The 144,179-nt window shown below is 36.4% G+C and overlaps 3 protein-coding genes across 4 annotated transcripts in view; all 3 read right to left on the bottom strand.

The window, feature by feature from the left end:
• The window catches only part of LOC140170501 (uncharacterized), a 38,711-nt gene extending 12,580 nt beyond the window's left edge, over positions 1–26,131 (bottom strand). Inside the window, exons 1-5 of the mRNA XM_072193858.1 lie at positions 25,460–26,131; positions 17,164–18,000; positions 11,117–11,295; positions 10,582–10,744; positions 9,470–9,584 (exon numbers count right to left, since the gene is read on the bottom strand). Coding sequence (XP_072049959.1) covers positions 9,470–9,584; positions 10,582–10,744; positions 11,117–11,295; positions 17,164–18,000; positions 25,460–26,072 — 1,907 coding nt within the window. The 5' untranslated portion in view covers positions 26,073–26,131. The remainder of the gene's footprint in view (positions 1–9,469; positions 9,585–10,581; positions 10,745–11,116; positions 11,296–17,163; positions 18,001–25,459) is intronic.
• A 55,891-nt stretch (positions 26,132–82,022) lies between these two features.
• On the bottom strand, positions 82,023–122,537 carry LOC140170289 (uncharacterized). Of its 2 annotated transcripts, XM_072193657.1 has the most exons (4): positions 122,275–122,537; positions 105,232–105,429; positions 88,024–88,110; positions 82,023–82,237 (listed from the first exon to the last, which is right to left on the bottom strand). In XM_072193657.1, exons 2-4 carry the CDS (start codon positions 105,425–105,427, stop codon positions 82,197–82,199), a joined length of 324 nt encoding a protein of 107 aa, XP_072049758.1. In that variant the 5' UTR covers positions 105,428–105,429; positions 122,275–122,537; the 3' UTR covers positions 82,023–82,196. The 2 variants fall into 2 exon arrangements, with proteins under 2 accessions (XP_072049758.1, XP_072049759.1); XM_072193658.1 differs by lacking the exon at positions 122,275–122,537 and having other exon boundaries at positions 105,232–105,540.
• Positions 122,538–134,527: 11,990 nt separating this feature from the next.
• On the bottom strand, positions 134,528–140,422 carry LOC140170500 (uncharacterized). Its single transcript, XM_072193857.1, has 3 exons — positions 140,331–140,422; positions 136,991–137,798; positions 134,528–135,438 (listed from the first exon to the last, which is right to left on the bottom strand). The coding sequence occupies exons 1-3, from the start codon at positions 140,358–140,360 to the stop codon at positions 134,528–134,530; spliced, it is 1,749 nt and encodes a 582-aa protein (XP_072049958.1). The 5' UTR covers positions 140,361–140,422.
• Positions 140,423–144,179: the final 3,757 nt, after the last annotated feature.

Genomic DNA, 144,179 nt, shown 5'->3' with positions numbered 1-144,179 from the left:
ACAAAATCTAAGTCTTTAATTGAAAGCAAGTTTTGTTTGGTACAATATATGACAACAAATGCACATATACAATAATCAAATATAATCACTTTAACTATTTAGTACTTAGCCAGCATTCTTCTTCTTGGTGATCATAAAGTTCTTGTAATGTTCTGGACGACTGATGTAATATATCCCTATTCACTTGTCCTGCGACAATCAGCGAAGTCCTTTGTTCACTTGCATTGATAACTCCTTGCGTATAAAATCCTTACACGAAAATGGTGTTCTCCAAACACGTTTACAACTCCTTGCGCAATTCTCCTATACTAAACTCCTTGCGCCGTCCTCCTATGCTAAACTCCTTGCGCCGTTCTCCTATGCTAAACTCCTTGCGCAGTTCTCCAAATTTAACTCCTTGCGCTGCTTTCTCCAAACTTGGTGCTATTTCCACCTTTCACACAATATCTTCAGGAAGCAGGACTGCGATGCAGTTGTCCCCACTTATTTTGACAGTTGCGTTGAATCAAAATACCAGACTTCAGCAAGTCGACAGAAGAATATATTTCCTTTCTTGGAAGAATAACGTTCTTTGACGTATTCTAGATCTTCTCCGACAACACTGGTATAAATAGTAGTACTTTGACTACATAAATTAATTCTGGTTAGCAATTTCCTTTCTTTGAAGGAATTGGACTGTAAGCATTTTAGCTAGCTAGCCCAGATCAACACTATTAACTGTGTCAATAATTGTGTTTACATTTCTTATATATCAAGCATGGGAAAAACCCCATTCTAGTATGGGCCATTTACTACCTTCACATTATGCTCAATCTGGGAAATTCCAAAGTCTTAATTATAACATAAACCTTTCACATGACATCACTTCCTGCGGGGAAATCCCATTACATCACTTCCTGAGGGGAATCCCATTTATGATGTCATCTCTTTACAATCTGAAGGGGGTTTCCAAATATTCCAAATTAGATATGATTCAACTTGTTTTGCTCAATTTGAGAGGGAATTCCCTAAAATGTCATCACTCATGTAACTTTGTAAACAAAGATAAAACATCAAATTAAATTACTCAGGGCACATCACACCCTCCCCCTTAAAAGAAGAAAGTTTGAATGTAATGAAAACTTTCTTAAATGTTTTCTTCTTTTACATCAACTTCAACATAATATTAACTTTGAGTGCTTAACTCAACATACACAGTGACTACTTGTCACACAAGTTCCTTCTTAAAGGAATTTTTGTTTGTCACTTTTTATGCAATTCTGGACAAGGCATCAGCCATTACATTGTCTTTTCCCTTAATATGTTTGATGTCCAGATTGTACTCTTGCAAGGTCAAACTCCACCTCACCAGTCTTTGGTTTTTGTTCTTCATCCTGTTGATGAAGTTGGGGGGATTGTGATCTGTGAAAACAAGCACAGGGTATACTGTGGTACCCAAATACACATCAAAATGTAGCAGTGCTAATAGCAATGCTAGACACTCCTTCTCAATTGTGGAGTAATTTCTCTGGTGCTTGTTGAATTTCCTTGAAAAGTAACAAATGGGGTGGTCAATTTGATCTTCACCCTCTTACATCACAACACCTCCACAGCCTATGTCACTGGCATCAACAGTCAACTTGAACTGCTTCTGAAAATCAGGTGCAGTAAGTACTGGTGAACTCATGAGTATAGATTTGACTTTGTGAAAAGCGTTTTCACACTGTTCTGATCAAATGAATTTTGCATCTTTCTTCAACAAATCAGTCAAAGGACTTGCTATCTCTGAAAAGTTTGGACAGAACTTTCTATAATAGCCAACCATTCCTAGAAATCTCATGAGTGCCTTCTTGTTTACAGGTGTGGGGTATTGCTCAATTGCTTCAACTTTGGCTTTGATAGGTTTCACCTGACCTTGACCTACAACATATCCCAAGTATGTGACTGTGGCATGGCAAAACTCACTTTTTACCAGATTGACTGTTAACTGTACTTCAGACAGCTTCTTAAACAATTGATGGAGTTGTTCCATGTGTTGTTCCCAAGTTTGACTGTAAACAATCAAATCATCTACATACGCTTCACATCCCTCTATGTCTGCCACAATTTGATTTACCATTCTCTGAAATGTTGCAGGTGCGTTTTTCAACCCAAATGGCATAACTTTGTATTGGTAAAGACCAAATGGTGTACAAAAGGCAGAAATCACTTTGGCACGGTCTGTGAGTGGAACCTGCCAGTACCCTTTCAAAAGATCAAATTTGCTAACAAATTTTGCATTCCCAATTTTGTCAATGCAATCATCAATTCTTGGAATTGGGTATGAGTCTGTCTTTGAATGAACATTTGCAGCTCTCATGTCTGCCACCAATCGGTATGAACCATCAGGCTTGGGAACAAGAATGCATGGTGAATTCCACTCACTACTACTTGGTTCTATGATATCATTGTCTAGCATATAATTGATCTCATTTCTGAGATGTTCCATTTTCAATGGATTGACTCTGTAAGGATGCTGCTTGATTGGTTTTGTATCACCAACATCTACATCATGAAATGCAGCATTTGTTCTACTTGGCGTATCAGGAAATATATTGTCAAATTTGTGAATCAAATTTGCAATTTGACTTTGTTGATCTTGAGAAAGATGACCCCACTTTGAGTCCAAATTAGTGAGCACATCAGAATTGTTCAATTTTACATTATACTCTTTGTGCTCCAGCTCTTTATCCTGGTCAAATGCGACATCAGAATTGTCATCTTTACTCTTGTCTACATTGGCGATTTTGTCTACATCGGCATGTTTGTCTACATTAGCATGTTTTACTCTACACACAGGTTTTGGAATGCCACTGTCACTTCTTTCAACATACTCTTTGAGCATATTTATGTGGCATAACTGCCTGCTCTTGCGTCTACCAGGAGTCTTGATAATATAATCTACTTCACCCACTTTTGACTCTACCTCACATGGGCCATGATATCTGGCTTGTAATGGGTGTCCTGGAATTGGAAACAATACTAGAACTTTGTCACCTGGTTTGAACACTCTTTCTCTGGCATGTTGATCATACCACTGTTTCATTTTGGCTTGACCCTGTTTCAAGTTTACTTTGGCGATATCAGTTGCTCTGTTAAGCCTATGCTTAAAATTGGAGACATAATCCAACAAATTGATATCCGATTTCTCATTGAGCCACTTTTCTTTCAACAACTTTAAGGGCCCGCGCACTGTGTGTCCAAACACTAACTCAAAAGGACTAAATCCTAAAGTTTCCTGAACAGCTTCCCTAGCAGCAAACAACAACAAGTGTACTCCCTCATCCCAGTCCCTCTGAAATTCCAAACAATATGTCCTGATCATGTTTTTCAATGTTTGGTGGAACCTTTCTAGTGCACCTTGTGATTCTGGATGGTAAACACTTGAGGTATACTGTTCTATACCTAATTGATACATGACCTGCTGAAATACTCCAGAAGTAAAGTTTGATCCCTGGTCTGACTGTATGGACTTGGGGAGCCCCACAAATGTGAAGAACTTGGTTAAAGCTTTCACTATGGTCACTGCTTTAATATTTCTCAATGGTATGGCTTCAGGAAAGCGTGTTGACGCTCACATAATTGTCAGAAGGTACTGATTACCTGACTTAGTCTTTGGTAGGGGGCCTACACAATTAATAATAACCCTACTAAATGGTTCATCAAAGGCTGGAATTGGCTTTAATGGAGCAGGAGGTATTTTCTGATTTGGCTTCCCTACTACTTGGCATATGTGACATGTTTTGCAATATTCAGAAACATCTTTTCTGAGAGTGGGCCACCAGAAATGTCTCAGAATTCTTTCATGAGTTTTCTTAACACCCAAATGCCCTGCCATGGGACTATCATGTGCTATGATAATAACTTCAGTGTGGTAGACTTTTGGTACCACAATTTGGTGCACTACCTTCCACTCTTCATCGGCAGGTGCATCAGGGGGCCGCCATTTTCTCATTAGCACATCATCTTGTTTGTAAAAACAGACAGAATTTTGTTCTGCTTCTTCTAGGGTCAAAGCCCTTTGATTGATCTCTTTGAGTTCTGGGTCATTTTGTTGCTCCAGAATTAGCTTGTCATGACTTAATGGGTCTCTCAGTGTTTCCCCAATTTGTTCATGCTCAGAGGCTGTGTCATTTTGAGGGGTCTTTTTATCCCCTGGAGAAGGAAGTTTATCTTCTTTCTCATTCAACTTTGACACAAAAGTGTCTTCCAAACTGTAGCCTATGTCATCAATTTGGTTGTCCTCAATTGTTTCTAATGAGGCTCTCTTACTCATTGCCCGTGTCACTGCACATGCAGGAAATATCTCCTTTTCCTCACTATTATCTTCCTGCAAACAGGGCTTATCTGTAACTATTGGGTCAGGAAAAACCTTTCCCCCTGCCAGATCATTTCCTAGCAACATGGACACTCCCTTGACTGGCAATTCGTGTCTAACTCCTATGGTTACCGGACCAGAAACCAAGTCAGATGTCAAGTTAATTTTGTGGAGAGGTACATTAAGTATTTCCATCCCAATACCCTGGATCAAAGCATTACCAGCTGAACTATCCTCATTAAAGGGCAAAGTTCCTTCCAGAATCATAGACCGTGCACAACATGTGTCTCGCACTATCTTAATGGGCTTTGGACTACCATTATCACCAAGTGATACTACTCCCTCTAACACAAATGGTTCAAATTCTTCACACACCTTGTCTGTCCACCTCCACTTTTGTGGGAATTCTTGTTTTTTGATTTGACTGACTTGTTTCTTTGACTCAAGTGACACTGCACATCCTACAGTATTACTAGCAGTTTGCTGCTGTTTTTGTGCATCTTGTTTGGCTTTAAGCTCCGACACATGGTCACTGTATGTCCTGGTTTCTTACAGAAATTGCAAACTAATTGGGATTTAAATTCAGTACCACCTGTTGGTCTGGTACCTGAACTCCATGGGGTCCCTCTACTACCAGCACTATGCTGTGAATTAGACCAGGATCTGTGATTAGACTGAGATCTCCCTTCTTGTGTACCACCCTGATTTGCTCTAAGTTGGTTATGGCTGAACCTGTTTGAATAACTTCTGTTATGACTAAATCTACTCGCATTCAATTTGTGAGTTAAGCCATAGTCGTCCGCCATTGTCGCCGCCTCGTTTAGGGTCGTAATTTTGCTAGCGCTTTCATCCAAATGGGTTTTAATGTCAACGTGGACACATTTCTTGAACTCTTCTATAAGAACTAATTGCTTAAGTTGGCAGAAATCATCTTTGACTTCTTTTGAACCAAGCCACCTGTCAAACATTTGTTCTTTTACTCTAGCAAATTCTACATGGGTTTGATCTGCTTGCTTTCGTGAATCTCTGAATTTTTGTCTATATGCTTCAGGCACCAGCTCATAGGCCTTCAGGACTGCTTGTTTGACTTTTTCATAATTATTACACTTCTCTATTGGTAGAGCTGAGTAAGTCTCCCTGGCCTTCCCCACAAAACTACTTTGCAAAAGTAGGGTCCAATGCTCTTTAGGCCATTTCAAATTTGTAGCTACCTTTTCAAAATGTTGAAAGTACTCGTCAACTTCTTTCTCTTTGAATTTAGGCACAAGCTTTACATACTTTGTAACATCAAACCCTGACTTTGACTTTGAGGAGAAACTTGATGAGTATTTGTCACCTAGTTTGGCTAACTTTGCTTGTTCAAGCTCAATTTCTTTTTCTTTCAAATGTGCTTCCATTTGTTTTTCCTTTTCTTCCATTTCCAATTTTTGGTGTTCAAGCGCCATCTTTTCATGGCGTGCTTTGTCTTCCATTTCTAGTTTCTGTTGTTTTTCTTTATTTTCATTCTCTAACTTGATCATTTCCAGTTTTTCTTTTTGGTCCATTTCTATTTTCTTTTGGTCCATTTCCATTTTCTTCATTTCTAATTGAATTTCCAGCTCTTTCAATTTAAATGCCGAATCCCCTCCAATTTCAGTTTCTACTGCAAGTTTCTCTTCCAAATAGGATTCATCAAAAATATCTTCCCCGACCAAAACATCTATCAAGGCATTTTTGATGTATTTGCTTTCTTGTAGCTTGCTTTACTTTCAAGTCATAATGTTTAGCAAATGCTAATAAATCAGGCTTCTTCAACTTATCAAATTTCTCCCAATCTATAGTTTCGAGAAACTCTTCTGCTTTGAACTCTGCCATACTGTACTTTCACTTTCAAGACTCAGTATATTAATGTCAACTTTTTTACAGTGTATTTCCCGGACGACAAGCCCCCAATTTTGTTACGAGTCGTACTTGACTCAAGGCCAAAATCACCTTTTACCCGAACTCACACGAATGCACAACACAAATACACTGTTTGTTTAAGCTAACAAAATCTAAGTATTTAATTGAAAGCAAGTTTTGTTTGGTACAATATATGACAACAAATGCACATATACAATAATCAAATATAATCACTTTAACTATTTAGTACTTAGCCAGCATTCTTCTTCTTGGTGATCATAAAGTTCTTGTAATGTTCTAGACGACTGATGTAATATATCCCTATTCACTTGTCCTGCGACAATCAGCGAAGTCCTTTGTTCACTTGCATTGATAACTCCTTGCGTATAAAATCCTTACACGAAAATGGTGTTCTCCAAACACGTTTACAACTCCTTGCGCAATTCTCCTATACTAAACTCCTTGCGCCGTCCTCCTATGCTAAACTCCTTGCGCCGTTCTCCTATGCTAAACTCCTTGCGCAGTTCTCCAAATTTAACTCCTTGCGCTGCTTTCTCCAAACTTGGTGCTATTTCCACCTTTCACACAATATCTTCAGGAAGCAGGACTGCGATGCAGTTGTCCCCACTTATTTTGACAGTTGCGTTGAATCAAAATACCAGACTTCAGCAAGTCGACAGAAGAATATATTTCCTTTCTTGGAAGAATAACGTTCTTTGACGTATTCTAGATCTTCTCCGACAACACTGGTAAATAGTAGTACTTTGACTACATAAATTAATTCTGGTTAGCAATTTCCTTTCTTTGAAGGAATTGGACTGTAAGCATTTTAGCTAGCTAGCCCAGATCAACACTATTAACTGTGTCAATAATTGTGTTTACATTTCTTATATATCAAGCATGGGAAAAACCCCATTCTATTATGGGCCATTTACTACCTTCACATTATGCTCAATCTGGGAAATTCCAAAGTCTTAATTATAACATAAACCTTTCACATGACATCACTTCCTGAGGGGAAATCCCATTACATCACTTCCTGAGGGGAATCCCATATATGATGTCATCTCTTTACAATCTGAAGGGGGTTTCCAAATATTCCAAATTAGATATGATTCAACTTGTTTTGCTCAATTTGAGAGGGGAATTCCCCTAAAATGTCATCACTCATGTAACTTTGTAAACAAAGATAAAACATCAAATTAAATTACTCAGGGCACATCACAACATGGTGTAAGGTTTCCAGTTGGATCTACATGGGGGCACTCAACTTCAGAAGTGACGGTATGTGTCTGTCAATAGGCCCCTCTTTTGAAGTCTAATATATCCGATGACCCCCTTAAAAAGTCATACCCGATGGTCCTTTTTTAAAGTGCGACTTTACCCTTTTTTTGAATTGTGTCATCAAAATTCCACTAAATAATGCGGAAACTTTTAAATTCTCTTATTGCAGGCAACAAATTTGTATTGTAAATTTGGGAAATATGGAAATTGAATTTTGCTCCATTTTTTTTTTCAAAATTCTCTACGCAATGACCCCTTTTTGAAAATTTATACCCAATTACTAGTACCCATTTTTTCCAAACAAATATGAACCCCTTTTTCATTGGTTGTACAATGACCCACAAGCACGTTTTGTACCGAGATGCCCCTGCTTTGTGACGCGCCGGTAGGCATATATGTTACTTTCAAAGTTGAGTGCACCCCATCCCCGGACATGACATTTAAGACACGGTCGCTATTTCAAATCCCATTTATATTTGGTATGAATGTGCAGATCAATGCAGACTAATTGCAATTCTTGTCCATATTAACACTTTTAGTCGTGATAGGGTTGTTAACTCGAGGTTAACACAAAGGTATTAAAGAAACCGATTGGACATTAATTTTGCATAAATTCTGATTTGTGATTTATTTATCCCTCTTTACATTACAATTCATATATCTACATATGAATAACATATCAGATTAAAACTGATAGACATTTTATTTATTTATTTTATTCATATTTATCCAGGGTAGCCCAATTCAGCCGATAGCTGGTCTTACATGGGGCCCTGCAATAAATTTACATAACATTAAAAGGCAACAATTTTCAACATGCAAATTATATAAAATATACAACTATTAGATACAAAATTAAAATACAGAAATATATACAATTTTAAAGTAAAATAGAAATACATCATTAACAAGTACATGCTCATTTTTTTAAAGACTTGAATCTTTGCTTGAAAGTCTGCACATTTATTGAACTTATTACATCATTACTCAGTTTATTCCAAACCTCAACCCCACTGTATGAAAAAGATGATTTAAAGTACCCAGTGTCATAACCATTTGTGCAAGGTGGTAGAGCCAATAAATTGGACGCAGCTTGTCTGGTGTTCACATTATGCTTTTCATGTACATAAGAAAACCTGTTGATAAGGTACTGTGGTGATATATCGTTAAGACATTTAAACATGAACAGTGATTTGAAATACATTGCACGATTTGGTAGTGATTCCCATCCTAATATAGGAAGCATTATATCAGAAGACGTAAGGTAGTTGGCACGCAATATTATTCTAGCACATCGCTTTTGTAAAACACATAATTTGCGTACATCTTCATTGAAGCGACCAAACCAAACTACACTGCAATAGTCGAACTGCGGTTGGATAAGAGCCTTATATAAAACATTAAGAGTGCGAACGTCAAGAAATGTTTTTAGACGTCGCAAGAGTCCTATTTTACAAAATAATTTCTGTATGACTGAATTAACATGATCGTGCCAAAGTAATTTAGAATCTATTTTTACACCAAGACATTTGGCACTATGAACTCTTACAAGTTGACAATCATCAATGGAAACTGAAAAAGCAGAGCATTTATCATTACGTAACTTAGGCTCACTACCAATGAGCATAACATTTGTCTTATCAGTATTAAGAAACAATTTGTTTACATTTAACCATGCCTTAATTGCAGAAAGATCTTCAGTGAGCTTTTTAGAAATACTATCAGTATCAGTACCCATGTGATATTACATTTGGCATATCATTGATAAAAATCAAAAATAATAATGGGCCCAATATACTGCCCTGGGGAACACCAACTTTTATTTCAAGAGAATCAGAGACAATACCTTTAAAAGTAACTCTTTGCTTTCTACAAGATAAATACGATGCAAACCATTTAACTGTATCTTCAGATGCCCCAATATAATGGAGCTTTCTAAGCAAAATATCATGATTTACGGTGTCGTACGCTTTTCTAAGGTCGATAAAGGCAACACCAGTCATTTCACCGCTGTTGATGCTCGTCAGCCAATCGTCAACCATGTCAACAAGAGCAGTCTCGGTAGAATGACCAGGACGAAAACCTGATGGATGAACATTTAAGATACCATTTCGATTTAAAAAAGAGTAAACATGATTATGCATAGCCCTTTCAATGATCTTACTTATTACAGGTAGGATGGAAATTGGCCTGTAATTATTGGTGTTATCAAGATCACCTCCTTTATGCAAAGGGATCACTTTGGCTTCTTTCACAAAGTAGGAAATATCCCCTTTGACAAAGAAAGATTCATTATATAAGTTAAACTTTTAACAATGACTGGACGAGCCAGTTTCAGGATCTTGCAACTGACATCATCCAGACCTACCGCCTTTTTAATGCTCATGGAGCGAATTTCTTTGTCAACAAAATCATATTGAATACATGGTATATTAAGAACAGGTTTATCATTAAGATCTTCACATGTATGTAACACATTAACGTCATCAATATTATTAACATTGTTTACATTTCTTTCATCACTTTCATTAAGTAGATTTGTTGCAACACTTGCAAAATGGCTGTTGAACACATTTGATATATCAATGTCAGATGTAACTACATTATCTCCAAACCCAACAGCTGATGGAGTTGGGGAAACTTTGGATGGAATAACTTTTTTAAGTGTTTGCCAGAGCTTACCAGAATCATTACAACTCTCATCTATTAGACCCTTATAATAATTACATTTAGCTGATCTTATCATACTTGTAACTTGATTACGTACAAGTTTATAGGCTTTCCAATCATTTACACTATTAGAACGAGTTGCAATACGATGGAGGCTATCCCTATGATGCATACACTGCTTTATTTCCCTATCTAACCAAGGCGATGGAGTTGATTTAACACTCTTGGTCTTTTTAGGTAAATGACAGTTTACAACATCAAATAACATCGAATTCCACATATTTACAGCATCATCAACATTGTCAATTTTTTCAATATCACTCCATGGCAGTTCGGAGAGATCATTAATGAAACTTTGATCATCAAATTTTTAAAACAACGATAATCAATGCTTTTATGTTGACCCTTACTTGGCTTGGATTTTCTTATGGCATAGATTAAATAGTGATCACTAATCGATGTTTGAATCACACCACTTTCAGTAAAAAGCTCATCTTTTGATGTAAAAAACAAATCAATAATCGTCTTGCTGTGAGATGTCACACGAGTTGGAAGATTTATCAATTGCTGCAACTGATACAAATCACACACAAATTTTAAATCTCTAACTTGCTTACAGTCGACATGAGGAGAAAAATCACAATTAAAGTCGCCAAGTAAAATTAACTCCTTATCTTCATTTGCAGCTTTTGACAACATTGTACATAACTTATTTGAAAAATCATTATCATTTCCATCAGGATTATACGCAGCACATACAAGGAGTGTGTTTGTATAAGGTGGTGAAATTTCGACCCACATACATTCAAGAGAATCATCACATAGATCATCCCTTCTCCGGAAATCGAACATATTATTAATTAAAACTGCCACACCGCCGCCACCCCTATTTCGATCTTTCCTGAGAATATTAAAACCATCAAAATTAACCTCGTTATCACTTACTGTGTGATCACAAAGTGTTTCATTCACACAAATGATGTCAAACGAATCACCACACATATACTTAAACTCATCAATTTTACCAACAAGGCTTCTTATGTTAAGAGGAGCAAATTTAATACCTTTGGTCTTAAAATTAGGTATTTTGCCACTTTGAAGTTGCACGTAGTCAGAGCTCTCATCTGTAAAGGATGAGAAAAAAGGATGAGATTCAAAAAGTACTTTCGTCAATCTGTGTACCTTTATACACATGAGGTTACAATTTCTGTCCATGAAATGACTCATTCTAACGATGCAGCTTATTGGTGAATGATCAAATGATCATCACTATAGCTACTACACAATATGATCAGCAAAATATATACCAGAACACACGTGGTCTAAAATAATACAGTTCTTGATTTGGGATTTATCTGATAGACATGCAAAAAGTACTTTTATCAATCTGAGTACCTTTATAAAAAAAAATGAAATAAATCTATCTGATGCCATATACAATATTCACTACTAGTACTAGAATAATCAGCAAAAATATATACAAGAACACATGGTCTTTTGACCCTGTCGTAATCCATCTCTAGTATTTTTGATCAAAATTATTTTGTACCACAGGGTAATTGGTCATGTAAATCATTGAAGGAGACCTGAGCGCAAGAAGACCGTAAGTCCACTTGGCCCCTCAACATGTATACACTAAAGTTATGTATAGTTTCTTAGGGTTTTATAATGTTTAATACCAGTTCCAGGGTGAAAACATCAGGAGAGGTTGCGAAAGATTTGTTTTGGTCCCTGAACATGTATAAAACATTACCAAACTATACGAAACTATACGCAACTTTATTGTATACATGTTGAGGGGCCAAGTGGACTTACGGTCTTCTTGCGCTCAGGTCTTCAATTATTCCCAAATTATGTATGCATGGTTATTGAAACCATAACCTGATACCTTTTTAAATTATAAAAACTCCAATCGGGTGATCTGCGTGTATTTACATTAGCATTAAACAAATACAACATCGATTATTTCTTCAAATAAAATGTACACTCATATGCTCATATCAATCTACAAAATGATAAAGTAGAGTAAAGTACAAAACTTTTTAGATAAAAGGCACTATCAGTGATTCATGAAGCATCCCGGAGGGAGTTCTCCTTAGTTGAAGGTATACGGGGATGTCCCACGGTTTTGGGGTACCTTTTCAGCAATTTTGGTATATCGATGGGTGGGTTTTCAGTGGAGACCAATGCACCCACTCGGGCAAAAGTGCCCCTAAAAGCGCCAAATTGGGGTAAATTTTGGTGCTTTTTGTGTGTTTTATGTGAAAAATTGGTATACTGATGGGTGGCAAAAACAGCATAAAGTAGGTATAGAGAAAGTCAGCATCCGAAAGTCTGCGTGGCGCATCCCCGTAAATTTTTTCGAAGGACCCCGTCGAGTTAAGCATACTCTGCAAGTGATAAGACCGTAAGCGATCCATGTAATAGTAGCTACACCAGTCTTGACATTAAGTATGGAATATTTTTAAGGGTCTGCACAAACCGCGCGGGGTAAATATCTATTAGTTGGGTGTGTCGGGAGATGGTGTCAAATATTTTTGATGGAAAATGAACCTTCCATGAGTTTATATTACAAGAATGTTCCCTTGTGTTGACTTAACTTGTTATGTAAACTTATTGTACACAAACAACCAGAAATCCACATAGTTGTTTTTGTACTGTAGTGTATAACATTTGACCCCAGGGGGTCAAATTGCCCTATTATTGCTGACAAAGTTTGGGAAATATCACCTCAAATCTCAATCAATTTGATAATAACCAGAGTGATAACAGATCAATGTTGCACGAATACAAATACCAATACCTCTAAGCTCAGGCTCCTTACATCCGCCATTTTAGGACAATATTCACTACATTATGAACGCATTAATGTAAACTCATGGAACGTACATTTTCTATCAAAAACTTATTTGACACCATTTCCCGACACATAACAATTAGCTTCAATTAATATTTATTCCGTACGGTTTATGAAAAAAACAATTCCATACGTGTTAAATCTGTACTACACAATATAATCACCATAAAATATACAAATCACCGCCCCCTGCACACACAACCCACCGCCACCCCCACCCCACAAACCCCCACCCACACATTTTTATGATTCTGTCAATGAAATGAAATGAAAGGTGCTTATCATTATAGTTATTACACACTGTAATCACATGAAATATACAAACACCCACGTGTTTAGGCTAATTATTCTGCCAATGAAATGAATCGTTCTATCTGATGCCATACAGTATGATACGATGCACCTCATTGGTGAGTGATCATATGTTCATCTCTGTAGCTAATACACAATGTAATCAGCATAAAATGTACAAAAAACACACGTTCTTAAGATATGTAAACACAATAATTGTCGTAACCCATCTCTGTTAGTTTTAAAATAATTTCCCAACTTCCAATACATTATAATTCTTCAAATATCATGTACACTTTAATCTAATCTACAAAATGACACTATGAAGTACATCGCAAAAAAAAAAGATAAACGTATTATATAAAATACAAGGCACTCTCGATGATTTAATAAAATGAAACATCGAAACAATTTTTATCAAAAATCATACGAGTTTGCTAGTTTGCAAGTGATAAGACCGAAATCACCCTGAATAGGTGACGAAACATTTTGGTCAATATTGGAGGTCTCTTTCCGACGTTATGATGTCCATACGGACGGATTTCAGTCCGTAACGACACGGGTATAATGAAAGACAGAGATAAGAAGACTAATTTGCGTCTGACGTTAGGGCAAAGGCGCGCCGTGATTGGTTGCCGACCTGCGCAGTACGTCATTTTCTGTCTTGTTGTCAGAATTTTTATTAATCATTTCTTATCTCTGTCTTTCATTATAGTATGGGCACGGTAAATACCGTATGGACACAATGTGTTACGTGTACATAATGTGTGTATCGGGTGAATTGGCGTCATATGTAAAATTGACAAAAGAAAAAAAAGAAAAGAAAACACACTTGCTGATGTAAAGTTACCAATGACGTTATGATGTCGTACGGACGACCCGTATGGACACAATGTGTTACGTGTACATAATATGCGTGTACTAACGAAGTCGCAATACTATGCAATTTAAAGCTAAAATTATTTAGAAATTGGGACATACCAGGTCACATTGCAACTTTTGGTCAGTCAGTTGCTCTCCCGGTCCGTATACCTTTTGATTCCTTCACTTAGAAGCTCTTTCAACAACTGTAACTTCGTTCTTTTCTACAGGCATCGGTTACGTCTTTACTGTGTCTCTTTAAAGACAAAGAAAACGGACCTTTTTAAAGTAATCATATTGCATAACAATACTTTCAGATATGTGGGCCTCACATGTCCAATTGACTAGCTCAAGAAGATGTAAAAATAAACCTGTCTTTTGTGAAGAGCTGCCTAGATCGATTCGTTTCCGATTGCGAGGACAATTGAATAACTCAAGAAGATGTAAAAACCCTCTTTTGTGAAGATCAGCAGCGGTCGATTCGTTCCTGCTTGTGAAGATGTAAAAAACACTCTTTTGTAAAGATCAGCCTTGGCTGTTTCATTTCTCATTGCGTAACCGAATACAGAAACAGAAATCAATACATTAATGTAGTTAGATACGGAATAGATAAGAAAAGCCCAACGTCTCCCGTATTTATAGACCGTGAGTGACATACCCAACATTACTTTATTTATAACTGCAACGTTCAATGAAATGCTATGTGGCCATTTCTACAAAACCCGATCCTATTTTTGAGACAGACCCTTTAAATATTTAGAACATAAATTACATAAAGTTGTGTTTCTTCGTTCATTAAATAAATTAAATAACATAAATATCATAACATAAATATCATAACATAAATTAAATACATTAAATGTTTGAAACATTTTCAAAACATTTTTGTGTTTGTTGGGCATGTGAATATATGTCATCCAGCACATTAATCTACCAAAGTACGAGTATGAACTGATTTGGTCAACCTTCTTGTTCCCAAATTCTGTCATAGTAGGTATGTCACAGTGGCTGCACAATAATTCTGCTACACTGTGCATGCAAGCATAACAGTGAATTGAAAAGGGCGCGCTTCAAATTTGGTCAATTTTAGAAAACATCCATGTCGATAAATGAATTTCCTCATTTATGCTTCATTTATCCAAATTGTTTAAATGTTTAATATATGGTGTGTGAAGCCTTTCCGAAGCTAACATCGGGTCCTCAAAAATTAAAAAAATGTTTTGTTTAAGTGCTACTGCCTGTTTTTATGGATTTTTGAAGATCGCTCATAAATCAGTAAATATAGGCCTATTGAAGTAAAGGGACCTACCACCATTTAGCTGAAATACTAATCTTTCTTAGCATGTAAATTATTTCCGTCGACAACAAATGAAGCACTTGCCTAAAACTAGTTGAAGCAAAACATTAATCAATGATATTTTTAGGGAGTAATTTTCGAAACCACAATAGCTCTAAGCCTTTGTGTGTGTCCAAGGCCATACTATTTTGATATACGCGGTACAGTAGATTAGCTGTTCATTTTACCGATTGTCCTCCCATGTTAATCCAGATGACAAAATGTTAACTTAAAGTCTCATTGCAACTGAATTTTTATTTTTACTTTTCGGACTTGGCTTTGAGTAATGGTGACACATACCGTGTTTACAGTAAAAATGAAAATTATATTCCAGACACCGTCAAAATGTCAAACTTTTTATTTTTTTGTATTTTTTTTTAAATAATTAACTGCAGTTCATTTATTCAACCTCATAACAGGATCATACTTTAAAAAAATTATGATGAATGAACAGACGTTCATTAAATATTGAAAAAAAACCAAAATTACTCATGCCTAATTTGCATAATAATATCATAAATACATAATTAGCTGTAATTACCTAATTTGCATAATTAAATACTTTTTGTGTATTTTTGTTATCAATTGAAAGAACTTTGTATACATATGTGTGCAAAAAAACCGCACCTTTATATCATGTACGGTTTTCTATTGGCATCAATTTTGCATATTAATTAGCTGAACTTAGTCATTTTTTGAGATTTAATTTGTCTGCAGATTGGCCGAAATTGCTAAAATAGTATATTTGGTTAATTTATTATAATTATTCAATTAGATTTTTTTAATTTTGTTTTCTGTTACGAAGTCATGAAAGATAGGCATTTAACATGTGATATTTAAATTAACGCTGCTTTTTCAAGCAAGCGCCCATATAAACCTTCAAAATCTCGAAATGTGCCAATTTTATCATTACAGCCATTTGTGGCAGGATTTCATTCCATCTACGAGTAAATTGACACTACGTCACAATGCATTGACCGCTTTCAATTCTGTTTTTTGATTTTTGATGCTTTAATAAAGCTCAATAATGTAGGAACATTAAATAACGTGTTTTTGCTGTGATTTTTTGAGGTGATATGCCTAGTCATGGTGCCTGTTTTTCTTCGGCATAGACACTTAATGGCACCCAGCAACAGGGGAAGGGAGGTAATCGCCCGGACTTGACGTGGATGTGCCGACACCAGTTTGAAACTAGATGTCTTCCGGTGAGATTTAACACCACAAAAGGCGTAATTGGGAGTAATAAGGAGATTGGAGAAATCTTCGTGAAACAGGGAAAAGTTGACACAGTTTTGATAAAAAATTCTCAAATATATAGTCATCAAAATTTGAAATTTTGACAGATTGTCAGAAAGAGGTTCAATAATCTCTTGGTGACAAAAAAAAAAAGAACAAAATAAAAAAGGGGGTCATTTGGGTAAGAGGGAGTTGAAAATGTGAGTCTAAACGACCCAACACTCAACTTAGAAAATATTGAATATATTCCTGTTAATTCACAATAATTCATTGTGTGCAATATTAAATGTCGTTTTTACCCTTGGCTATACATTGATACACGTTTGACATTGGCTACATAGATCATATCATTGTGCCAGGTGATACCATGAGGAGCGTACATATTTGTAATGATACACCTCATGAACCTACCCCATGATGAATACTGATGAATGTGACCAGTATTAGCAATGCTATGATTGTTTGCTGGATCAAATTGCCTCACAGCGATGTATAGGTGATTTTCTTCATCACATGTAAGTCCTTCTGGTATACCTGGTTTCCCATCAACAGTGAAACTTTCCAATGAAAAGATGACATCACCTGCATAGTTTACTGCGTGAACTTTCTTGACCTGCCAATCACACACAAAGATCTGCTGCTTGTTATTGGTTGCCATGTAAAGTGGCTGGATGCTGAGATTGACAGTGTTGATCAACCTTTCATCATCTGCATCATGAATGGTGATCACCTTCCTTCTCGCACAACCCACCAATATATCACCATTGGAAGCAACTGATATGGAGGATGGTTGTACCTCAGTGGTTTGATTCTCGTCTGATAGCACAGAAAACATACGCATATATACTTTCTCATTGAAAATTTTCACATATTGAGACTCTGAATCAGCTATGGCGATTTCACCTCGTGATGTAACAGCTACGTCAACAGGAGATATCATCCGTGCCTCAGGTTTGTCATCTGGTGGATGTAGCATGCACTTGAACTTACCGTCTTTGCTGAATACGTATGCGCGTCGTGGAGCACGTTCATCTTCTGAAATGCCTCTCCAATCAGGATAATCGGTAACTACCACATCCGAATTGTTGCATACCGCGATTCCGTTATTTTGCAGAAACTCTCCCTCTGCTTCACCTTCCTTACCAAATTCCTTGATGAGACGCCAATTATTGCTGCTGTGTGAACTTGTTGAAGCAGATGCGGTCTCGCTAGCTTGCTTTTGGAATGTCACTGGTTCATCAGCTAAACCTATAATAGTATTCAAATAATGGGAAACTATGTATTAAATTCAACGAATAAAATTCATATTTTTTAAAACACTGCAAAAATGTTGTTAAAAAACCCGTGACATTCGTAAAATCAAATACTTGTAACTTTATCAATGAGGTGTCATAATGTGCAGGATTGCATCTCTAAACAAAATTAATTTACCCATTATATGATTTAGTTTAAAAATTCAGTTTTTTTTTTCAAGTATAAGGATACTTTTTTGGCGCAGTATAGTAGGTATTATAATACACGTTCAAATGCAGCCCTATTAGAAAGCGAGAGCATTCACACAACAGGTAAGGTACAAGAAATAAGGGCTCAAAATAGGCCCCTATAGCTTACATACGGAAGTAACCGAACCGTTCCAAAAACAGTTATGCAAAAATGAACAAAATAGGATTTGTAAACTCTAAGGAAACTTTTGGGTTATTTGACCAATCATTTTCAACTTTACGTCTACAGAGTCTATAAGAATCATTTTAAAATTTAAGACTCTCATAATGAAGGTTAGTGAAAACTATAGAACTTGGAACATAAGAAGTTCTTTTCTCTGCAACTCTTCACTAAGTCGAAGCTCCGCTTTTAGAGTAGCCTATCATTATGTAAGATCCGCTAAAAGTCCGTTTTCGCCTTTAAAAAAACCCAGAAAAAAACACACAAAAAAGAAATCATGCATTTTACTCCTTTTCTTTTTACCAAGAGTGTTCACGAGGCCCCGGGTGTAAGGAGTATAATCCATGCGTGCAATATAATATTTTAATCCAATATTTTCCTAAAAGCTTACATTTTTCATAATGACTTGCTTTGTAACTGTTTTTAACGTGAATTCGGATCTATTTTGCAATATATCTTGACAGACACATACACTCCATCAGGGCTGGATCTTAACTTTTTGCCACTAGCCAGCCAGGCGTGTAACTTTCTAGAGTTATACACGCCTGACAAACATTTTACACGCCCGACAGCAAAAGTGTGTTAAAGTCCAGCCCTGACCAAAATGCATTACATATAAATAAATCAATGCAAAACATAATGAAAGAAATAATAAGACGGGAAAAGGTGAGGGAAGCATGCTGAATAGAGAAAAAGAGACACCGGGGGAAGAAATACACATCTAAAGAAAACATGTAGACCTATACACTGAAGAAAGACAACTTGAATGGCGGGTACATTTCAATTTTAGGGCGAGGAAATGAAACATTGTCAAGAGAAATGTATGAATGGGTAATCTATAACACTTCATAGCATTACGGTTTCTGAAAACGTTGCACATAGGCCTAATGTTATTTGAAAGTTGATCAAACATATTTGATATGCCAAAAAACGTTTTACAGCAATATTTTACATACAATATTGTTTTGTTGATAATAGTTATTCCCGGATTTATTCTAAAACGTTTTCGTAATCATATAACGTAGCTCTAAGATAACTTTACAGAGTAGTCAAAAACAATTTTACGGAAAATTTCAAAGTTTCATATCTCAAAATTGAAAAGTCTGTTTCGAACTGTTGTTACAAATAATCTTAACGACCATCTTTCTAAAAGTATTCTGTCAAAAAATGAATGAAAACGAATTTATATTACAAATGTGGTGACAGTTTTACGTGAAGGTGACGAAAAAGAAAACCCTGTTCTACGGGCCCGACCTACTCAGATTTTGAACAAATTGGGAAAATAATTCCTGTACAAATGAATGGCGACCCATATTTCGGAAATTTCAGGAACAATTTTTTTGTGTGTATATCCTCAAATTGCAAATTATTTAATGATTTTGGTGATTTTTTGGGTCATTCAAAAAAAAAAAAAAGGCCGACCGACCCGCCCGTAGAATAGGGTTTCTTTCTTTCGTCGCCTTAGAGATAAATCTATATCTTGGGGAATGCGAGGGCGATATTTGCATTGGCGGTTTACACCGTAATGTACATTACGCTGAAGATAGCAAAAGCTATTGTGACATTTGTTTGTCACTATCCGTGCCGTGCATTTAGAGTGGTAGAATTATCTATTGTGAAGTGTGCCCTGACCGCTGAGTAATTTAATTTAATTTAATTATTTATCTTTATTTACAATATAAAGCTACTTTCATGAGAGATGAGAAACCCCCTTGCAAGAGTTGGTGTGTAATGATATTTGGGAAACCCCTTTGTAAGCACTGTAAACAAGGTCAGGAGTAGTTATGGATTGGGTATTCGCCTAAAAAGTGAAGTGAATATTACATCATGTCGGGAAAAATCTCAGAAAGTGATGTAATGGGAAAGGTTAATGTTTATAATTATTCTTGGGAATTTCCAAATGACATCATATATTGTGAAAGTAGAAATGGGCTATTGATATAATGGGATTTTTCTGTGCTTGGTAAATAAGAAAATATCAAAACAATTCTTCAAGTAGTAGTGTTGTTGTGCTTACACTCTTCATGCCTTCAAAGTGCGTACCCCTCCAGGAAAGGAATTTATATTATGTTCTTCTGTCCACTTGCTGAAGTCTGGTTAATGAAACAACACATCTGTCAATATTAGTAGAAACTACAGGGGGATCCAAGGCATATCTGTTTTCTTGAAGAAATTGTGTGAACGGTGAAAATAACACCATTTTGAAGATAGTCAACTGTGCAAGAATTTTATGCAAAGGATATAAAAGTCTTCAGTGGACTTAGCTGAACAGTGATCTTCACAGGACAAGTGAAGCAGGATATACGTCAAGAACATTGAGAAATATAACTTTATAATTAACAACAAGAAGAAGGCTACCGGATACGTAACATACTAAAGAGTGTATTTAATTAATTTTGACTGATTGATTGTGTTTATGTTGATTCACAAAATTATTGTTAAATCATACTTTACATTTAATTAAAAAGTTCAGATATTGTTAACTTAATCAAACAGTGTATTATTGTTATGCATTCGTGTGAATTTGGGTAAAGGTGATTTTGGCCTTGAGCATTTAAGGCTTGTAACACTGTCTCAAAGTTAAGATTAGTTTTACCGCGGCAGTTTTACTTATTAGCCAAGACTTTCTAAAGGGCGCCAGATCAGTGAGATTACATGATTCATATACGGCAAAACTAATCATCTCAGAGATAGATCATTTTACCACCGCTGTGAGTCTTGTTATATTCATTTTTGTCATGAAGAAACTCGAGCTAACTTCTTTTAAAAAAAGGGTTGCTTTTTCACAATTACTGACCCAAGTCGACTACATTTTTTACAAATAATAAGATGTTTATATTTTCTAAGATATTAAACGTGTTCAAATCAGACATTCGAATTAAAGCAGAAGAACATCGAGTGTCAAGTTTTCAAACTTTAAACATGTTAAAGCTCTTTTTCTCGAATAGACCCGAGATCAAATCGTGCTTTTTATGTGATAATATCATGGTGATCATAAAAATGACCTGCATGTACTTCTCAGAAATGGATCTCCTGACAATACATTTCTACAATCATATTTTCACAAAATGTCTATTATTTTGCAAATATGGTTAAGTTTGGTTAATTTCCCAATTTTTTCTAGGATTTAGAATTATAGTTAATTACTTTAGCATTCAGTACGACAGCAACTTATCTCACTTCCGGTAATTTTTACCGGCGTGACCTCTGCTGTTACGTAACGTAATATTGAAAATCAGGTGGCAAATACAGTTTTTCAGAAAACATAAAAAAAATGGAATACACAAGTCGTTTCTCCTTCATTTCCATATTGAGCCCATAGATAAGATATGAAACATGAGTATAAGGCAAACAATAACGTGTAAAAGTCCAATTATTGTGGAGAAAATAAATGTTTATTGTGCGCGAAGTAGCCTAAAAAATGAGAAAAAATGCCTGTCACGATCACCAAAATGGTTATATCTGCAACTATGAGCCAACGCCGGTCGTATGCTTTTCTTTAATGATAGATATTAACTAACTTGAGCTTGTATTAAATTTTCAGCGAAAATGATTGGTGGAATAATCGAGTCGTAGGTTGGAAAGTTGCTTTCATAACGGCTTCTCCTCGCAATCGTGCGTGACCATTAGTGACCAGTGTCAGCAGGAAAATTAACAGCCGGCCTTGTCCATATATCGATTAATAATTGTCAGGATCGTCCAGTTGACTACAGTGGTATTTATTTATTCATACAAAATACTGCCCTGTCTTACAAAATATCGAAGTCAATATAAAACGTAATTTCAAGCCATTTGACTGAACTTACAAACAGTTTATAAAAGATTATTGTTGAACGAGACACTGAATTAGAAATAACATTGCAAAAGGAACGAGAATAAGTTAGCAGGTTGTGATGGTCTAGTGGCTAAGGCCGTGCCTGAAGTGCGAGAGGTTGGAAGTTCGAAACCTACCATAGCGGGTTTTTTTTAAAAATAATTATGATATTAGTAAACAACTTTCAGGAAGGGTTTCTGATCATTTGAAGCAGAAATAATTAGGTAAAATGAAAGAAAGCATTTTTTATCTTGACCGCCGTATGGTGTTCTATTGAAGATAATTAAAGTTACTCTAGACAACGAAACGCTGATTCCAATTATGTGTATGTCTGGATAGGGTGTAAGAACGGTGTAAAAATTACAAATAATATTATAAAAACATTGCAAACGTGTTGCAAAGAAATATTTTCAAATGATCATAATACTGACGGGCCTACACACATACACCATAGGCCTAACAGAACAAGAGAGAAAAAAAATCGACATGCTGTAGGATTCGAACCTTCAACCTCTCGCATTTCAAACCACGGCGCACGGTTGTTTGATGGTGTCATTTATTAGTTTTTCAAACAAAACATCATGTATAACCAAATTTTAGGCTTAAACAGCTAAAAGTGATATCATGCTAATGTATACAGATGCTTTTGAGTCGTTCTCAACTTTAATTTCCCCTCTTTTACAAAATTATTCACTTTTATAGCATTTTTTAAAGCTTTTTCGGATATAAAATATATCTATTAATGACAAAATTGGCGGCGCTATTTAGTTACAGGAAATTACCCTTTCAAGCTTTTAATACAAATAATTCCTTTTATTGTTTGATAAAATATGTTTATAAAATTTCCTTGTTGCTTGTTTCACCTATTCCGGCTGTTTTAATGGCGGTATTAATCACCTAACCCTTGCAAATAAAGAAATATGATTTAGGATAAATAGCGCCATCTATAGTTTGCATTTAGTTAATAATGGAGCCAATTCTATATACATCAAACAGCCGTGGGCGTCAACCACTAGACCATCACAACCTGCTGTACCATACTCGTATCTTTTGCAATCTTATTTCTCATTCAGGGACTCGATCAACAATAATATTTTTAAAACTGCTTTTAAGTTCAGTCAAATGAGGTGATATTACTTTTTATATTGACTTCAATATTGTGTAAGTCAATGCAGTATTTTGCTTGAATAACTAAATATCACTGGAGTCAACTGGACTGGACGATTCTGACGATTATTATTCGATATAATGACAAGGCCGGCTGCTATTTTGCTAGTGACACTTGTCACTAACGGGTCACGCAAGATTGCGACACGGGGCTGTTTTGAGAGTAACTTTCCAACCTACGACTCGATTATTCCACCAATCATGTTCGCTGAAAATTTAATACAAGCTAACGTTAGTTAATATCTATCATTAGAGAAAAGCATACGACCGGCGTTTACTCACTGTTGCAGATATAACCATTTTGGTGATCGTGACATGTAATTTTTCTCATTTTCCCGGCCACTTTGGACATGTTCAAGCTTCTTTATTTTCAATATTATTCAACTTTTACTCGTTTTTTGTTCTTTGCACAAATGTGTGGTATCTTATCAGTGATCATGGTACGCAATTTAAGCAAAAAACGACCCGTGTCTCCCATTTCTGGAGCTATTTCGCTAAAACATGTTTGCCGGCCAAATTTTCAACATTTAGTTACGTAACCCGTGTTCACCAACCCGTCAAAATTGTCTATCGAACAAAAGAGGTCACGAAGTTGCCGTCGTACTGCATTTGACCATGCATTTTCAATAATTCAATTTAATTAGACGTGTGGTTCCCAGTGTAGCTGGACTTTACTTGATCAAGTTTTGAACTCGATTTCCTTTAAGGTTTCACTCATTCTTGGAGAAAACATTTGTATTGATTTATTTTTTTCGGAGAGAGATAGTTATATCAGTAAAGGTTTCACCTAAATAAAGACCAATTTCTCGACTTATGTTTAAATTCAATCACCCGTTAATTTCGTTCTGTGACACACTGTATATTGAAAGGTCAAATCATAATCAGTTTGATTAATTTAGAATATGGTGAAAATCAAATTTTAATGGGAATGTTTTACCAAATGTGCCCAATTATCTAAAAGCAATTACAATGACAACCGCATCTTCATCATTAACAACAACAAAAGATAGCAAACACAAAATTAATAGTAGCTACATCAACAATTATTATTTACCATCAATCCCTTACAGTGCTTCTTCAATAGACTGAGGACACACATTATTCAACCTTACGATTTAGGGACAGGCAACGAAGAAAAAAGGGCGCGAGAGAAAAAAAAAGTTCCTCATTTAAAAAGATTTTAAATTCACATGGCTTTAATTTGACACCAAAAACACATAAATAGCTTGCTAATACTGACTATAATAATAAATATCAACACCCTCTATTCGGCCATGAACCAGCAATTAAAGATTTGGCTGATGTCTAGCAAAAGCGTCTGAAACAAAAATGAACTAAGTGCACAAGCTGTAGGTACCAGAACTGCCTTATGGAAAGAGAGTCTTACCAATCTTCCACAAACAACATTCATGCCGTGCCAAAGAAAAAACTAAATCTTCCCTTTGGTGCTGACTCAAACTGAGCTGAATGGAAAAGCATCAACACGCTGAGAACTGGTACTGGCCGATGTTAAGTAACTCTCAAAACGTAGAGTTATCTAAACACCGAAGATGTGACCTGTGTATGTGGAACTGAACACAAACAATGGAGTACATATTGCGATGTCCTCTATTGGAACAAGGATGGAAAACTGAGGATCTTGTAGAGAATAATGATATTCAAATTTCAAAGATTTATTTTTAAATCCTTGTATTTTAGAGTGTAACCAAAAAACACGCATTTTTTGTGTTACAATATACCAACAACAACAACAAAATTGCCAAAAATCACTTTTGTGGGAATATTTAAGAAGTTGTGGCACTTTTACTATAATTATGCATGTCTGTGAGTGCACAGCTGTCTTAAAAATGATAAAATCAGGTTTCCTTTCGTCATATTTTGATTTGTATATGTAAAATCCTATGGGCAAATTAGGTCGATTCGTCTGGCACTGGTGGTATTTTAATAAATGGTTTGACGAAAGAATCGGAAGAAGCAGATAAAACGCGGTAACACCGCCTGATATAACAACAACATTAACAAAAACTGTATTGAGCTGCACTAACAACAACAACAATTTCTTACCATCAATCACATCCAGTGCTTCTGCTAGACTTGGGCGAAATTTTGGGTTTGCATTCCAACAACGCCATATGAGATCTCCTAATGCTTCAGGGAAATCTGGTGGAATGATCGGCTTCAGGTTTTCTCCACCTACACGAAATACCACTTGCAGAGGATCCATTCCGTCAAACGGAAGCTTTCCTGTACCTATCTCCAGCACCAGCATTCCATACGCATAGATGTCAGTCCTGAAGGAGAAGTGGTGATCTGTATGGATTTCAGGTGCCATGTAACGCCATGTGCCTTTCGCGGTTGAAGTTGTCTCTGAGTCGGTCATTTCTCTTGCTAGCCCAAAGTCAGATAGTTTTAAGACACTGTCTTCAAAGAGAAGGGCATTGGAGGCCTTCACGTCTCTATGCAGGACCCGTTTTTGGTGCAGATATTGTAGCCCTAGGGCGGACTCTCGGGCCCATTTCTTCAACAATTTGACGGAGGTTTCAGATCCTTGGTGTTGCGTAAGATAGTCGCGGACTGTACCATTTGGCGCGTATTCAAGTAACAAGATTTTTGTGCCCATGTGACCATCCAAGACGCCGTAAAACTTGACAATGTTTGGATGATCAAGATCTTTCATTAGCAAAGCTTCTTCTTTGAGTTCTTCTTCAGAAACGCTTTTTTGCTGCTGCTACTTTTACATTCAAGAACGGCTTTTTAAATGTTACCTTATACACAATGCCAAAACTGCCTCTTCCAAGCTTTTCATGAAAATTTAGATCTGAAAATGTTATTCCCGATGTTGCAGGAGAAGAACGTGACTCTTCGTCTTCAACCTATAGAGAACAATGAAACAATGTGAATTTTCTATGTTAAACGTGTATATGATACAAATGGCGCACAAACAATACTTAAATGTGCACGGGATAACGGAAGGGATGCCAGCTCTTGCAAATCTGCATATAACGCTAAATGATCAGCATATTTCAACCATTATGTTTTCAGAATAATAAGGCCCGCTATTTCTATTTAAAATAAGGTTCGCTATCTCTAATTTCATATAATAATAATTATATTATAAGGCCCGCTATTTCTAATTTTGAATAAGGTTTTCTATCTCTAATTTTATGTAATACAATTCAAATTAGTGATAGCGAACCTTATATATAGCGAACCTTAAGGTTACTGCCTCTTTTGAGGTTTTGAGCAAAAAAATGGGATGAATTTGCGACATTAAGTATCAAATTTGGCCCAGAAATAATCATCGGAAAAATAAAAGTTATACCTCATCTTAAAGGTAAATGCTTATATATTATTATTTTCCCATTGTTATTTTTATAGCCTTAATCAGATTTTCACTGGAAGCCTATGACTTGGGTCCCCGCTATCACCACTCGCTATTTTATTTTAGGCCCGTTGATATCATACCATACTTCACACCAAATTGTAGGCATATGTCAAACATTCCATAATTACATTCTTGCTATCAAACTTTGGTATATGAACCTCCGAAATATAATTTACAAGTTCTAGAAAACGTAACTTTTCAGTGCTCCACATTTGCCCATAAGCTTATTCATTAAAGTTCTTCCATTTTCTTCCGGATTTGGGGGTCCGATTCTCGTTCGTCTCTCTATGCGCTGTGGCCGCTAATAATCCTGCAGGCGTCTTATATACGATCGTTCAACGTCCGACAAATGACCGGATTTAGGGGTCCGATTCTCGTTCGTCTCTCTATGTGTTGTGACCGCTAATAATCCTGCAGGCGTCTTATATCCGATCGCTCAACGTCCGACAAATGACCGGATTTGGTCTCCGATTCCCATTCGTCTCAAAACTTGAAACGGAGTGTGCCGAATACACATGTTCGGAAGTTGTCCGATGTGTGTTCGTACTGTTCTGTATATATACCCTGGGTTTGTTCGTTATTCTTTCGTTTATATACCGCAGGTGTTTGGAAGGTTTCGCAGGCGCTTGTGCCGGATGTAGGCCTATGACGAACATGTGCATCGATCACGGGGGGACGCATTATCATATTTCCCCAGTACTTTAGTGACTGACAAGTAGAAAAAAGGGGAAAAGGAGAGAAAAAAAGAACAGAAAGTGAGAAAAATATTGAAGATAGAAGAGAAGAGAAAGTTAAATTGCACGTAATTTAGTAGGCCTATGCATGTAAGTAGTATTGGGGGAGGGGCACTTTCTGAAGGGTAGAGGACGCAATATCAAATTACTACCAGTTTAGTGATTGACAAGAAAGAAAAAAGAAGAGAAAACATGGAAAAGGTTAAATTGTACATTATTGAGTAGGCCCAGGATAGTAGTAAGCCTAATTATAGGCCTGTGATTATTATAGGCAGTGCTTAAATGTAGTTCCTTGGCCCAAAAGCCTGTGAAAATTGCAGGGCTCGTGATATTTTGTCACCAAAGTCAGTATTTAAGACGGACTTAGGTCTATTCCTTGGCCCAAAAGCCCGTGAAAATTACTGCCGGCCAGTCCATATGCAGGGCCCGTGATATTTTGTCACCAAAGTCAGTATTTAAGACGGACTTAGGTCTATTACTGACTTTAACATATCAATCCATGCATGCTTTACCTGAAATTACGAGTCTGAAGTCTTATATCGAAGTGTCAGTGGACCCGTGTAACATTTTAAATTTTGCAAATTCAATTCGGGCCTTCTTTGTTTATTGTTTAAGGCAATAATAGTGTAAAAATGATGCACCAAAAAACAAATTTCCAAATTTTTCATTTTTAAAATGGCTTCAATTGGACCTTCATTTTGAAAAATGGACAAGTCTGTCTTTTTGCTTCTGCTTTGGACATCCACGTGTTATGTTTAGAACAATTGTTTATATTATACAATAATGGTGGAAACTTTTCAATTTCTTCAATTAGGCTTTCGTTTCACCAATTTGCGGCTTTTTCAAACTAAAATAGTATCCAATATTAGTGCTAAAATTGATCCACAAATGGCTTCAATTGGGTCTTCATTGTCCAAAGGTTTCTCACCTCTATTGCCCCCCCCGGACGCTGGTTGCCCTGATATGTAAGATTTGTAGCCCTTTTTGTACTTTTTAGTTTTCCCCTTAAAAGTTGTCTTTCCCCACTTTGTCCACCCTCTGAAAACGTGCTTGCTACGCCACTGCCTCTGAGGGGCCTCAAACCCATCTCTTCCCCCACTTTTCTGATAGGGTCAACGTCCCTACTGGTGCCACATGGGACGGATTCACCGGTCATTTATCGGACGTTGAACGATCGGATATAAGCCGCCTGCAGGATTATTAGCGGCAACAACGCATAGAGAGACGAACGAGAATCGGACCCCAAATCCGGTCATTTGTCGGACGTTGAACGATCGTATACCGTAAAACCCCGTCTACAAGCATATAAAGTGCTTCTGTTGAAAGCTAAATTATTAAAGGCGCCATATTGGAGTTTGAGCAAATAAATTACAGATCCAAGCATATAAAAACAAGTATTATTGTAAGACCAATCTATTGTATTGGTATATATACGCCTGGTTCGTTAAAGTTAAGCTTTCTTCAAAAACCCTATATATGCTTGTAGACGAGGTTTTACGGTATAAGACGCCTGCAGGATTATTAGCGGCCACAACGCATAGAGAGACGAACAGGAATCGGACCACAAATCCCACCGATTCTCCTGCCGGACTGGTGATTTTTCCAACGGATAAAATATTTTTGTATACGGTGATGTTCGTTAACCCAGTCCGTCGTAGTGTGACAGAGCTAGCATGCACAAAACTTGAAACGGAGTGTCGACGGACTAAACAAACATCACCTAACACGAAACGCATTTGGCGGATAATAGCAGGACATATGAAGAACATAAAACGAACATTGACGAACACTAACGGATTTGCTAAAATACCATCCGTTTCTTGTACGGAAGACCGAGCCGGTGTAGTGTGACACTAGACGGACTGGGTCAACGTACATCACCGAATACAAAAATATGAACAGGAACGTATTTGCAACGAACACGGGCCGAGTGCAACAAACAAAGAACGAAAGGAGAGCGAACAAACTCCGGCAATATGCAGCACCATACGAACACACATCGGATAAATACCGAACATGTGTATTCGGTACACTCCGTTTCAAGTTTTGTGCATGCACAAAACTTGCCGACGGACTTAAAAGTACTACACCCATTGATTTTTTTGCATTTTTTGCATTTTGTGAAGAAATTACAAAAAAAAAATTGGACAAAGTGGTATGCAAAATGAAGGGGCAAATCTTCTCGTTTTATTGGTGGTATCGGTATCAATGTAGCTTACATGCTTTTACAGATAGAAGCCAAAGGAGGTACATCACTGATGATTTAAATTCACTTCATTTTGGAAAGCTTACTATCAACGGATTTCGTTAAAATTTTGGATATGTGTTGCTAACACATTAGGGAAATAAAGTTGATATGTAAAATGGGATTAAGTGGTTCCTGATTTCTTTTATGACTTCATGAACTTGGTGCTCCACAACTATCAAAAAAGGAACTGGTTAAAATGCTTCTATTTTCAATGTTGAGCTATATTTTGTATTTTTAACTTGCGACATTATTGCACTGAAACTTAATTAAGCCATAGATAACAGGTTACAACAACCATACTACAGCAATGATGAAAAAAAATGTATTTCTTGTCACCTATACAACCATATTGGGTAGTTTTCCGTAAGCTTACCTTTTGTGATTTTGGTAACTATTTTATATTTATTTGTGAAATCCGTCTCAACTAGGCATTCTAAATTGTACTCACCATTTACATCCCAAGGTATATTAGTATATCCACCATGCACTTCTCGATATATATCCAGTTAAAGACAGAATATCAAAATTATGCCTCATATGATATCACAGAATCTCACATGTGTATTCAAAATTGATGCTTAAATTTGACCTGAACCAATTGACCTATAACCTGACATACGGTGACCTAATAGCCTTTTCTTCTCCTAACAACTAATGACTATGCATCCCTTGTATAAGTGTTTATTTAATTTATTCAGTGTTATGTCATGGTAGGTATTTTGCATGCACCACTATAGATTTTCTATAGAGAGTATAACAAAGGATTTAATGTATTCTATTCATGTACCCTACTTGAACATGTTGAAAAGAATAAATTATAGTTTGTTATGAAACACAGATCTGAGTTACTAGGTTACAGTAAACAAAAAATATATAGGGTTAAAATGACTTACTAAAATGGTTGAAAGTCACTTTATATGTAGATATATTTTATAAGTTAAGGACATGAGGTGATAAACATATATATGTACTTCATAAATTTGCAAGAAAAAAAAGAAGAGGGGTGCTGATGAAAATCGGGGTATTATATCGCCTTAACGAACATCTCCTAACACGAAACGCATTTGGCGGATGATAGCAGGGCATAAAAAGAACATAAAACGATAATTGACGAACAACAACGGATTTACTAAAATACCATCCGTTTCTTGTACGGAAGACCTATTCGGTGTAGTGTGACAGGCGCTTTAGAATCTTAAAGTAATCAATAAATGCTTATCCTTCCACAGAACTATCTTGGCCAGTTTCCCTAAATTATGAAGGCCGATTTTGATAAGGGGTTCTTCGGGACGATAATTTCCTTAAATATGAGTTGCGATTTTAAAAGGAATACGCATGAACCCTGCAAAAATCATTCAAAATGATCCTGTTTTAGCCGCCAGCCTCCAGCTATTTGACTTTTTTAAATCCTGGATCTGCACTCACTGGCCAATTGTTGTACATGGTTATACACTATTAATAGGCCTGGGCGATGCATGTATATAAAAGGTGAGGAACTGCTTGTTTGTAGGCCGTCTAAAAAACCCTGCTTTCAAATCACCGAAGATACTGCGTTAGATAGCAAACAATGTGTATTTGGGGACTGATGGTTTGAAATGGTATGTTTTTGCTCATTATCTGACATTTTTGCTGAAATTCCTCCGCACGGCATTGGGTTTAAGTACGTTTGTGCCCACGCTTCCGGGTATTCATTCTTGTCGGTGAGCTTTAAAAACACCCCCTTTTGCATCTCATTTCGCGAGGTTTACAGGGGAAAAACACCCATTTTTTAGCGATTTCGCGAATTAATTGCTCTTCGACAATACCCGTATTTTCGCTAAAATGGGTAGGGTTTGCTCACAAGCCCATGGCTAAATGTATGAACTTCAATCACTTTTTTTGTCTAGGAGATAACGCTGATGAAACTTCGGCCAGGCATAAGTGACCTGGTGAACGAAGGGAGTCGAAGTAGATAGCTGGTCGGGGTATATTTACAGGACAGGCAAGTGTAGCCCACAATAGGGCATTACCCTAATCGGAAACGCCTGTAAACGAGGTCTTTTATTATGGATCATCTGCCCCGCCATAACCAGATGAACCACGGGGAGAGCGGCGATTGGCCGGGTGCACACCGGATGCACCGAACGGAAAATTGTAACTGCGACATTTTCGTAAAATCACAGAAGAAATAATGAAATATTACCTCTTCTCTGGTAAAAGCAAGAGAAGAGATATTTCTTTTCAATTTTGCGAACACTTGGTTTGAAAAAAAAACCCACATTTTGTATGTTTCGCGAATCGTTGTTTCTTCATCTGAAAACACCCCTTATTTCGCGAAATTTTCAAGAAGCATGAATACCCGCGGATGGGGGAGACGGGTTGTGCCCAAGACCAGTATCTGTGTCAGACATAGACATCATATATAAAAAGTTTGTGTCCAAAAATGACGAACATTTTCAGTTTTCTTTCCATTATTGTTACATTGTGAAAAACCATACGCTGCATGTTCATGATGTTAGTCGAATAATTATGTTAAGAAAATATTTAAATCGGTGGCACCATGTTGACACTAGCTAAATAAGCTGTATTTTCACTCGTAAGGGTGACAGTCACTGACAGTTCTCATCGCAATTTCGTCATTTTATTTTTCACGACTTGTCCTTTAGAGTTCATTTAGTAGACATTTTTACCAGTCGTTTTGTTTTCGTAACAACATTTCGCCAATTGAAAAGTGAACTTCGACGTACGTGGTGCGAAACTTTTTTGCCACCAGTCGCCAAGTTTGTTTGTTTTTTACGGTGCTTCCCTATTCTTCTGATCGTGTGGTTGAGCATTAAAATAACCAGCGTAGATCCTTTAAATATGGATTATTGTGAAACAGACTTGACATGGAATATTTCTTCACGAAGTGTCAAGACTAGTCTGGGAGGGGTCTGCATAAATCGCATAAGCAAAATATTAATTGGGGGTGTCGGCAAAAATAATTTGTTTGAGATTACATTTTAGTGCCCATAATTTATTGGCAAATTTATTAGGGTTTGAGGTGATATTTCCTGAACTTCATTAGCAATTGGTCAGAGATGAAATGCTCGGCAATGTGCATTTTTTTTTAAATGGGAGGAGCTTAAAATGTTGTTCTCATACTTGGTACATACTCAGAAAGTGTAAATGCCCCCGGTCAAATGTTTTAAACTTACGGTACAAAAACAACTGCGCGGATTCCTGGTTGTCAAATGAACTCACGCTCGCGCTGTTTCTTTGTGTGGTGCATTACAGTGCTGACCAACACTTATTGGTATAAAATAGTACGTATTAACATAATATTTATTATGATATATTTTTGAAAGTTATTTTTTTGACGTCACTTTAGAAAATAAAATAAAATAAAACAAAAGAAAATTTTCAAAAAGGATGCCAATTGTCAACTCAATGTGTTTTTGTTAAAAAGTAAAATTTAAAAATATATAATAATGTGTTTATTTTAGTATTTCAGTAAATATTACCTCAAACCTCAATAAATTTGATAATATTAGAACAATGTTGCTCAAATTCAGAAGTTCTACCACCCCCCAAAATAATTTGCCATATTAAAGCTAAAATGATATGCAATATGCAATAGTGGAATACAGTGATGTATCGTTCGAGTCCGGACTCGGACTCGAGTCCGGACTCGAGTCCACTTCTTGTTGGACTCGGACTTGGCTCAGACTCGGACACGAAAAGACTCAGCTCGGCTCGGACTCGGACACGAAAGGACTCGGACTCGAAGCCGAGTCCGGTCCGAAGTCCAGTCAATTAAATCCATGTAAAATGTGAAATGATAAATCTAAAAATGTCAAAATAGATCTCAAATTTGTTGACTTTACTTATTTGAACATTTTCCAAATTAATTGGGGCTGTCAAATCTGTGATCTGTCATATATCCTACATATCCACCAAATTATTTAGATTTATCTGTCACTTAGCAGAATCATAATTATTATTGTTATCATTAATTTATTAATGAAATAATTGATAATTAATTAAATGCATAATTTAATTAAATATTTGGACTATTAATATCTAAGAATTCTTTCATGGAACTTTGCAATCCATTAAAATTGAAGAGAGAAACATGCACACTGGATCCTACATCTCAGCTCCCACTCAGTTAAATTGGTAGGTCTACTCCATGACAGGAAAATGGTGTCTGTAGTTTGTGTGTGCTGACTACTCACAGCACATTTGTTTGGGACAATTGTTGTTTAGAATTAAAGGTGAATTTCTGTTAGTATGATTATTATTTTGATGATGATAAAGATGATGACAATGATGATGCAGAGATGCCAACATTAACATCCAGAAAATAGGGAGGATTCACACAAAAAATAGGGAGGTTTTCAAAATTACATGCAACTTCAAGGGCACAAAATTTGCCAGAAACTAGGGAGGTTGCCAAATTTGGGTGTCAAAATGGACAAACATGTTTACAAAATTAGGGTGCCTCCCCCATACAATGTAGGCCTATTTGAATACATTGCAATTCATTTACACATATGCTTCACACAGCCTAGTGACACTTCTCTACATGTAGGGGTGAGTTTACATGTAGTGTGCCACACACACACACCCATCCACCCCCCCCACACACACACAAATGCCCCACATGACTGATGTCTGATACAGGTGGTCTGATACATGTAGTTTTTACCTTCAGAAGTTACATGTACCTGCTCATGGGTATGGGTCTTTGAAGTATTGTGTGTATACCATGTATACGGTTGGTTGGTTGGTTGGGGGGGTATCCCCCATGCCCCCGGGAACTAAGCCTATGTTAAAGGAGAAGATAATATATAGGCCTAATACGCGGTAGTTACGCAGTTTTCACTGTCATTACACATTTCAGCGAAAAGTGAAAGGCATGTTTTGAAAGTTGTGTTTGTTGGTTTTAATTGATCTTCCCGTAGGAACACGACAATGACCCATAATATGACAGGGTTACCCCTGGTGGTCTACGCAAAACTGGCACAGCTAGAGCCAATTTCTACAACGTTTACGTTTCTCAGGAAATGCTATTTGTAAGTCTAGGCGAAGAAAATTCAGAATACCGTCTGCAGTTACATAATTATACACGAGTACTGTGTATGGGTGTATTGGATTGAGGCCGCTTGGGATCTGCATTCTGTGACTCTCTGCCAACAACTGGTGCAGGTTGCCTTAGGTTTATATATTACACGGTACTGCTATCTCTCACATAGGCCTATACATGTGGTCTAGCAAAGGTTGCCATGGTGGAAATAAACAATTATGCAATAGTAGAGTCATTTTGAATATCTATGACCATGTTGGAACTAAACAAGAATGAGAAAAAAATAGCCTGATGCCTTGAACCAAAGCTAATATATGGCTAAGACTTTCCAAAGTTGCGAGGGTGCATTTACATGGTAAATTCATGTAATGTTTTATAGCACTTTATCAAGATATCTGGATCCTTTCGGCCCAGATTGCACAAGTTGCTCATTTTTACGCCAGCACTAGTAATACCCATTTGTATTGCTGTTCAAAATGTTCAAAGACACTAATTATATTACTGTCAAGCATTATTTCTTTACACCACTCTTTAAAACATACAATCACTTACCGATAAGGATAAATCCTCGTTGTCCGCCATACTAGTTAGTTCCCTTTACATGTACGCCAGTAATGTATGAGCATCAGAAACTCAAAATCACTGAACCCATTCATTCGTCCAATAAAACACAAAACAAGTTCATTGCTTGTCTTTTGTTCACAAAATAGAAAATACGGGAATTCCCTCTTTACAATGCTAACACACAAGTTGCTTTTTTGTTTAAAAGTTTGTCGGAAAAATCCCCAAAGTAGTAAGAATTTTACTATTGCATATCTTCCACGCAACATGAATTTGTAATATTTTTACATGTGACGCGAACAAAGTTTCGAAAAAATAATTTATTATTATCACTATTATCATTATATACCATTATTATTAGTAGTAGTAGTGTTATCATTATTATTATTATTATTATTATTATTATTATTATTATTATTATTATTATTATTATTATTATTATTATTATTATTATTTTTATTATTATTATTATTATTATTATTATTATTATTATTATTATTATTATTATTATTTATTATTATTATTATTATTATTATTATTATTATTATTATAATTATTATTATTATAGCCGTCACGTAATTATAGGAATTCGAGCAAAACACTCGTTGATATTGGTATTCCTGAGATATGATAACATTAGTATTGATGAAAATAATGTAACTGCCAAGAATTTGGGACAATGTTTATTGCCTTATTTGAAATCTATTCTAACAAAAAGGTCTTCTTTTACATTATATCGTTATGAACACGGCAGAGTGCCGAATACTCAAAATTGCTGTTCTGAGTAAATGGCGTTTGAAAATCTTGATGCCATTCCATTGGTCCTTATAAAAATTTAGAACATTCGTGAGCACTGATTTGAAATGTATATTATAGAAGTGAATGTACACGAATTATTGGCAATACTTGCATGTTCTGAAATAATCGATATATCCCTCAAAACGCGTTTTAACAGCTATTCGGCTTTATGCTGTATCCAAAATGTCTCTACCACTGCGCAGAGAGAGGTCGAATACGCATTCACCTACGTACAAACCATAGCACGCATTCTTGATTTGCGGCTTTTGTATAGAAATTACTGGTTGTACTATATAAGTTATAAATAGTCATCCCTGTAATATTTAGCAAAAAATCGAGGATTTCAAAGCAAAAATAACAATATTGGCCTATATTTTGCATATGATTTTCCGGGATTTTCCAATTTCACGGGCGCGCACTCACATTATTAAACCACAGCAATATCATGTGGGGAATGTTTGTACTTATTTTGGTATCACTGGATAGAAGATACCTACAGCTATACGTTGGTATCAAATATATTAGTATAGGACATGTAATATATATATATGGACATGTAATATACATATATGGACATGTAATATAGAAAATTCAGGGTTTCCCGCTATACAATACTATAGATCAACATGATTTGTACAGCTAAGTATACGATTCGTCTCTCTGCCGAATTCATTTATCGCACTTTGGCGCGATTCGTTCAAAAGATTTACCATTAATTTTTGCTTCATGTATTTTCCCCACCCATTCATAATCATAAGCATACAAAAACTCAATTTGCTCAAAATTCTCGATTCGTCACTCTAACGAATTCATAACGATATTATCAATATCTTGATGCCTCAGTGTAGTGGCCTCCAGCAGGGGATAAATTCACCTCAAGTATTTTTGTCTGGTATCAGAGTACAGAACATTCTGGATACATAATATTCCCACGTTTAGGATATCAAGGCGGCCAGTGGAGCAGAGGGGAAGAGCGAACAGATTTCCCCTTTGGCACACAACTGTTTGCAGGAAGAGTTGCAGGTACTAAATCTGATTTGCAAAATGTCACCCTTGGTAAATTCAAAGTATACAGAGCGGACAAATTTAAAACCTGCATATATTTTGTTGAATTTATTTGAATTTAATCAGAATGCATTGATATAACACATCGCAAAGATAATAATGATGACTTGAAGGAGATGATTTTGGAGGAGATGATTTTTAAATGAGAACTATATAACACCTTTAACTTGAATAACATTTCTTGTGTTGTAGTTTTGGGGTATGTAGGTGAGGGGATGGTGAGGGAGATGGGATCGGTGTGGAAAGATATGTGTGGTATGTGGATCTGGGGGTGGGCTGGGGGTAGGGATGTATGTTTTGGCGGGTACTGGTGTGTGAATCTGATGGACAAGTTTTAAATATTGTTACTGAATCGTTTTCAAAAGCAAAAGTGTTGTGTGTTTTCCATACCTTGTAATCCTAATGTATTGAGCATGAATTTTGTTTAATTAATGAGGTAAATCAGTACATTAGGAAATGAATTTAGAGAAAAACTTCTGTTAATAAAATACTATGCTGAGCCATCAGCCTGGTTGGCTCACGCTCCAGTAATTTCAGATGATTGAGCTCAGTAATACATCAAAGAATGTCTTCCAATTCATGAAAACAAATAGATAATCAGCTTATCGGATTAACTGCTTGGAGGAAAGGTCTTGCTGCTCAGCGAGTGTTTGTAATTATCAGAAGGTTTTCTCCAAATTCATTCTCTAATGAGCAGCAACGATACAATGCCGTCACTATTCATAATGAGGCAATTCCAGATGATTTAAGTAATGGGAATTTCGCATTGTGATGGTGAATGCATCAAAGGTTCCAGGTAGCATTTTTCTTTTATCGTTAAAAATGATAATGTCAGTGATTAGTCAACATAACAATATGAATTATGAAAAAAGAAAAGAAAAGATTGATATAGTGGACATTTGTACATCCTCGCATGAGGTCAGCCTAGAATAGAGTGTCATATCAGATTGTCACACAGTACTAATTGAATTGAATTGAATTGAATTGAATTGAATTGAATTGAATTGAATTGAATTGAATTGAATTGAATTGAATTGAATTGATATAACGGTCAGTGCTACCCACGACCAAGAGCTACCAAGCCATGATAGTCCGGTATGACCCCCCCCCAGGACCCTACCAAACCATTTTTAGCTTCCTTTTATGGTCCTATAACACTTTCAAGTTGTTAACGAAAAATAATTCCCGGCACTCCGGCATATTCAAGGTTAAATGTCAACACAGTGGTCAAATTTTAAAGTTGCTCAAATCTGGTTAACAAGCACACCAAATTTTTCACTCATTCACAAAAAGTATAGTTTAACCTACCTGCGACATACCGTCAAATTTGGGGGGGGGGGTGGTTAAGTTGAGGTCAATACAGAGGTATTCAAGAAACCGGTTAGACATTAGCTTTGCAGAGTTCTGATTTGTGATTTATTTAGCCTTCGTTACAATAACATTTCATCTACATATGAATAACATAAAACTGATAAACAGTTTATTGGTGAATGATCAAATGCTCATCACTATAGCTACTACACAATATAATCAGAAAAATATATACATAATAATAATAATCATTTTTTCAAATATTATTATTATGTAAATATTTTGCTGATTATATTTTAAAATATAATGACTTTTACATTTCATCTACATATGAATAACACATGATGTTAAAACTGATAAGCATTCAAGAAGTACTTTCGTCAATCTGTGTACCTTTATATACAGCCTGTCTCAAAAACAAATGTGCAAGTGAAAAGCGCCCTCTGTGGCAATTAGAAAATACCGTTGTGACATAATGCTTACATCAACGTCAAGGGCATATCCTTAGCTCTCAAATGTCGTTTAGTCTGTTCAATTTGTAATTTGTGTTGTAATCTCGAGATATGCTTACTTAACAACGAAAGGGTAAAATTACAATTGTGCCACTTTTACAAAGGAAGAGGGCTGTACATGTAAAGTTTATCAAGAGTTCCTTCATGAAATCAAAAGAATGCATCAATTACACAGCATTACAATTTTTTTTAATGTTTTATCATGATAAAGGTATAATGATTCCCTTTTTCCACTTACGACAAATTAAACGATAAATAAATATTTCACATTCTGCTGTAAAATTAAAAATGTGCGTGTCAATGATTTTTGTCATTCAAGACATGTTAAAAGACAAACTAATATTACACACTTATAGGTTAATGAACTTTGACAAGTTCATGAAATTTGACAAATTAATGAAATTAGACAAAATAATTCACGCGCGTTGGTATTGATGCGTCTAATGCACGAGCCCAGAAGGGGGATTTGGAAGGCAAGGAATTGCATTAGGGCTTGAGCGTTTCACCGTTCTTTCTAGCCCTGCGGGGCCTATATAAAATAAACTCACTTGGAGTGTTTAGTCGTCGTATGGGAGTCTCCGGCCTCGGGGCTATGCCCCTGCGGCCTTGCTGTCTTTTCGTGTTAATTTTAAAATTTTAGTCTGCTTACGCAGACATTTTTTTCATACAAAAACAGATGATAATTTTAATTGGTTAAGTAGAAGAATTTTTGGAACTTTGGATGAATTTTGTAAGATCTGAAAATGTTGGTAAATAGATACTTTTGAGAACCTGAGAATAAGGTGGTATCACTGGATGGTTCATTTAATTAAAAGAAAACAATGGTATGCATGTTTGAAGTAATACTGCTAAGTTTCGAAAGATAGAAGTGGTATTAGATTTCTTCAACATGACCAAATATAGATATACTACTATTCTAATTCAGAAGATAAAAGTGGTATATTTTGGCAAACACATATACTTCCCTTAAACATGTTTAAGGAAGTAGTGTTTTATATATATATAATCTATGTATCATAAATGATTCGTAATTTTGAAATGTTTCACATGATGAGACATATTTTGGATATTTTAATTTATAAATTTACCCCTTTGTGGTTTTGATTTCGGAACTGGAGGCAGGTTCCGTCCAGGGTCCGTTACCTTTTTAAATTTGATTTACATGTACAGTCCCTAGTAAAAGTGGCACAATTGTGATTTTACGCTTTCGTTCTTAACTAAACATATCTCGAGATTAAAAAGAGCAAATTGTACAAACAAACGGTATTTGATAGCTAGGACTATGCCCTTGACGTTGATGTAAGCATCATGTCAATGACTCGTTCTAACGGATGACTGGTTCTAACAGTATACCGTGCATCTCATTGGTAATGGTGAGAATAGGTGCTCGTTACTTCTACACAATGTAATCAGCAAAATGTATACCAGAACACACAATATCTAAATATGTTTCGAGGGTTCAGAACCAGAAACCATTAACTCACTTTTTGGCCATTTTGAGATTTTGGTTCGTCCAACCAGGTACGCATCACTATTCGCTGTCGAAGTGACGTCATAATCGGATTAACTATCATAGTAATAGATGAATACAATTTTTGAATAGATCGCCCTTCACTACAAGCAGATTGGAGTAATCACCTGCGTATGTCAGCAAACATATATTGAATACAATACCGCTCTTTTCAAAGATACTAATCTTACAGGTGCGAGTAATAAGCCTTTCTTTGACATCTATGGTACCGTGTGAACGTTGTAGTGCAGGGCGATATAGTCGAAATTGTATTCATTTATTGCTATGGTAGTTAATCCGATTAACTACGTCACTTCGACGGCGAATAGCTACAAGAACACACGAACACAAAAGGTCTTTTGACCCTGTCGTGATACCCATTTCTAATATTTTGAGCAATTTTGTACTACAGGGTAATTAGTCATGTACATCATTGCAAATTTACTGAACCCCTAACCTGCATACTTATTTGAATTATAAAAGGTCAAATTGGGCATTAGTATTAAACAATACATTCTTTTATCCATTTCAATACAACATGAATTATTTCTTCAAATAACATGTACAGTAACACTCATATCAATCTACAAAATGATAACACAATTTGTAAAGTACAAAATGATTTGCAGTTGATATCCTGGAGAATTTCGAAAGTCCGGTGAGTGATATTGTTGGTGAAGTAGGAAGTGTGGGTAACAAAAGTACAGGCCTGCATGGTTTGTTGCAAGAGCTACATTCAGCTTGTGAGGGTGCATCGGAAACCTTGGATTAGAGGCGGGCTGAAACGAGGAGGGATTTGCAGAGGGAGGCACATGCCCTGGGTGCCACCTTGAGGGGCCCCGACATTGACCAATTCAGCGATTCAGCGCCACCTCCAAGCGATTAAATTCACAATTTTGCGAGCTTCGCGCGCATTTCAGCACAAATACTAATTTAAAAGATCAATTTAAGACCGAAATTTACTGAACATTATTATAACCAGGTGAGTGGTATTTGTGCAGATTTTCGCAATTGTTTCAAGAAGGGGGCATTATGTATCCTTGGCCACAACCCCTAGATACGCCACCGTACATGTGAACGAATCTAAGATACCTTCAAAGCTCTTCACTATTGAAAATCAGAGTTTGTTCTTAATTTTTGGTTTAGATGAAAAAAATCACTGTAATAATTCAAATCCAGGAAAGGAATAAAGATATTCAGCACATTCATGACATTTTCTTTCATAGTGGATTTCCCATCCTGCGCATGACTCATGGTTTAAATATAATTGGAATTATTTATTTCCATATAATTTTGATGTTAAATTACTGAAAGTATTCTCTTTATAGTGGTATCAAAATGATTAATTTTTAAGCAAGTTCCTGGTTTTGTGGCTTGCAAGAGTATCCCCGGGTTATTATTCTGCATTTCATGCTCACTCAATCACGACACTGTATATTGTGCAAAATAACAAATTGATTTCACCTCAATACTGCACCAATTCAGACCGCAAAAACAGGAACAACAAACTAGCAAACAAATCAAAAATTGTGTCAGTATAATAATGTTTGCGTCTTGCAGGCGATATTGAATTGGCCACTACACACATGACAAAGGAATTATGTTGCAACAGAATAATTTAATAATATGTGATCATCCACCACAACTGAGCCCGGATGTCTGAATTGAGACTATACATAAAAAAAATATAATTTTCTGTTTTATTTAATTGATATTGGTATCGTGTTATACGTTCTTGCTGTCAAAGATTCCTTAAGGAGTGTTATGTCAAATGAAAAAGAAAAAAAAAGTGCAGGATATGATAGAAATACTTTCCCCACCGTGGTGCTACTCCTCATAAGACCACATTCCTATTCCTATTTGGGTCTATATCTCAAAATTACCCCGGATGACATATACCACAATATATTGCCGAAGTCACATGATTCCGCTACGGTGCGGTAACCGCTCAAGTTTTAATTCACATTCGGAATAATTTATACACATGTAAAAGTAACTTGTCAACTAAATTTTATATTATTTCTATACAGCACTTGTATAACATAAAATCACTTACCGATACGGATAAATCCTCGTTGTCCGCCATAGTAGTTCCCTGTTACACCAGTATGTGTGAGCATCGAAAACCAAGAGTCAGTGAACCCATTCTCTCAATTCAATAATGCATAATAGAAGTTCAATACTAGTCAAGTTGCTTTTTTTGTGTGTTTAAAAATTATATTGGGAAATTCCAAATCTAGTCTTCAGAATTTTTCTATTGCCTTACTTCGATGCAACATGAATTTTTAATGTCAACATGTGACGCGATAATGCGCCGTTAGCTTCGAAAAATAATTTATAGTAGTAGAGTAGTATACAAGTGTTATTATTGTTAAAAAAAGTAAATTTCAAAATATAATAATAAAGTTATTCATCATGGTTATTCTCAAGAATTTTTTGCGAATTCTTTGTCGTGAAAAATATCTCAGTCAAGCGAGCATATGGCTGTGTCGTTGTAAGAAAAGCCTGATAAATAATATATATTGTTGACTATAATGTCAAGAATAATTTGACAACACGTTTTTGACTAATCTGATATATTTTCATACAAAAAGGTTTTTTTTTAAATTATACTTGATGCCTCAGTGTCAGCCGGAGACAACTTCACCTCCAGAAATGTTTGGTGTGGTAGCACTGCTACCACACTGCTACCGTAGCAGAGTGGATAAGTTTCGGGCTTCATGGTTTTGTCAGTTGAAATTATTTGCTGATTAGTACTTTTTCGCTCTTTGGGGAGTGTGTGGACAAAAATGGGCACAATATCTAAAAGCTCATGTAGGGTAAGGGGTGAAAGATTCTCCTTTGTCACATTTGGCTACGCAACTGTTTGCTAGTACTAAAGGGGCTTTGTACGGGTGTGAATCTTTCACCCTTGGGAAACTCAAGAATTTGAATGACATATTAATATAATACAGTAAGCAAAGAATTAAGGCACCAGTTATGTTAAACAAAGACGGATATATAATCATTGCAACCAGCAGACAATAGCTGCATCTTTTAGCTCGAATTTAAGACCTTATTCGTTGAAAACGTTCAAGAAATAAAGACACAACGATCGCAATCGATGCAAATTCAAAAGTTGCAGTTTGCTCCATTGCATGCCAAATTGATTTGTACACAAAGCAGGGGCTATTTTAGGAGAAAAAAGTCACTGCACGTTGGTGAATGTAAAGTCTCGATGATCAACCAGCTGTTATGAGCTTGCGGGGATGGGTGGGGAGAGGTTCCCCTCCAGTTTTTGACTTAAGTTACCTTAAAGTCTTTTAGTAACGCCTTCGAGATTTCCAAGTTGATCATATTATACGATATTTACTTCTTTTTTGGAAAGCGTAACCAATTATTCCATTTGATCATAATTTGGTTTACTTTATTGTGTTAAAAATAATTTTATTTTATGACCACTCAAACAGTAAGAACTTTCTTCTGTTGAGGTGTTTATTACTGACAACATAATCCCCACTATTTTGTTTCCAAACCATGCACGCATCATCGCATATAGTCACATCGCGGAAGAATACATGGATTTGTGCACAAAAGATTTAGATCCTGAAAATAAACTTCAGGTAACCTACTTTAAGCCTTGGTTCAAGGCATTAGGCTGTTTTTCTCTCTCGCTCACTATTTTCTTTAAAAATTGTTTAGTTTATTCACCGTGGTCTAAATGGCTCTACTGCTTAAGTATTTTTGTTGCTTTTGGTGGGGTAGCTGTGGTACTCAAACTCAGAAAAATTGTGCAGTCAAAAGAAACCAAACCAATTACCATTTTCTCAATTTTGGGTCAATTTCAGCCATTGTAGTCTTATTTTAAATATTAGTAGCTTAGTGATGACAAAGTGACATCAGTCGGATTTTATGTCACGTCAGAGAATCAGAAACAGTCAAAATTTGTAATACTGCAATTCCACGTTCTCCTCAAATATACCCCGACATTATAGGTTTATTGTACAAATGCGCACGAAGCGAGTGAACATTTTGCTAATGGTGAAATATGGTGCAAAAGTGGAATAATTCACATGAAGAGCGCAAAAATGGGTACTTTTTAGCATAAAATGGCCAAATGAGGTTAATTTGGACAGAAACCCACATCAGGCGTTACCTCAACATGGGGATGATTATATGTACCGGTACCCTTATCAATTTTTTTTGGTAGATTCCCCTCCTCCCCAAGGAATCTTTGCCTATGCCTTTTGTTGCGATCACCAGGGGTTGCCGCATTTACCAAGCACGTTGAAAAATGGAAAGTTGTCAGAACTTATTTTGATTGTAAACACTATCATCGTTAGCAAGACGTGAGGGAGGGGTTGATGAATGATGATACTAGCGGTTAGCAAACTATCTTACTATAAATAGGGGAATGTTGTGTGTATGTATGTGTGTCCACGCAAAAGCTCTGTCAGTTTCGATCCAAATGTCGCCAAATTCACACGGGTAATAGAGAAATATACCACAATGTGTTTAAAGTTTATTTGGTTGAAAACGGTCAAGTATTGGCCTCAAAATTGGCCCGGGAAAATTTATTAAGTGATTGTTTGTTTACGGCCTATGCCATCCAACGCGTCCACATGTCTAGCATAAACCGCGCCGTTAGCGCGTCGATGTACACGACGCGTACCACTTGACTTGCACGCACGGGTGCGGCGTGCGCATAGCCATGCGCTCGGGCTTATGGTGTGTATGGGATATGGGATAACGGGATTAGGCCTACGAAGACATAAATATCGTAATTGGTAAGGGTACGGGAGGGGAAAAAGAAAGAAAGAAGGACATAAAAAGGTAGGCCTACTTTGGATGGATTACGGATACGGGGTTGTGGTTTAACGGGATGGGGTTACGAGATTACCAGGATGATAAAAATCGTAAGGATTCGGAAGGAATGAGGAATTTTCAATGAGTCTACCTCACAGAATTGAAACCAGAGAACCAGGACTCTAATTCTGTGGTCTATCTGTACAGTAATTCCTCCTGTTTGAGTGAACGCTTCTGTCTACTCATCTAGCGGGGACCCGCGCAAAGCGCGGGTGTCCCGCTAGTGTCTATAATATGCATGAGGCCCTGTGAAAATTAAGAGTTTTCTAGAAACACAAGAAAATGGGGTAATGAAGTGTTAAGCGCGGTCAGCGCTAAACCATTGACATTTTATCTGAAAATAACCTTTACGGTAGATGCTATATTAAAAGCATCCCTACTGGCATAGAAATTATTCTAAGCACGGATTTTTAATTCTCACTGCACGGAATTTTAATCTCACTGTACAAATAGCCCCTGACACAAAGCGTTCTCGAACAAGAAAACTAGCGCCGTGCTTTTATTGATCTGATTAGCACGTTACAACTGGCGTCATGCTTTCATTGATTAGAACACAAAAGTGCAACTTTTGATTTCGTTTCTTCTTTAGGTTTTATATCACCGTTTCTTTAATTCTCAACCAATTTCAACATATGTCTTAAATCAGAGCTAAAGAGTACAGGTATTGATTCCTTGTTTACATTTTGACATATTTGTCTTTTTTAGGATATACAGGGGTGAACATAACTGGTACCTTGATTTTTTGGCGCAGTGTATTTACAAGGCAGGTTCCAGGGCAATATTTGTCTTTATTGTTCAGAATGATACTGACATTGTTTAGCTAACATTACGTGAGATGGATAAGCAGACGTAGTACTAACTCTTGTATGAATTTTACGTAATGCGCCAGAGGAAAGGCTTTTTGGAAAAGCTTGTTTTTTTAATATAAAAGGGTCAGCATGGTCACAGATACCCACGGGCAAACCACGATGCACCCTAATTTTTTTATCGCATACTTCTGAACAATCTTTACAGCACCCTCAACAGGGTAAACTTGGCCTTCGAAAATTGTGAGAACTCTGAAATCTGAGATGGCGCTATTACAGTCGTAAAATTGGGGATTTCTTCCCATAAGGGTGTTGTGCAGTAATATTTTCTTATGTTACTTAGATAAATCATTGGTAAAGATGTGTGTTCAAAGAAATGTTCATATATCACTATACATGTAATGTTACACCTTTCGTGATGTATCAATAGGCAAAATGTGTGATCCAAAGCGGGGATATGAGACAGATGTCGGAAAATTAAACAAAGAGGTTTGGTATCGAAGGACTATCCATATCATAAGAAACAATAATAATAGCAATAAATAGGTTTATTGGCCGCTCGAAATAAGACGCGTCCTTGCGTCTAATACCCGTGGAAGTACGCTACGGGTCCGCGTGACCCGTAAAAATTGAACCAAGCAAAGAGCAGAAAATCCTAGTTTTGTTGTTCCACTGGAAAATCTGGTTCACATAATAGGACCAGCTCCCTGAGTACACTTTCATTTGTGATGCGATCAAGCAAAATCAGTCGGAACTCGCAAATATTGATTTTGAGATATAGCCAAACAAAGGTAATATTTCTTTTTGTTTCCTCTTGTTTTAGAAACTCTTTAAATGCTCAGATCTTTGGAACTGGTTGTTCAATTTCAATTGGGGTTTCAGCAAAATGCAGCTTTGAAAATGCGTGTCACTATCCTATAAGAAACTGGAAATTTAATATTTCCGAGTTCCGACTGATTTTGCTTGATCGCGTCACATTTTAATTTCCCATCAAGTTTTCAACCCGGTTTTTCAATTATCTACAATCTAGACATACCGTGATCGCCGTAGCTAATTCTCTCTCTGAAATTTCAAAGGCATGGGTCCGGCGTCGGACCATTGAAAATTGGTGAGGACCCTTGGAATTTTCTTCTTATTTAGAGGCCTGGAAAATTACTGCACCCATAAATGTACTAAACTTAATACAAGATGTAAGGGAGATTTAAAATGATGTAAAGGAGATTTGCAACTTTTAAAAATGCACCAACTTTCATATACTGTTATCAATCTTTGTCAATATTTTGAGTGTTTGGTAGCAAATTTCGAATCAAGTTGGAACTAACAAGATTCTGCACACAGTATCAATTAAATTGTCATAACAAGATCAGGTATTTGTGTCAGACGGCTTACAAAACTGCGGACTATCTTTATTTGAGGTGTTTATAACGATAACATGGCTCTGATACTTTTGTCGAAATAGTGTTTTCCACGTAGACATGGTGTAGGGTTTCCAGTTGGATCTACATGGGGGCACTCAACTTCAGAAGTGATGGTATGAGGCTGACAATAGGTCCCCTTTTTTGAAGTCTAATATATCAGATGACCCCCTTTAAAAAATTCATATCCGATGACCCCTTTTTTTTAATGCGACTTTCCCCTTTTTTAGAATTGTGTCATCAAAATTCCACTAAATAATGCGGAAACTTTTAAATTCTCTTATTGCAGGCAACAAATTTGTATTGTAAATTTGGGAAATATGGAAATTGAATTTCGCTCCATTTTTAAAAAATTCTCTACGCAATGACCCCTTTTTTGAAATTTTATACCCAATTACCCATTTTTTTTTTTCAAACAAATATGAACCCCTTTTTCATTGGTTGTAGAAAGACCTACAAGCACGTTTTGCACCGAGATTCCCCTGCTTTGTGACGCGCCGGTAGGCACATATGTTACTTTCAAAGTTTAGTGCACCCCATCCCCGGACATAACATTTAACATGTTTAAGACACGGTCGCTATTTCAAAACCCATTAGATTGGTATGACTGTGCAGATCGATACAGACTAATTGCAATTCTTGTCCATATTTGTGCACGTTTAGTCGTGATAGGGTTGTTAACTCGAGGTTAACACAGAGGTATTAATAGGCCAATATTATTAGCTATAACCCTAACATTTCTCATAACAAGCTGATTTTTTCAGGATAGGTCTAGGAACATGTGTAGAATCAAATTCCAAAAGTCCCCAAAAATCCCCCTTTTGCTTCCTTCAAAATCCAAGATGGCGTCCAAAATGGCCGCCATTTTCAGTTTGTATCATAACTTTGCCCCCAGACATGTTAAAATCACAAACAAAGCATCTAAATATATGTTTTGAGGTACAAGGAATGTTTTAAAAACATTTGCAAGAGGTTTCAATGATCCTAAGTAGCCAAATTCCAATATGGTGGACAAAATGGCCGCCTTTTTAGTAAGTAAAATTAGTTTTCAACCACACATGTGTTTAAGATGTGTTTATTAGCATTGGAGAAAGTTCAAAACTCATGATTTGTAAGCAGACTTATAATGCACATCATTCAAATTCACTACCATTATTACCATCATTTTACAATATTAATTCAGTGCTTTTATCCGGGGGGCACTTCAATTTGAAATGGATATAGGTGTAGGGCTGGCACTTTCGCACCAAGGGGCATTCGGTGAGAGCAACATGTAAAATATATGGGGTCATTGGGTGAGTGCATGATTTTTGGCATTCGGTGAGAGCAAAATGTAAAAAATATGGGGTCATTGGGTGAGAACATGACCTTTTTTAAATGGAATCTTTGGGTGAGAACCGAAACAGCACCACAGAAACATCAAAAATCAAATTTCTAGCTCTTAATGGCTTCAAATTTCTTTGTTTTTTCAAAATAAGTAACAAAATTAGTGATAAATGAAAGTTGCTGTTCAAATTGAACTTGTAAGGGTCTTTGGGTGACAGATCAAATGGAAAAATAAGGGTTCTTCGGGTGACAGTAGAAACAGAACTCGCTGTTGCACCAGACACATTGCTCAACATGGTATCATGTGGATGCAAAAAAGATGCAACACATGACATGCAGCTGCAAGAAACTTGAGACTCTTCTGTACATTGATGTGCAGCACATGCTGTGGTCAGTCTTGCAGCAACACAGCACCTGTACTAGTTGGGGACAATGAGGAGGAGACCGAACCAACATTGCAGAAAATTAATGCCGAAGACACAGTGCAAGTTGATTCAGTTTAAGGTGTACCATTTGATTGCATTACATCACGGAGATACCAATGTGAACATAGACTTGAGCCATCGTGGCATGAGCTCAGCTCTTGGAGGCAAATAGAAAATAATGGTAACTATTGTATTGTACACATGGTAAAAGCACTGAATCAATATTGTAAAATAATGGTAGTGAATTTGGATGATGTGCATATAACTGCATTATAAGTCTGCTTACAAATCATGAGTTATGAACTTTTTGGACGCCATCTTGTATTTTGGCTTTATATCTAGGTATTGAAATCTTTCGAGTACATTTTGAATATATCCATTGTACCTCAAAACCTATGTGAGATATTTTGTATATGTATTTAACATGTCTGGTTGAAAACTAATTTTACTTACTAAAATGACAGCCATTTTGGCCACCATATTGGAATTTGGCTACTTAGGATCATTGAAACATCTTGCAAATGTTTTTAAAACATTCCTTGTACCTCAAAATATAAATTTAGATGCTTTGTTTGTGATTTTAACATGTCTGGGGGCAAAGTTCTGAGAAAAACTGAAAATGGCGGCCATTTTGGACGCCATCTTGGATTTTAGCTACTTATGATCATTGAAACCTCTTGCAAATGTTTTTAATACATTCCTTGTACCTCAAAACATATTATTTAGATGCTTTGTTTGTGATTTTAACATGTCTGGGGGCAAAGTTATGATAAAAACTGAAAATGGCGGCCATTTTGGACGCCATCTTGGATTTTGAAGGAAGCACAAGGGAGATTCTCGGGGACTTTTGGAATTTGATTGTATACATATTCCTGGACCTATCCTGAAAAAATCAGCTTGTTATGAGAAATGTTAACCTTTTTATGACATATGAGCTAATACTATTGGCCTATATAGAAACCGATTAGACATTTAAAACTTAAATCAGAGTTCTGATTTGTGATTTATTTATCCCTCTTTACATTACAATTCATATTTCTACATATGAATAACATATCATGTTAAAACTGATAGACATTCACAAAGTACTTTCGTCAATCTGTGCACCTTTATACACATGAGGTTACAATTTCTGTCAATGAAATGACTCATTCTAACGATGCCATACAATATACGATGCAGCTTATTGGTGAATGATCAAATGCTCATCACTATAGCTACTACACATATTATGATGAGCAAAATATATACCAGAACACACGAGGTCTAAAATAATACAGTTCTTGATTTGGGATTTATCTGATAGACATGCAAAAAGTACTTTTATCAATCTGAGTACCTTTATAAAAATTAAAATAAATCTATCTGATGCCATATACAATATATCACTACTAGAATAATCAGCAAAAATATAAACAAGAACACAAGGTCTTTTGACCCTGTCGTAATCCATCTTTAATATTTTGGAGCAACATCATTTTGTACCACAGGGTAATTGGACATGTGAATCATTGAAGGGAAAGGAGCAATTGAAGACCTACATAATTTGGGAATAATTGAAGACCTGAGCGCAAGAAGACCGTAAGTCCACTTGGCCCCTCAACATATATACACTAAAGTTATGTATAGTTTCTTAGGGTTTTATAATGTTTAATACCAGTTCCAGGGTGAAAACATCAGGAGAGATAGTGAAAGATTTGTTTTGGTCCCTGAACATGTATAAAACATTACCAAACTATACGAAACTATACGCAACTTTATTGTATACATGTTGAAGGGCCAAGTGGACTTACGGTCTTCTTGCGCTCAGGTCTTCAATTATTCCCAAATTATGTATGCATGGTTATTGAAACCCTAACCTGATACATTTTTAAATTATAAAAACTCCAATTGGGGGATCTGCGTGTATTTACATTGGCATGAAACAAATACAACATTGATTATTTCTTCAAATAAAATGTACACTCATCATACTCATATCAATCTACAAACTGATAAAGTAGAGTAAAGTACAAAACTTTTTAGATAAAAGACACTATCAGTGATTCATGAAGCATCCCGGAGGGAGTTCTCCTTGGTTGAAGGTATACGGGGATATGCCACGGTTTTGGGGTACCTTTTCAGCAATTTTGGTATATCGATGGGTGGGTTTTCAGTGGAGACCAATGCAACCAATCGGGCGAAAGTGCCCCTAAAAGCGCCAAATTGGGGTAAATTTTGGTGCTTTTTGTGTGTTTTATGTGAAAAATTGGTATACCGATGGGTAGAAAAAACAGCAAAAAGTAGGTATAGAGAAAGACAGCATCCGAAAGTCGGCGTGGCGCATCCCCGTAAATTTTTTCGAAGGACCCCGCCGGGTTAAGCATACTCTGCAAGTGATAAGACCGTAAGCGATACATGTAATAGTAGCTACACGTTGTGATTCATCTCCCGACGCACCCAACTAATACATATTTAACCCGCGCGGTTTGTCCACACTTAATGTCAAGACTGGTGTAGCGTCGGGAGATGGTATCAAATATTTTTTGATGGAAAATGATCTTTCCATGAGTTTACATTACAAGAATATCCCCTTTGTGTTGACTTGTTACATAAACTTATTGTACACAAACAACCAGAAATCCACATAGTTGAAGTACAGCGCAGTAAAAAAGATAAAAACGTATTAAGGTGTCATCGGTGATTAAAAACTACATATAAACAATTTTTATCAAAAAATCATGAGTTTGCTTGTCAGCAAGTGATAAGACTAAAATCAACCTGAATAGGTAGACATTTTTGACAATGTTGGAGGTCTCTGTCCGACGTTATGATGTCCATACGAACGGAATTCCGTCCGTATGGACATCATAGCGTCAGTGTTAACACGTAATCTGGTAATTGATTTGAACAAGTATTTTTCTTTTCTTTTTGTACATTTTGCATATCAAAAATTCTGCTGAGAATCTCCCGGGGGGGGCACTCCAACTTTGAAGATGACGCGTATGTAGGGCTGTTAAGCCCCCCTTTTTCAGCATCGCTGTCACCCAAAGACTCCATATTTTTTTTTTACAAACACATGCTCTGTCACCCGAAGACCCCCTATTTTTCCATTTGATCTGTCACCCAAAGACCCTTACATGTTCAAATTGAACAGCAACTTCCATTTATCACTGATTTTGTTACTTATTTTGAAAAAACACAGAAATTTGCCATTAAGAACTAGAAATTCAATTTTCGAGGTCTCTGCGGCGCTGTTTCGGCTCTCACCCAAATATTCTATTTAAAAAAGGTCATGTTCTCACCCAATGACCCCATATTTTTTACATTTTGCTCTCACCGAATGCCAAAAATCATGCTCTCACCCAATGACCCCATTTTTTTTTACATTTTGCTCTCACCGAATGCTCCTTAGTGCGAAAGTGCCAGCTCTACACCTATATCCATTTCATATTGAAGTGCCCACCCCCCCCGGTGAGAATCCTTCCGCGCAGCCAGGCCATCGAGTCAAGTAGGGAAATATTTCCAAACTGTTGTGTTGAACCGCTACTAAAATGACTTTATCGGTACAAAGGCGTGCGAAACGCGCGCAAATTTGCAATTTTAAAGATAAAATTATTTTAAAAATTATGACAATTTTGGCCTAAAACCAGACCTAAGGAGTGCACACATTCCATCACTTTGATACTCTTTCAACAACTGTAACTCTTTTCTTTTCTGGAGGATCCCCAATAGTGTCTTTAATGATTCGCTTACGTCTTTACTGTGTCTCTTTAAAATCATGGAAATAGTACAACGGACATTTTTTTAAAGTGTTCGTATTGCATACCTTCAGTTTCACTTTTCTGATCTTCTATTGTAACTTCCAATATTTACCTGACTTGTCTAATTGACTAGCTCAACCCTCTTTGATGAAGATCAGCCTAGGCTGTTTTGTTTCTCATTGCAAGGACAATCAAGAAGATATAAGAACACCTCTTTTGAAAAAGATTCGTTTCTGATTGCGGGGACAATTGACTAAGCTCATGAAGACGTAAAAACCCTATTTTGTAAAGATTAGCCGAAACTGAATCCTTTCTGATTGCGAGGACAACTGACTAGATCATGAATATGTAAAACCCTCTTTTATGGAGATCAGCCTAGGCTGAATCGTTTCTGATTGCGAGGACAACTGAATAGATCATGAAGATGTAAAACCCTCTTTTATGGAGATCAGCCTAGGCTGAATCGTTTCTGATTGCAGGGACAATTGACTAACTCAAGAAGATGTAAAAAACCCTCTTTTGTGAAGATCAGCCTAGGCTGATTCGTTTTTTGCTTTTGATTGGTTAGATGTGATGTAACCGAATACAGAAATCAATACATTAATGAGGTTAGAAACGGAATAGTTTATAATAGTTTATAAAAAGACCAACGACATCCGTATTTATAGCTCTTAATTGAGCTCGTCACATACCGAACGTTACTCTATTTTTATAGCACACGAGCTTCATAAAATGGTTATATACTTATGTACATATTAACACATTGTCAAAACAGTAAGGAAAGTATACACACAGAGAAATGTTTAGATAACGTTATGTACATAGAGAATCTCATAATACTTAAGCAAAATGTATTAAGTATACCAAATTATAATTACCAAATTGTGCACATAAGTTGGTAAATATTGCATTTTTGCAGTATTTAGTTCAGAGGTGAGTTTAACTTAATTTATATGACGTTCTATACGTAAACGTCCTGTTTTTTCTGTTTGTGTAAAATCTAACCCATTGCTACTTAATGTACAGATATCACCTCTACCCTTTCTCCCACTCTTTCTGCACAGACGGTCAATACAAAAACAATTGCAATAGGAGGTCCCGTGCTCAACCATCTCTAAATACCACCAACTGGTGCTCTTACAAACTCTTACACTTCCATCACGTCTTTATTTTACCCACGAAGACAAATCAGTCCACTTCTATTGACCGATTCGTCTTTATGAGCTTTATAGGCTATATTCAAGCTAATTAAATTGCGCTCAAAGTAAAGTGCTATGTGGCCAATTTCTACAAATCTCGATCATATTTCATAGATCTTAAAAGATACTTTATTTACACATCGCTACAATGAAAAAGAGTTTATTGTTGTTAATGAGTTATGTACATTTTACAAAAGTGTTGTTGATTGAGCCCTCTTTATAACGTAACTAAAGAACCGCAGCACCTATAAAAGTATATCTGTGATATTTTAATTCTTCTACATACTCGCTATGAATTGAGCAATGCAGTTTTTGCCAAAGCTCACTACCATTCGTAAGATGCTGTGAACTACCAAATCACAACAGTTTAAAATAATTAATAACCTTAATGAAATGAAAGAGATAAACATTAATTGAATGAGATGAAATGTTCTCTTGGCATTCATTTACAACGTGGCCCGTTAGCACGAAGCAAGGAATTCTCAAACTGAAAAAGAAACCTACAATTTGAAAAAATGAATATGAAAGAAATGAAAGCATTTTTCCCTGAAAGAAGCCATTTTTATGTGTAAACATGGTAAATGTTGAAGATAAATTATTGGTCCAAAATAGTCCCGAAAGCCTTGCAGTCTGCATAGTAAAAATAGCAGAGCAACACTTCAAATGCTAAGGCTTGTACAGTAAAGGGTGTTAATTTACAAATACGAAAACACGTAACAAATATGAATATGTTTTTTTTTAAGCACAATATAGTGTTAAAATTCACACTTTTATAAAGTGTTGCTCTGCTATTTTGCAGCGTGAATCACAATCGCTATTACACAATATTTTTTCACGCTTAGTTATGCGGCCCATACACGTTCATTTTTTTAACAAAATCAAAGACCCTTGATACAAGAGTGGATTCAAATTTTATACGCACAATGGTAGATTTTGTATCCACTTCTGCATTTAGGGTCCGCAATATTGATCAATAACATTGATCGTGTATGGGCCGCATTAGATGATGGGCGCGACAACAAATAAAATAACAGGAGAGGAAAACGACATTAAAAACGTATAATATTCCTTATATATTTGTGGGTTTTCCATCCTGCAAATAACTATGTTTGCGAAATTAATAAACTGTCTTTGTTTGTTCATTATAATCATGGTGTCAAATTGATGCCGAAATAGCTCTCTTTTAGTGGCACCAAAAAGTCGGTAGAGGGGGATAATCGTCTGGAAGATACATGGGTCTGCCAACGCCAGTTCGAAACTAGGGGTCTTTCGATGAGAGATTTAGGTAAGAAGTCCAAAAAGGGTGTCTTTCCGTGAGACTGGGGACAACTTGATAAAAAAAGGGATCTCGCCTTGAAAGAAGAAACAGTTGACACATTTTTGATATAAAATTCTCAAAAAGTCAAAAATTAGATATATTTTGAAAAAATGGGAGTCAATAATACAGAGTTCAAAATAAAAAACGACTTCCCATAAAGTTACAAAACATTTCTTTGCATAACTTGACATCAAAATATTAGCAAATGGTTATAAAAAGTTTATAATTAGTGACAGTAAAAGTAAGATGTAAACCATGTTCACGGAAATGGTTTAAATGGATGAAAATAATTTCAAAAAACATGAAACAAAACAGCATAAAATACCTCTGAAATAATTATTGGTAAAGGGCAGGCATTTTGTTCGGAAGGGGTTCATGAATTGTAAATGAGCATTGTCAATTGTATCATCCGTCCCTAGCGCGGGTTGAAATAATTTTTACGAACCCCAAATCATAAGGTGAATATCCCCCCCCCCCTTTTTTTTCTTCCTCACATAGACCAAAAAAATGTTTAGCAAAAGGTCAAGAAATATTTTGTTTTGTTTTGTTAAACACTATGACCCTAGTATATTCATGATGCCCTAAATACTCATATTTATTTACTCAAATTTAATAAAACTGTACTTTCTCGCTTAATTCTGCTCATCGAAATTTAGATGTAAAATGCATCAATATTTCAAGTTTTTACCCTTGGCTATACATTGATACACATATGTCATTGGCTACATAGATTGTATCATTGTGCCAGGTGATTCCACGAGGAAAGTACATATTTGTAATGATACACCTAATGAACCTACCCCATGATGAATACTGATGAATGTGACCAGTATCAGTATAGCCGATATTGTCTGCTGGATCGAATCGTTTCACAGCGATGTATACGTGATTTTCCTCATCACATGTAAGTCCTGCTGGCATACCTGGTTTCCCATCAACAGTGAAACTTTCCAATGAGAAGATGACATCACCTGCATAGTTCATTGCATGCACTTTCTTGACCTCCCAATCACACACAAAGATCTGCTGCTTGTTATTGGTTGCCATGTAATATGGCTGGATGATAAGATTGACAGTGCTGATCAACCTTTCATCATCTGCATCATGTATGGTAATCACATTCCTTGTCACACAACCCACCAATATATCACCATTGGAAGCAACTGATATGGACCATGGTTGTACCTCAGTGGTTTGATTCTCGTCTGATAGCACAGAAAACATACGCATATATGTACCTTTCTCATTGAAAATTTTCACATATTGAGACTCTGAATCAGCTATGGCGATTTCACCTCGTGATGTAACAGCTACGTCAACAGGAGCTATCATCCGTGCCTCAGGTTTGTCATCTGGTGGATGGAGCGTGCACTTGAACTTACCCTCATGGCTGAATACGTATGCGCGTCGTGGTGGGCGTTTATCTTCTGGAATGTCTTCCCAATTGGGAAGGTCGGTAACTACCACATCGGAATTGCTGCATACCCCGATTCCGACACTTTTCAGAAACTCTCCCTCTGCTTCACCTTTCTTGCCAGATTCTCTGATGAGACGCCACTTGTTGCTGCTGTATGAACTTGTTGACGCAGACGCAGTCTCGCTAGCTTTCTTTTGTAATGTCACTGGTTCCTCAGCTATACCTATAGTATTCAAATAATGGGAAAGTTTATATTAAATTCAACGAATGAAATTCATATTTTTGTTTACACTGCAAAAATGTTGTGCAAATATTACCCATGTTATGTGCCCCAAATTATTCCATAATATTCATTAAAATTTATGTAGTTTGTCATCAAACATGAATTTTCACTTGTTTTGAGTTTTATCTCCATTTGTTTGTAGAAGGCTAATGATTAAAGTAACCAAGAAATTCATATCTAGTAACATGTAGAAATTTCTGGAAACATTTGGATATTATTAGATCAATCACGAGTGCCCCAGAATCTTCTAGAACATTAAGCGGTGGCGCTATTACAGTAACCATAATATACACACTAATGAAATCTGATTGGTTTGTGTTGAGTTAATGTGCTATTTTTAGAACTATATGTACAGTGTAATGAGTCTGATTGGCTTGTGGTAATTTCATGCACTATTTTGGGAATTGATGTAAAGCACCATATATGGGATGATTAAATGCTGTAATGATTCAGATTATTCTAGAATCGTAAGAATGATATACAAAGCATGGATATTAAATGATTTGGAGGGAGGAGACTGAGTTATAAAAGAGAACTCTGTGAAATTTATGTTAGCCAGTATTGGTACAAAGTTACCATAATTAAAGTCTTCAACTTGAGAAAGCCTGATTTGTTGGAAATTGTCAAGTATTACAAGTTGAAAATAAAACAGGGTACTAAAAGCAGGAAATCAGGAGAAGATTTTTGATGAATCCATGTTGGAAGAAAAACAGGAAATAGAAACTGAAGTTGGTGGTGATGTAGTTAAATTGAAAGAGCTAGAAATTCAGTTAGAACTGAAGAAATTGGAAATGGAGCAAAATAAAAAAACTGGAAATTATTAAGTTAGATATGGAAAAACAAAAGATGGCGCTTGAGAAACAAAAATTAGAAATGGACGAAAAATAAAGAAGGACAAAATTGGAAATGGAAGAAAAAGAGAAACAAAGCTCCAAATAGAAGCACGTCTGAAATTGAGGCAAAATATAAGTTTGAGCAAGGTAAGATGTAAGATGGGTAAGATGGAACAGCAAAATTTTCGCATAGAGTAGAATGGGACACCTTAATAAAATAATGAAATCCGGAGGCCGACGGGCACCATTTTTGTGTGAAACGTAAGTCTTTTTGTGAAACGTAAGCAGTGTACTTCGGTTACATCTATAAATGTGACACGATCTGCTCCATGGGGGCCAAAGGAGGCATTTTTGAAAATTGAGTTACTATAATTATAACCTTGTTGTAGCATTAGGCTATTATATACAGAAAACATCGAAGGTCTAACATACTTGGTTCCAAAGTTATGAGGTTATATAATGTGTATTTCCTTATGTATTTTATTGTTTTTTACTCCATCTTATTGCCTAGATCTCTGTTACAAATTTGCCGCCTTTGGCCCCCATGGACCAGATCGTGTCACAAATGCGCTTTTATAAATGCGCACGTGACCATGGGCATGACATACCAAGACCAGCAAGCGTGACCAAATCATCATGCATTGACCACTATACAGAAAAGGATAGGTCATTGTAGAGAAATTAATATCATCAAATTTACGTATTAATTAAATTTCCAAATTTATTACACATTTTGCAATTCCAAATTTGAAATATGTTATCAAAAACAACATTTTGAAAGTATTTGACGACGGAAAAAGTATTCAACGACGAAAAAGTTTACAATATAATCACAAAGTTGAACAAAATAGACAATTTTGCTGCGCAGCAGTCTCATGTTATTCCGCCTTTGCATTCAAATATATACCACTCGCTATGTACAGGGTGTAACAATAAAATTTGTACAATTTTGAAAATATAATGACACATGTATGCCGCTTAATGTTTGGTTTGATATTTATATGTCTATCAAGATAATTACTTTAGCCACCAGCTAAGCTTTATTCCAATAAAATCGACGGTATACAAGTGAAGATATGGCCAATTATGTAACCTAGTCTTAAAATAGAGTTGAACCATGGACCAGTTGGACGATGCTCTTATGATAGGTAGTTTTAAACAATGGGGTACTCGAAGTGGTAGAAATGATTACATAATAGAATATCTCCTTGAGTTTTTGAAAGTCACAACTCAACACTGACATAACAACCTCATTTACTTGTAATCGTGGTTGCAGCTCAACAACTTCAACCCCAATTCACGTTGGAAAAGCATATTTTGATGGTTGTGACATTCGGTAGCACAAACCATAAGATTGTTTATAGCTCATTTGCCAAACTCACGTCTTCCATCAAGGCATACAATTACATTTAACTATGAGAAGAATGTAGAATTTGTTAACAGAAATGCTGTGTTCCCCCAGAACAGCTAGAAGCCCAGCTGAACTTGATTTCATAATCTTATTGTTTTGTACTTATGGATCCAAAAACTGTTCTCAGTTTTACCAATGATATCTCAGGAATATGAGAAATTACTTAATTTATCAAATAATTTGAAAGAAATTTCATGACTTCATTTATAGATTAAAATAAAAAAAAATCTTATTATTATTAAATTCCTGTTAATTATATTACGAAACACTACTTATAATACGTTTGTGGCAGTTCTTTGATGTTTAATGCACGATAAGCATATCTACGTGGTTCAAACTTGGTATGCGCAAACAATGCAAAAGTGGCCCAACACGTTTTCTGGACGATGTAATTAGTCGGGCATAACTTTTGAACCCAAGCTAGTAAAGAAACCAGCTAAACATCTTCTTTTAGCCAAGATATTATTAATTGCATTGCATATAACATTTATGCCATAACTCTTTTGGTTTTTTCCTGAGAAGTCAAAATGCAATTGTACAAATTTTATTGTTACACCCTATAGAAGGTCACTTCGAGACTTACTGTCTATAAGCTGTTATGGATGCGCGGAGATGGTCACGTGCGAATTTATAGGGGCGCATTTAAAAATATAACCGAAGTACACTGGTAAGTAATATCTCCAAAGAAGAAATATCGGCCCTTTGAGACCTGAAGGCAGATGATTCTGTTCTTATTTTGCCGTCTGATAAAAGCAGGGCGACTGTTCTTATCAACAAAACTGCGTATCAGTAGAAAGCCAAGGACTTATTGAGTGACTCAAAAACCAATCAGCCACTTTCCAAGGATGCTATACTATGCTATAATGCTATGCTATGCTATGCTATGCTATGCTATGCTATGCTATGCTATGCTATGCTATGCTATGCTATGCTATGCTATGCTATGCTATACTATACTATGCTATGCTATGCTATGCTATGCTATGCTATGCTATGCTATGCTATGCTATGCTATGCTATGCTATGCTATGCTGGTACTTATATAGCGCTCTTACAAAGAAAACCATGTATCACAGCGCTTTACAAAAGAAAATAAAGAAGAAAAACAACACACAAGAACAAACAACAAATCAAATATCAAATAAATGAGTCTTTAGATTAGACCGGAAGGTTGTCAGCGTTGGAGAGTGGCGGATATGGCGAGAGAGTTTGTTCCAAAGAAAAGGCCATGCTACAAAAAAAGGCTTTATCACCAGTTAGAGTGCGTGTATGCGGCACAATGAGAAGCCTGGTGTCCTGGGCAGAGCGTAATCCACTTCTACTGGGAATGTAAGGCTGAATGAGTTCAGTGATGTAAGATGAATATGTTGTTGAGTCCATGTATTGGTAACCAGTGGAGTTCATGAAGATGAGGTGTGGCATAATCATTTTTGCCTTGAAGATGAGCTTGGCAGCACGGTTCTGTAGACGTTGATGTCTGTTTGAGTCTTTTGATGTAATACCATAAAGCAGAGAGTTGGCATAATCAGGCCTAGATGTTACAATGGCTCGAACTGCATCTTAACAGGCAGCTTGGTCTAGAAACATTCGGATACACGATAAGTTGCGGAGGTGGAAGCTTATTGAACTGGTTTGACATTGATAACGTTTTGTCAAACACAACACCAAGGTTCTTTATGGTAGAAGATGGAACAATAACGTCGGATTCAATGTTCAGCCTCACCTCTGATATAGAGTGTTCGAAACGTGGGCTGGATATGACGAAGAACTCAGGTTTTGTATTGTTTAATTGAAGCATGTTGTGGTCCATCCAAAGTTTGATATCCATGATGCAATTAGTGAGAGTGCACAGTGCATTGTCCAGTTCAGATTTATTGCGTGGACTGAATGGAATGTACAGTTGTATGTCGTTGGCATAGAAGTGGTATTTTACATCTTTATGACCGCTGATGATGTTGGCAATGGGATGAGAGTAGAACGTGGATGACTGCAGGCCGAAGTTCAATGTTTGCGAATCAGATGTTTGCGTACATATACACCGGCAACCTTCACTCTGTTTGTGCGATTACTCAGGTATGACTTAAACCAGTCACAAACATTATCACAAATACCAAAAACGCAAGTCAACCTGTTTAACAGAACATTATGATCAATGGTGTCAAAAGCCGCCGACAGGTCGATCAACACCAGGGAGACAGCTTGTTGATTGTCAATATAATTCATGATGTCGCTCTTGACTCTCAGGAAGGCTGTCTCTGTGCTATGGCCCGGCCTGTAGGCGGACTGATACATTTGGGTAAGGATATTGTTACAATGATTATTAAGCAGAAAGCAGATTTTTCAATACGGTTAAATAGAAAGGCTGTATTTGAGACGGGCCTAAAGTTCTTTAGATTGTTACAATCCATGCCTTGTTTCTTATGGACAGGAGTGACAATAGCTTCTTTCAAAAAAGAAGGAAATGAATCACTAGACAAAGATGTATCCACAATGGAAACCAACACAGGCAACATGATGTCAATATTCTCTTTGACAAGCCAAGTAGGCATTGGGTATAACCCACATGTTTTATTGGGTGATTTCCCAACAAGTTCGGCAACCTCATCCTCACTGAGAAGTGAGAATTGAATCAGATTAGGAGGTTTGATATTGGCAACATTTGTGCTATGGTTAGTTTCCTTAGTGCAATCATTTGTGGAGACAGAAGATCTGATATTCTGTCTGATAGTCACAACCTTCTCTTTGAAGAAGTTACTGAAGCGATTCCATAGCAGTTTCATAGAGTCACATGAAGGTAAAGATGAGTCAGAACGATTCAGCAATGTATTCAGTGTCTTAAAAACAGTCTTAGTGTCTGCCGATTTCAGTTTGGCAACGTAATACTTTGATTTCTCATAACGAATCAGTTTTGATAACTGATGGATTTGATCAAGATAATTTTGATGGTCTTCATAGCTACCACTTTTCTGCCATTTCCTTTCGAGTTTGTGACGGTTGCGTCTTGCAAGGAGAACATCTTTGATATACCACTGAGGGTTACTCTTAAACACATGCGAACGAGTGTTCACGGGGCAATGATTATCAAGAACATGCTTGACAGCCTGATCATAGAAATGGGTATTATTACCACTATCGAAAGGAAATGATTGAAAAGCTTCACACAAATCAGCCTTAAAGGCAGCACTATCCATTTCTTTATAATTACGAGTACAAGAAGTAACTTTTTTACGATATGTTTTGGCACGAATAATGGAACATTTAATGACATGGTGTTTAGACGGTTTTCTTGTGTACAAGATGTCAAGCACTTCACAATCTAAAAGAATAGAATCGTCAGATCGAGATCAATAATGTGATCACCATGCGTAGGTTGATCGACATGCTGAGTAAGACCAGCATCCGTTAGAGAATACAAAAACTTGGTAACTTCGGGTTTATTTGGTGTATCCAAGTGTAAATTGAAATCACCAACAACTTAGAGTTTGCCACAAAGCAGGGTGATTTCATCCAAGAATTCATCAAATTCAAAAAAGAAACTTGACGTTTTCAACCCATTCTTATTGGAGGGAGGAGGCATTATGCACAACAAATAAACGAAATTGGTTTGAGGAATCAGAAATGCAAGCAGGCTCAAAAGTCGTGGGTTTGAATTCAATTTTGGTTAAAGATAATTTGAGAGGGCTATTATAGATAACAGCAATGCCACTCCCATAATTCTTACTACCACGGGCAATATTGAAACATTCATAGCCAGAAGGGGTATATTCACTGATAACCACAGAATCATCACTTCTTGCCCACGATTCACAAATACACAATATGTCAATGTCCTTATCAAGGATATAGTCAAAGAGGGTATCAGTCTTATTTCTCATAGAGGTTGCATTCCAGATATATATGTTAAGTTTACTGTAAGTTTCACGAGCTATGAGTTTAAGATTATCTGGATCAACCTGAGTTTGGCGAAAAACCTTAGGTTTTCGGTCCAGCACAGGGGTTATATGAACTGTTATGGGTTGAGGCGAGTCATTTCGAGCTGAATGTTCTAAAACTTGAAAGTAAATTCATATTGTGTGGCAAATGTGATTTTGAATGTCCAAACCATATCCATTAAAAGGAGCACCCCGCCCCCTTAGGCTATATGATTAGGGTTTGGTCTAAGGTTAGGAATTGATTTAGGATTAGGGTTTGCCTGTTAAGGGTATGTTATCGCAGTTTTTTTTTTAATTGCAACTTCCTACGCACAAAATGACGTTTAATTGACTCGCACCATTACGCGTCAGGTAAAGCTGTGAAATTGGGCCTATTTAGAAGATAAACTCATCATGCAGCTATAATGTACACTATCGCTATACTTGTCCGTATTATCAAAGATATGGCTATATGCAGCTGCCATTTTCCAGGGGGGTGGCTGATACTTTTGCCAGGGCTAAATTTCAAAAATGGTAAAACTCCCCGGCTAACTTTCAGCCAATTCCATTGAATAGGTCGGCCACAATCCCGGCACATGGCCGTACTAACTGCCCCGCTATTACCAGGTACACAGGCTCATTGACAAATACATTAATCACCAGCTTGAGATCTATCAGCTTAACTATACGGTACTAAACATACGGGGAGTAGGTCTACACCGCCCCATACAATCATAATTACTCACATCACTATTATATAGACCTTCGAAGTCCATCATGAAATCTAACCGGCTTTCATAGCACCCTGATACATGTATTTCCAAATCCCAGGTGCCGAATTCGGCAGTCATGCATGCCGGGATTATACCATTCAGCAAATTATTTCAGTGGTGTTCGTCTGCTCTGTCTGATTATCGCGTAAAAAGAACTTAGGTCACGCGTTGCTACACAGCTTGACCAGCAAATGAGGTGCCGAAGTGATGATGACGTGATTCAATTAGCCATTCAGAAGCACACTTGCGTATACGCCATAAACTGCGCCAAATTGGCAGACCGCTGAAGACCAATCCAAATTTAGCCAAAATTATGCACATTTCTGCTCATTTTAATGCTTACTTTTAGCCATGTTTTTTTCTTAGAATGAAAATTAATTTGGTTTGGTGTGATACGCCCGTATGCTAAGTTAAGATTTTTTCCAAGTCTACCATGTTATAATACTGATAATAACAATAAAAAACTTTTAGACTGCAACAAGTGTGTCCTAAAACATTGTATCTATCTGGATAATGATTTGGAAATTCAAAATCATATTTGCCACACAAAGTGAATTTCTTTGAAGTTTAAAAAAAAAGTGGATATAATTATATCCCAAATGAAAGAATACAATGTTCTAAGATGTATGGCTCAAAGCTTGGATAGCAGTTATCCATGTTTAACCAATGCATGCATGGATAACCCTAGTGAAATGGACATTGAATATCTCTTATCCATGCTGACCAGCATGGATAATTGCTATCCAGTTTGCCTGTCAGATCATCGATGGTCAGATAGTGTATGACTCAAGGCTTAATAGCAGCAGTTATCCATGTTTGACCAATGAATGCATGCTTGCATGGATAACCCTAGTGAAATGGACAATAAAATATTTAGACTGCAACAAGTGTGTCCTAAAACATTGTATCTATTTGGATAATGATTTGGAAATTCAAAATCATATTTGTCACACAGAGTGAATTTCTTTGAAGTTTTTTAAAAAGGTGGATATAATTACATCCAAAATGAAATAATACAATGTTCGTGGTATATGATAACTCTTGAGTAGCACTAATCATGCTAATAGGCTCTTGAGTTATTAACTGGTCAAACTCCAAATGGAATGGAGTATTTGTACAGTGACATAGGTATACCAAAATCCTAATTGGCTCTTGAGTTATTGCCTGGTCAAACTCCAATTGCAATGCAGTATATGCACAGTGACATATGACAATCCAGATATGTAGAAAAAATCATCATGCAATTTCATTATATTGAAACCTCTGTCCATAGAAAAAACATAATCAGAATTATCTATACATAATAAGTTAGATAACAGCAAAAAAATTAAGACAATAAATGGCCTATAAACCACTAAAAACACAAGTGCTCAGGGTCAGGAGCACAAAAAGAGAGCTGCAACAGCTCAGTCATCGCCTATATTAAGGGGATCCTACACCTAAGTATAAGTCTCAGCGAATAAGCCTTCTTCAGTCCCTACGTGACCAAGACGCTATTAGCCAAGCCACCTATAGCCATATGTATCCGACCACTTGTGACATTCCTAAATTCTATGGATTGTCCAAGGTCCACAAGGATGCTTGTCCGTTGCGTCCCATTGTTGCGTGTCCAGGCTCACTTTTGTACAACACGGCCAAGTTTGTGGCAGATATTATCTCTCCTCTGATTGATTGTACGGAGAGGCATTTGAACAATAGTCAAGATCTAGTTCAGAAGCTCTCGAGGGTCATCCTCCAACCTGATGAATGTTTGGTCTCCTATGACGTAACTGCGCTTTTTACCAGCGCATCGGTCGATGAGCTAGAGCTTAAAAGTCATCAACAAGCTTCTCACTGAGGACACTACATTGTCCGAAAGGACTACGCTCTCCCCAAGCCAGATTATTAATCTTCTCAGCCTCGGCCTGAATACCACATATTTTATGTATGAAGGCTCGTATTACTGTCAATGTGAAGGGGCCGCCATGGGCAGCCCAGTGAGTCCAATTACCGTCAATGCATTCATAGAATACTTTCAGGAGAAAACGTTAAGTTCGTGATGCCCGGGGGGGGGGGGCGGCGCTACATCGTAACATCCTATGACGTCATCCTGTCAATCATATGACGTCATCAGTGAGAGATATCCCGATTGTAGACAAGATATCATCACAGCATCACCATCTGCTGAAGACGCCAGTCGAACTAGTGACAACGTTCCAGGTGAGCGAAAAATAGTGTAGTGTTGAAGTTAAACGCTTTGATCATTTTATCTACCACTACGTATGAATATCCACTCGTATATGATTATTTTAAGCTAATAAAAAAAAAAAAAAACATGACCTAATCATTGTTGAATGAAATGATCAAGAAAACAGATGTTCATGATTTTACTAAGCACATCAACTCGTTGCATGATGCTATCAAATTCACCGTGGATGAAGAGAACGATAACTGAATTCCCATACTGGACACAATGATCACCAGAAGTCCATACGGCTGTTTGTCCTTCGGTGTATACAGAAAACCAGTATTTGGACATTACAAGCCATCAACCTTTGGAACATAAACTTGGTGTAATAAGGACATTAACCCATCGTGCAAAGACCGTCTGCTCAGATCTAGACACGCTTAATACAGAACTCCATCATGTTAAATGCGCTGTTTCAGTCTGCGGCTACACTAAATGGGCATGGCATACCCCACAAAGTCGCAAAACTAACGCACGCAAGGATACTGCACCGCCCAAAGGACACATATTCGTACAATATGTTCAGGGGGTAACAGAACCTTTGAGCAGGAAAATTCGCAAGTCTGGTGTTGTGGTCCATGTACGTCCCGCTAATACCATTCGCAGAATGTTAGTTGCACCAAAAGACAAGCCTAAGAAAGAAGACCGCTCAGGTGCAATCTATGGCATCAAGTGTTTAGATTGCCCGTCCACCCATGTTGGCGAAACCGCTCGCCCCTTTGATCAAGATTCACTGAACACAAAAGGGACACCTCCCCGGTGGGTGCCCATATGCGCTAACAAAGACATAGTTTCACATCTCAAAATGTAAAAATTATAGACTCTGAAAGTATATAGATGGTTTGAAAGAGGTGTAAAAGATGCAATATACATCCAAGCTACAGAACCGGACCTAAATAAGGACCAGGGAAGACACCTTCTGCCAGACGTCTATCGGCCGCTCATCAGATCACGTGATTCGGGTCTACTCCTTGGGTCACGTGACCGGTCAAACAACGTTCCCGATAACAACTGAAGAAGAGACGTGACTCGAAAATTTTTGTGAGTAGAAACTTTGCTTGTGTGAATCAGGTGTTCCGAATTGCCCCATTTCCACCTACAAGCTGTAGGTACCAGAGCTGCCTTATCAAAAGAGAGGCTTACCAACCCGGTGTGCACAGGTTAGGATTTCGACGTTGAATCAACGTTGATACAACGTCAAAGTTTCAACCTAACCTGATTTCAACCTAGAGGTTAGTTGAAATTAGGTTGAAATTTCAACGTTGATACAATGTTGAAATTTCAACCTGATTTCAACCAACTTTCAATGCAAAAATTAAAGAGATTGAAATCAGGTTGAAGACCAGTTGCAAATACAACGTGACTTCAACTTGATTTCGACGTCCGTATGTCAAAACTGAGAGCTGGTACTGGCCGATGTTAAGTGACTCTCAAAACGTGGGGTTATCTAAACACCGAAGATGTGACCTGTGTATGTGGAACTGAACCACCTAGGTTTCATTATCATTGAGGTATAGGACCTTTTATTTTTTTGGAGAAGAGCAGGTAGGGCAACTACTTGATTATATTGCTACATGTTCATACTACATACTCTGAAAATTTTTTTTTTTATGATCCGGCGCCCTCTGAGATCTTCACTCTTTCGCTACTCGACGCTGTTCCTAAAATGGGGTTATAGTGCCCTCAACGGGCACTCTTCCCATAGGGCTACATGTAAAGACCAGTTATAGACAAATGGCCCTAAAATAAAACGGACTCGTACGAATTTCCTCACATTTTGCATATGATGTAGATTTAACATCTGGAATGTAATGCAAGTGATGTCGTTGCTGCTCTTCTAAATTCATTTTTAAAATGTCCGCCCCAGACCAAGGTGCAAACCCATGGCGCACTTTTATTTCTTTTTGATGTGATATACCAACAAATCTGTATTTATATTTACTTTTATATATGTTATGTCACTTTTACTATATGCATGTCTGAGAGTGCACAACTGCCTTAAAATGATCAAATCAGGTTTCCTTTCGTTATATTTTGATTTGTATAATTCATTATGTGAAATCCTATGCCCAAATTAGGTTCATGCGTCTGGCACTAAAAAAGGGGTTTGATAAAAGAATCGGAACTAGCAGAAGAAGCCTCGACAGCTCCAAAATTGTTATACCAGGCGGTTACACCGCCTGGTATAACAACAACATTGACCAAAACTGAAGTGAACTCCGTGATTGAACTACAATAACAACAGCAATTTCTTACCATCAATCACATCCAGTGCTTCTGCTAGACTTGGGCGATATTTTGGGTTTGCATTCCAGCATCGAAATATTAGATATCCCAATGCGTCGGGGAATTCCGGTGGAATAGTCGGCTTGGCATGCTCTGTGGCTACTTTAAAAAGCCACATGTGCTGACAACTCTAGATCTTCAAATGGAGGCTTTCCTGTGCCTATCTCCCGTACCAGCATTCCATACGCGTAGATATCAGATTTGAAGGAGAAGTGATTATCTGTGTGGATTTCAGGCGCCATGTAGCGCCACGTACCTTTCGCGGTAGAAGTAGTCTCCGAATCGATCATCTCTCTAGCTAGTCCAAAGTCCGAGAGCTTCAATACATCATTTTCAAAGAGAAGTGCGTTGGAGGCTTTCAGGTCTCTATGAAGGAGCCGTTTTTGATGAAGATATTGTAGAGCTAGGGCGGACTCTCTTGCCCATTTCTTCAACAATTTGACCGAGGTTTGAGATCCTTGATTTTGCGTAAGATAGTCGCGGACTGTACCATTTGGTGCGTATTCAAGTAACAAGATCTTTGTGCGCATGTGATCATCCAAGACGTCGTAAAGCTTGACAATGTTTGGATGATCGAGATCTTTCATAAGTTCAGCCTCTTCTTTCAGATCATCTTCTGCTACTCGTTTCGCCGCGGCTTCCTTTACCAAGTAAGGTTTCTTAAATGTTACTTTACACACGATGCCGAAACTACCCCTTCCAAGCTGTTGGTGAAATTCGAGGTCCGATATTTGTAGTTTAGGTGCTTCAGTGTCATCCTGTGGAGGAGAAATAATAATGTCAACCTTTAATGTTTCGATTAATATTAAAGATGCTACGGCGACGGATCCAATGGGTTGACAACGGGCAAAATTATCATGTAGACTTTACAGTTCTTTAAACGATAAAACGTGAAAAAGCTTGCGTTTTTCGTGCATATTTTTTGAGTTTAGAGCAGTAAAAGGTGAATTTTAAAACAAGAAAAATTAGGTTAAATTGAAACTTTTTATTTATCGGTTTTTAGAGAAAGAAAACATTGACCTGGAAACTTTTTCAAAACTAAATAAGTTAGATTTCAACCAATCTTAAATTCGGATTTGGACAAAAAATTTCTTCAGACGCGGACAGTTTTAATATGCAAATTAACATGCAAATTAATTGACAGTTCATTAATTTTGAATGTAAACCACTTGCATTTAAAAATCTGGTAGGTATACTAGTGCTCAAACATCAAAACAGTTTATCTTCAAAAGATAAAATCATTAAAAGGATAAACAACGTTGCCCAGTCCAACTCTGGAATGTCTATGGTAAAGTTGTAACATTATACCTACCACATGGGTAAGAAACCTCAATCTTAGATAATAATCTTATCATGCATGTACTACGACTTTACATTTTAATTCTGCATAAATGTAAGTTTACACCACCTGCTCCTGATTTTGCATAATGGGATATGGTGCAATAAAATCCCTGTCTTGTGGGTAAATGTGACTAAACTGTCCTAAAAAAAATAATGTCACTGGATTAAATGGACTTAAAACATGTTATTTTTCCAGATGTGTTGGTTGTACATTAACAGGAATTCGGATCCAATGATGGTAGCGGTACGATGTACAATTTTGCATGTAAACCAGGGGGGGGGGGGGCATATTACCCCAATGCACTGTGTCTGATTGAATGGGGTTTAGGAGGTCATTCACTCATTCGAGCTCGCCCCTACACTTCCCAGTTATACAATGCGATCCGTATTAGAAATGTTTACACACATATTATGATAGAATCTTGATTTGGGTATTTTATTTGTTCTTTTAGCCAAAGTGTTATAAATAGTTCAGAAATGTGGCAGTTACACAAATAGATGCATGGAATTTGTTTACACGAAAGTTTGTTTTTTTCGTTAATAGCAAAAACAGATAATCAAAACCTCTTAACACATCCATCCTCATTCAATATTATGTTTTTTAAATTTTTTAGGCCAAAAAAATATGTTCGATTGCTCTCAGAGACCGACCCAGAAAAATAGAAATCTTGGCTAAATTTGTGCATGTTTATAGGAAATATAACTTGGGATGATGTGACGCGAAAAAAATGTGATCCGGGAAAATTTATTATTACTGAAGGTTTTGTTTTAAGACATAAAATAATATGGACAGGTTACTTTCAGGCACGACCCTCCCCTCTGGCAACGTCACTGGTAGGTGCAGTCTGTCCTGCGGACTATATGCACAAAATATCAAATGCTCGATCATGATATACGTACAGTTTATTGCTGATACGGAGTTTCCAGTTCGTTTTATTAGTGGTTTTCTTTGCTCTACCTCATTGTAGCTGACGAATGAGTTTCAATCATTTGAAATTTGAAAAATTAAAAGCTTTTAAAATACGTACCTGATCTGCCATTATTGCAGCAACAAAGTCCTGGATTTTGAATATTTGGCCCTGATCGTTACTAGCACAATTAAATAATACATTAACACTCGATCTGACAAAAAATAAAGCTACTATTCTATATGGAGTCGCAATGATAATGAGGTCTAGACGTGTGAGTTGAAATAAAATAGAAAAATGAACTTTGATCATAACCGATTTGATTTGATAACTAGCACGATGATAAGAACAAACATTACTCTATTTCATTTTGCATAAAGATAACATTTAAAATAACCAAATTATAGTATAAAACTATAAAGGGCTCCTGTTATCTGCCCTGGAGTGGATTTTGAACTTAAAAGGCGGAGACCTCGATTAATACTTTGATGGGTTTAAACAAAGTTCATCGTCTAGAATGAAATATTTGGTGAAAGAAAGTAAAATGAAGCAAAAAATAAAGACATTTAGTGGTTTCATCCCCATGCTGAATGTCACGCTTTAAATGTAAACTTGGCGTAATAATGTTGGCGTAATTTGCCAAAAATGCATGACATTGCTCAAAGTTGCTAAAGTTGATCAATGATGGCTAGATCAAACTTGCATAAACTTTACTTAATTTTGCTCAAAGTAGCGACACATAATATTGGATTTGTTATGTTATCATGATTATTATCAAAAATATCTGGAAATCTTGCAGTTTGGTACTTACGGACTCGATAGCATGGACAAAATTGTCGAAGATACACCCAGGGTGTTATTCTATCTCAATTACCTTAGAGAGCCAATTTAACACTCCATTTTGGGTATAATGACCTTTTTTGAAAACGGCCACCCTAGGTGTCAAAATAAATGATGACACCCGAAGGTGTCAATTTCTTAAACCCATAAAAGATTAAATTTGACACTTTCAGGTCACCACCTGAGGAGCCAGCCTGAACTGGTCGTGTGGCTTATAGCATGTATAGTTTTGACAGGACCGTTTATACGTTTTTAGATCCTGGTTTTGTATTTCATTTGGAATGAGGTTATAGTTTGTTTTTGGTCGCATTTTGGCCTTTCTCCCTGAAACAAAGTGTCTCTAATGATGTAAGACTACATACTTCTATTTAAAAAAAAAAAATAGTAACAGTGGAGTGGTTTTTTTCCCCAAAATGTTAACTTGTTGCCCTCAGGTCAACAAACACGTCGTGGTAGAATGTGCTGAATTCCATCCAGCAGAAATTAAATTGCGCGTTAGAAAAGGAAAATTTCTTTGCGCATACGAAAACATTTCCACACATAGGTAGGAAAAAATCGCCAGAAACATAAATATTATACTGTAATGGTTTGACATAGCTGTGATCGTAGTTTTCCATTGTCAAATTAGCTCAATCGATAAGGCGTTTGACTATGGTGCGAGAGGTTGCGGGTTCGAACCCAGGCGGTGCCTATTACGCTCTCGTGGAAAAGTAAGTTAGCTTGAAATTCACCTGGACAAGGAACTTACTGTTAATTGTCTCGTTGTAACCCGTACGAAATTCGGGGAGCGGATCCTGCTTTCGAAGGTTATTAAGCGAATGTCTAGGGTGTGCGCTCTTGAAGCAGCAAAGTCCCTGATTTGTTGTTAAATGGTTTATGGAATGATATGGGGCCGTAGTGGTCAGCGACAACCTGCAATGTGCTGAGGCTTGTGGATCAACGTATAGACGTTGTGCCTGTGCGTAGTGTACTATAAATCACTGCGTTTTTGTTTTTGTTTTTTGTTTTTTTAGTTTTCAGCCAGCTGGGCTTTTCAGTCGTGAGGGTAAGAATCGAAAATTTACTCAGATATATATCATATATCGAAATTTTAAAAATCTATATTTAAGGATAGGTGTACTTTTGTTTTGTTTGTTTAAAATTATCAAGCTTGTCTTTTAAGCTTAAAACAGCGAGTCTTTTTTTTATAATACATTTTGTGTCACTTTTTTCGCTAAGTAAAATACAGGCTCATTAATTGAAATGTATCCACCCTTTATTGAATGGTAAGGTCACTGGCTCTGTTCTGCTTGTAAAGGCTTGAAAAAAGCTAGGTGATGTATAGTGCGCTAATACGCACATGCAGGCATACATCCAAAGGTCTGAGCACACTTCACAATAATTCGCTGACCACTGTGGCCCAAGACACATTATATAATCCATTTAGCAACGATCAGTATTTGAAACTTAGAAGCGCCCAACCTTAACATACCTCACGAGCAGTCAATATGTATGAACCCACCACCTTGGTCCATTGAATGTATAAATGCATTAAAATAATTACCACTGATCACAAACAGTAGTTTATTACAATATTTTATTTGCAAAATATATTTGATCTTTATTTGTAATAATTCATAGTTACTGACAATATTTGCAATATGTGTACATTTGTATATCCTGTGACGACAATATATTATTGCCAGCATACTACAAAACCTAATATATATTGCTGTGATATCCCAGCAAACACAAAAACGTTTTAATAAGTTATATTTTGGCTTTTGGTTTAGGTAAAAACGTTTTAATAATATTAAAATGTCGGGTTATATAAAGGTCATGAAAACTTTTTGTATGAAAACACACTGCAACAATGATTTTGATTTAAACTTTTGATCCAAACACAAGGAAATAATTCCTACCTCTGAATTTTCAGATGGTACTCCATCTTTCATCAGCGAGTGAGTGACTGTATCAGGTCGTGATTTTCTTGACCTTTGACCTGATAACAGACTCGTAGATTCCTGAAAGCTTGAACCGCAACACTGCAACAATATTTTTAAAATGTGTTCAAAATGTGATTGCAAACTATTTTGTCAACACTTAAATAACATTATGATAAAATATTTGCACACAGAAAAAAACAGAAATGTTCTTAAAATGTTTTTTTACAAAACGATTGAATAACATTTAAATGTCGGGTTATATAAAGGTCATGAAAAGTTTTTAAACGTTATTGCAAATATTTTGGGCAAACGTTTTTCGCAAAATATTTTTTCAACCCCAAAATAACATTTTGTATAGAATAGTTTGTATCAAGTTTTCAAAAATGTTTTTGGAATGTTATTAAAACGTTTTAATACCCTTTATATAACCCGACATTGAAACGTTTTCTGTAAAACATTTTGTGTGTGCTGGGCAGTAGATTATCAGAAAATGTTTTTTAATGTCATGAAAACGTTTTATACCCTCAATATACCCTTTATAAAAACCCGACATTTAAACGTTTTCTGACAACCTTTTTATAACCTTTTGTGAAAGATGTCGAAAACGTTCTGTGTTTGCTGAGTAGTTACTCATTCCGGGGGTGTTCTCAGTAATGTGTTTGGCTCTTTCTAAAATCTGCGAGAGCGAGTGTATTGTCTGGAAACTAAATGTACATCTGGGAAGTATCGCTTACGCTAACCCGCTTCAGCACTGCTCCAAAAGTTACAAATGCAGAATCTTCAAACATAGGGAGTATCCACGGTGTCCTAAAGGGTCAAAAACTGGGAGGCCAAAGTTGATCCATCCTCCAGAACGCTGGAGTACAATACAATTCACTCGCTGCACCTGGGCTGCCGAAGTAAATCACATTGTGTATAGGAGGGTATGCAATATGACGTCATTAATGACAAACTCATCATCAATTAGGGACCGTTCACAAACACTTGTAGGGGGGGCTGATGCAAAAAAACAATTATCGCGAAATTTTTCGGCCCCTCCCATTTACAGGCCTCAAAAAGTTCAGGGCCCGTTTTTGACATGAAAATTATGGGTCAACCCATTGAAAAGCAAATAAACTTAATTTTCCAAGAAACATTTGCGGTCATTTTTTTTCAGGGCACCCTTAGGACGGTCAAACATTTTCAGCCCCCCTTTTTGCATCAGCCCCTCCCCCTAACAAGTGTTTGTGAAAGGTTCCTAAAAGACAATTCTGTAATGTAAGGTAGTTTCATTATGACAATATCTGGTTTAAAAAAATCTTACCACTTAACAGTTGAAATGTATTATTTGTAATGGTAAAGAAAAAAAATCAGGCACTGCGTGTTAATCTAGTCTTTCAACATGCTGTAAATGGTCTGAGTACTCGTAATTGATAAGCGCCATTACATCCAACTTAACCATTACTAAGAACACACATTCTACGGAATAAATATTTTGCGCAGTTGTAAATATAATCTGATAGTTTCAGACAGGAATATATTAAACTGGCATCTTGTATTTTTGAGACATTTTTCAAGGTAATTCCTACACTAAACATTGTCAACAATATTGTGATATCTCAATTTCCAATTTTATAATACCATAAACTCAATATCTTCGTATAGGAATGTCCGATTTCATTGGGGAAAACAGCATTGTGGAGCTAAATATCTCTATATTTAAGATACGTAAAAACTAAAAAAATTGTACCTGCCCAAAAGTGTCTCCTTTGGACATGACACGTCACAAATATGGCGCCATGGTTAGTAAATTGAGGTTATTAAACTACACCATTAGGGATTTTATGCTTTCATTAAAGTTCAAATGTGACATGTATTAGACTTGCTGCATACATCAACATTACTTTAAGGTTATAAGGCAACTGTGCTATTCTATTTTAAATCGGCTATACATCTTTCAAACGGAATATTGGATAGATTTAACTATTTTGAAGCCCATACTCCCCTTGCATATAGTTATACCTATATCTTCCACAAAAGGAGTGAGCATTTCAAATGTAAGTTACCGAATTGTCTATTCTATTTGAAACCGACACTTCTCTACATGTGAAAGACTTACGCTAGATCTTCCACAAGGGTAGTGTGGATGTCAAATGGAAGAGTCCCATTAGACCTCTGTCAAAATTGGCTTTTAATTAATTAATGAGTAGATTTCTTACTGGTTGTAGACACATAGGCTTATTATGAAACATTACCTGCGCATACATTTCCTTTTTCTTCATGGACGATAATACCTGAATTTTGGATCATATAATCGACAGAATGTTTTGATCCATTTTTCTTCCTCAATATTCACAAGACTCATGTCAAGCCTACAGAAGACACAGCTGACATTCGAGCCCTACAAAATTAGCACTTTCGTTTGAAATTGAGATCATTTTACCATTAATTTATTTTTATATCCATATAGAAACTGGTAGATTTGACTGAAATTTAGGTCGTGATATAACACTTTCAGTGGAATTATCTATTGCGCCATACAGAATAAGGCTAAGTTTATGACACCATATATATTCACGGTTGACAAAATCTCAACCCAGATATTGTCTTGGGATTATATTTAAAGCTGAACATTTTTCTGTTAGCCCCGTGAATGAACTACCTTAAGCATAATTGATGAGCACCATGTGAAAACACCATATAGCTAAATCTTCCAATCTGACGTTTGGTTAAATTTATTATATTTTGTCACTCAAAAAACACCGTATGATCTAAGCTTTTTCTCAGACCACAAATAACACTCAAAGAAGTTTAAGAAGTTTAAGGGATCTAGAATGAGAGCACCTCAGACGTATCGAATTGCATTCTGAATACGAAGCATGTCTTTCTAATATCAAAAAATGTTCATTTTTTGAAATTCACGATATAATACAAATTTTATGACAAATTATTAAAATTGATATTTTTCAAATTTTTGATATATAACAGTCCTCGAAATAAATGTTATAAATCTAATGATATATTCTAAGTGTATGTAGCTGGGAGGAAAAGCCGACGATCAATTGAAAATGTTGACCTTTTATATTGAAGATATGGATTTTTTTCCCCAAAAGACCTATTTTTTTTGTGTGTTTTGGGGAAAAAATCCATATCTTCAATACGAGAGGTCAAAATTTTCAATTGATCGCCGGCTTTTCATCCCACCTACATACATACACTTTAAGTATAAATCGTCACATTTATAAAGTTTACTTCAAGTACTGTTAAATATCAAAAATATCAATTTTTAATGATTTGCCATAAAATGTGTATTACATTGCAAATTTCAAAAATCAAAATTATTTGATATCAGAAGGACATTCTTCGTATTCAGAATGCAATTCGATATGTCTGATGTGCTCTAATGTCCCACAATAAATACTGTCCAAACGTTCATACCCCTTCCCTTAAGAAGTTTAAGAAGAAATCAAATACAGTTACAAAATGCGCAGTGTTTGATTTCATATTTACCATTAATTACAGGCATCACTGCAAAATCTAAAATTATGTTCAAAAGTGTTGAATACAATTGAGCGTCAAATTGGAATACAATAGAACGTCAAATTGGAATTATATTTAGCAATAATTATTATATAACAAACTACATTACATTGCACTTTATAATAGTTATCTTACAAATTCATATTGCAACACGACAAAAATGTACCATGCGGGTAAAATGACATTTTCATCATATCACCCCTTACGTTACAGTTTCATTCAACAACTGGTCATATTTCACCAATGTTTTAGCTAAAGGGCCAACTCTGGCCAAATATAGCTTTCACCATGACACCTGTTACAAGCTGTTAACTGTCTTTGATAATTGCACTAATAATTTAGTTAAAAAATCCTTTCTACACTACCCCTCGATACGGTATACTAGTTGAGCAAAAACACAAATCGGACTGAATACAAATTACACAATTACATTTAGCATACATAAGCTACACATAAACTAGACATTATTAACAAGGAAATTGAAATAACATGAATTATTAAAAGTGTTTTATTTTACATTGACATCAAAACAAAGGTTTGTATCGTCTTATGCTGTATAAGCGCTACTACGTTTTCAAATAAGATTATTCTGTCAGAAATATTATGTTACCAGCACATATGAACTTGCATTAAATTATGGAGCCGAGTACATGCATTACTTGTTTTGGCGCGAAAAATGTTGGGCAAAATTATGCTCAAGCTCACTTTTGTATTGCTTTTATAGTCAAATGCAGCAAACCTTTGACGAGCGCGACTACCGTGATGTTGCAAAGTCGGCGCTAACAACGCGTACGGGGCACAGTTCATTCATAAATTTCCACTCGGCAACAACAGATCGCCTCAGCAGCCAATCAGAGACAAGTGCGTGCAACGCAGTAAATACGCGATGTATCCTTACAATACGCGCTCGTCAAAGGTTTACTGCATTTTAGTATAGAAGCTTTTGCGGCCACGTGTTGGTAAAGCTGACATTTGGCTTCTTGGATATGCAGGACTTAGAGGCGCCACCTAATTCACATCCGTCAAATGAACTTCGTAAAATAATTCTTCGCGATAATGACGTCTAAAAACACCTTATAACAGGTGCGCATTGATAATTAAGGTTAAACTTAAACTTTTATATCATCTCACCGACCTCCTAATCCATACTAATTAATATTACTTTCTACCTCATCTTTCACTTGAAATTAAAAATTCACAAATTACTAATGATGATTTATAACTTATAGTATATTTATAACATTATATTAATCAATCAGTTTGGAAGCCACCCAAACTCCGCATAGTATGTGAACTACTAAAACATCTATGAAGGGATCGCGCGTAAACGACATCATACGGAAAGCGGAAAGATCGCTGATGTCAGAAAGGATCCGACAAATTAATTTCACCCGGGATGCCTTGAATTGTAAATTTAATACTGTCATCAGAAATAAATTGCCGGACGACATTTATAACAACATCATAGATCATACCCAGAATGCTATGCGCGGTGAGCACTTCCGATGTAAACAAAGACAAATCGGGAAATACCAGCAACTGAAGGCTAAATCGTCGCAAAGCAAGGAGGCAAATTCTGATGAAACGGTACCGGATAACGTCGATAAATGGGTGATCAACCTCTCTGATAAGTGTTCCTGAGAAGAAATTATTGTCCAAAGGCTTGAACTTTGCAGTTACCCCGTCACATATCCCTGTGGATGATTTGATCGTGTGCACGGAAAATGCTGCTCGCATTCTGGGTCACAACAGTGCCGAGTCAGCTGAATTACGTGCCAAGACCACCGGCATTCTCAAGCAAGCCAAACCTCCATCTAACAACATTTCTCGCGAGGAACGCAAGGCTTTATAAGATCTCAAAGCGGACAAGTCTATTTCTATCCTGCCAGCTGACAAGGGTAGAGCCTCAGTTGTGTTAAACAAGCAGGACTATATCAACAAAGCCCATCAGCTGTTGGATGATCAGACGACCTATGTTAAATTGAAAAAGGATCCTACCACCCAATATAAAAAGAACTTGGTTAGTATCCTACAAAACCTGGAGAAAGAAAAGGCTATCACTAACATTGAAAAACGTAAACTGTATCCAACATCGGAAGATACGCCGAAGTTTTATGGACTTCCAAAAATCCATAAAGTGAACGTTCCACTCCGTCCAATTGTGTCGTGCATTGGTTCAATATCATACAATGTAGCCAGACTTGTCGCGGACATTATTGGTCCTTTAGCTGGTAAGACGCAACACCATCTCAAGAACTCACAGGAATTGGTGGATAAGCTTAGTGGAATTAGGTTAGATGACAATGAAGTGTTAGTCTCGTACGATGTCTCGGCATTGTTTACCAGTACCCCGGTGGATGAATCCATAACCATCATTCATAACCGGTTGAAGAATGATACTCGCGGAACGCTCAACACTCAACCCTGACCAGATCATCGAACTGTTAACTTCCAGTTCAATGAGTGTTTCTACCAACAGCAGGAGGGGCGGCGATGGGCTCCCCGGTTTCGCCTATCGTGGCAAACCTTTTTATGGAGGACTTTGAGCAACGGGCCATTAACACCGCTCCTCACAAGCCGAAGATCTGGTATCGTTATGTTGATGATACCCTCACGGTAATGCATCAAGATCACGTGAATGAGTTCACCGAACACATCAACAGTGTGAACAAAGCCATTAAGTTCACCATTGAAAGAGAGGAGAACTGTTCCTTAGCTATGCTGGACACTAAGATCCGTAGACATCCGGATGGCTCATTGTCGTGCGTGGTGTACAGGAAACCGACCCACACGGATCAATATTTAAACTTTAGATCCCACCACCCCCTCCAGCATAAATTGGGTGTCGTGAGAACACTCACGCACAGAGCCAATACCATCATCACGCGGGATGAAGACAAACAACAAGAACTCAATCACATTCAAGACAGCCTCCAGAAATGCGGGTACGAGCCTTGGGTGTTTAATATAAGTGACAATAAGCAACAAGACCTTCAGAAAGCGAAGAACAAAAATAGACCACCTGCCAAGGGTAATGTAGTCCTCCCTTACATCCAGGGGGTGTCGGAGACAATGGCTCGCTTGTTCCAAGCTAAAGGCATCAGGACTCATTACAAACCCGTGAACTCCATCCGGCAACATGTGGTAGCGCCAAAGGACAAGACCAAAACAGATCAAAGATCTGGTACAGTCTATCACATAACTTGTGATGACTGCGACGCGGCCTATGTCGGAGAGTCGGAACGTTCACTGAAAGCTAGGTTAGCTGAGCACCGAAGACCTAGTAGTACCTCCTCCCCTGTGGCCCAACATGTCAAAGCGTCCAAACACACCATCGACTGGAGCAATGTCAAAGTACTGGATCAAGACTCCAACTGGTACAACAGAGGAGTGAGGGAAGCTATTAATATTCACAGACACCCCAGCAACCTGAACAAGGACAAGGGACGACACGACCTGGCACCCGTCTACCGGAACATCCTGTCACATGACGTTGTTGACAACCACTCGTCATGTGACACTCATCAAGATCAATAACATCAGTTTGAAAAAGGCTTAGCGACCGCAAGCCGAATTTTTGTTGTGAGAACAGTCATAAATTCATCAATACTACAGATATTGATATGTAACCCACTTGTGTGGGTTGAGCGACGAGCGATACGGTTATTGACCAATGGGGCAGGGCGCTTTTTGTAGCTTTGGAAAAGCGAGTTACCTCATTGGTCAAAACCAATCGCTCATCCCTCAGCGATGGGGTATAAATTCAGCTTAATGGTGTATATGTACATATACACCCTAAAAGAAGTTACTGTAATTGAATATCACAGTAGATACTGCGTTAAAAGGAGGTAGGTGTTTTGAAATAAATTTAGCTTAAAACACAGAATTTATAGACAGAAGTAGATATCATAGCACGCAGATACTGTGTCTTATTTGGCAGGCAGTTGCATTTATAATCGCAGACAGAATTAAAAAAGACTCGTTTGCGTCTGACGTCACTGTCGATCAAACTCCGTTGGTGCCGATCGGAGAAAAGCAATAGGAGAAATGATGAAAAATTACGGTAATTTTACCAGGTAAAACAACTTTTCTAGGCATTGTTGATATGGTGCCATCAGGAAAGAAAGTTACCTACGGTTTTGTATAATTATTTGAAGGTGCATAATTAACCATAAGGCGCGGTTTTTTTACTTTTTCCAGAATCTCAATCATCACGACACTCGTAAACAAACAGTGCCGGCATTTGATAACGTGAGATAACATCAGACGTAAAAAAACAACAACCAAATGTAAAACACAGTATTTGTCATTAAATTAGCACAAAAGACACAGCGTTTTTACATGAAAGAACCACGCCCTGCTTATTGGACTACATTCAAAACTTTAATACTTTTTTCTAGGGGATAGGCAATAAAAATGAGCCGGTGGGTGGGAGATTTTAAAATCACCTGCCATAATTGAATGCAGCCACTCTCGGCTGCAAAACATTGCTTGCTCCACCTCTCGGCTTGCCAAAGAAATCATTGGCCCTCCTTTGCATATGCCAAAATTAAGTTAAGAACACAATTTGAAACCCTAAATGATCTATTTGATCATACGAGTATAGCGAGACGGACATTTTGGCCATTTTGAACGTGTTTCCTTAGCCGTTATAGAGCGTTTTATTTAAAAGGTGCCCCGTAAATGTGTGCCAAAATCGTCCCCCCCTTTTTCTTACCAACAAGTGCTTCCACCTGTTGGTTTGCAAAAACAATTCCCCCTATTTTACCCTCCCCCGAGCTCATAATTATTGCACAGCCCCTAACCAAGGTTACATTCAAACAGGAATTATAAAATTTGGTCTTTATAGTCCATAAAATTGAGCACTTAAAATGAGAGGCTAGAATCTGGCGTATCCTGGATCCACGAATGGGTTTGATTCTGGAAGACACAAGAAAAAGATGGATACAAAGGTTATTAGTGATTATTTTTTATGAAAATTAGATTAAATTAGATTTGCATAAATCGATTATGTTGAGAGCAGCGTGGCACATTAATTAAGATCTTTAACTTTGCATGCTTACAACGATCTTGTCGATTGGACTAGATTTTTATGGCACAGATGTAGTGGATGACAATGACAAAAACCTCGAGGGCAGTTCTGATTAACATGATTAAGATAACGTTTGGCTGTTTTGTACCTGCATATCCTTGAGTACAAACGGAAAAGAGTGTCAGAGCACTGATATTGTATAATACTTTTACACTTTCACTGTGGTCACTAATATTGTTTGTATGCCTTTCATGTGGCTCCTCGTAGAACAAGAGAAAATTATCTTCCTGAACTATATACACATCAGATCAAATATAGTTACCACACTATCTTTACTTTAAACACCAAACCCTAATGTCCTTTAAAATCTTGAAATTTTAATAACTTTGTGACATTATTATGGTTCACTGGCCGGTAAGAGACGTAGAGGCGTTACTATCTCTACTATGTCGAACATTATTCATATTGTTTTTCACATGAACTTAAGTTTGATAAATACCCTTGAGGATTTTGTGATACATGCTTGACATGGTTGCATCTGCACTGAGCATCAACTCAAGCCAACCGTATAGACTCTTATTATTAGGTTGTCCCTTCGTGAAGCAATACTGACCAAAGGATCAGTTGATTTATTGATGCTATCATGTCCATAATATTGTTTTACACTACAGATTGATGGATGGATTAGGTTTAAACCTCTGAGTTCTCCATATCCATTTTATTTCCAGCGTGAGCAGTGATGCACGGACTATGTTGGGGTTTCTTTTTGGGCGAGGGGTGACAGTGAATTTTAAGGCAGTAAATATCAACAAAATCGTACGCAAAACTGGATCAAAAAGTGAAAATCTTCGTAATGTTGAGTTTTTATAGGGGGAAAGGAGGCGATAGTTCTGACTTGGGGTCATTTGGCTCCCCCATGCCCGTGGCACCGCCAATGAGAGGGGGAAAATTAGATTAGACCTATACATATCCTTGCGGTACGCCATCGGGCAATAAGGGGGGTTATACACGTTTATTAGTCCTGGAAGCTGCATCAATTTTTGTATGGGGGCTAGCTTTATGAAGCTCCCTGTGAAATGTAGCTCCTAGCATCAATTGTGTCTTTTAAAATAATATTAGCATGATTAGCGCACACCGACATCGCCTGGCTAATAATTACTTTGTCAGCAGAGATAAATAAATACCCGGGATCGATACACGTGAATTTGCTATGCACGAGTTTGATATGAGAAGAAACTCTATGGATATCGTGGTAGAAAATGAAACTTGAATATATATTTTGAACATATATGATAGTCGTTAGCTTGCGTCTTGAGAGAGTAGCTTGCGTCTTGAGTCAAAAACTGACAATAATTCTGATTTATATATGCCGAATTATATAGCGCAGTGTATAGGCCAATCGTGGAGGTAATCTAAAATCATATGACCTATGGCGTACCACGCTCGACTGACACACAGCGAGGTTAGTCACCGAGCTAATCGGGGCTATTGTCAGTAGCCTTAGTCAGATGTCCTTCGGCCCATTATGCGACTCAAAACTATTTGAAACAGGTCGATACAAAATGGCCATGCGTAGCGGTGAATCAACCTACCATGGCAATTTCTGCCATGAAGATATCGGGGCGATGACACTGTGTAGCGTATACTTTTTTTAATACCACAGCTAGTCGTTGACCTGTTTAAATCCACCTTAAACCAATAACCAAAATTAACAGAGGGAAACCAATGATATCACATTTTGAAATAATGGGAGTTATATGATAAATAAATACCCGGGATCGATACACGTGAATTTGCTATGCACGAGTTTGATATGAGAAGAAACTCTATGGATATCGGGGTAGAAAATGAAACTTGAATATATATTTTGAACAGATATGATAGTCGTTAGCTTGCGTCTTGAGAGAGTAGCTTGCGTCTTGAGTCAAACACTGACAATAATTCTGATTTATATATGCCGAATTATATAGCGCAGTGTATAGGCCAATCGTGGAGGTAATCTAAAATCATATGACCTATGGCGTACCACGCTCGACTGACACACAGCGAGGTTAGTCACCGAGCTAATCGGGGCTATTGTCAGTAGCCTTAGTCAGATGTCCTTAGGCCCATTATGCGACTCAAAACTATTAAACAGGTCGATACAAAATGGCCATGCGTGGCGGTGAATTCAACCTACCATGGCAATTTCTGCCATGAAGATATCGGGGCGATGACACTGTGTAGCGTATACTTTTTTTTAATACCACAGCTAGTCGTTGACCTGTTTAAATCCACCTTAAACCAATAACCAAAATTAAGAGAGGGAAACCAATGATATCACATTTTGAAATAATGGGAGTAATTCATTTGAGTACGGTAACACTATAGTCGTGTGTGGGATGTTCCTTTCATTAAGCGTGACATATTCAGTAATTGAAATCACCACTCAGCGTGTCAAGTGAGGGCACGAAAATTACTCGGGTTTACAGATGGGAATAGCTGCTTTATGTGTCAGTACGTAATCTTGTAGTTATATTAAGGTGGTACTACACCCCCTGATAAATTTTGTGACTAAGTTTGTATTTTTTCTCAAAAAATAACCACACACTGGTAAAAAAAGTTATGTATATTATAGGGGCAAGGAATGCAATTACTTCAAGTGGTTCATTATATATGTTAAGAAATAAAGTACATTCTAGTGGTACCTCTTTTCTTATCATAAATAACATACCGATTTTCTAGTGTCACTGAAATTCCAGTGTAGAAACGGGATTGCTTGCCCCTATAATACACACTTAATACCAGTTTGTTATCATTTTTTGAGAAAAATGCAAAAATAGTCAAGGATTTATCGAGGGTGTAGTACCACCTTAAGGGGTATAGAAGATAAGGGGTAGGCAGGGACGCCGACGTGATTATCATGAAACCACTATGCAGTTAAGATTTAACCCTTAAGTTAAAGAAAGGGTACAGTAGTGTAACCCAATCCGGATTTGTTGCTATGGCCGCCAACGCTCAAACAAACCCCCAAACGGCTCTATGTAACCCGGTTATCCTCTGCGCCCACTATCATCTTACGCGAGGTTAGGTTAGGGCGTTAGGCCGTCTAGCTTGGAGGGTATTGAGGCCCGCATTTTCGTCCATTTGTGCGAGATATTTTAGTATTATGGCCTGAAATCCCCTATGTATTATGTCAATAGTAGTTTTGATTTTGATGTGATGGCGTCTAAAAAAAAGTGAAAGTATATCAAAGCATTTGGTCACTATCAATTTCATATGTTTGAACGAAGTGTATACGGCCATGTAATTCCTTTGAAAATGGTTTGGATTCATAGACAGTCCTTTGTTGTGGTTATTGTAATCTTGTATGTCATATTGGCCATTTGGCCTCTTCCAGAAAATAAGTGCATACCATTATACAGGGCTTGGAAATCCATGCTGTTTTTTTATCCACTTATCTACCTCCAAATCTAGGATAGGAGGCACTAGAAAATGCCTACCACTTACAGTTTTCCCTCGAAACAGCTTTTGCATATTTTGAAGATATTTCGCCATATACACAAGATGTACCGGTGTTGTATTAAACCAAGCACGCGTTGAAGATCATCTTGCAGATCTTTGATAAGATAAATTCAAATACTTATTCAAAGCACATATCCTTAGACATCATATTAGTACACACCCACTCATTTAAACTAAATAAATGAAGATCGTAAAGAGATTTCTCCCCGTTTTATTGAAAATCAGTGTCGGTTAAAGTAATTACGGTAGTTTTTGCAAGTGAATTAAGGCAAGAGACCTTACAATATTTCTTTGATGGAAGGGGAGGCGGAAAATGGGGGAAGGTAATAAATATTTCCAATTTCAAATGTAAAATTTAACTATTGCGAAATAGGTGATAACTTTACCGCTAATATTGCACATTGCCCAAAATGGATAGCTATAATAATACTATAAGGGACGGCTTCAAAACTCGACCGCCGGTTGAACTGAGATTTATGGCGGTTGAACCACGTTCTATTGTTAAGAACAATACAAACCGACTCCAACCGGATGGAACCGGCAAACAAGCGGCGGTTTAGTTTTGAAGCCGTCACTAAGTAAATAAACTCCATAATTTGAGATATGCATTTGATCAGGACACAAAAGTCGTTGTCTGAGCGATTTTGATGAAGAGTTTGCTATTAAAACATTAACTATTTGCAGTGTGGTCCATAGTTTTGCTGATAATAGATATTGCTATTGCCACTCAAGGATAATGTATAGCTTTAATACTGTATGTACTCTATAAAAAACCCATTATAATACTGCGCACAAAGAGTATCTGAACTCTAAAAAAAAGAAAAGCAATTTCTGAAAAACACTAAATCCAGGTAGATGGATCATTTTTTACTTGCTACCTCATTAGGTGTGATGAGACTTCAGTCCACTAAGCGCATTTGAATGTCAAAAGGTACAGTTTCAAAAGTGCTAAATTTGGATATTTCCTCCTTCAAGGCGATTACTGCTGCGTATTGTTACGGGTTCAATTCAGCTTGACAGATTCACTCTCACTCCACTATTACAGGGAAAAGTTCATGTAAACTTTTGTCACTTTTAAATTATTCAAATTGTTCCAACAAAGTCTTACTGTGCAAGTTTCTCCATCCATTGATTATACTTTATTTTGTTATTTAGATTTAGTGTCTTTGAGAAATGGCCTTTGTTTTAGGTGTTCAGATACTTTTTTTGCACAGTATATAACTGCTAATACGTCGTACACATACTATTCAGCTGATAATAAATATTGTTCTCATTGGCACTCAACGATAATCCATTGCTCCAGTGAACATGAAGACCCCAGGAAAACGGATTCCAATATTTTGATAACAAACGCTTCAACTTAATCTCTATAATTAATTTCTTTTGAATATCTATACCATAATTAAAGACAGAGATAAAAAGAATTTATCGCGTCTGCCGTCATCTGTCAATCAAATTCGAGCACGGTTTGTTTACAAGTGTCGTGATGATGACTTGCTGAACGCGGATTTATAACCAGGCACCTTATTGTTAATTTTGCACCTTTCGACATGCAAACCATCTCAAAAGTTAGGTCTTTATAGTAGGAAACTTTCTTTGGCGAAGGCACCAGGTCAACAATGCCTTGAAAAGCTGCTTTTGCATTGTAAAAGTACGTAATTTTTCGCCATTTGCTGCTATTCCTTTTCTCCAATCAGCACCAGATAGATCGGTCTTCCTTTTTCGCGCTGATTAACCTGTGTAAACCAATCAAGGATCGTAATTGACAGTGACATCAGACGCGATAAATTCTTTTTATCTCTGTCTTTAATTATAAGAAGGTATTATATCAGTCTTTATTTGATACTTCAGGGAGCACGGTGGTCTAGTGGAACGGGCACTGACTCATAATCGAAAGGTTGCGGGTTCGAGCCCCGGCGACGCCATCGTGTTGTGCCCTTGAGTAAGGCACTTTATCTCGATTACTCCTCTCCACCCAGGTGTTTAAATGGGTACCGGCATTCTTAAATGCTGGGAAGGTAACAGATTCGCTGTAGAGGAGGTGTAGCGATCCCCTATAGCAACATTACATGGAGGAGTCTGGCCCAATCGCCAATGAAAGAGAGATGGGCACTCCGATTACTGTTCATACAGGATCGACTCCTTTACCTCTTACTTATTTGATACTTACTACAAAATCTGTATCGCTTATGGTCATATTTCTTGTATTTTTTGTCACATTTCCTGCATTTTTTGCCGGTTAAGATGTCTATACATGCTGAAAAATAATAAGAAAGAAACAAAAGTATATATCAATTAACGGCAACTGAATGGATATTTTGTGATTGCATCGTTTTTTAGGGTATGGTTCAATAGATATCAACGGAACAAGCTTATTTCCAACATTTTCAATTGATTCGGACATTGAGTTTCAGAGTTATACTTTGACCAGCTCGTAATCGGCGGGAATTTCACCACTACGCCGAAAAGTAGACCCACGCTAAGAGTGATATAGTTGACCTGTCTGGTCTATATTGCGCGTGAGAAATAAAGCAGACAAAGTATAGGACTTCAATTAATAATGGGTGATGCTTCTGGTGAGATGTCACAAGGCAATTCTCAAAATAAAAAGTATTGATATTAATCCGCGATGTTATAAGGCCCGCCGATTACAAGCTGATCAAACTATATGTATAATTACATGTATAGCCTATTACAGCGCTTCATACATGTATGCTACCGTGTTGTAATTTCGGGCAGTTGACAGCCCGAAAATACAGATCGGACAAATCTGCAAGAAAAGCTTTTTACACAATCATGGCCGGCGTATAATAGTTTCTGATGGTACAAAAACCTCAACACTTTGATATAAAATTGGATCAGTTGAGCCCATATTTATTGGTCGAGCTATGAGTTTTAAAATATTGGACGTGACGTAGTCGAGTCCAATATTTTACAACTCATAGCGAGACCAATAAATATTGGGTGTAAAGCATCCAATTTTATCATTATTATGTTTTGGATCCAATATTATCACAACTTGGATACATCAAAACATAATAATGAATTAATTTGGGATGAGGCTTTGGGTCCCGACATGCACGAAGTAGCCCTGTAAGTAAAATATGATCCATATTAATATAAATTTCCCTGATTCATTGATTGCGAGTTTGTATACCGTACTTTTCAACACATTTTGTTTTATCTAAACCCTACATACACATTTCAAACGTTTATAATGAGGGAATATCATGTTGACATTCATATGGATCAAAGCTGCATGATGAAAATATTATTGGATCCGTTTATTTGTACAATGTAATGTTCTGTCAAAATTAACATGTTGTTGCAACTTTCATCTGTGCGTTAAATCATGATTGTACCACATCATGAAGTCAACATATTAAAAGACAATTTACAACATTATAATGTTCTCAGAATCTTCCTTCCTATACTTTGTACAGAGTTGAAGAGTCCAATATAATCAACACTTGGACTCAAAACTTGGATTGTGTTGGATAGGCTCACCTTTTCCCCTAAAATTTTGTTTTCTACAATGTTTTGACCAAAACTCATCTTTGACTTGCTCATTTTTGACCAAAAATCACATTTTTTACCAAAAAATTACATTTTTTACCAAAAGTCATGTTTTGACCAAGAAAAGATTCTGAACACATAATAATGATAAAATTGGATGGTTTTTTTTCACCAAATACACAATTTATTGGTCTCGCTATGAGTTTAAAAATATTGGAATAATTGCAATATTTTAAAACTCATAGCTAGACCAATAAATTTGTATATTGGGTTCAAACCATCCAATTTTATATCAAAATCAGTCGACCACTAAATATGTGAATGTGAATTTAAGATAATAGAGGGAAATGATCTTCCATTATTATAGTTTGAATCCTGGGGCTAGAACATAATAACAGGGCCCTGGTAAGCTATTGGAATTTGTAATCAACCGTTGGAATTTCAATGCTCGCATACCCCTGTCAATAGCCTGAAATATGAAATAGTTAAGAGAATGTCGGCTTCTTTATACCATAATTTATTGTAAATAGGTTTGTCTCAAGCTTTGTTATAATTATTAGCAAAGGTGTTGGCGTCTGACTACACTATAATACTGTAGACATATAAATGGAAGAAATATTTCATGTACAATGTTGATATAAAATTGGATCGATTGACCCTATTAATTGGTAGAGCTATGAGTTTTGAAATATTGGACGGCCATAGTCGAGTCCAATATTTTAAAACTCATGGCGAGACCAATAAAAATTGGGCGTAAAGCATCCAATCATTATTATGTTTTGGATCCAATATTTTCACACACTTGGATTTATCAAAACATAATAATGCATAATATTGGATACAGGTCGATAGTCCGATAGGTTCCAATAGAAATATTATAACCCTAATCCTTACCCTATCCCTAAATGTAACACTAACCCATAATCTAAGCTCTAATCTGAACCCTCATCATAAATCTTAAAAACAACCCAAATCCTAAACATGACCTTAACCCTAAAGATGACGATGATACTAACGTTAACCTTAACCCTAACCCTAATCCTGACCTAAAATGCAATAAACCCTAACATCAACCTTTCTCGGACTAATAACCCTTTGGATTAATGGGTTGTTCATATATCAATCAACCCCAATTCGTTTTTTATTTTTTCCAATCCGTCCGTCTGCCACAAATTGCTTCATCTCTTGGATATTTATTACTGACCTCTAGCTTGATTATGCCACCACTGAAGTCTTTTTAAGGTATTATCTCTGAACGCATATCGCCACTCTCTATAAACCATGCAAATGGTCACCAAAATGCAGTGGCTCCGGAACCGCCGGGGCCTGGGGGCCCGGCCCCCTCAATAATGTTGGTGGGGGGCCCAAGTACCCTAGAGCCCCCCCCCAATAATCTGAGGTAAAATTCTTAATTTTAGGGTAAAATTAATAATTTTCGGGTAAAATTCATAAATTTTCGGGTAAAATTCATAAATTTTCGGGTAAAATTCATAAATTTTCGGGTAAAATTCATAAATTTTCGGGTAAAATTCATAATTTTAGGGTCAAATTCATAAATTTTCAGGTAAAATTCATAATTTTAGGGTCAGATTCATAATTTTAAGGTAAAATTCATTATTTTAGGGTATAATACAAAATGTAAGGTACAATTCATGTAAAAATGTATGCATGTCAAAAGCTTCCGCGCTTCGCACCCACCCCCTTCAGCGTTTCGCGCCTCGGAGAAGGCCACAAATTTTGGCCCCCCCCCCCAATATTCAAAATCTTCCGGAGCCTCTGAAATGTATTCAATTAACATGGTATTTCCCACGATAATTTTAACATTTTAAAACTAGCGCGGGTCGTGTGCCCTTTGGGTATTATGAATCTTAATGTAACTTTTTCTTTAAAGAGCAGTACCTGGATTAAGGTCTTAGGTCCAACATTATACGCACCAAATATCATTAGTAAGATAATTGCAGAAATTGTTATGCGTGTGGAATAACTGTTGACGGTCAGTTAATGAAATAACTCAAGGGCATACTTGTTGAATATTCGCCTTTCAGGTGCTACCTGGATGATAAAAATGCTTCAAAAATAATTGATTAACCCACATTTGTATTTTTAAATACCAACATTATTTCACTGAATCCTACTTCAGCCAGCCATAAGTACAACGTTTCCGTGTCTAAACTACTGCCGGACCACACCGTTTTTAGAAGCTCTGGTGTCAAACATTTCTGTGATACATGTAACTATTTGTGCCTATTATGTTGCTATTAGAAGGAATTGGATTGGTCACTTGTATTAAAATACAAATCTAGCAAATTGTTTGTCCCACTTCAGCAATAGTAATAGCAATATAAAGTATAATCATTTAAAATGATATACTTTGTAGACACAAACTGCTTCAGAAATTTGAAAAAAAGGAGTAAAATGTGAGAAAATCAGTGGAATTCAAAGTCGCGTTTACTTAATATCAAATCTTCTGACGCATTAGTGGATAAACAGTTCTAGCTAATATGCCTAGGAGGAAGGGTCAAATGATTGCTTGCAATTTAAGCACTTTCAATCCTGTTCCAAGCGTCAACATATTTTCCGCCGCAACCCGGCTATTACAACAGCAACTCCAGCAACAATTAAAACGACAACAGCAGCAGCAGCAGCAGTAGCAACAACCACACTAATGAAGTTTAATAATTATTTAGAGAATAAAAGATAGGATTTTGTCTTTTGCCTATCCAATATCGTATCATATTCTCATTCTTATACAGTTTTAATGTAATTTTTGTGAGAAAAACTGTCTTTTTTAGAAAAAAATAAAGTTAATTTTGTGAGGACATCCCCGTTGTTTTAAATGAACGAAACCATCACGAACATCTAAGCCGCCGAATCGCGTTTTAGTTCTCGCACGTGTATTACGCGAACATATTATCGCGCGATCATTGAGGAGCAACAAGCGTGGCGTCGCGCGCCCTGACTAATATCACTATATCAACTATTGTGAGATATTATATACCAGAAAACCAATCAAATTACGTGAATTCTTTACAAGACGCACCCATTGAATAAGAATATCCTTTATTTGGCATTTAGAATTTACCACTGTCCTTTGTCACCAAGTAACATCAGAATTAGTAAACGAAATGAGGTCTTTATCAGACTTATAGAGAAAGATATCTAGACAAGCTTAATACCAAGTTGATGCTGGGCGTGAACAACAGAAGACACGAATTTAATTGCTGATATTAAACAGATGCATGTAATAAGTAAGTGCAGACACAAAATAAGTAAAATTGGATTCACAAATGCAAATTTCTAGGCCAGTCTTATTAGTAAATGACTGAAAAACCCACAAGGACCAACAGTAGTTAAATAGAAAACACAAGAAAAGAAATGAAACCGATTATGCCCAGTACAGAATAACTGGAACAAATAATCAGAAATGACGTTTGCAAAATATGTACTGTTGCCATATGGGAAAAAAATGCTATAAAACACATTCAAGAAATTGAATTAGTCAATTAGGCTAATTAGTTTTTCTAAGTTGATTTTTTTTTCTACTTTTCAATTTTGTGGGAGGCTTTTATACTAATTAGTCTGTGTGCGTTTGCCTTGAAAATCCCATGCCTGAAAATTGCACTTTATGTATAGTAGATAATTTCCCTAAAAACATAAATGAAACTAAATAAGTAGATTTCTAGACCAAGCACACTTTGCGACCGACATCAAATAGCTGGAATCGGATATAAATCGTGTCAGTGAATCATGAAATGGATTGGTTCAGGTCATCTGTATTTTGGTGCTGAAACTCAATCACACGAAGTATACATTGTAATAAGCAGGTAAACAATTGACAAACTTCTCAACACAAAATTAAAAACAACAACAACAAAACAACAAACGGCGTCATATGTTTTCTCATAATTTCATACTGAATAAAATACTCCCATTGCTTTATACTGCTTCAAAATCATAATCATATCAAAATTGTTGGAATTGTACACCTTAGAACTAAATCAAATATGGTGAATGTTTTTATTTTTACACTAAACATTCACTTTTTAAAGTTTGACACTTTCACTATTTGGGAGACTTTTTTTACTCTTCTGGTAAATAGTAAAATTAAGTTTGATTGGACTTCTGTTACAATGACTATGTTTCCAAATGAAGGTTTCCTTAAATATTCAGGGAAAGTACTACTAACTGAACAAGTACAGGTTGTTTGAACAAATTATTATATCTCGAGTCTGAACACCATGTTACCACTACTGTGACGTTATTCACAAGCGATTGTGAGCAAAGAAGTTTTAAATAGAAATAGAGTCGCAATAGATTATATAATCTTTTGTTCGTTTGATGCCGATTAGATGTTGCGACAGGCTATTCATAACAGTGGTACCATTGTTTCGAATAAAGGGGTTCCGCCATTAAATTGGTCACTGATCCAGCATCGTATTAACGCTCTACACAACAGGCGAGTATCAATAAGTGACCACACTACAGTCATGTGTAAGGGCAGTCTTGTGTAAAGTGGTACCATTGTACTCACGTATTCCAAATGTGTGCTTGTGTGGGCCTGAAGTCTATAAGGAGGCTTTAGCTGTCGATGCAATCATCTTTACCACCCACCTGATGTTAGGCGTTTCATTTAAATAAATTGAATGCTCTTGTTGATTGATTGCACATTGGAATGTATGAAGGCTGCCATTTCCACATATCTATATTCGCTATACGTATACATGTAAGTATATATAAGTGTAGGCCTATAAAGGTTGTTTTTAAGAAATTTTAGGAAGGAGATTGGTATAGAAATAGTTGCGTACCCAAAAGGGGGAGGGGTTGGGGAGGGCAGATTCACCTCTGTGAGAAGTCTTGGGAGGGAGGAGGGAGGAAGAGGGGAGGATGGGATATGGAGAATGAGAGAGGGCTGGAGGAAGGGAGAAATAAAAAGATATAATAAAGACAAGTAGATAAATAGAAATATAAGAAAAATGATGGGAATGAGAGAGGGAGGGTGAGAGGGGACAATGAGAGCGAGGGAGTGTTAAAGTGTAAGCCTAGGAAAGAAGTACAGAGAAGGGAAAAGAAAGGAATGATGAATACATTTAATAATAATTATTAGGCCTATATAATAACTAAACACATAACAGCACTGGGCAGCCATTCGATGATATCAATGCCTTTATTCGTTACGTAATTAAAACGCCCAGTCAGATGCATTTCACACCTACCAAACACAACTCACCCAATTTCGCAAACTGGACGTTGAATGTACACTCTCATGAATATTGATTGGCAACATTTTCCAATATGTCAGCGCTCTAATCGGAAACAATAGAACAATAGACCCTGCAGAGCGTTGATTGTGAGGGTTAATAAATGCAATGCTGTTTGGTTAACATATCCTTCGAACCCGTCATTGTGCACCTTTTTTCTAATAAATGTATTACACTGTAAAAAATATCTTACTCAACACTGAGTAAAAAGGGCACAGCTCAACAGTTGAGTAAAAATTACTCAACATGGAGGTCATAATAGGTCACAACTCAACTGTTGAGTAAAAAATTATTCAACATTGAGTAGTGTTTTACTCATTTGTTGAGTTCTGACCTATATGAGCTCAATGCATGAGTAATTTTTTACTAAACTGTTGAGATGTGACCTTTTTACCCAGTGTTGAGTAAAATATTTTTACAGTGTACCGCTAAATTGTGTCAAAGATGGTTGTGATGATGATGATGATGATAATGATGATGACCGATACTATAAATCACCTGCTCTCAATAACGCGATTAAATTGTGTGTCGTAAGTTAAATATCATATGATAGGGTTCTCATGCGAGATGACCCATTTATCATCAGTATCTATAACCAATGTATTTAGCCATCCCATTGAGCTTTCAATCACATTAGGTAATAGCTTTGATGTTGCAAGGGACGAAACTGATATATGTGACGCAATCAAGCAAAATCAGTCGGAACTCGGAAATATTAAATTTTCAGTTTCTTATAGGTTAGTAAAACGCATTTACAAAGCTGGATTTTGCAGAAAACCCTATTGAAATTGAACAACCAGTTCCAAAGATATGAGCAATTAAAGAATTTCTAAAACAGTCGGAAGCCAAAGGAAATGTTTTCTTTGTTTGGCTATATCTCAAAATCAATATTTCCGAGTTCCGACTGATTTTGCTTGATCGCATCACAATTATGATGTTCTTAAGCGATTGAAATCTAGTTATCTTTGCTTGACTGACGCTTGACTTAAGGCGGGTAGAAATGAAGCATGAACTATATTGCACTCAAAGATTGAGACAAAAAAAGCAGACACACAAGAGGAGTGGTATGGGCTCTATAAAGGCGATCAGAAGGTTTAATATAAATGGTCTAGATGCATGTGGCGAGCGCAGCGAGCAGGAAAATTTGCATATTTAAGGGCTGGGGTATGAACGTTTGGACAATATTTATTGTGGGACATTAGAGCACATCAGACATATCGAATTGCATTCTGAATACGAAGAATGTCATTCTGATATCAAATATGGCAAATCATTAAAAATTGATATTTTTGATATTTAACAGTACTTGAAGTAAACTTTATAAATCTGATGATTTATACTTAAAGTGTATGTAGGTGGGATAAAAAAGCCGACGATCAATTGAAAATTTTGACCTTTCGTATTGAAGATATGGATTTTTTTCCAAAACACCAAAAAAATTAGGTCTTTTGGGAAAAAATCCATATCTTCAATATGAAAGGTCAAACTTTTCAATTGACCGCCGGCTTTTCCTCCCTGCTACATACACTTTAAGAATATGTCATTAGATTTATTTAATTTACTTCGAGTACTGTTATATATCAAAAATTTGAAAAATATCAAATTTTTATAATTTGTCATAAAAGTTGTATTATATTGTGATTTTCAAAAAATGAAAATTATTTGATATCAGAAACACATGCTTCGTATTCAGAATGCAATTCGATAGGTCTGAGGTGCTCTCATGTCCCACAAAAAATACTGTCGAAACGCAATAAACGCTCATTTTAGATCCCTTAAGTGTTTCCGTACTATTTTCCAAAGCCATTTTAGAGTGTTTTATTCACAAGGTGCCCAATTAATATTTGCTAAAATTTGCTTGCTCATTATAGAAATACAAAAAATTGCTTTCCCCCCCCTTTCGGCTCGCCAATTTTTTTTTACCCTCCCACCAGGGCTCATGATCATTGCACAGCCCCTAACTTGTCGTAAATCGTGTCTGTGAAAAAACATTAAAAAACGATACTTTTAGGTATTGTTCTGAACTGGAATTCCTTCCACATGCTATGTTCAGGTAGCTAAACGGAATAGAGGCTAGCAAACACGCTCCCAGCAAACACAAAACGTTTTTAAAGCGCAACAGGTTATATTTTGGATATTTGGTTCAGGTAAAAATGTTTTAATAACATTAAATGTCTGGTTGTTTAAAGGTCAAGAAAACGTGTTATATGGTTTTGTATGAAAAAAACACTACCACAATTATTTTAAAAATGTTTTTAAAATGTTATTTTAAAATATTTTAGCAAAATTATTTTGCCAAATATTTTGTCAAGACTTTAATAACTTTTATCTTAGAATATTTGCAGTAAGTTGCCACAAAACGTTTTTGAATGTTATGAAAACGTTATATTACCCTTTATATATTTAAACGTTTTCTGGCAAACATTTTTAATCTTTTGCGAATGACTTCGAAAATGTTTTGTGTTTGCTGGAGCTATGCTTTATAAGAGCATTACACAGGATATATGGCAGTGGGAGGAGATAGCTCAAGCTATTCGCAATAGAGCTTGCATGTCAAGAATATCCGCCGGTAACAATCAACATTATGACTGTATTCCAGAGACCTGAATAACCAACATTCAATGTTTTTTACACGTGTATTCTTCAAGTGGTATCAACTGTATTGGATATTTACAACCATAAAACATACATCTTACGGCAAAGCTAATTATCGTAGCCAAGAAGTGTCATTGTATAGTGATCCATCATCACTTTATATAATATCATGAAGACATCGTGTATGGTAAACCCCCATCAATCAATCGGTTCCACGGTGTTTAAATTTGTACTCAATGTTCATTGCAATAGGGAAACCACCCAAAGTGACATCTTGTGTGTGCATCATATATGACGCTGTACTTCCCCATATTCCTTGCACTACTTGCGCCGCATTTAGATAGATTTAGCAAAACGTACAAACATCCTAATTTTCCCGTATGTGATTTGTAGGTCACTAAGTGGTATTTTATCAGAAACAAAAGTCAACCCCGATTTATAAAACACCTGCAGGATATACTCACGATGTAGCTTTTAAACAGCAACAGTTAGATTCAGGTTGTTGCTTTTGAGCTTCTGACACTTAGGGTTAGTGAATAGCACAGAGGGTGAAAGTGGAATAGTTATGAAGCAATTGCGACAGCTTCCTACGGCTACGGTAGCAGATTGAAGGATTTAACATTAAGGCAAGTGAGATAACAGGAGCTATATCATTTTCTAAAGTTAGATATTTAACTCAACACGTGCAGTACATTTCTTAATTTATAGATAAATATTAATACGACCTTAAGAAATGGGTCAATGAAGCCAATATATTTGAATTTATATTTCCACATATCTTGCGGGTTTTTTTTAATTTAAGAGCAATACTATAATAAAACGAAAGTTTTGGGTTCCTTCGAGAAAATTCGTGCACATTGGGAAGAAATTACATCCACTATATCAAACCTTGGGATATCCTTTATAGAACCCATACAATCATCTTGTGCGTCAGCTTTATTTGTCTTAGTATTTGAGTCCAAAGACACGGCTAGGTCAGTCTCGATATTCTCCAAGTCCAACCTGCCTGAAGTGGTACTGTTGCCCGACCGCGTGTGCTTTTTAACAGATTGTTTCGGACTGTTAAATTTAAAAGTTAAATATGAGTATAATGATCACTGGGGTAGCATATAAATGAAATAAAGTCAATTATAATAGAAAAGTAATTACAACCATGGTGTTCTAATTAACCCTAACGTCTTAGGAGTGGTTTGGTGAGATGCACTTCGTAGGTTGTGGCCTTTTAGTTTAATGGCACGTTAGAGTTCACAGGTTGTGAGAGCCTGCATTCACTGACTACCAGGCAGTGATCATTTTAGTTATTTTGGCGTTCCCTAGCCAATGGCGTTCCCTAGCCTAAGAAAAAATATGAAAGCTAATTCGTATTACATTTGTTTGCGACCGGGTTTGTGACATGCAATCATTGTTATTAGTGATAAATGAGCAGAATCTTTGTTTCATGAGCAACAATATACAATCCATATACCTTAATGGTTGTAATTCTGTCAGATTTCAGATAATCGTACCCATAGGGGGTAAGCTGGGTCACTCTAAATGGGAAATTTTAGACATTGTTTTGTATTGTATTTACTTTTAAAGTAATAATGATACATAAGTACATAAAAGTATACATTTTCAGAAAGAAATTAATGTAAGAAATCCAAGAAATTGTGAGAAAAAATTGAATTTCCATGCCAATTTTTGTCCACCACAGCAACTTACCCTAAATTTCCAAATCAATGAAAATTGATAATTTATGTTATGAATTTTTGAATCAGGACCTTACACTATTTTCAAAATCAAAAGTAAACTTTTGAGCCTTTTTTGACCCATATTTTTAAAACAAAGGAAAAAATTCTAAAATTTAATTAGAGAAATGTGTCTTCTGACATCAAAATCATTATTTTGGTGCAAAATAATCAATTAACACGGGGAACCATGTTGTGTTGTAAATACAATCAGAAATTAAAGCCATATTATAACATTTGCTGAGGAGGACGCCCTCACTGATTTTTTAAAATTAATTTTTTACACGATTATATTGTACTTTATTAAACCAATATACCCTGCAAAAATCAAGACTCTAGGTGCTGTAGTTTTGTCAAAATCCGAGATTTTGAATAAAACGATGGAAGCGGCGTTTTATTATTACGATGGAATTATTAGTCCAACGCATACACGATGTTCATAACACACAGTACGTACACGGCGTGCGGGACGGTGATCTACACAACAAAGGGTCGTACCATAACATGACCGAAGGAGTGGTACGTATTGGCGACATAATGCGCTTGTAGTAAATTCCAATGTTCTTTGCTTTGCCGTAGTTGTTCGGCTCAAAAATAAAAGGGATATATCTGACAGTAAAACTAACATTTTATGGCAAAAAAAATGCTAATCTATTTTATATGAAAACGTTATAATATGGCTTTAAAGTGGGTGCGTAATATCAGTATATAATTAGTACTGACTTGAGTTAGTTCGTATCTTTCTTCTTAAATTAATTTTTAATCAGTTGATATCCTAGTGAGCTCATTCATCCGTCATTATAGAACAGCTGTAGAATAGATCTACGAGGAGAGTAAAGTAAAGAGGGTTCCTGGTAACCTGATGAAGACGTACACTAGTGTAAGCAAGCGCTAAATGCTGTATATTATCAATGTTAGGTCATTTATCTACAAAGGCGTAGATCCGGAGGGGGGGGGGGTTCGCGCTCATTTGTACTATAAGCTTATTCTGAGCTAAAAGGTGCTAGATGCACTATACTTCAAGAAATTTTTTCCAACCCCATCCTCCAATGTCAAAAAGAAATCTACGCCACTGTTATCTACTGATGAGCGTATGGTGGCTATTATTTGAAGACGGAGTTTGAATTATTATGTTCCTTGTAGTATATCTATGAATATTCTCAATCATCCAGGTAGTTTAATAAAGTTAGACTAGTTTATAAATCTTGTAGTAGTTTCAAACAATAGAGTGGTTACTGACATGTATTTAGAGTATTGAGGCAATCCTGTGTGTAATTTTAGGTTAATTTTGATGGACATGATTTTAAGATATGACCTTGTGAAAAATTATAAGTTTCTTTTCTGGCTTAGTGTAGTTTTAAATCCAACATAAAAGATTGAAAGCGTTGTTTCTTACAATATTGTGCGATTTAAAACACCATTTATAAGGTAAAGCGAATAGAAAGGGAAGCACTTTTTAGTCTTCTAATGTAATCTCACTGCATTCCATCATACCATTGTTTACTGCTTTACAATGTAATCTGTTCAGTGCGTCTGTTTTGTTCAATAACCCAATGATATGTAAATGTTAACTCATATTATTTTTTTATCAGAGTGGAAATGCGTATAACACTTACGGTGTTTTGTAAATGAACAACAACAAAATCTATTGTACAACGTACATTCTAGATGAACTTGTGCGAGATAACAGCTTTACAATCATAATGCCATTTGTTAACACTCTTGAGTAGTTTGCTATTGAAAAAAGTACACATGCCTCACTGTCACTATTGTGTACACCTTTTTATCAAGAGATCTGTTATCTTCAATCTGTCCTCTTCAATGTGACCTATTTTCAAAATAACACAAACTAACCCGGGCCCCTGGTTGAAGGTGTATGAGGGTGAACCACGGTTTCGGGTTACCGTTTCAGTGATTTTGGTATATCGATTGTTGGGTTTTTAGTGAAGACAAATGTACTCAATTGGGTCCTCTTATAAAAGTAACATTGACAGCTTTGGGTGCTTTTTTCGAACAAAATGGTATATTGATGAGATGTAAAATCAGCAAAAAGTAGCTGGAGAAAATCAGCATCCAAACGTCAGCGTGGTACACCATCTTACACATGTTTTTGAAGATACCCCCTGGCAAGATAACAAGTAACTTGTAGTTTCTTACATGAAATAGACTAAAAGTAGATTTTTGCTATTGTATACACTTGCTATTATCAGGAGCTAATTAGGAACCTTTCCTTTTCAGTGACCTAGTTTCAAAATAACACAAACAAACTAGTAAACCGTTTCCTCTTTTTAGACATTTCTCATGTAGTCCAACCAATTCATGTTTACAATTACTCACTGTTTTTGAATGGTATCCTCCCACATAGCCATGCCATTGCTTTAATGCAAAGTGATATGGATTCAGCTGTGGATTGACAATGCTTCGCAATGCTTCTTTTGTACTTTTTCAATACTATTGATACCCATGTTGCTACAAAGATAATATAGCCTCACCACACCATCTTAAGTAACCTTTGTTCAAGATCTCGCAAAACATGTTGAACTAAAATTATTATCGTAGTGAATAAATAGAAGCGTATTTTGAACGAAATACCATTTACTGGAAATATAAAGAAAAGAGTGTGCGCTCATAAACTTCGTTTACCACTTGTTTCGTCTTTTACTGTAACTGTTTATACACGTTTTAATATCCTTTATTATTTCTGTCACCTGAAAAAATTGGGTCCGGTCAAATAGCCTCTGCGGCAGATTGTGGTCTTGTGACTTTAAATATAACGTCATGTGTATTGTTTAGTAACGCCTCTGCGGCAGACTGTGGTCTTGTGACCTTAAATATGACGTCATGTGAATTGATTAGTAACGTAAAAAAAGATACTGTGATGTTGCTCTGCCACCCCCACCCCAACTTAAGATTATCCGAAGTAGGGATTTTATTATGACGTCATTAAAGACTTTACATGATTTCATAATAAAGGGATTATCAGAAGTAGATGGGAAGTAGTCACATTACTACCATCTGGTGAAGACGCTCGTCGACCCAACAAAAACGTTCCAAGAGAGGAAACATTACACAGTGTTGAGGTAAAAACTTTGACAAATTTGAAATGCCAGCGAACACCAGTTTTAGAAGCACAAAATGTACCCATTTAACCTTACTATTAGCATTTACCTGAATTCTAAAGCGACCCAATCCTTCGATCATTACTCTATTAAGAAAATTGGCGTACTTATTCTTCAATATGAGCCTTTTTTGTCAAATGAATTGAGTACACCCTACGACATGGTAATAATATGAACTGACAAATGCTGCCCGGCAATTACAATATAATAATAATAAAAAATTATGATGATAAAAATAATAAATATTGAAAAATAGTTAATAAATTTTAAATAAATTTTACAATTCTGCGCTACTTTTTTTTATGAACTTGTAAATAGGATGGTTTCAATTGGTAGGCTTATTGATTATGATGCCACAGTGATATATTTAATATGAAATTATGGTATAATATGAGTGGTAACCGTAATAAGGAATATTAAAGAACGACTAAACGACAAAGAAGTTTAATATTAACATGATTAAAGTATTTCACATAATAAAATTGCATTAGAACAAGATTTTGACTGACTCGACCTCACTGAAATATCCATACCACGTAATAAACAAAATATCCGAAGTAATGAAATAAAAATATTTGAAGTAATAAAATTGTTGGAAAGAAGCTGTGTTCCTACGAGACTTTCATTAGAAGCAGATTAACTATAATAAAACACAGTATAAATTTTACAACTATATTGGAATTTACGCATCAGTAAACACGATTTTTGGCCCTGTAAGAAACTCGATGAAAGCGCGATGTGTCATAATTAATCAAAATGTGTGGTTATCATTTTACAGAATTTCTTGAAGGAGTTCACACAATGATTAACACAGATGTCATGGTCATCGGTACTGAAGCAAGACTTTTGACAGACTGTCAAAATTAATTACATAGTTGTTACTTCACCCACCTTAAACTTACGCAGCGGAACCGTTTATTTATGACGTGGCACCACAATATACCATGTGACAATTTGAGTGTAAATAAGACGCTTTTGAGATATTATGTAATATATTATACTCACTGTATAAAGCTATTGCCACCTGTGCTAGAATAGTAAAGAGAATTAAGATACATATTTATTTAACCTTTGCACTACGACACAATTTTTGATGTGATTATTTTATTAATGTTTCTAACAAAATTTTTCAATTCCAGACCTTAAAATCACAAACAGCTATCACACTAACATACACATATATTTTCAGGTATTATTAATAATATTTTATTTCATTTTCACATTTTGCATTTTTCTGCATTTTTGTGGTTTTGTTTCTTCTATTAGTGTGCATATTATTGAGGGCGCCATTTGCATAAATTTAGCCCAATGAATATGAGTTATTCCTTCATTTCATGATGAAAAGTAGATTGAAACTTGTTTGTTATATGTTACTCATTTTATGTTTTAATGCCATTATACAAGTGCTTGCCACTTGTAAAGATTAAATATAAATAGCACCATCAGTGTTCAACTTTGCTTAAAATGAGTACAGTTCTACATGCCATCAAACGACCGTGACGAAGGATGGGTGGTGGTGAGGGCGCTTGTCGTCCGGCATATAAACGCTCACATTTACACCCAAATGGCTCAAGCTAATTGCAGATCCATCCTTTCAGTTCATTTTAGTGATAACCAATTTACACCCCACACCTTACTCGAGGTAAGATCATCAAACATCGAGTGTAGGTGGGGTTGTGGTTAAAATAACAGAACATCCGGGAAAAATCGAACGTTAGTGGGATTTTGCCGAAAGCTTTTTCCATTTGTACTTTTGTACATACAAAATTTCCCAAATTTGTTGCAGTTGGTGCATTGTGATAAATACAATATCACAATTTTGTATTAAAGTTTTCTGTTCCAGGATAGAGTAATTTTACCACCGTTTAAATTATTACGATCAAAACTTGACAAATATAATTATGATTGTTCCGAGTTTTTTTGCATCAATTTGAAAAATTGAACTAATACGTAGTGTTACTACTAGTCCTATGAAAATACTGATAACTAATAAAGCAAACGCGATCTAGAATTATTAATTAAGTAAATAGCAAAATATATGAAAGTTCTAATTATCATTTTCAGCTAGTGTTGTAATAAATATAAGTCAAAGTCAAAATTAACACATCATCCCACACACAAAAACACATAAACAAACACACCAGCTAATAAGCTTCTTTTTTTTACAATTCTAGTCTGCTATTGTGACCATCCATCACATATGGGCTGTATCGTTGGTAGAGCTAGTTTTTGAGATATGTTCCATTGAAACAAAAGAAAACAAAGGATTTCAAAACCCATTTATTATTGTTACTCCCTTGCAAACAGGCAATAGGGACACGTAATATATCGTTGTAAAGTTATTTTGTGGAAAGCTTGCTTGTCTAATATTCTCAACAAGTGAATATGCCGATATTGCAACGCACTTGTGGAAGCTTGTTGTGAAGCTTATTTTGTGGGAAATTTGCTTGTCTAATATTCTCAACAAGTGAATATGCCGATATTGCAACGCACTTGTGGAAGCTTGTTGTGAAGCTTATTTTGTGGGACATTTGCTTGTCTAATATTCTCAACAAGTGAATATGCGATATTGCAACGCACTTCTGGTTACTTGTTGTGAAGCTTATTTTGTGGAAAAGTTGCTTGTCTAATATTCTCAACAAGTGAATATATCGATATTGCAACGGACTTGTGGTTGCTTTTTGTGAAGCTTATTTTGTGGAAAATTTGCTTGTCTAATACTCTCAACAAGTGAATATGCCGATATTGCAACGCACTTGTGGTTACTTGTTGTGAAGCTTATTTTGTGGAAAATTTGCTTGTCTAATATTCTCAACAAGTGAATATGCCGATATTGCAACGCACTAGTGGATGCTTTTTGTGAAGCTTATTTTGTGGAAAACTTGCTTTTCTAATATTCTCAACACGTGAATATGCGATATTGCAACGCACTTGTGCTGGGTTGTTGTGAAGCTTATTTTGTGGAAAAGTTGCTTGTCTAATATTCTCAACAAGTGAATATGCCGATATTACAACCCACGTGTGGTGGATGGTAACTTATGCTCACTGGTATTTACAACTCAAATATTGCAATAGCTCACAAATGGTTTATTTTATGTCCGTCAAAAGTCATATGATTCGCTGGAAAAAACAAAAAAAAATTGAATATTTTTCATATACTTACGTCCATATCCTCCTCGTTTCTCCATTTCATATTGTAAATCTACCATTGCTCGCTTTACATGTGGGTTAAGCATATTGTCCAATTCATAAGCGTCATCTTCTTGTTCCCAATCTTCTGGATAAATAAATGCTGCTGTTGTTACTGATATTGTAATCGTAACAATGACTAGTAAAAAGCACACTCTGGAAGTATTCATGGCTGTAAATTAAAGTAAGATAAAAACACAGAATCCAGTTAAGAAGTACGTATATCAGGAAAAACTCATAACAAGCTCTGGATGAATAACTATGTTAAGTGCACTTGGCTGGCTACCGGCGTACTACAATTGACGGGAATATTGTGTCAGTCAAATCGTGGTATTATTTGTACATGCGCAGTGAATCAAAAGACGAAGGTGTTTTTTTTTTATTTTAAAGTCATGTCTCTTTGTTTTTTATTTTATATCATCTTATTCATTACAATGAAGAAAACTTTCAATGTACACAGTCTTGGTTAGTACCAAGAGGATGGTGGCACATAAGTCATAACCTAATATACTGTCCATGAATAACAAACATGCAGGAAATGTATGAAAACAAGTGTAGCAAAACAGTGCACAAATCGAAAATGGTTCTTATTTTGAATAAATAATAATAAAAGATGAAACGACAGCCAATTTGGATAGACTGTCTCTGCCTTCCTTAAAGGGGCATTTTGTGATCCACTTCCTCAATCCCCAAGAAAGTGGGAGGTGTTATACCTTAGGATTTCTTGCAGATTATGTCTTTTGACAAAGACATCGTCCAATTAGTAGTTTCTTCATTTCGACAGACAGAAATAACAATGCATTCCGTTATGAGGCACTATAACACAATGCAATTATATGCAACTCGCAAATTCAATGTTTGAAGCAATTGAAATTCTGGAGAGGTTTTTTGTGTGTTATCTATATTGCACCTTACATGCCCCTTACATAATTAGTATTCTCGCATGCAAGCTATGGATGTTGCTGGGCGTAAAATAGCAAACTTGAAATAAGACTAACTATAAACCTGAATCTTTAATAGCAGCGATAACAGCCTTTTTAATAGACTTGACAACATCTCTAGTTTCCTGTTCATGTCGGCTTTTTGTGATGATGTGTGATAATGGTGGTGATGGTGATGATGTTGATGATGATAATAATGATGATGATGATGTTGATGATGATGATGATGATGATGATGATGATGATGATGATGATGATGATGATGATGATGATGATGATGATGATGATGATTACGATTATGATGACGATGACGACGACGGGATTCTAATTCTTCTCCTCATATCTTCTCTCTTTTCTTTCTAAGCACGTCTACACTTTTTCTTTGTCTTGGATGAGACAACGCAATTGGTTCACAATAAGGCAAATTAATCAACCTGTTATTTTCACGTTTCCAAGTAACGTCCCAAAAGAGGAATGTTGTTAAAATTATCACAAGTGCTTGCGTCAGAAAAGTGACGCAAGAAGTGTTGACATTTCTTCATTTTGTTTTTGTCATTGGTACTAATCACAAACATTATAAATGCTATAAACGCTACCACGCCAACAAGTTAACCCCCAGCGAGTCTCAATGTTTTGCTGAGTTTAATAACAATAATCATTATCTATATTAAAGAAAGAGCACCAATGATGAAACTCTACACTCTATTGCGACATCAAATAAAGAGTAATGTCAAAAATCAAATGTCAATCTGAAAAAATATTATCCCACTTGAGACGAACTAGACACTTAACTGTTCTATTAAGTCATCGAGCGAATGATATTCTCGAGGACTCCTGATTGTCATATTCCCGCGGCATTTAATAATCTGCCAATATCAATTGAAAAGCCAGTCAAAATCCCGTAAAATTTATTACATTGTCGTCAATTCGTGCGTGTACTCGATGCTTTTTGTTACTCCTTGAAAATGATATTTACTTCACTTGTTGTGAAATAAGGTTACTTGCCATTAGCACAAATAGTATATAGCTTTTAAAGTGGGTTTGTGATATAATGTATTAAAAATCACACATTTTACGGCTAGGTTAGAAATTGAATAGGTAAAAGTAAATATTATAAGTTGGTTTGAGCCTGGTCTGGGGTTCCATTCTTAGCCACGAATTTTATAGCATTTCAGTTTGTAACCTGTTAACCTTTTGAGGGAGTATAGTAGTATCAATATTAACACGGTGAGGGGCTTGGTCTTGGAGTAGACAAATATTCTGTTCTCTGTTTTGGACATTAATCAAGGTCCTGTGCCCTCTGACATTTTCCTACAAAAAGTGTGAAAGCTACAAAAGAACCCTGTTAGAACAACATCGCTACCGTATCCTTACATACAATATTGTAAAAATTTTAAAGGACTTTATGAAGCTCGGGCAAACTGGTATGTAATAAATAAATTGAGAGAGTAGAATCTGTAATCTCACTTAGTCATGATTACATACTCTCTCACTGTATCGTAGAGGCCAGCTATTTATAGGTTAATTAACGCGTATCACTTGTTGGGAGTGAAATTGTACAAAATAATGCCCGCGTACAGAAATGTTGAAGCGTCTAATGTACGAGCCCCGAAGGGGGTAGTGCATTAGACGCTTCAACATCTCAGTACAAGTGCATTTTTTTGTACAATTTCTCGAGCAACAAGTGATACGCATTTATTAACCTACTAACAAAATTGTCACTAAAAATGTTGGAAAATGCAACCTATATTAAGTGCATCCACCCGCAAGAAAAATGAACGCATCCGAAAGCACTGCGCGTACTACGTGGAGTGCGCGCCCGTGCAATTATACAATATTTATGCACGGGTAGTAATTTACTAACGCTTGTTCTAATTGGTTCTCACTATCTATATATGAATACAATTTAATACGTAAACACCGATTTTGGTCTGAATCTACGATTTACGTTTCATAATTATGTGCAAAGGTGCATAACAGATGAAAAATATTGAGATCAAAATACCAAAAAGCTCAACCGGTAATAAATTACATGATTGAATTTAATGCTCGATGTAAAGTGTTTATAGATGCTTATTAAAAATCGTAACTTGATAACCTCTAACAACATGAACAAGATGTCTTTTATGTTTGTATTATGTTTTATTATTAAAAACGTTTAGAAGAAGATCATATATCCCCCATAATGCGGCGAAAAAAGTGTGATTGTATCAGATATTATGCATATGAACGGTCCATTTCTGAAAGCCTTTGCAAATTCAACCGATATTACGATTGTGGTCGATGTCACTGCGCACATCATTTCTGCGCAGTTCAACGTGCGCAATGACGAAGTGCACATCATGTAGACATCCTTTGCAAAGGATTATGTGAATTATTGAAAAGGTGAATTATGCTATCCAAAAGGAATATACGATAGACAAAACAGCGAATAATCAGGATTGATTGGAACAGTTGGAGCAAAATAGACTATAAAACAGATGCACAACATTAGTTATATACTAGTATTCTGGACCAGTTTTGCAATTAGTTGCAAATTTACAGGGTTTCCGAAGTGATAAATTAAAGATCGATTGTACGACTTTGTAAAACGATCACGGTCTGGTCTTATCACGGTCTAGTCTGGTCCCAAGTGTCGCTGCAAAAGAGAGATGTGCAATCTGGCCTGTAAACACAGGCATGCATATTTACCTTTAACTTTATCAAAACTATTTGAAATTCACACTCCTAATGTTTTTTTATAGAGGGTTTTTGTGAAACTTTTTAATAACATTAAAATGGGTTGTATATAATAATTTATAAACAAAAAAGTCATACAAATGTTTTAAAATGTTTTGAAATGTTGTCAAATGCTATTGTAATATATTTGTTGCAAAATTACGCCAATATTCAAAAAGTTATGTTCAAATGTTTTATGGAACCTTTAATGCTCTGTGTGCTAGCCATGCGCTTCAACGGAAAAAGTTGAAGTTTTGAAATATTTTGTCCTCGAGCCATACTTGAAAAGTCTACTTTAGCGACCTCATTCTTACCAACCATTTTGATTTGAATAGACAATGAAGCCATTTATTGTCATCAGACAATCCATTCTAATAAAGCTAAACTCTAATAGCCTTTTTAATACGGTTCCAGTAATCTCCTAATGTACTTTTAAGTAATGCTTTCTATAATGAACATCGAGTAAATATTTACTGAGATATTGTGACGTTTTACATGTCTTAAGGTTACACGAAGAAACGTATAAAAAACGTAGAAAAGACGTATAAAGTTGTTCTCTAAAACCGCGTTTTCTCAGCAATCAAATATCGCAGTGAGTCAAATGTTGGTGCATGGATGTATCTTAACATTATTTTTGTGTGTTTATACACATTTTAGAATCCGTTTGAAAATCCTTCGTTTAAATCATGTTTACGCACCATGTTCACAAGATCAAAAACACGTTCCATGCAGTTTTTTCAAATATTCGCTCCGTATAAAACTACACCGAGTGATTGTTTTCTCCTTTTTGTATTGTACTACAAATCGACCAAAGAAATAATGTTGCCATGGGGAAGAACCAAAACAGTACCGATTAAATTTTATTAGCCCGTTTTGGGAACAATTTTCGAGAATCTTGTACCACAAAACACTGTTATGTTACATTATCGATATCTGGATTGTGGAACATTAATTTTGATTTCTAACTGCCTACATTATTTCTCAAAAGTATGTCGATTCCTTTACCAATTGAATTTCACTCCAATTTAAGCTACTTTTGCAAAAATTGAGGTTTTTCGCCATCGATACCTCCGACATTTACAGCGGTGATGAGATTGTTTATCATAAGAGCCTGGTATGCACTATTCCATAATACTCAGTTTGAGATCAATCGATTTCACAGATCACTCAGTAGCTCAATCGGTTAGCGCGCTGGACTCACGTTCGACTATAATACTATGGTTTTGAGCTGGAAAACTTTGGTACGTGTTCGAGTCCCTATGTGGTCTATTCCATCTATTTTATTTTATTTTTCTCTCACTTTTTTCTTTTTTCTTGTTCGTTTCTTTCTTTCTGACTGCAGCGATTGATTGTTTTTGCCCGTTTTTTTTTTCATTATATAATTCAGGAATTTTTAGGCTATACTAGTCTAATAGGCGCGGCCTATGAATATATTTTTACAAATTAGATTAACAAAATATTGGTTGTTGGTTTTGTTACTGTTGTTGTAGTTATTGTTGTAGGCCTATATATTGCATATTCAGGGTATAAATAGGCATACTAGGCCTATTATAGCCTATAGAAGCATTGATTTATTTCACGACAGATATCATCCAGGATAATTTTAAAAATTGAAAATTTAGAAAATCCAAAGGAAAATTGCCGAAAACGGCTGCCCACAACCACACCCCCCCCCCATCAGCCCATATGGTCCTATCATGGTCGCCTCTTCCCTATCCCTGCAACATATAGGATGACTCACGAGCCGCGATTTGTCCGTGGCCCTAGTTCAGATTGATACACTATTGTACGCGTGAGTTCATTCTTTTCTGCATGGCTGTTTCCATTATTAACTTACGCCCCTCTGGAATCAAGCCTTGAAAATCAATTGTATTTAACCTTTATAGCTTTTTGTCATCCAATTACACCACCACCTACTCCTCACGGTTTTATACGCAGCATCAAGGACGATGTCCATTAAAGACTATAATCATCATAATAGCTGCCTCGGGTGTTATTGCGTTTTTCGTAAGACCCTTGTTGCATATTGTTGATACTGTGAATATTATTTGTCTACCCTCCCAAGTAAACACGAAGTATATATATATTCTTATTGGGAGACAGATGTTTTTCAGTCAGTTTGCCCCAAAGCAAAAATACATAACTACAAGGAAATAACACATAAGATACGGTCTTCTTACTTATTTTAGGTTAATTCATATCAAGATATGACAGCTTACTGTTACTTCTTCACAGAAATGACAATCTGCTGCCATGTCAAATGATGAATTAACCAATCAAGGGATCACAGACTTCCAGGCCTCTTCTTGGCCTTTCCTGTGATTCCTTCACTCTCACTTGTATTATAATTTTGTATATACGTATTCTATGGTTTTTGCTATTTGATGAGTGAAAAAATAAATGAATGAATGAATGAATGAATGAATACTTGGGAAACAAGTGTTTTGAATCAGTCTGCCCCTCAAAGCAAAAAAAGGCAGTAACTGCAAGTAAATTACATAACATATACTTCATTTTAGTTTGATAGGCAAATATTTTGAATCAGTCTGCCTCAATGTAAAAGGCAGCATTGCGAATAGATTTACGCTAGAACATTGTTATTGATGTAAATAACAGTATGCAGCAAGGATATAACAATCACAATGTATAACAATATGTGGCAAGTTATTATCGATTACAAATGAATCAGATGAAATTGGTGAAAGGTAGGTATAATTCACATTTATGAACAATTAGATCATTGTGGCAACAATATAAATAGATGTTGCTCTGAAATAGTCAAGACAGTGTCTTGCGACGGTGATGAAGAGTACTTCCAAATTTCTTGTACTTCAGGGAAACCCGGGCTGACATTAAATATACGATTTTTTATCTGCAGTAAATCTAAGCGTACGCGTACAATGGTAATCGCTTCTTCATTTGACTTCATAGAATGACGAATTCTCTGAATATGACATCGTCAACGATGGATTTCTCTAATGTCTCAATGGCACCAGAGGAAGAGATGTCAGATAATACTAGACCTTTTCCACAAATTCCCGAAAGACCGACTGGCTGCGATTTTTTCCTTTACGCTTTGTACTTTTCTGAAGGATTTCGCATTAAGTTAGTTGTGTATAACAACTTCGAGAAGCTCATTATAACTGTTCTATTTCCCATTGTTCTTGTTCTTGGATTCATTGGTAATGCTGGATTTTTGTTCGTAATTGCTCGAGTCAGAGAAATGCATACATTGACCAACATTTACCTCGCCAATCTAGCAGTGGCGGATCTGGTCTACATTACAATGACGTCGGTTAAGTACTCTGTTCAGTATGCGATATCCAACGGCATGAGAGACTCGAGCATTTTTCGAACAAACGCCCAATGTTTCATTGGGACTTGTATCGAATATGCAACATTTTATGCTTCGTTGTCGCTGGTAACGCTTGTGACTTTTGAGAGATTCCTGGCAATTTGCTATCCACTAAAGCTTCGCGCGGTTAACACCAAGAAACGAACGATTACTTTGGTAGTCATGTCATGGGCTATGGCCGTTGTGATGTCCGCAACATTAGTAGCACCAGGAGGTGGAAAGGTTAGAAAATTCTGTATTAAATGGCCGTCAGAAAAACGTTGGCAAATGTTTCCAACTGTCAAATACGCGTGCATACGCATGCATGAAATGTATAACGATGTCGGTCTTCTTGCAACGCCTGTACCGTTTATTACAGTGTTCTTAATCAATGTCATACTCTATGGCAAAATCATTGTACGGCTCAGCAATCGTGCTCTCACACAATACCAAGAACAAGGTGGACAAGATAGCATCAACAAAATTCGCAATCAAATTGCCAGAATGCTAATTATCAACGGCATCATTTTCTTTCTGTGTCTTGCACCGTATCAATACAACCAGGTTTATATATACCTCATTCAACACACTAACATCCGCAATGACGACGTTAACTGGTTGGCTATAAAATGGGCTGCAAGATGCTTGCTATTTCTCAATTCTGCAGTTAACCCATATGTGTACGGTTTTACTAACCCAAGATATCGTTCAGCATTCATGAAAGCCATCGGACGTGAGGAGATTGATTCAAAAGAGAAAACGAAAACTTCATCTATTTCGCAGAACATTACGAAGTGAGACTAAATACGAACCGGGCAGTCTTTATCTTATCATAACCAAAAGATGTCGAGAAAGACTGGAAGAAACTGTATATATTTATATAAAAAAAGAGCTTAATATTAATAAATTTCAAATTGTAGAATTACACAATAAGCATGCCCGGCTATAAAGTTTTAATAGTTAACACGTCGCTGGTCACAAAGGACTATTTGTCGGCATATAAAATGCACCGCTCTATTCAGAATATGGGAAACGTTGCACAGGTCCTATTTCAACTTGGATTTGCGTCGGATTTGCATAACTCTTCATAAAATGTCGGAAAAATATGAATGTATCGTATAGAAAATGTTTCTGTGCAATTATATAATATAAGTTTATGGGATGCTCTCACTGTATTTGCACCATCAGTATCACAGAACATCACGCAGTGATGCGGTATGCCTAAAACGAATACGTAACTCTCTTCACGCGGGTGTCGACTGCAGACGACAAGTTTTTAAAAAAAATTCAAAATTCAAAAAATTTTCAGAAATGTGAATTTTTATGACCATATTTGGAATCAACATATAGAGTGTCGTATCGTAGCAAAAATATGTATCGTGGGAAAAACCCTGTGAATATTGCTATAAATTAAATTAATATAATTATGTACTGTTGAAAATAAAACCTGTAAATATTGCTATAGATTAAATTAATGTGTATGTGCCATCGAAAAGAAAATCTGTTAATATTGCTATAAATTAAAACAATGTAAATCTAACGTCGGAAAAACAACAACCTGTAAATACCTAGTCACATAATCGTAATTGTTATAATCGTAGACAAAATTAAAGAAAATAGTTTGCGTCTGACGTCGCATGTCAATCAAACTCAGAAACGATATGTTTACGAATTCTCTAGATGATTGAGTTTCTGAACGCGGCGCAGCGTGCATTATGGTCAATCTAGCACCTCCAAACATACAAACCGTCTCAAAGGTTGGGTTTAAATAACCAGAATTGGCTTAGAGAGAGAGGTCTGTTTATCAAATTTGAACGAAAATTAGTACATGTGATCCTGATATGATTAAAAATTATGATGGAGGTCATTTCACATATATCATATGCTGATCACTCGCACCTGTAAGATTGGTATCTTTGAAAAGACCTCTATTATATTCAATCTATGATTGCAGACAATACACAGGTGATGAGTGCAACCTGCTTGTAGTGCAGCGCGATGTATTCAAAATTGTTGTGTAAAGCGTCCAGAGGCTGTTTGCGTTTGGCGCTATATTAAATATCTCTTTATTATTATATTATTATTATTATACGGTAGATTAAAGATCGATCGAAAGACTTTGTAAAACGATCACGGTGGCTTAGCGGTAAAGCGATTGAACCCGTAATAATAGGGTCGCGGGTTCGAGTCACATGCTGGGGAGGTAAATATATTTGTTTGTGCAGGAGAAGTGATGGACCCTCACAACAACATCATACAAGGCTGAATCTGGTCCCAAGTCGCTTCGAAAGAGAGAGCAATCGGTCTGTATGCACTTTTATCTTTTACCTTACCAAAAAGAGCCTCCGGAACATGAAAATATCTAAGTTTGACGTATCATTTCCAGATAGCTTAAAACTAATTGATATCTTATTTCACAGAGGAGGTATATTTTAATGCTATATGCTCATACAGATAAAAAGAAGATGGAAGTTTGTTTCGTTGCGACACTTTGTCTATCTTCTATTTCCATGTTCAGTTTCATGCTTAAATCAATATACATGCTGGGAATTAAGAGAAAATACAATGGATTAATCCCTCATAATGTCCTTCATGCTAATGCGTTTCTTTGTATATGAACGTAACGAGATCGTGTGGTGACAGATACTTTCTTCTTGCCTCAATTCACAGAATAACAAACGTGATATGCTATTGCACTATTAAAGTTTTTGTTTGTTGAAATTATCGTCTAAATTGAACTTGATGATGCTTCCGCAATACAAGGATACTCTGTGTGATAAAGTGCACATAATAAAACAGGTATCATCAGTGTTTTACACCATGCATACGGCGGGACTCTAACAAGGGATGATTGATAAAGTAAAATTGAGGCATCGTCTACACATAGTGCTACTGGAGCATTAACCTTAACCGTAAACCTTACCCAAACTTTAACCAGTACCAGAGTTATTGTACTCCTGGAGCACTGTGTTCTAACGTCGGGTCAATGCGGCCACACATCCCGTCACCCGTTTTCAGTGAGTGGCGTCCCCGGTCCCTATAGCTAATGGTTAACCAAACTCACCTTTTTTATACATTTATAAAACTTAAGCATGATTTAGTGTCATCCAAAAAAATAGGTTAACAGAAAGATTTGCTAATCTTCATCCAGCTTTGATGAAAAAGTTAGAGGTGTGAATAGTGCCATATTGAGATAAGGGCTTCAAGGCGTTTATGTTAGCACTCAACTTTACACAGGTATTATCGCTTCTGGAATGTAGTCAATTGGTCTCGAGTAAGTTGCCAATATGACTTCACGCGAGCAAACGCATATTGCATGTCGGCAAATGCAAATTTCGCCCTATTATGCATTTAATATTATCAGCATAATGTGCTCTTTCATCTGGGAATGTGAATTTCAATTGGATTCACCTATTCAGGTAACCATATTTGAAATTCACACTTCTGGTGTTGAAGATTAAGGTAATGTCTACCATAGTGGGCGTATGTATTTCAACTGGAATAACCCATTATTTTGTGACTACAGTCTGTCCACTCTGAAGTACAAAGTGACAACGCGCGCGTATACATCGCGTACACAGTGCGCAGTGCTGCGTGCCTTCAAAGTCGGCACAATGCGTGCGTCCACGTCGGTACTTTGTACTTCAAAGTAGACTCACTGTACCTAAATGTTATAAAACTCGGTAATTGGTAAAAACGTTTTAATAACATTCAATATAATGGTCATAAAAATGTTTTTGAACTTTTTTGTGTGTAAAAACACAGTGCGACAACATTTGTAATATATTTGTTGCAACGTATTTTTTCAACATTATGCTTTTAAGGAACCTTTAATATTCTATTACTCTATATAACATTTCAGACAAGCTTTTTCAAACTTTTTCAAATGCTTACTGGGTATTAAACCTATACATAGATGTAAGTCAGGTGTCAAAATACTGAGATATCCAAACCTCTAGTTTCTAATTTCCGATAAGAGTTATTTTCTCGCTTTGCGCCATCATTATATAATTGTTAGCGTATGGCATGGTGAAGATCAGATGCAAGATATTCCGTGATTAATATCGTACTTCAAGTAGAAAACTAATCATCTTCTTTCACCATAGGAAGATAAGGTATGGCAAATTAAACCAAATAGGGTATTCTTTGCAATATAATACTTAATAAATTAAAGAAAAATGTACACACATGATTCTTCATATAGGTTTAATAAAAAGTTACTTTAAGTGATATAAAAATACATTACATTAAGCTAAATAAAATTGATAAATTAAATTGCTAATTTGGAACTCTGTATGCATCAGATGTTACCAACCAGAATAGTCGCCATCTTGTTTGCCGTAAGTCATTGTGACCGAGTGACCGAAATCCCTTCCCACAATTCGATCAAACCGACTTCCGGTATCGAAGCCCAGGATCCACATATGGATGACGAGGAAACCAAAATGCACGGTATGCTGCTTTCCAGCTGAGCCAAATCTACTTTGGGCTAGAAATATCAAAACCCGAGTATCGCCAAGTCTCAAAATCACAGTCCAAACTTCGTCATGTTTTGCATGCAACTTAACGCGCGCTTCTTCAACATGAAATTGAAAGGAGCAATAATTGTTAATTTCAGATCTTGTCCTCGGGCCGTACTTGAAAAGTCTATTTTAGTTATATTTTTCTTTCATAAAATTCACAAAACCAATATTTATAAACGGCAAATTTGGTTTGTCTTGGGTAGACAATGAAGCAACCAATAATCATCAGACAATCCATTCTAATGAAGCTAAACTCTAATAACCTTTTCAATACGGTTCCAGTAATCACCCAATGTACTTTTAAGTAATGCTTTCTATAATGGGCATTAAGTAAATATTTACTGAGATTTTGTGATGTTTTACATGGCTTAAAAGCTTCTAACGACATCCAATTACACCATTTTCCCAACAATTTAAGACACAGCATCAAGAAAGAGGTTGTGCATTAAAAACTATAATCATGATAATAGCTGCCTCGGATGTTTTTGTGGAGTTCAAATTTGTGTTTTCGTAAGATCCTTGTTGCAAATTGTTGAAACCCTGTGAATATTAATTGTCTGCCCTTCCAAACTAAAACCACGTATATTACACAGATACCACATTTTTACTTTTGTGTATCTATGCTGTTTTTGTCACAAATACTACAAACTTTGCATTTCTCTACATATTAATCCATTTTGGAGCACAGTTTAAGCAGGTTTTAAATTAAATTTTTAGATGAGGCGACGCGTGAACTAGCCATCTGTCGACAAAGGATTATGTTCTATTTATCAAAGAGTAGTAGTAGTATTTCCTGCGCCAGGCTCTTGGCTGAGTAATTGTGACAATTTGGTGGGAAGAACGTGATACGTAATGCTACAATTGGAAGCGATTATTAAATCATATTGATGTTTCTGTTAGTGCAGAAATATGACAAGTACAATTACTAATAAACTATTATAGTTTTATACTGTATATATTAATAATATTAGGTAGCTGCAGTCTGACTAGTAAAAACGCAGCATTTGTGTGAAAATTACAATACCGCCTTTTTGATTTAGGTTACAGGTGTTTTGAATCAGAATGCCGTATCTTCAAGTAAATAACACAACATACCGTATTCAATTTTGGTTTGGGAGACAAATGTTATGAATGTTTGCAATTATCAAAGCAATTAGCCATGTTTTAGGCAGATTACTTGAGCCACATTTAGAAGTAGATCAGCGTCAATGGATTCAGAGCTAATCGGTAATCCCACAGCTTTCGCAGATGCTGCATTCTTACCTGAGAGGAAAACATTATCTGGATACTATTAAGATAAGCAGGATTTAAAGTATAATGCTACAGATTGACTGATCACAAAGCGAATTTGGTTACCAACATTGCCTATATACATTAATTGTTCATTTGTAATGTATTGATGAACACAAAGGTTCGTGCATCTTATTATTGTCTTAAAATGTAGGTGAGCTGTTTATAAGAGTGAACCCTCTCTTCTCCATAAACGGAAACCCAATAGTCTGATTGCTGTTCGTAATAACATTTATTGCTCTATCAACATCAGACCGTTAGGAGAAGTGGTTCAAATTGCTTCCATTTTTCATTGCTTTTCATATAGATGGCATTATCATACATACAGTGGCTTCAAAAGAAAACGTGTCATAAAAAGTGATTCATATGATTTTACACTTACTGAAGCATTCCCTCGTAAACATTGCTTTCTTCTTCATAGTAAAAACAGAAAACCAAGAAAGTTTACTATTGGGCCTTAATGATGCATCATGATGGCAAATTTTCAATATTATTGCGAGGGTAACATTATCATGCCATCAGACGTAGGGTTGTAAACTGTAATGCGATATGTTGATGGATCACAAACCGAATTTGTATATCTAAAATTGTTCAGCCCTTTTATAATGCATGTTGATGAAAACGAAGCTTCGTGCATCTTATTATAGTCTTAACGTGTATTTGAACTTTTCTAGGAGGACAAAAGAGCAAAAACACTCTAATCAAATTGCTGTTTACTATATGGTTAACATGAAGACACTGCCCAAGAACGTTCACTATTGGGCCTTAATGATGACTCATGGTGGCAAATTTAAATATTATTGCGAGGGTAGCATTATTATGCTATCAGACGTAGGGTTTTAAACTGTAATGCTATATGTTGACGGATCACAAACCGAATTTGTCTATCTAAAATTGTTCAGCACTTTTATAATGCATGTTGATGAACACGAAGCTTCGTGCATCTTATTATAGTCTTTTAAGACTTTAAAAAGTGTATGTGAACTTCTCTAGGAGGACAAAGGAGCAAAAACACTAATCAAATTGCTGTATTTTCTAAATGGTTTACATGAAGACACTGTCATCAGAAATTTGGTAGCAGAGTGATTCTAGAACATCTGTCCCCCAAGTAACAAGGCAGTATCTATTTGGTATTTTGTTCATAGATACTGAGTTTTTACGTTGGAGGCAGATTGAGTCTACCTAAACAACATTATAACATATGTATGATAGCATGAATTCCCCTGGAGACTTCCCATCAAACAGATGAAACGATATAGTTGTCAAATTTTGATAGTAATATGCACTCGTCACATTTCTACACAAATGATTGAATAATCACTTTCAATTGTAGCATGAAGTATAATGTTCTTTCTTGTCACAATTATTCTACGGAGAACCTGACCAAGGAAAAACTACTTGTACTATGTGATAAAAGGAACTTAATCCATTGTCGACAGTTGGCTAGGTCACGCGTCACCTCATCTGAAAATTAAATTAAATTCCACACGATGAGTGGTAAAATCTGCATCATATGTGCTCCAAAAATGCTACAAATATGCTCAGGAATTCAAAGTTAGTAGTGTTTGTGACAGATAGTGTTGAATATAATATACAGGTACCTAACGTAACCACGTGCGCTGTTTTAAACTGATTGTTTATAGATCATACATTTTTATACATTATCATTATACACAGATAATGCTTATAGATTATACATTTTGATCATTTTAATTTAATTTTGCTATTTCGAGCCACGTCAGTACACATCAAATTTCTGCCCTCCAAAGTAACCTAGAAACACACCGCCTGTTTGTTTAGTACTAACAGATGCTGGCTTTTATATTGAGGTCTACATGATTCAAAATATTTGCCTTCCAAACCAGTTAAAAGTGTATGCTATTTTATCTACTTGAACATACAGCATTTTGGCTTTGATGCTTAAACACATGTCCCGCCTGATACGAAGGTATCACCTTTGCAGTTTGTTCACATATACTTCGTGTTTACGGAGAGATGGCATAATACTTTGATGCAACATGTGGATGTTATCAGCCACGGAGTGAGATAATGTTGTATATAGGTGACAATTCATTAAACCAAACAGGATTGATTAAATTCCCGCCCATGTCATGTTACATCTGTAATGGAGAGCATTCATGATCGGACACGACAATTTTAGCTGGTAAAAGTTTTCAAATGTCTAGTATATTTACTCTTAACACATCTCAAATATGGGCGATTAGATTTAAGCTCCGGGTAGAGATTTCTAGACGAGTTTGATGCCGCTCGAAACAACAGTTTAACATTTCCATAAGATGTGTTATTTCCACAATATCATATGTTAGCTTTTACTGTCAAATATGTTCCCTTTTATTATTTTTTACACCAACAAATAAGCTAAGGTACAGACAATTCCAGCACCAATATGTGCATCAGTCCCTAGATCGTTAATAAGTTTGATCGGCTCAAAATATAAACATCCCTTATATTCACCCATGGACGTATAAGTATAACATAAAGACGCATAAAGACACATGATAATATACAAATGGACGTCCATGCAGTAGGTAAATAAATATATAACATGGCAATATGATTAAAAGGCTGTTTTTTGTGTCTATTGCAAATTTACGACTATTTGCAGAAAAATTGTTTGAAGCATAACAATCACTAGACTTGATTCGTTAAATAATGTATCGACTGCCCTGGAATTATTTATCACTAAATAATAATAATAATAATAATAATAACAATAATAATAATAAATTAATCAATTTAAAATAATATAATAAAAGGCTGTTTTTCGGATATACTAGACTATAACGCACCATAATTCATATTAAATAATCCATGCATTGACTGCCACGGAAATATTTAAACATGGTATTGAGAGTGCCCTTTGTTAATTAATTCAATCACGAATTTGACTTATAGTAATAGAATAATTTTCCTGCACTAGAGGCACATGATAACAATATGCCATTGTGACAATGATAATACCGATTTTAGTTGATTAATTTGATACAATCAAACTTCGTTTAAATAAATGACACTTGTCATTATTCAATTAGCAATACATTGCAAGACCTGAGCGCAAGAAGACCGTAAGTCCACTTGGCCCCTCAACATGTATACACTAAAGTTACGTATAGTTTCTTAGGGTTTTATAATGTTTAATACATGTTTCAGGGTGAAAACCAATACATTGCAAGACATGAGCGCAAGAAGACCGTAAGTCCACTTGGCCCCTCAACATGTATACACTAAAGCTACGTATAGTTTCTTAGGGTTTTATAATGTTTAATACATGTTTCAGGGTGAAAACATCATGAAAGGTTGTGAAAGATTTGTTTTGGCCCCTGAACATGTATAAAACATTGCCAAAACTATACGAAACTGGGTATCAAATAGCGCTACATGTAGATGTAGAAGCCGTTAAAGGTTTATAAGTACACTGTAAAAATATATGCAGTAATTTTAGGAAAGTTGCGGAATTATTTCGATCTGCAGGAATATTTACCTATCCGAACGATTATGGACGATTCATACAGCATTGTTACATAGCATTACGGAAGATTTTTACCAAACAGGTGCCCATCGTTATTACACGGGGATTATGTTTTTACACTCATAATTCACCTTCTTTATAGTATACGGTTGATGGCATTTACTACCATATTCACCTTTAAAAAGTGGCATTTTAAATTTTAGTAAAATTAACTATTTCAATAAGTCTTACCCCAACTCTGTGTTATTGGACACTATTATACTACAGTAAGCCAAAGAATTAAGGAACCAGTTATGTTCACCCCCTGTATATCCTAACCAAAGACAGATATGTTATAATTGGAACCAGCTGTCAATAGCCCCATCTTTTAGCTCAATTTTAAGACCCCATTCGTAAATAAAGACACGACGATCCAAAAACCCACGGAAGATGCCAATTTAAATGTTGCAGTTTGCTCCATTGCATGCCCTATTGATTTGATCACAAATTTGGTGCAACGTTTTGATTTTGTTTCTTCATTAGGTTTTAGATCACCGTTTCAAAAAATCAAATATCACAACAATCAACGTTAAATTATACCTTCTTGTTACCACAATAGCGTATTTAGTTTGTTTACAACACTCTACCTTCACTCGGAGATAATTATTCTATGTATAGACCACTTTGCCCGATACCTCAATAAAATACAACAATATAAACTAGTAATAAACAAGTCGCTTACCTTGTGGTGGTTTCTTATTTATTGCTTAATACAACTGCCCGTAATTCCAATAAAGTCTCCAGTACTGATGCTTCAATGGTTTGTCTTTCCGTTTTATATAAAATAAACCTTACAGAGTGACGTGCTTGTGATGTGTGTTTACCCCCGGAACCAACACACCTCCTCATTTAGGGAATACACCCGCTAGGGGAATATCCCACTTAATGGTAACCTTCTGCTCACCGTAGTGCGTAATGCACGTAATAAGCAGACAGTATAAGAATTCAAATTATCATCGAATTTTCAGGAATTTTTTGTTAATAATCAATAAAACAATGTACATTTTATTTAGTAGGAGCATGGCTTAGCATTGGTGAATTGGTTTAAGCAAATGAACATTGTAAGCATACCAAAGCTATCGACGCTTTTCTCTGAATTGTCGGGGATATATAGTTCATTGTTTATCACTAATTAGAAAATAACGTGGGCGTGATCTTAAAAGTCATTTAACCAATCCTTACCGTTTCGTACTTGTTTAAATGAATGTTATCTTCTACATGCTAATTATGCCATACAAATAAAAATATCTTATAACATTTCTGTTATTCCGTGTTGTCTTGTCAATGTTAGTATAAATAGTAGTATTACGTGACGCGACGTTAATGTTAGCAGTTTGCAGATTATGTTGGTCCCTTATCCTGCTCCCGGATCATAATTCTACGACAGCAGCTATTCATTATTATAATGAAAGTATTATACTTCCTAATTCAAATTTATAAATTGATACTTCAAGTTGGTTTCATCTGTACAACCTAACCATATCTATCTTAGTAAATAAATAAAATAAAAATCAGACAATTCCACCAAGACTCGAACCACCACCCTAAGGATTTACGAGAACAAGTCCCATGACTATAACCGCGCATTCGTCAGAAACTCGTTATTTCAAAATACTTAAAGCCACAACTAGAAATAACAGATGTGGAAATGAGAGTATAAAGCGACCAGTAGATACTAGTTGTATGGCCATGGGGAAATTTAGCCCATATTTGCAAGGCCATAACTTCAAGGTGAAATAAATCTACTCATGTTACCGTCTGGTTATGGCCTGGCATGCTGTCTGATCTTTCCCTTGGAAATCAGTTTTTCCAATTCGGCCCTTAAGATGTATACAGTACGGTAACTGTAAGGCTGTCATACGATAGTCCCAAGTATGGTTATGAGCATAGCATTGGACCCGGTCTAACTCATTTGTGCACACGGACCTAGCATATTGGAACTACTGTACGAGGCCACAAAAAATAATAATAGCGCCGCTGTCTCTATAAGTCAATTCAATTCATTATGGTCCAGGAGCAGGATAATCTTTTAAGATTATAAGCAATCTCCTCTGCCACTGCGCAATTAAGTCTCTTAAGAATTAATACACCATGACGTATACCCGCGCGCTACTATGTCAAGATCAACAACACAGATGGAAATTGAATTACTGAGTAGGAAGAACTGGGTACCACTAATGTATTTAGCATATTTTGTACGATTGGGGGATTACTATGAGTGTAACATCATCCTGTAATTGTTTGATTGTTTCATCATCATGCCCTAAGGTTTAAGATATGATGCTTCGTACAGCGAGTTACACTGGTAAAAACATTTCACACATTCGTCGATCGCGACAAACAAATACATAGAATATCACTAATACTTTGCCAATAAATACTCTTGGAGAAAACCCTTTTAATTTCTTGTGATAAAAATCTGACAGCTAAAAGATGCTAAATTAAAATAAAATAAATTAGAGTGGCACTGTTTTTTACTATATCAGGAACACGTTATTAATTTTATTATACCAAATTGTAATTCATAAATTAATTCCTGAACTCAAACCAAAAGCAAAGCCAACGTAAAACGTAACAGATTGGAATAAAAACGGAAAGATGAAATTGGACCTTTGTTCTTCATGTATTATTAAAGAATAGATTTTCCAGTTTCAGGGGCTCCGTACGTCAATTGCTGTATGACAAATATCTATGATTCTCAATCATCAAAGATTAATGGGAAGTATTGCTTATCGGATCATAAATATGAAATCTGATATAACTACCAAATATTAAAGTTGGTGCTGAACCATGTTTACGGAATAGAATTGATCACCTGCAATATGTTACGCACCTGTTTGCTATACACAACGGCAAGACGTAGCCCTATATCTGCAGACGCTATCGAACAGAACATGTTCTTCTTCTTAGATGGAAAATGGTTAAAAAAATCAAATTATTATTGGGCGCCCTCTACGGAGGCGTCCCACAATATAGGCATGAGTTTGTGAGTAGCTTCTAATTTCACTCTTACTAGATTTACTCCGCAATTGTTTTGCTAAAATTATGCCCTTGCTCAGAAATAAAACCACAATATGCTTGGATTTTATTTTATTATTGTTTTCTGTTATGCACGGGATAAAATGGTGTGCGTATATTCTTTGTTTAAAACACAAAATTAATGGATTTGTAAAAACACCAAATAATCCGTGACCTTTGTACCTTTGTAAGGTTTTTAAACTGGTTTAAAAACCAGTTTACCGCCTCTTAGAACCCGATAGACGGTGACCAACACCATGGACCACAATAGCCTAATCTCAATGGCATAGTCCAATAACCTCAATTAAACAATCATAGTGCAAAATTTGACCTAAGTTGCAGAGTATGAGTTTTTGTTACAAAGTTTCAAAGTCATTCAATGAATGTACAAATGTATTGGGGTTAAACCGATGGCCTTTGTTTGTTAATTACCATAAAATCCATATAGTGGTTATTGTCAAACTACAATTGCCAAAATTACAATATTGTGACACCCAATAATATGATTTTTATTTGTGGATGAATTTTGCTGTAATCAACGGAATCTGGCGAATGATTCAATTTCAGTCCAGATTGATACCAAACACATTAAAAGTTGGTTGATGAAAATGTGATATTTTCTTTTGAAATAATGCTGGGCTTTTCTTCTTACCAACAAGAAATCATCATCACTACGTATGCATTATTTTTGTGATGACCTTCAAGATAAATTGGCTATCAGAAACAGAGATACGGTTGTTTATTCTACTAGAAGAATTTAGGCAGATATGAAATATGTTCGAAGTTTTATAATACATGTACTAGTCAACAGTCGTTATCAGGTGTTAATTCTAATGATATACATTTTGCAGACATGCTGGATCAGGGAATAGATCCATTGTCCATAGGGGAAGTCTTATATATAATATTATATCCTGAATTTAAATGCTATGAATGATATAATTAAGATCTTAGACATCAATATTGTCTTTTCAACAGAAACAAGAACTACCTTTAAACAAGAATTTGTCTTAAAAAAAGACAAGTTCACGGATCAGTTGTATAGTACGTGTGCTTTGAGCTACTTTGGTCTAACATTTAATATTCATATCTAACCTACTCTGCACTTATTCGACAATAAATAAGTGATATGAGGCTTAAAACCTCATTTTGCATTTAGTTTTTTAAGCCCCCATCGGGAGCCACCTACAGGATCTCATTTTGCATTTAAGTTTTTATTGTGTTGCAAAGTAGCAAAACTTTCTTTATATATGGTGCAATTTGTGCCTGGAAAAGGCTATCCCCTCTTACAACCTATCAACAGGTCTGATTTCTATAATGAGGTGTCACCGGGTTTGCAAGAGATAATAATACCAAATCTAAACACCTTGAAATTCTCCACATCACGACCAAGCTCACATTGGGCGCCCCATTTCTTTTTTAAAGGAATCTTTATTTCTTTATAAAATATCGTTACAATAAATGGTGTTAGGGTATCGTAACCATTGATCTGCCAGTCACAATGTCACAATTGTCAAAAATGGTGTTAGGGTATCGTAACCTTTGATCTGCCAGTCACAATGTCACAATTGTCAAAAATGTATACTTATTATTTGGCAAAAATTATACAAATTGGTAATATTAATATATAGATCCACAACGTGGTATTGTAAAAATTTACTTTGGGGAAATGCGTTGATAATAATATTTTGAACCCGCCTTTATTACTTGCTAAAGTAAATGATGTTTCAATGTTCTTGATCTAAATTACTTTGCCTCGAGGTTTTTGGGACGTAATAATGGTTGATCCACAATGAAGAACGCTACAAGTTAATAAATGACGTCACAAAGTGACTGACACACGCACAGTGTCATCGCCCCGATATCTTCATGGCTGAAATCGCCATGATAGGTTGAATCTACCGCTACGCATGGCCATTTTGTTCCGACCTGTTTAATAGTTTTGAGACGCATAATGGGCCGAAGGACATCTGACTAAGGCTAAGGAAAATAGCCCAGTGACTGACCTCGCTGTGTGTGAGTAGGCATGATAAAATCATAATTATTGTCAGTTTTTGAGTTCAAGACGCAAGCTTCTTTCTCAAGACGCAAGCTAACGAATATCATATCTGTTCAACACGTATATTCAAGTGCAAGAAACCACATCTGGGTTCTTCAGACGAAATCATTTACGGGAGATATTCATCATTTTCTACCCTGGTATCCAAAGATTTTCGTCTGAATATCAAAATCGTGCATAGCACATTCACGTGTATCGATCCCGGGTATTAAATTTAGTATCACTGCTGTACCAAGTAATTATTAGCCAGGCGATGGGGAAGGTGAATGAACTTATAAGAATTTCGAGGGGAATTATCACGAAACGTTGGCTCTCTTCAGTAATTTCCACAACCATTTGTCATTAATTATTTTGCGAAGCTATAGTCCGGTATGAAAAAAACTCTCTGGTGACTCGAGTCGTCGCATATGGCACGGGCTTTAAAATGGTGGGAGGTTATGACGATTAAGAGCAAGAAGACAATAAAGAAATACAAAAGTAAAATGAAGAAAAGAAAAAGAAAAACAAAGTATAAAAAGATCCAAAACAATTCAAACACAATTTGGACAGGAAATTCAAGGCTTTAATTAATCTGAAACATTTGAAAGCTCTTTGCATAATAAAGTACGCGCTGGTATTTAACGATTTGTGTCGATGTTTTTGTTTACGCAATCTGAGGATCCTAAAAATATGTCTTACATGCATTATTTAAAGGTATATTTTCCAGTTTCAGGGGTTTCGTACGTCAATTGCTGTATAGCAGATATCTATATATAATTCTCAATGATGAAAGATTAATGGGAAGTATTGCTTATGGGATCATAAATATGAAATCTGATATAACTATCAAATATTAAAGTTTGTGCTGAACCATGTTTACGGAATAGAATTCACCACCTGCAATATGTTACGCACCTGTTTGCTATACACAACGACAAGACATAGCCCTATATCTGCAGACGCTATCGAACAGAACTTGTTCTTCTTCTTAGAAGGAAAATGGTTTTAAAAAAATCAAATAATTATTTCTTTATAAAATATCGTTACAATAAATGGTGTTAGGGTATCGTAACCGTTGATCTGCCAGTCACAATGTCACAATTGTCAAAAATTTACTTTAAGAGTAATTATTTGGCAAATACAAATTTTTAATATCAATATATAAATCCACAACGTGGTATTGTAAATATTTACTTTGGGAAAATGCGTTAATAATTTGGAACCCGCCTTAATTGTTTGCCAAAGTAAATTATTTTTCAATGTTCTTGATCTAAATTACTTTTGCCTCGAGGGTTTTGGGACGTAATAATGGTTGATCCACAATGTAGAACGCTACAAGTTAATAAATGGCTTCACAGAGTGACTGACACACGTTAAAATGGTATAAATTATATTATAGATAAATTAACGGGTGGGAAGGTGAATGAACTTATAAGAATTTCGAGGGGGGAAATTATCACGAAAAGTTGGCTCTCTTCAGTAATTTTCACAACCAATTTGTCATTAATTATTTTGTGAAGCCAGAGTCCGGTATGAAAAATACTCTCTGGTGACTCGAGTCGTCGCATATGGCACGGGCGTTAAAATGGTGGGAGATTATGGCGATTAAGAGCAAGAAGACAATAAAGAAATACAAAAGTAAAATGAAGAAAAGAAAAACAAAAACAAAGTATAAAAAGATCCAAAACAATTAAAACACAATTTGGACAGGAAATTCAAGGCTTTAATTCTCGTTATTCACAATAAGGGCGCCGCCAGCGGTTTGCGATGTAATCGTGATGTATCATGGGAAAAGGTCGACATCCAAGTTCGCGCAATACGAATATTACCATGCTATTACATAGGAACACGTGACAATATTTTTTAGTTTGTCAATATAACGGTATTACACGCAAATCGATGGAGAAAAAATGAATTGTGCACATTTCAAATCACATTATTTAGTATTATTGTATATCGATTTGCGTGTAACACCTTTATTTTGACAAACTAAAAGATATTGTCACGTGTTCCTATGTAATAGCATGGTAATATTCGTATTGCGCGGACTTGGATGTCGACCTTTTCCCATGATACATTACGATTACATCGCAAACCGCTGGCGGCGCCCTTGAAATCTGATACATTTGAAAGCTCTTTGCATAATAAAGTACGCGCTGGTATTTAACGATTTGTGTCGATGTTTTTGTTTACGCAATCTGAGGACCCTAAAAATATGCGCAGGAATGCATAGGTGGATCGTAATTGTATTTTTTCTCTTAAAGCCGATTTATACTTCATATCTGTCGCTGGCGATTGTCAATTATGTTCAATGAGCATTGTCGCGCCCTTTGATATCGTTCTTGGTTTGTTCGCTAAGCCACCCCTCACAAGTCATACCATGTTCATTCATTGATAACATTTCAAGCGTAGGATATACAATTCGTTCTTAATACGTCATAACCGTATACCGTTATAACAGCGCCTGAAGACGCGGTGTACGAGGAAATCTTATTTAGGAATACGTAATTTGTTTGATAACAGTCACCCACGTTCCTATACAAAATTATTGTGTTCATTAACTCTCTTCACGTGGGTGTCGACTGCAGACGACAAGTTTCAATTTTTTTTTTTTAAATTCAAAAAATTTCAGATATGTAAATATTCATGACCATATTTGGAATCAGCATGAAAAATGCATTAAAATGAGTACAAACAAGCCTAGTATTGGTTCAGTAGTTCTTAAGATAGCTCTTGCTATTTTGAGAAAATATTTCAAAATTATTAACTTTTTCCGTTGAAGCGCATGGATAGCACGCAGAGCATTAATGAGACCTTGTTGAGACACACTGCTTAAAATAGTAACCAGACGCCCACCAAGATTTCCCAGTGTAGTCTTGATGTGATTTAAGTCAATTAGCAACAATTTTACTTCCTGGTGTCATTTTCTAGCGCGAGCGATGTAGATTTATTCTGTTGATTGCTAAATAAAAATATTTAAAGTAATTGGTTCGAATTAACTTGTGCTGTTGTTCCGGTTATCCATTTAGCCTTACACCAGCATACGTCAGAGCATACGGAAGTGTTTGCTTTTATTTATGTGGGGTAGGGGTGTGCGTGAATCGTGTGTGAGTATGCATAAATTGAAGAGGTGGTTGTGGGATGTTGGTTATACCGTGAGTCATGACCGTAACCAGGATTTATGGGGGGGGGGGGCAATTTTTGAAAAAGTGGACTAATTTTTTTCAAATTTGAACCTTTTTTGACCAAAAAGAAATAAAAAAAACATATATTTAAATACTCGTTACAGTCGCAAATGGGGCTTGGGTCAAAAAGGGGGCCGGGGGGTGTTAGCGGTTGGCGTTGGGGTGATGGAGTCGGGGGGGGGTCAAAGTGACAAAAAGGTCCACTTTTCAGAGTCAAAATGTATTTATGTACCAAGAAATGTCAAAATTTCCTTGTAAGATTACGCTGTTTGCCTGTAGGCGAAAAGGTTTTTTTTAAGGAAATCAGCATCCCGCAAATGTTTCCGGCTACGCCCCCGGGGTGAGGATCGAGCTGGAGTCAGTACTTGTTCTGATACTATGGTAAAGTTTTAATTGCTATTAAAGTTATTTTGACACAATCGGTATTTTATTAAAAGCAAAAACAAAGTATCTTTTCCTCTTCCTGGAATGCTATTGATTACGAATTGTGTTCAAGATGTTCTGGTGCATCAGCAACGGCATTACAACGCCATCATTCTCAATATGACGATATTACCAAGATGTTGACGTTGAGTGGCGCAGAGCGGCGCTAAAAGCATGGTAAATATCAATGGAATTGTTTGATTAAAACGTGTAGGATAGCAGGGGCCATTTTTCCAGTTTGAGCCATTTAACTAAAAAACTGCAGTGTTTTTCTTCATATTAATATGTTAATATTCAGGAAGCTAATATCGCATTTATGATTCCATAGGTCTTGCGGTTCTTGAGTTAAGACAATTAAGGCATTTTCCCACCCCGAGAAAAATTATGCAGATGGCACATGGGGCGAAAATGACACCCTTTACATTGAGCATTAGGATCTCCTTTATGTAACCCATAACATTATGTGTCTCATTATTTGAGGCTGGATGGGCTGACTTAATGCTAACCCTCGAGCTCCCTCAACCGGGGAAAAGCTATGTAAAGAAGACTTTGCAGCACCCTCTACTGGATGAAACTGGTATTGGAATGAAATGTGTCAAAGGGTATAAAAGTAGGTCATGGGTACAAAGGGGGGTCAAGGGGGCATCATGTTGGGCGTACGGGTGTCAGTGTGGATCAAGGGGTGTCAAAGTGGGTCAATAGGGTGCAAGCGTGTGTCAAGGATTGTCGATTGTTGAAGTGGGCCAAGGGGTATCAGGATGGGTCATAAGGTATCAGAGTGCGTCTAGAATGTCAGGTTGGGTCAATGGGATATCATGGTAGGTGTATGGGTGTCATGATGGGTCAAAGGATGTCAGGGTAGGTCAAGGGGTATCATGTTGGGTCACGGGGTATCATGAAGAGCCAATAGGTGTCATGGTGATATGATGGTCAAAGGCTAATATGATTCTTCAAGGGGTGTCATGGTGGGTCAAAGGGTTTTATGGTTTCGATGGTGTCTAGTTTGGCCTCAGTGTGTCTTCACATAAATGAGAAAAAGGAATACAATAACTTGGGAGTCATACACGTAATAGTTGGAAAAATCATAAATATTGAGTCCCTATTTTCATGGTTACCAAATACCTATTTCTCCAGTGCTGATGCGATACAATATACGTCACTTATACGTCAATTTGAAAATGTCAGTTATTGATAAAATTCCCTTTAAAAAGGGAATTGTTTGCCATTTTGATTTTGGATCCTTGGTACTCAAGTGCCACGAAAGGGAGTTCAGGAGAATTAAGGGGTGTCATGATGGATAAAGGGGTGTCGACTGTTATGTTGGGTCAAGGGGTGTCATATTTGGTCAATGGGTGGCATGCTGAGTCAAATGATGTCCAATGTCGTATTGGGTCAAGGGTTGTCGGGGCAAGGGGTCCTGGTGGGTCAAGGGATATCAAGGTGGATAAAGTGGCATCATGGTGGGTTAATGGGTGTCATGGTGGGTCAGGATAGGTCAAGTGGTGCTATTAAAATTAAAAGGGAATATAAACACCTAATACTATTAAAAGTTAACATTTAGCAGATCTATATTTTTAAGGAAATGTTACCGAATACGATATATCCCAAACTGTAATCGGCAAATTCATCGGGTTCTCTAGCACGAATAATAATACGGTTCTCTAGTCCGAACATAGAATAAAGCTCGCAAACCCTAACCCTTATTCTATATTCGGAATACAGAACCTTCGGATTGGCAAACTTAATTTGGTTTTCGGACTAGCGACCCTCAGACTAGAGAACCTTCGGACTAGCGACCCTTCGGACTAGAGAAAAGTCAGGGAAAATCAAACCGAATGTTTAAATATTTAATCGGATAATTTAATAGATCAATACAGACTGAGGAAATCACGACATCGGTATGACATTAACTTTGCATCAATCAGATCAAAGTACTGATTTGAGATTTATTCACCCTTCTTTACATTTCATATACATATCATGTTATCTGATAAGTACTTTTAATCTGAGTACATTTTATACACTATAATAGAGCCTAGAATATCTGCCAAAATGATATTTGTCAATGAAATTAACCGTTCTATCAGATGCCATACAGTCAATAAAATGCTACGATGCAGCTCATTACTGATAAGGTACTCACTATAGCTACTTCACAATGTAATCAGGTGCTCATCACTATAGGTTATATACCATTAATATAATTATGGAAATACGACGAGAAACTACTTGTTTGTCGGCCATCTGAAAAGGCTGTTTTAAAATCATTGAAATTGATCAAGCTATATAGCAAAAAAGTACATTTTGGAGTTTGATGTTATGAAATGGTATATTTTCTCTCATTATATGACAATTTTGTTCAAATAATTATTACCAAAATTCATCCTCACCGCATCGGTTTTTCGTAAATATACGCCCTACATAATTGTAACGTTCAGATTCGAGGGCGCACTGCCATTTAAAAGGAAGAAGCGTTACGATTCCAATGTTAAAAGGTATTTCCAAGAAAGATTCAAGAAAAGTCTCAGGTCAAACTATGTTGAGTTTATAATCACTTTTTAATCATTTGGCATCTAAATCACTGAGTTTTAAATATGATAATATTTCGCCCGAAATTATGCATATTTCCATTGAAACTGTGTGATAGGCGATTAGTGGTAATGAACTAACAGTTACTAGCATAAAAGATACAAGAATGGTCTTATGATATTATGCCAATGAAATGAATTGTTCTATGGCATAAATTATGATACGATGCAGCTCATTGGTGAGAGATCAGGGGCTCATCAATATAGCTACTACATAACATATACAAGATTATTTGGTCCACAAAATATACCTGTAAGCTATAGAGTCAAAATCAATCAATCACTACTACATGATATTTTGTTTTTACCCTTAGTTCGATGATGGGTGCGTCAATTAATAACAGGAGGAAATTGAACTTAAAAGCCCATAATTTTCCTTCATATCTACACTTTCTCTCACCCTTTCTACATAAACGGAAAGGTAAATGCAAACACTTCCAACCGTAATCGAAGGTCTCGTGTCTCTCATCCTTTCTACATAAACGGTAAATACAAACACTACCAACTGCAATGGAGGGTCCAGGATTGAACCATTTCTAAATTTCACCAACTGGGTGCTCCTTCAAACTCTTAATACATCTAGTACGTCTTTACTTCACCCATGAAGACAAATCAGTCTATTGACCAATTTGTCTTAATGAGCTTTTATAGGCTATATTAAAGCTAATTAAATTGCGCTCAATGCAAACATCAATGAAATGCTATGTGGCCCATTCCTACAAAACCCGATCCTATTTTTGAGATAGGCACTTTCAAAGATACTTAATTTAAACATCGGTACAATGAAAAAGAGTTTTTGGTGGCGGTGTACATGGAATTCTAGAAAAAGTGGATTTATCTTTTAGAAATAGCTGTTAACTTCATCAATTATACAATCAGGAGTTCATTTATTCTATGTATTTCTAATATACATGTTTGGTAAATTGCATCAAACTGATTTATTATTTCTTTTTCTTGGTTTTTGTCAGAACAGGTCACATATTGCTTTCAATGTGTTTCTCAGCATCCGATGTATATAAGAAAGTAATTAAATCAAATGAAAGAGATAAACATAACAAAAGTGTGATATGAAATATTTTAGACTTGAGATTCATTACGTTAGCACAAAACACGGAAATCTCAACCTGAAAAAGAAACCTAAAATTCGAAAATTCAATGAAAAAAACTATGTATTTTTCCCTAAGAGCAGTCGTCATTTTCGAGAAAAGAATGAGTCTTTCCATGAAAGAAGCAATTTCTTTATGTTAATGTCCAGATAAATTCTAAAATAGTCTGAAATAACTTTCCTTTTAGTGGAACCCTGCCACCCAACCACCGAGGGAAGGGACAGTCGCCTTTGGAAGTGACTTTGATGTGCCAACACGTACCAGTTCCAAACTGGGGGTCTTTTGGTGAGAAAAATCACACCAAAAAGAGGATCATGGTATGGGGTCCTTCATGAGACTGGGAAAACATTTACCAAAAAAGGGTCTCTCCTTAAGATGGGCAACAGTTGATACAGATACAAGCTTCTCAAAAAGGTCATCAAAATTTGAAATTGTTTGAAAAATAATTATAATAAACTAGCGATCACCCATGCTTCGCGGTCAGCAGCTTATTGTCTAGTGCTTACTATTTATTAAAATCCTGACCATGACTTTGCTCGTTGGATTCGTCTATACATGGATACACACCTGGCATTGGCTACATAGATCGTATCATTGTGCCAGGTGACTCCACGAGGAGAGTACATATTTGTAATGATACACCTAATGAACCTACCCCAATGTGAATACTGGTGAATGTGTCCAGTATTAGCAAAGGGCAATCATTGTCTGCTGGATTAAAGTGCATTACAGCGATGTATATGTGATATTCCTCATCACATGTAATTCCTGCTGGCATACCTGGTTTCCCATCAACAGTGAAACTTTCCAATGAGAAGATGACATCACCTGCATAGTTTACTGCGTGGACCTTCTTGACCGCCCAATCACACACAAAGATCTGCTGATTGTTATTGGTTGTCATGTAATGTGGCTTGATGTTGAGCTTGACAGTGCTGATCAACCGTCCATCATCTGCATCATGTATGGTGATCAACTTTCTTGTCACACAACTCACCAATATATCACCATTGGACGCAACTGATATGGAGAATGGTTGTACCATAGTGGTCTGATTCTCATCTGATAGCACAGAGAACATTCGCAGATAGGTACCTTTCTCATTGAAAATTTTCACGTATTGAGACTCTGTATCTGCTATTGCGATTTCACTTCGTGATGTAATAGCTACGTCTTGAGGAGATATCATCCGTGCCTCAGGTTTGTCATCTGGTGGATGGAGCGTGTACTTGAACTTACCGCCATGGCTGAATACGTATGCCCGTCGTGGTGGGTGCTTGTCTTCTTCCCAATTAGGAAAGTCGGTAACTACCACATCGGAATTGTTGCATACCCCGATTCCGCCATTTTGCAGAAACTCTCCTTCTGCTTCACCTTCCTTGCCAAATTCCCTGATGAGACGCCAATTATTGCTGCTGTGTGAACTTACTGACGCAGATGCAGTATCACTGGCTTGTTTTTGGAATGTCACTGGTTCATCCGCTAAACCTATAGCATTAAAATAATTGGAGTCTATGCATTAGATTCAACGAATGAAATGAATGGTTTTGTTTAAAACGTTATGCGTGATCAATATTGTATTTATTATGCAAATAAACAATTTCAATGGACTGGTAGCTAACCATTTGTTACCATTGAAGGTCGCGCATTTATACATGAATGAACATGAAAGGAGCTCTTGGCTCATGTGTTATCGTGAACATAGGGGAACGGCGGGTAATCCCACTCTTGATATAAGTATGGTGTAGTAATAGGCTTAAATGAAAATGTGTTCGGAATTACCCCACTGTCCCCTATAGTGTCTTCTTCATTTATTTACGTCATCAGCCCGCTGCCTTGAAAATCAATTTTGCTTCGAACGGGGTGGACCGCATTTACCAACACAGTTTCTCTTTTTGAAAAGAAATACGAATACAAAAATTGCAACGAGTGTCAACTTGCAATGTAATAATTATTCTCTTCGAATGGAGTTAAACTTGTTTTGCAATAGATATGCCCTTTACAGTGAACAATAAATTTATATCTAGTGTTGTGTACAAATTTCTGGAACATAATGGAATTGAATAGTCATGATTACCACAGTAGTAAATGCTGGCACGGTGCCAATAATCATGGCACAGTACAGTACAGTACAGTACAGTGCAGTACATACAGTACAGTGCAGTACATTACAGTACAGTACAGTAGAGTACAGTAGGCCCTACCATTGAGGCATATTGACCTTGACCTATTCTGCTGTGTTAGCTGGGTAACGAAACATCCAAGATGGTGCAATCATATCCTTATTTGATTTGTTTCATCAAAACGAACATGTTGACACCCTCTTTTGGCAAAATCGGAGCACTTTGATGTTTTCGACCCCCATAGAGGCAAAAACGTGACCTTTGACCTTTTTGGTTATAACTCAAGAACAATGCGTTTCCTGAATCCTTGTGACCTGGGGAATACATTGGAATGGTTTTCAACACAATTTGAGCAAGTTTGAAATTTTGACCCTATGCAAAGTTCGATGACCTTTACTCCCCTTGGGGCCAGTTTATATTTTTGGGAACATCCTGATTATGTTTTAGGGTCATCTTAGGAACCTAAAAAATTTGGTTTGGTTTGGTCCTGTGGGGGGTGCACAGAAAGTGGTCCTAGCTCCCCGAGTATTACTGTTACTAAGGACTATCAACAACAACCAAAATTGCCAAAAGTCACTTTTTTGTGATTTTCTCCATGTTTGTTACACCAAATCTGTATTTACTTTCATATGTCTTGCGCGAGAATTTAAGAGGTTATGGTACTTGTGCACAGCTGCTTTAAAATGATCAAATCAGGTTTCCTTTCGTTATATTTTGACTTGTATGTGAAATCTAATGCCAAATTAGGTCGATGCATCTGGCACTAGTGGTAGTTTAAAAATGGGCTTGACGAAAAAAATTGGAAGAAGCAGAAAAATCTTTGACAGTTCCACGATATTAAGCGGTTACACTGCCTGACATAACTACAACATTAACAAAAACTGTATTGAGCAATAACAACAACAACAATTCCTTACCATCAATCACCTCCAGTGCTTCTGCTAGACTTGGGCGATATTTTGGGTTTGCATTCCAACAACGCCATATGAGAACTCCCAGTGCTTTAGGGAAATCCGCTGGAATAGTCGGCTTCAAGTTTTCTCCACCTACACGGAATACTACTTGCAGAGGTTCCATTCCATCAAATGGAGGCTTTCCTGTGCCTATCTCCAGCACCAGCATTCCATACGCATAGATGTCAGTCTTGAAGGAGAAGTGGTCATCTTTGTGGATTTCAGGTGCCATGTAACGCCACGTGCCTTTCGCGGTCGACGTAGTCTCTGAGTCGGTCATTTCTCTTGCTAGCCCAAAGTCAGATAGTTTTAAGACATTGTCTTCAAAGACAAGGGAATTGGAGGCCTTCACGTCTCTATGCAGGAGCCGTTTTTGGTGCAGATATTGTAGCCCTAGGGCGGACTCTCGGGCCCATTTCTTCAACAATTTGACGGAGATTTCAGATCCTTCGTGTTGAGTAAGATAGTCGCGGACTGTACCATTTGGCGCGTATTCAAGTAACAAGATCTTTGTGCCCATGTGACCATCCAAGACGCCGTAAAGCTTGACAATGTTTGGATGATCGAGAATTTTCATGAGCAAAGCTTCTTCTTTTAAGTCTTCTTCTGCAATGCTTTTTGCTGCTCCTACCTTTACATTCAAGAACGGCTTTTTAAATGTTACCTTATACACTATACCAAAACTGCCTCTTCCAAGCTTTTCATGAAAATTTAGATCTGAAAATGTCATTCCCGATGTTGCAGGAGAAGAACGTGACGCTTCGTCTTCAACCTATAGAGAAGAATGAAACATTTGAACTTTTCAGATGCTTGATATTATCTAATATTTTAAAACGTGTATACACTGACTGGCTGCCTGTGGTTTCTGGTGTCTCGCAGGGATCCATCTTGGGACCCCTCCTCTTTGTGTTATATATTAATGACTTGTCCAGTCTTGCCCTGTTTGCTGATGATGCTAAATGTTTTTGAATATTGACAGTTTTGATGATTGCCAATTGCTCCAGAATGATCTCAATGCGCTTGTTGATTGGAGCAGCACCTGGGAGTTAAATTTTCATCCCTCCAAGTGTCAAGTTATTTCGGTCACCAGAAAACGAAAACCATTTCATTTTGACTATTTCATGAACAACATTAAACTTAGTTCTGTTAAATCCAATTAAGATCTTGGAATTGAAATATCTTCAAAACTAGCCTAGAATACTCATATTAACAATGTAATCAAAAGTGCATATAAAATTGGGCCTAATTAAGCGCACTCTAGGTTTTAATGCACCTGTGAAAGTCACCAAAGCCCTGTATCTTGTCCTGATCAGGAGTGATCTTGAGTGACTCCAGACACAATGTTGAATGACTGGACGGTGTCCAGAGACGAGCTACCAAATTCATTATGCACTATCCTGATCTGGACTATCGTTACCGCATGTGCCTTTTTTGGCCAGCCGAATGGGAGGAGGATTTTTTGCACGCTTGTGGTGGGGGGGGGGGGGGGGGGGGGGGGGTGTTGGAAGCGATTTTAGGTACATGATTCATGGCGTACCTTTTAAATAATATGCTCCAAAAACACATTTGCACTGATAGACCTACCAAGGGGGAGAGAGCAGGCACCCTTTAGGGGCTGTGCAATAATTAGGAGCCCTGGGGGGAGGGTAAAATTGGGGGGGGGCAAGAAATTTTTGGCGAGCCGAAAGGGGGGGGCAAGCAATTGTTGGCAAGCCGAGGGGGTGGCAAGCGATTTTTGGCACGCATTCATGGGGCGCCTTTTTAACAAAACGCTATAAAAAGGCTTAGGAAAACAGTACAGAAACGCTTAAATATAATGCACATTTTCCTGCTCGCTGCGCTCGCAACATACATCTAGACCATTTAAGGTTTGCAATTTGGGATCCCAAAATTTGGCATGTTCAGGGGGGGCAAAGAATTTTGTCGGGCCGAGCGGGCGGGCAGGTGATTTTTAGCGGGCCGAGGGGGGGGGCAAGCGATTTTGGCGAGCCGTTTGGAAATTCCCCCCCCCCCCAGTTCCGGCCATGATATTTTTCCGATTGCCTATTACCCATGCACATTCGATTCGGAACATTTTCTGAACAGATTTGTAATGTTGAGCTCCTATTCTATCGTTTTTATCAAAATTACCAAGAGTCACTCAAATTTGGTTCCCTCTGGATGCCGATATATTTCGCAGACCCCCTATATCGCCCGGTAGTCTCATGTTAATGTAAAAAATACTCACGGACATGATAGAGAGCCCCTATATCGACCGGTAGTTTCATGTTAATGAAAAATAATATGACGGACATGACAGGAAGACCCCCGATATCGACCGGTAGTCTCATGTTAATGAAAAAATATACTCATGGACATGATAGGAAGACCCCCTATATCGACCGGTAGTCTCATGTTAATGAAAAATATACTCATGGACATAACAGAAGACCCCCTATATCGCCCGGTAGTCTCATGTCTATGAAATAAATATCACGGATATGATAGGAAGACCCCCTATGTCGGCCGGTAGTCTCATGTTAATGAAAACAATATCACGGACATGATAGAAAGCCCCCCATATATCGACCGGTAGTTTCATGTTAATGAAAAAATGTACTCACGGACATGATAGAAGACCCCCTATATCGTCCGGTAGTCTCATGTTAATTAAAAACAAATACTCACGGACATGATAGATAGCCTCTTCATCGACCGGTAGTCTCATGTCAATGAAAAAATATACTCTCGGACATGATAGAAGACCCCCTATATCGCCCGGTAGTCTCATGTTAATAAAAAAATACTCACGGACATGATAGAAAGACCCCCTATATCGACCGGTAGTCTCATGTTAATGAAAATAATATAACGGACATGATGGGAAGACCCCCTATATTGACCGGTAGTCTCATGTTAATGAAAAAATATACTAATGGACATGATAGAAGACCCCCTATATCGCCCGGCAGTCTCATGTTAATGAAAAATATGCTCATGGACATGATAGAAGACCCCTATATCGCCCGGTGGTCTCATGTTAATGTAAAAAAAATACTCACGGACATGATAGAGAGCCCCCTATATCGACCGGTAGTCTCATGTTAATGAAAATAATATGACGGACATGATAGGAAGACCCAAGCATTATGTTAAATTTATACATTCTTTTCAATAATTACATTCTTTAAGGCACATTCAGATTAGCTTAAATTCAGTCCATACACAACTGTCAACTACGTCCACTTATCAACGAAATCTAGTTTATAATACGTGTATTTCTTTACCCCACTTTAAAAACATATACTGGTACACAATCACTTACCGATAAGGATAAGCCCTCGTTGTCTGCCATATTAGTTCCCTTTACCTGTTGGCCTATGCCAGTAATGTATGAGCATCGAACACTCAAAATCATTGAACCCATTCACTCGATCAATGAAACTCAAAACTAGTTCAATACTTGTCATCTTTACAATGCTAACACACAAGTTGCATTTTTGTTTAAAATTATATCGGAAAAATCCCAAAAGTAGTAAGAATTTTCCTATTGCATACCTTCGACGCAACAGAAATTTGTAATATTTATATAATACATGTGACGCCGGCGATCAAAGTTTCGAAAAAATAATTTATTATTATCACTATTATCATACCCTTATTATTAGTAGTAGGCCTACTATTACTAGGTGTTATTATTATCATTATTATTATTATTATTATTATTATTATTAGTATTAGTATTAGTATTAGTATTAGTATTAGTATTATTATTATTATTATTATTATTATTATTATTATTATTATTATTATTATTATTATTATTATAGTCGTCATATAATTATAAAAATCTAAGCAAACCAATCGCTGATATTGATATTCCTTAGATATGCTAACATTAGTGTTAATGAAAATTAATATGTAACAACCAAGAATCTATTCTAACCAAAATGGTCTTCTTTTACATTATACTATCAATAACCGCAGTGTGGTTGCTTCCAACAGGAGATAACTTCACCTCAATTCTTTTTGTCTGGTATCAGAGTAAAGAACGTTCTGGACACATAATATTTGCTTAGGAGTTGACCTTACAAGGGCAAAAGGCCTCAAGGATACCAAGGCCAAGGCTGCAGCCCCAGTTGGGCAGGAGTGCAAGAGCGAACAGATTCCCCCTTTGGTACGCAACTTTTTGCATGTACTAAATCAGATTCGCATAGGTGTAAAAATGTCGACAATTTTAGGTTAAAGTATACTGAGCGGTCAAATTTGAAACCTACACAGATTTTGTTGAACTTAATGGAATTTAATCCGAATACATTTGCTATAACAAACGTCGCAAAGATAATAATACAGAGAAGCCTTTGAGGAGAAGGTTTTAAAATGGAAACTATAATTATAACACCTCTAACTTGAATAAAATAACCTGTGTTGTAGTTGTGGGACAATGAAGGTGCGGGGATGGTGAGGGGGATGGGGTTGGTGTGTAACGGTATAGGTGTGGTATGTGGAACTGGGTGTGGGCTGGGGTGTGTGAGTCTTAAGGAAAAGTTTTAAATAATGTTAATGAATCGTTTTTAAAGGCAAAAGTAATGTGTGTTTTCCTTGGAATCCTACTGAGCTTGAATTATAAATTATGGTGTAAACCAGTAGCAGCAGGTGCATAATGCCGTCACTATTCGTAATAAGTAAATTCCAGATGATTTGAGTAACGTGAATTTCGCATTGTGATGGTGAATACATGAACAGTTTCAGGGCAGCATTTTATTTTTCTTTTATCGTTCAAAATGATAATGTCAGTGATTAGTCAACATAACCATATGAATTATGCAGTACTAACTATTGATCTTTTACACTCTCGCATGAGGTCAGCCCAGAATAGAGTGTCATATCAGATTGTCACACAGTACTAATTGAATTGAATTGAATTGAATTGAGTTGAGTTGAGTTGAGTTGAGTTGAGTTGAGTTGAGTTGAGTTGAGTTGAGTTGAGTTGAATTGAATTGAATTGAATTGAATTGAATTGCATTGATAACGGTCAGTGCTAGCCACGACCAAGATTTACCAAGTCATGACTCTACCAAACCAACTTTTAAGCTTCCTTTTATGGTCCTATGACACATTCAAGATATTTACCAAAAACAATTCCCGGCGCTTTGGCTATATTCAAGGTTAAAGGTTAAATTTGGTTAACAAGCACATCGTATTTTTTCTCTCATTGAGGAATCAGAAAAGATATAGTTTGACCTACCTGTGACATACCGTCATGGGGGGGGGGGGTGGTTAAGTCGAAGTCAATACAGAGGTATTCAAGAAAGTCGACTTAGCAGAGTTCTGATTTGTGATTTATTTATCCTTCGTTATTACAATAACATTTCATCGAGATATGAATAACATATATCATGTTAAAACTGATAGACAGTTTATTGGTGAATGATCAAATGCTCATCACTATAGCTACTACACAATATAATCTGAAAAATATATACATAATAATACTTTTTTCAGATAATATTATTATTTTGTATATATTTTGCTGATTATATTAACAAATATAATGACATTTACATTTCATCAACATATGAATAACACATGATGTAATTGATGTTAAAACTGATAAGTATTCAAGAAGTACTTTCTTCAATCTGTGTACCTTTATATACATGAGGCTAACATTTCTTCTAATAAAATGACTCGTTCTAAGGGATGACTGGTTCAAACAGTATACCGTGCATCTCATCGGTAATGGCGAGGATTAGTTGCTCGTTACTATAGCTTTTACACAATGTATTCAGCAAAATGTATACCAGAACACACACTATCTAAATATGTTTTGAGGGTTCAGAACCAGAAACCCTTAACTCACTTTTTGGCCATTTTGAGATTTTGGTTCGTCCAAGCAGGTACGCATCACTATTCGCTGTCGAAGTGACGTCATAATCGGATTAACTACCATAGCAATAGATGAATATAATTTTGAATAGATCGCCCTTCACTACAAGCAGATTGCACTAATCACCTGTCAGCAAACATAGATTGAATACAATACCGCTTTTTTAAGATACTAATCTTACAGGTGCGAGTAATAAACCTTTCTTTGACATCTATGGTACCGCGTGAACGTTGTAGTGCAGGGCGATATAGTCGAATTTGTATTCATTTATTGCTATGGTAGTTAATCCGATTGACTACCATGACTACGTCACTTCGACGGCGAATAGCTACAACAACACACGAACACAAAAGGTCTTTTGACCCTGTCGTGATACCCATTTCTAATATTTTGAGCAATTTTGTACTACTACAGGGTAATTAGTCATGTAAATCATTGCAAATTTACTGAACCCCCAACCTGCATACTTATTTAAATTATAAAAGGTCAAATTGGGTATTGGTATTAAACAATACATTCATTTATCCATTTCAATACAACATGAATTATTTCTTCAAATAACATGTACACTCATATCAATCTACAAAATGATAACACATAGTAAAGTACAAAATGATTTAAGCGTATCTTGGAGAATTTCGAAAGTCCGGTGAGTGATATTGTTGGTGAAGTAGGAAGTGTGGGTCACAAAAGTACAGGCCTTGCATAGTTTGTTGCAAGAGCTACATTCAGCTTGTGAGGGTGCATCGGAAACCTTGGATTAGAGGCGAGCTGAAACGAGGAGGGATTTGCAGAGGGAGGCACATGCCCTGGTGCCACCTTGAGGGGACCCCGACATTGACCAATTCAGCGATTCAGCGCCCCCCCTCCAAGCGATGAGAGTCACAATTTTGCGAGCTTCGCGAGCATTTCAGCACAAATACTCATTTAAAAGATCAATTTAAGACAGAAATTTACTGAACATTATTTTAACCAAGTGAGTGGTATTGTGCAGATTTACGCAATTGTTTCAAGAAGGGGGCATTGTGTATCCTTAGCCACAACCCCTAAATACGCCACTGTACATGTGGGCGAATCTAAATTCAAATCCAGGAAAGGAATGAAGATATTCAGCACGTTCATGACATTTTCTTTCATAGTGGATTTTCGATCCTGCTCATGACTCATGGTTTAAAAATAATTGGAATTATTTATTTCCATATAATTTTGATGTTAAATTACTGAAAGTATTCTCTTTTTAGTGGTATCAAAATGATTAATTTTTAAGCAAGTTCCTGGTTTTGT

Source organism: Amphiura filiformis, chromosome 14 (assembly GCF_039555335.1).
Source record: "Amphiura filiformis chromosome 14, Afil_fr2py, whole genome shotgun sequence".
In the NCBI taxonomy this organism is placed as follows: domain Eukaryota; kingdom Metazoa; phylum Echinodermata; class Ophiuroidea; order Amphilepidida; family Amphiuridae; genus Amphiura; species Amphiura filiformis.
This window is presented reverse-complemented; position numbering and strand designations above follow the sequence as displayed.

What these genes read in the sequence shown, in the direction of transcription:
- LOC140170500 (XM_072193857.1), bottom strand. Translation starts at nt 140,360, where the DNA reads ATGGCAGACAACGAGGGCTTATCCTTATCG. An exon ending in ACGAGGGCTTATCCTTATCG is followed by an intron (nt 137,799 to 140,330) that starts GTAAGTGATTGT and finishes TCTTCTCTATAG; the next exon opens with GTTGAAGACGAAGCGTCACG. An exon ending in AGCACTGGAGGTGATTGATG is followed by an intron (nt 135,439 to 136,990) that starts GTAAGGAATTGT and finishes TTAATGCTATAG; the next exon opens with GTTTAGCGGATGAACCAGTG.
- LOC140170289 (XM_072193657.1), bottom strand. Translation starts at nt 105,427, where the DNA reads ATGAATACTTCCAGAGTGTGCTTTTTACTAGTCATTGTTACGATTACA. An exon ending in GAAACGAGGAGGATATGGAC is followed by an intron (nt 88,111 to 105,231) that starts GTAAGTATATGA and finishes ATTATTTTTCAG; the next exon opens with CATGTATAGACATCTTAACC. An exon ending in TAAGCGATACAGATTTTGTA is followed by an intron (nt 82,238 to 88,023) that starts GTAAGTATCAAA and finishes TGTGTCTTCCAG; the next exon opens with AATCAAACCCATTCGTGGAT.